Genomic DNA, 144179 nt, shown 5'->3' on the forward strand with positions numbered 1-144179 from the left:
CCTGTGCTGGGGGTAATTCTTGTGCTCCAGATGGAGCAGCCCCTGTGCAGTGTGGGCTGCATCCTGGGACTGGATTGTCGCAACTGCCTCTTCCTAAATCAATACTGCAATACTGGCTCTGCCAGACTGCAGAGAGCCTGTGTGGGGAAAAAAAAACACTATTAAAATACACACCAGGTCTGAGTAGATAAATAAGTGGGATATTGTGAATGCTGGAACATCTGACGATGCAACACCCCCAAAAAACATTAAAGATGGGAGGAATATGTATCTCTCAGTTCTTAAAATTTGCTTGTAAATGAGAACAGGAGATAATTTTTGCAGTGCTGGGAGACACTTTGAGAATATTTTCAGGCAGACTTGAGGACAAGTGGCTGAATTGATTTGCTTAAATGTATCCTTCTCTCCGTTCCCAAAGTAACTGTGAGCATCCAGCTACTTATTATTTATTTCTTCCTGATTTGTAGTTGGTAGCTGCACAAACACTTTATACCAGCAAATCTTAGACTGCAAGATACCAGTGCAAGTATTCTGCCACCAAAGCCTTAAATGACCAAAAGGTTCTTGTAATTTACATTGGTTATCAACGCCTAAATCTCCTGGGATTTTTTTCTGTTTGACTGAGTGACTCAACTGAATGTGTAGATTGGAGGTAAGACCACATCTGTGGGCAGCAGAGATGTCACCCCTCGCCCTTCCCATCCAGTTGGCCCTGGGGGCCTGGCCGTGCTGTGGTCCAGCCCTGCTGAGACCCATCTGCCTTCCTGGGGTTGCAGGAGAGGTATCCCTGATCCCACAGGTGCAGGGAGGTGTCTTCAATCTAAATATACATCCCAGATGCTGGAATGCAAAAAGTGCTGCAAAGAAAAGACCACATTCAAGGGTGGGGGAGGGACCTTTGCAGTGCCCAAATCCCTGTATGCGTCTGCACCCATCTCACTTTCCACACATGATCTTCTGAGGAGCATCTCGCAGCAAGCAATACTGGTGGAAAAGGATGAAAACAAGCACTCAGTGCATCTGAAGGCAACTCTTGCTCAGAGCATAAGTTCACGTTTGTGGTGGCACTTTTGTGAAATTTTTTGTTGCTCATATTGTTCATGTCTTGAGACAAACATGCAGCACACACTTACTGCATTTCAACACATGACTTAGCACTGGCTTGACAAGGGACCTACATCCACCAGCTGGCTGTGCATGCAGCTTCACTTACAAGCAAAAGCTCAGCAGTGTGGTCTGATGTGCAAGTGGGGATCCAGGTCTTTTTTCTGCTTTTGCATCAGGGGGCTCTCAACCAGAGTGACTCCATTAATTTAAGTTTACAGTGGTTTCATTCAGGCTTGGGGATGCAAGATCTGCTGCCTTATCTGGCCTCAAACCATGGAGTAGGTCCTCAATGACATTATTTAACTCTATGAATGAAGCCAGGGAGAGGAGGAACAAGTCCACATGCAAGGGGCACTTGATGAATCCCATTTAACTGCTGTTTGCAAATTTCTGGTGTCTGTAGCCATTATTTCTGAGATAGTTAATTCTGTAAAATGTGACATAGCAAAAAGGTCATAGGCTAAATATTTATTAGGATACACATTTTGCCAAATTAGTAGCTCTAGTGTCATCACCTTAATGTACACGGGGTTATAATTCTCCAACACCTCAGCTGCTAGTGTGGCTGCTTCAGGTTAGCATGATAATAGGATCAGGTAGACATAAAATCTGGCTGCAGCAGTGCTAACTTTTGGGTTTGTCCACTTTGCTTTTGATCAGAGCTGCTGGTGTGAAAGGGAAACACTTGTGGGTAAACACAGGGTCGAGGCATCATGCAACTTGGCAAAATGGTGGCCTGGGAGATGCAGCACTCATTCCAAACCCAATGTTAAATTGCAGTGCTTGGCTTTCAATCAGATTTCCTTATCATTCTGACTTTTGGAGGAGACTTTCCTACGTGCTGCTCTCTCTCTCTTCCTGCCCCGCCAGATGCCTCTGTGAATCCAAGTCCCTCTCATCCCTACTTGTATAAATATGGGTGAGCAGCTCTTGCTGGCATCCATGGGATGACTCCCACATAGATGGGATCAGGCTGCCCTCCGCTACTGACATCTATAGGGGGAATGCAACCTGCATCAGACAAGATCGGCACTAGTCTTTATCCCAAGGATGGGAGAGATGGATGCTGTTCAGGGCATCAGGAGTATCCACTCAGGCAGCTCACTGATCTGTTTGTGTGGCCATGTTTCTGACTGTTGGAGGGACTTCTGGCAGGGCTGGCTGACGTGGGACCTACTTTAGCTCCACTGTTTATATTTCCTTGGGGAAGGAGCCAGGCCAAGATAACCTGCTGCTGCCCTCTAGCAGGGACAGCCTGCATGGGCGCCTTGGGACAGGGAGGGATCCCCTTTTACACTCTCAACTCTGCCTTCTAGGAATGTCACCTGGCTATTTAGCGGGTCACTGACCCCATCTAGTTAAGGTTCAAGTCCTTTTTCTGCCTGGCCAGGGGTTGGAGGAGCACCATCCATGCCAACTAGGCACCTCTTCATTGAGTATCTACATCTGCATGCATCAGCCCAGCTCCCTTTATAGTTGCGGAGCAAACATGGCACTCTAAGTATGTATTTCCCCTGACCTGGCTGGGATGTCAGGCAGTTTTCTGCATCCTTTGGATGCAAACATAATGTGTGAAGCTTCATATGCTCTCCTGAGTCTCATGACAGGTTTTGGGAAGAGGTGTTTGCACTACTAGTTATAATTTGCCTCTGTTGTCCACCAGAATTTAAAGCAAGAACATAAGAAATGTCTCACTAGCTCAGTGCAAAGGTCCCTCTAGCCCAGCATCCTGTCTCCAGCAGTGTCTACAGGAGATGGCATTTTGAGTCAGCTCGTGGGCAGGGGCCAACGCCTTCTGTCCATTCTCCTTGTATTCCCTTAGCATCTACAGCTGTCACATTTGGGTATCAGAGGGCACATCCCTAGAGAAGCAGAGCCAGCAATTTTTAAAACTAAGAGGACAGTTGTAGCCCTGTAAAGCACGTCACTTCATGTCAACTGCTTTGTGCTTTGGTTGGAGCCCATCCTTTCCACACAACCTAGCTTTGAATTTTCCTGTGAAGAAGACCAGTGGTACCTCCTAGTAAGTTCTTCCAAAGGTTATTTATCTTCATTACTAGCATTTTTTTAATCATATTTCTTGTCTGAATTACTTTCCTGCATAGGATTCTGCGTGCAGGAAATCATTGTGCCTTCTCTTGCTCAGCTGGGGCAGCCTCTGCCATCACAGACCTTCTCCATGTGAAGACACATTTTTTTTTGCCTAAAAACTCCTTCAGCAAACCAAATAGACTGTGTTTCCTTTGCAAAGCACCTTTCTTGCCCAAGATCAGGTCACTCTTGTAGCTTCTTTATGCATTTTTCCCTATCTTCTCACCTCATCTCGAGCCTGATCTGCTCCTCACTGCTGATGAGGGTAGAAGCAAAATGACCCATTTGGCTCACACGATCACAGTGCACAGATTACACATGTGACACGTACACTCCCTTGGGTCTGCATTCCCACACCTTCTTTTTGCTTGCAGGGCATATTTGCCACATCTCCCCTGTCTGCCATTTGGGAAAAGTCTTTTCTGCACCCCCTACCCACCTGCAGAGTATTGGCAATGCACATCTGCTGAGCTGGGTTTTTCCTGCTAATCACCATTCAGCAGAAACTCATAATTTCCACTGGTATTGAAGGACAGTAATATGTCAAGAGGTGTTTTTGTTTTATTCCTTTCAAAGCCATCCTTCCTACATTATTATTAGCAGTACATGACTTTTCTGGTCACTGGGTCAAGAGGGGAATTCTTCATTTCTCCTTGGGGAAAATCTGTTGCCTAGGGAAAAAGGTTGCTGCCTCCATCTTCTTAATTTTGTCCCTTCACACCACTGCATTTGCTATGCTCTACCTTCCTCTGATCCCTTGTTAACGGGAGAGCTTATGGCAATATCTCATGCCACTTCTTTCTGCAAATGTTATACCCCAGAGAGCATCTTTAACTCTCACCAGCAAGCCAGCAGCTCAATAAAGACACTTTACATTTTCATGCTGTTATTAGATAAAGTAACTGCCATCATTTCCTATTCATAGTGGCTGCCTGGTGCCCACATTACCATAAGGATGTATTGCTTTCACTTGCCAGCCTTACTGAATGCCCAGTGGAGAGTCCTGCTGCCCTGGGCCATATTCACACAGGAGGGCGGATAGACTGTAAATGCCTTGGTTGCCTTGTGTCGGTGAGAAAAGCACCAGGAGCTCATAGTGATGGATGGAGGAGGCTCCTTTTCCCACCATCAGCCTGGGCAGTGGCTAATTCTGAGTCAGTTTTAAGGGCTGGAGAGTTTCTCCTTTGCCCGGGAGCCCACCTGTATGATTGTCTCTGGTTATGGCTATGGGCTGGCGTTTCACTCCCAGAGATGCACTCAGCTGGAGAAGTGGCAGTCAGCAACACAAACTGGTGGCATTAACGTCGGTGTCACCCTTTAATCTCCTTCGTGTGGTCTCAGCTCCATAAAGATGCTGGGGGCCTCCCTAGAAGCCTGACAGAGTCATGATGGGGTTTTTTTTGATCCAACTGCTTTCAGACACAGACACACATGCATGGAGATGTGCAAAAGACAGGCAGGTAGCAGGGATGAGACAGACTTGCTGTGCTCACGTTGAAGTGTGAGCAGCTTCTGGGCATGCAGGTGAGCTCTGTTGAACCAGGTCATGTTGCTCCCCCCAATGCTTCCCCCACAGAGGAATGCCTGGGCAATGAAGAGGTGGAGGGCTGTATCCAAACAACTCGGCAAGATGGACTGAAGTCTCTGCTCTTCTGGGTCAGAATAATGATAAATAATTCAGGCTTGCTTCAGAGCTTTGTATCCTACATCCACATTTTCCTGGGCTTGGACTTTTCTGTCTTCAAAACCTGTTTAAGTCAGATTCAGGAGACATTCATTGAGGATTTTTCAGCCATCAGAGCTGGCACATATCTTCTTCTAGCAAACGCCTATGCCTGAGTTAGCTGGCTGTGCCTCTCAAGGTAGTGAGAAGAAGCAGGTCTGGGGCATCTCAGGTTAAAGGACATATCTAAAATGGGCTAGATGACTCACTGGCTGAAAGTACCAAATCCCCTCCATTGACTGTACACCTGTGATTCTTGCAGACATTGCACCAAACTCCTCCACAACCAGGTGAGATGAATCCCAAGCCTAGTAAGCTGGGCATTGCCACATAAGCAGTGGCTCCAGTACATGGTGGCATCCTGTGACCCAAAATAAGCCCCCATACATCCCACCTGGGCAGGGGGTGCCATGACAGGGTCTGTTTCAGTGAGGACCTGCTTGTCACCAGCACTGCTTGGCCAGCACTGCAAGAAAGCCACCCCGGCTGTGATTGGGAGGGAGTAGTCTCTGCAAGGGTCCTACCTGCTGTAGGGATACATGCTCAGCCCACACTGATCACAGCATCTCCCTGGTCTGGCCCCAGTGAAGGCCTCAGTGTCCAGGTGACCCCAAATTAGTCAGAGCATGCACCAGTGCGAGACCCTCTGTGTCCCCACTGATCTCCATCCTGCTTTGGCCCCCACCCCCCATTGCTAGTGAAGGCCCCTCACCAATACCAGCATGAGCTGGGGATGATTGGACAAACGTCCTAATGTTGACCGATGACCACTGGCCAGGCAGGACACGTAACCTTTCCAAATCTATATTTACTCATTTAAAAAACGTGTCTGCCAATGCCAGTGTTGCTGAGGTATTGCTGCAAAGCTCAATTAGCTAATGGCACAGAGAATCGGAAAGGGACGTGGACGGGAGGCAGTACTCTGTGCCAAGTGCTGTTAAGATGATTACCACGTCCCAGTGTATCACCAGACACGTCCATTCCTCCTGAGCTCCAGCTGGTAACAGCTTGCCTGAACGTCTCCGTTCACATCTATACGTAATACCAAAGGCACCCTAGCAGCCCCAGACAGCTAAGGATGAGTCCACCTAGGTCAGAGGTGGTGCAGGGACTCATCTGCTCGAAAAGTGTGCACAAAAAAAGGATGCTCAACAAGAAGAGCCTCATCTGGAGCATCAAATCCTCTCCCCATGTTCACATGTGGTGCTTCCATGACACCAGTGGTATTTGTAGGCAGGTATCTGCTGGTAGAATTCCTCTCTTGGACCGGGTCCCTGTGGGCAGGTGATTTCTCACTGGTGTAGGTTTTCAACAGTGCTTGAAATAAATTTAAAATATGTAGTGCTGGACATGACAGCAACCAAATAAATACTTGCAGCCGTGTAGCACTCTCAGTTTCCCTGGAGAGAGCTGTTTTAATACTGACAGTGTTGCCTCTGTTTTGGGGCACAGCCACAGGACAGACCTTATTGCTTTTCTTCCTGCCTTTGTAAATTTAACAAATTAATTTGATTTATATAGCCAATAAACAGATGCTTCTGTCTCCTGCTCTCAGACACAATTATCAAATGGACCGTTCCTGCAGCCACCTCTCCGCCAATAATAACAATGTCCTTTAGTTGAAAATAATCATTTAAAGGAGCAACTATCCTAATTGCCTAATGTCTTAATTCCGGGTCTGTTTTCCAGTGAATAGCTAATGCTTTTCATAATGAGATAGGTTGTCATCTCTGGGGATACAACCACCTTCTTCCTGGAATGCTTTTCATGCCGGAGGACACGCGTAGAAACCGAGAGCAATATTGTCAGCAAAAATCCCAGCTGACGCTACGTGTTTCTGACTGTGATACCACTGACTCCAGGGAGGCGAGTAGAGCCTGACCTCAGCCCAGCCAGCAGAGATCAAGGCTGCAAGCTCCCAGCCTGGAATTTAGCTCTGCTTCTTTATGCTGAAGGGAAAAATCCCAGAGCCTGCTTTTGAAGAAGATTTTTCCAGCAAAGTGACTGTTTTGAGTTAAATGTCTCAATGTGAAAACATCCCTCTGCTGGCAGTAATAGCTAAGGGAGAGTTCCCAGTGTGCAATAGCACTGGGACTGAAACTGAACATGTTGGTAATCATGGCACAACAAAAAGCCAGGTGGTAATTCAAGGCTTGATTTCTTTTTTTGGAGGGTTCAGTTTTCAATTTCTGTCTGGCATTTCTTACCAAAAAGTTCTGAGCCTTCAGTAAAACTGAGCATTCAGATAGCTCAACACAAAACCTCAAAGCAGGTTATCAAAACCATCCTGACTATATCTTGATCCATTACTAGAAAATAAACAACTCCTGAGTATCTTTTGCCAACAATTATCCAGCAGACAGCAAATGACTCCTCCCCAAGCCCTTCCACTACTGCCACCCACCTACCCACCCAACTACCATCTTCCATTGAAGACTGATGAGATGAGCAGATGAGCCCTGACCCATGGCCTCGAGGCCATCATGCTCTAGTTCGGGTGGTCTCAAGAGGTTTCCTTCCAGTACATCCTCTGGTTTACATTTTAAATAGCAATTTATAAACACATGACACAGCTGACACTGAAAACCCAGCTTGTTTGAAAGCAATCCTTGTCACACAGTGTGACAGTGGCACGCTTCAGTATTTGCATTTTCTCTTTTGTATGTAAAGATATCAAGTGATCAACTGACTCTCCCGGTGTTATTTCACCTCTCTGTATGAAGCAAGCCCATCAGAGACACTTTTCTTAATTACTCAGCAATCCCACCGAGATTCATTTATCTCCAGGGTTAAAATATGCCAGGCATTTAAAGTGCAAACCAAACGATTGCATTAAAAGTTTGCCAGAAGGATTATCAACATTTTATGTGTGTAACATTCCTGTTGGAATGATTCAGAAAGGTGGCTGTGATATATTCCATTTAATTATTTCTTTTGATGGTTTAATAAATGTGCTCTCTACGATCTACAAGCAGTGTACATCTTGATTATATATGACATGTTTGTTTTTAACTAAAAGCAAATCAATAAAGAGACTCTACTTTTTATTTAATGTTGCTATTGGATGGCTGCTCACAGTAAAAACCCCACAAATATTAGCTGAAACATAAAATCCAAACAGGCTACTTGACAAAGCACAAAAAAACCACAGATGCCAGACTTTGTTTTGGAATTAGATTACAAACCCTGCCCCTGTATCTGAAATGCAAAGCAGCAGAGCTGGAGGATAAGGCATGAAGCAGCACCTTCACCCTCTGCCTGACAGCATGGTGGCTCCAGGAATCAAAAGGAGTCATCCAACCCCAGAGAGCACCTGCCACCCACCCTGGCCCCACAGCCCCTCCCAAGAAAGGAGGAGCTGTGACAAATCACAGTCTCAAAGTTCAGATCAGGAGGGTCTTTTTCATCTTTTTTGATCCAAACCTCATTCATCTCCTGATCCAGTGTGCAGCCTGGGGGTTGCTTCCTTGTTGGTATTTCTGCTGTGCCTGATGAGGATGAGATGCTTGAAAGCACAAGCAGGACAAAGTCATGATGGAGGACCTGACCTCAGGCTAGTCATGGCTGCCAAATTCATTTCCCTTTAACAAAAAAAACCCAAAAGGCATATTTGGTTCTTCTGAAACTCAGCTGGAGGAGCTCGGGCCACCCTAGGTCTCTCAGCCCTTCGCTCCCTGGCTGAGCTTCTACAGGGCTGGAGCCTGTCGGCAGGAGAGGTGCAGCTTGGGGACGGGAGCAGCCAGGACACAGGACATGTTGTCCAGCAGGGCCATGCACACAGAGGGTCTGGATGCTCCAGAATGAGGTAGGGGTGGGGAGCACCCATAGCACCTGAATATCAGCTGTTGGGGCACTTGCAGCCCATGTGGGTGTCCTTAAGCCCCGTGGGGAGTCCAGTCTTTCCCAGCCCACAGGGTGTCCCGACTTGGTTTTTGCTTTCACAGCCCCATTTGCCTCTCACCACCAACCTTGGACAGATGATCTCTTGCCTCCCACGGCAAGTCTGGAAGTCACCACATCCATGGAGGAGACAGACTTCTCCACCTCAAAGGTCAGGGCAAGGAGAGTGGTGGAGAAGGAAAACAGCACCCAGATGAATTCACACTTAGCAGTTATTGCTAATACATTTATCGCCATGAGAAAATGTGAACAAAGAAAAGGATTTAAATGGCTTTGCTCCTTGTACAGCTGCCTTTTCCACCGTTTGCAAAACCCTTAAATTAATTTCTCCTAGCGAAGAGAAAGCTCTTCCAGATAATTTTCCAAGGCTTTGTAATTAATGTAAGCGGAGCCCTGAGGGGTGTTCGATTTGTGTTAGAGTGTCAGTCTCATTTACGGTTAATTTGGGATGGATCCACTCCACTTTGCTTTGCTGGACTGTAGCATGGAGTCAGATCTGTTTATGAGATGCACTTTATTACCAGCAGAGGTACCCTCAGGGCACTACATCAATTTACAAGTACTTAGTGGCTGCTTTCTCTTAACCCTCTGACTGCCAGCATATTTGCATTTTGTAAGTTAAATAAACAGTAGTCCATGGCCAACTGGGGCAAATGGCAGTTTCTTTAGCTGGTGGGACCTAACTAATGACATAGGAGTAAAGGCAACCACCTGTATCCTAGTAATGTTGTCATTGCACTGTGACACTTCAGCTGGGGATCCCTGGGATCTTTATGTGACAGTGCAGGGGACAGAAAGGGCATGGGGGTGGGTGGGTAGCGAGTACATGAGACTCTCTCTGTGGATGGGCACAGGGGTTGAGTGACCCACTGTTGCCTGCACAAAAGGTCTGGGCAGTGCCTGGAAGAGAGCCTAGAAGAAAGCCCATGTGTCCTGAATTTAAGAGCTCTGCTCTTGCCTCCTGCTGTCTGAAGTCAGAAGTAAATGGGGAATTGTTTGGGTGGTTTCCACCCCGACTTCAGAGCACCATGAAATCGCACTGGTCTCTGCGGTGTTTAAATGATGCTGTGAAGACTCTGTGGGGGCTGAGTCGGGGACCACTGTCCCTGCAACCATGACACCGTCCCTTGTTGGTAGCAGAGAGGGTGAGGGGCCTTTTGGGAGAAGGAGGCAAAACAAACAGAAATGAAACAGTATAAAAAAGGAGCTCAGGCTCAGGTGTGACTCGATTTCCTAGAGCAGAGAAGAAAATTGTCCCTGATGTTTTCCAGTAAAAAACGGCTTTTCCACTCAATAAATATTTTCAAGAACATGCTATTTCCAATGATTTTTTGTGATCTGAAAAATTCTCTTTGCAAAGAAACTTTCAAATGTTTCCATTTCTCAAGGTCTGAGTTTGTCATGGAGAAAGATGAAAGAACACTGGCATGGAAAACAGAAGTCTCTAATTCCATGGGAAAAAATAAATCCCCATCAGCTCTGGTTGCAGTGTAGGAACAACCCTGCAGATAGGACCCAGGAACAACTTCCCATCCTATTTGCTGGCTGCACTCGCAAGGGAAACTTTCCCCTTGGTCAGGGTTGTGGAGCAGGGTTCCTCCTATAACGTTACAAGAGGGAGCAACCGTTACACCATATAGCATGGGTCAGATGTGATGACCCGGTGTCCTATGTCTTAACAGAAAATAATGTGCAAGGAGATAAATGAACCTCGGCTGTACCAGGTTTTGGGTCATTTTTCTGCTCCAGTCACACTTTGGCTGGGGCAGGAAAATCCCAGAAGAGGGGGGCAGGGATGTGCAGGAAATTATAACAGAGAGATTGTGTCAAGAGGGACAGCTTACATTGGATGGAAGAGTAAATGCGGTTAACACAAAGCATTTTAAAGCTGATAGTAAATGACAACTATATTCCTTTGCCCCTTATTACTAAGTCGTGCTGGATTAATTTGGCATTAAGTGGTATTTCTGTCGCTTTCCTCTGTCACACAGATGCATCATTTCTGTGAAGCACTGGCCATGATACATTTCATACATGTGGGATCAGCCTGTGTTTGCAGAGGTTAGAAATGGATTTCTCTGTCCTACTGTTCTCCTGGACTGTGTTTCTAGGTATTGCATAGGAAAAAAATAAGTTCACAAAACGGTGGCATTGACGGCTGAGATTCAGCCTGGCTTGTCCTGTTCTTCCCAAGCGAAATCTGGCTATCTTGAAAAAACGTTTTCCTTGTGAAAACCAAAATGTATGGTCACCAGACAAAATTGTGATGTTCCACCTTGGAGAAGACAGCAAAGAAGAGATGACCCTTCAGGACTTATTTTCACAGGTGCTTTGGGATGTTTTAGGAAATAATGAATGATGGTCCCCAGCTACACACAGAAAGAAATAGATCCTTCAAGAAAGTCCACTTTTATTACATCCAGCCCAAAGAGCAAAAAGAACTACCCTGAGAGCTGTGTCACTCATGTGGTAGTGGCTCTAAGGCTGTAAATGCAAAGTTGTGGGTTCTCTGTAAGATTTTCCAAAGATGTCTCAGATCATTTGAATGGTTTTCAATAATTCTTTTCTGAGCCCCAAAGCTGATAAAAAAAAATAAAAAAAATAGTAGCAATTCCTGGAAATTCTCCTGAGCTTTCTGGTGTGGCCCTAGTAACATGTATGGGGAAGTAGAGACTGACTGCATTCAGCGTTTGGCATTGATTGAATGTATAGATTGGTGATGTCTCAATTTCTGGTTTAATCTTTCCATTACCAATGGTATTTTTTACAGGGAAAGCCTTATTATTTAGAAAACAATTTCTATCAGCCTTCACATAGATGAGAAGCTGCAGCATCTTAATGGAAGGTAAATTACTGGTGCTTTCACAGCCAGAGCCTCTCCCTGGTCTGATGGAAAGGTTAACCATTTAGCACCTCCTCAGTCTGAACACCGTTTTCCAACGGAATGAGAATTTGGCAGAATTTATCACAGTCTATTCAATAGCAGGACAAACTTCTATGATCTGCGTGGGGGATAATTACTCCATACCAAAGTGGACTAAATTTTTAGCAGTGGGAAAATCCCATATGGGGAGAGCATCTGGCTGGGGAATGACCTGCAGGGACGTTAGCATCTGTGGGTCACCCTATTTGCCAGCACCCATGGCCTCGGTCCAGGTGACAACCACCCCTCAGCTGCCAAGCGAGGGCTTTTGGCCACCAGGGTAATTCGGATGATCTGTTCCCACCTCCCTCCTCTGAAGCAAATGAGCAATTTCACTTGAGCACCAAAATCGGATTCCCTGTGTCTGTGTGGGGAAGGCAATTGCTTTAATCCATTAAGCTACTTTAGTTCCCCATCTTTATCTGAAGCTCACAGACAGAAAGTGTCGCTGGGAACTTGATGAGTTTAACTACTTAATGCAATCAGAGTTCCCGGGTGCAAATTGGGGTTTCTTGGTTACCTTGTTTAAAAGGGAAATGACCAAAAAGAAAAGGCTCTATTGCAACTTTGGACGCATCACTTTGAAACCAAATCCACATCAGACAATCTTTGCCAGCCAAAAAACACCTCAGAAGAGGATGGGGACATGAGTGGTGTGGGGTTTTTCATCTGAAAATGTCTGCCAGCCTGAAAGCCCGTCTATTTTTAAAAGCCAAGCAAATCCAGCACATACACTAACAAGTCTGGAGCAGGTTAAATCAGTCGGACTGCCAGCGGACAATGGTGTGACATGTTGATTTTCCTGTCTCTCCCTGTTATTTGGTAAATGACAGAGGCTTCCCACACCTCCGGCTGTCACAGATCTGCAATTTAAGGTGTGCGTGATCATCACAGTGTTTGGATGATTGCGAACAGCACGGTGCATAATGAAAGCCACTTTTGGCATCAGGCTTTTAAAGCACAATCCCCCTTCCCCTGGCTCTTATTTGGCTTAGATTTTGACTAGGGGGGATGTTAAAACCCACCTCCAGCCCTGCCTGTGTGTGGGCAGCAGATCCTCCCTCCATCCTGCATCCTTGTACTGTCTTAGCCACAAATTTCCATATGAAAGTTATGGAAGGACTAGGAAGAATTTGGGAAAGGATGCAGAGCTGGTTCTGTGCATGGGGGCGGCTCCCCAGGCTCTCAGGTGAAACTGCTGCACCAGTGGGACCCTGTCCCTGGAACTGAGCCTTGGGATGCCTCAGCCCCCCACAGGTCCCTATGCAAAGGAATTTTGAAACCTTGACCATGTGTTTCAAAGCCCGCATGTCCCACACCCGCCACTCCAGCCATCTTGACACAAAACCTAAGATGCTTCATTACCCTTAATGAGGTTATTAAAGGCAATGAAGTGGGGGACTCTTGGAGGTGAAGGCTACCGCCAGTGTCACTAAATCAGGGAGGAGTGTAGCAGCTGAGCAACATGCCCTTTTACAAGGCTTTGAAAGTGAAAGGCAGAGGCACCGGGAAGATTTATCATTATATTTGCTTTATTATCCACTCAGGCATTTTCTTCCATAAGGTGTGCCTTCTGCATTTTGCTCTGGCATGTGACCAGGTGCCATGGTGCCCAGTTTGCCCCCTTCATTCCCTGGATCAGGAAATAACTGATTGTCATTGTTTAACCTTGGCTGGCAACTAGGACTGCGCAGCTGGTCACTCCTTCCCCCCACCAAGTGGGATGGGTGAGAGAATCAAAAGGGGAAAAAGAACCACCTCATGGGTTGAGATAAGAACAGTTTAATAGGACAGCAAAGGAAGAGAAAATAATAATATGTAACAATAGTAATAGCATACAGAAAACAAATGACACACAGTGAGAATGCTCACCACCCATGGCACCAACAGCCTGTTCGTTCCTGATCAGTGGTATTTGCCTACTGGTGAACTCCATTTTATACACTGACCATGACATTATATGGTAAGGAACTCCCCTTTGGCCACCTTGGGTCAGCTGTCCTGGCTTTGCTCCCTCCAAGCTTCTTGTGCACCTGGCAGAGCAGGGGAAACCAAAAAGGCCTTGACTACCCAGCAACAACCAAAATCTCATGTATTATCAACATCCTTTTCATATTAAATCCAAAACACACCACTATACCAGCTACTAAAAAGAAAATTAACTCTGTCCTAGCCAAAATCAGGATATGAGTAGCCTCAACCCCTGCCTGTGTTTTGCTGGGGAAGAGTGTTCTGCCCCTGTGTCTGCCAAATCCATCTCAAAACAGTGCTCGTTACACATTTTTCTTTCATCCATTCCTCCAGACTTCTTTTTCCTTACACAATAAATCCTGGTGGTTTTGTTTGTTTGTTGTTTTTGTTTTGTTTGCTTGTTTCTTACTATTTTTTTCCCCTCTCATTCTGCAAGTTGCCAGTTTCTGGATTTTCTGGCCCTTCTCTGACCTTAGGATCAAGACTTTGAGTGACAGTCACCAGCCTAGGACTTAGCAAGCTGTCAGAAGAGCCACACCAGCGGTGCCATTGGGGAAAGACCACAGCCACTTGCAGAACAATCTCATCATTTATATAGCCCTGATCCCAGCTCCAGGCCCGAGGACAGCTCAGCTTTCCCCATGTTTCTCTCATCATCCACAAAAAATGCTCTCCAACTCTTTCCTAGCTGTTACTATTGTCCCCGTACAACTGAAATGTACTTTGATTTACAGGGTTTTAATTCCACAACCCAGCCTCTGTTCCCCAGACCCAGGGCGCTGCTGGGTGATGGTTACTGGTAACAGCCACCTGAATGAGAACCAGGAGTGAATTGAAGACCCCTTTGAAAACAGGGGAAACAGATGTCTGGAGGGCTTGCACTCCTCATTGTTAACTTCAGAATGTAAATGCCCGCTAACTCCATGTTTTGTTGCGCAGCCTGACGCTCGATGTCGGGCAGAAAAGTCCTGCAGGGGTGCTCCATACATCAGCTCTGAAGGTCACGGCAGTGGTGAAAATGTACCCAAACAGGAGAGGGGGAAGGGGGCTGGGGGCTGCTGCTGCAACCAGTGGGCTGTGGTTGGGAACCAAAGGGCCTTCTGAGCGACTGGGAGAGAAAATGAAGTATGAGTCTAACAGCAGAGAGGGGAAGGGGGAGCCCTGTCCTGGGCAAACAGAACTATCGGAGTTGAAGATTATTGTTAGCTGGATTATTGACCACTTTTGGTATCCAGATTATTCTCAGTAAAAAACAGCTTTTTTTTTTTTTTTTGCTTGGGATGAATTTTGTAAAAGACAGTTCCCCGAATCCAGGATGACTTCACTGGGAACTGGGTCTGTGCTGGAGAGCAACTGATTTTTCTCTGTGTAGAGGCAAGATTTTTACTACCTGATGTACAGAGCTTTAACAAGATCTGTTCTGTTATTTTCTCACTCTTTCACTTCTTTTTTTTCAGATATTTATTCCGACTCTTGTCCCCTGCTTTTCCATTTCAGCTTTCCTTCCCTCTCTTCCCAAGCACAGTCACTGTTCAGCACCAGCTGAGTGCGCTCAGGACCACAGATGTGGTGATGAGCTGGGGGGAAGATGGGGTTTTACAGTCTCTGACCTTGTCAATTAGACCTCCACACTGAAGCTCATGTTCCCTCAACATCTAACTCATTCTACAGCAAGAATTGTGCAAGAAGAGCATTCATAAGGAGATTTTACTGAGGCCAACACATGAACACGTTAGTGGTGGTGTATCTAAGGAGGTTCCTGCACTTACTGCAGGAGCTCAGCTGGCCTCTGCTGCAGCAAAAGGAACCTGGCAGTGCTCATGGAAGAAGGTGTAATGGAAAGCAAGAGCCTGAGAAGACACAGGATGAACAATGGGTCCTCCAACCCAACAGCAAAGTTCACCGGACTTTGATGCACAGCGGGGAGCACAGCTGATAATATTAAAGCTGGATTTACAGTAAAAACATTTAACCGGTGAGCTGTATTTCCATACAAATGGATTTTTATGAATGCATGTATGGAAAAAACAGCAGCATGGATGAGTGGAGCTGAGCTGAGGCACGCAGATGCATCCAGCGTAAGCAATTTACTATGTTAGTTGGGAGATCATAGGAAACTCCTCTCGTGTTCTCTTAATGTCTAGAGTTTTGCTTAATAAGCAGAGAAAACATGCATATTTATTCTAATGCTTAACTGTGTGTAGGAAGTATAGGTCAAAAATGTATTTGAAGACAGCATGACCACGGTGGTGTTCCTTGGGGATTTGAGTAACAAAAAAGACACCTAAAGGTTTTCTACTTAACAGGCCTCTGTATATCATCATGGACACTTGTCTGAGCTTGATATGTGGCAGTTTAATAACTGTTAAGCACCTGGAAATAATAATTGAGAAGATGGCTGAATAGAGCAATATTAATTATCTGTAACAAATACATCAAGTCAATATCCTGTTGTACACGTAAGATTAGCTTTGATAAGTACATTAAAAGGTCAGCATGAAACAAAGGGTGGGAAAACATCATCTCTGATTTGTGGACATATGCTGTAGACAGTCAAGATTGAGGTATTCCAGCCCTCAGCCCGATGTTTATAAAAGCACAGGAGCATGTTATTTCAATCAATCACTTCCCGTTTGTGAATTCCAACTCATACTGGCCAAATACAAATCATGTGCACGTGTACAAAGACTATTTTTGATCAGCAACACTAGACCCATTCCTGAAAAGGCTGCAGGCACGGAAGGACTCTGCAGCTGTGCCTACAACCACGAAAACATCTTGGCTGGGAACAAACCTCAATTATCCTTGAGGAATAAAAATGCACAGTAATCAGGCAAGGGACATGTCCAAAGCACAGTTAATTTTGGTAAGGCATATTGATCATTTTGCAGTAGTAATGAAGTGAGGCAATATTTAGAGGTCTCCAAGGGTACGCTAATCAAGAAGGTTTTGCCTTGGTGCTTCAGTGTGATGCATTAGAGACAACATGGAAAACATAGAGAAACCAGTCAACAGACCACTAAGCGATGATCTGTACTATGACCACATCCCCTAAGTGCAAGACTCTCATCGGTATTCCAGTGTGCACAGTAAAAGACCATAAAATAAACCTGTAAGATGTCAAAGGCCAGTCACAGAGGAGTCGGGCAAACAAGGACTTCCCCTCGTCTAGGCACGCCCAGGCTTTTAGTGAGGGGGCATGCAGTATATTAAGCATCAAGCCAGCAAGAATTCAGACAAGATAAAACCCTAGCATCAAAAATATGGGTATACATGAATGCATTTTTGTCATATTGCTACTTTCATGTCATAAATGTCTTTCTAAGATCGTTTCATACAGAATAGATCGTTTCTAGTCTTTCTAAGATCGTTTCATACAGAATAAATGTAATCACACATAGAGTATAATATTTGGATCATGGAATGCAAGCATACACAGAGTCAATACCTCTGAGTTAGGTGTAAGGATGGGAGTTGGTCTCAGGAGGGGCAGGGACAGGGACTGGTGTGGAAGTGACTGTAGCAATAGAACAATATCCCTTCTGAGTTACTAACAGCAGACATTTAAGGGCTAATTATTCATTTCCAACTTTTATTTTAATGGAATCTTTCTCTTCTCCCAGAAGATGTAACATGTATATTAAAAAAGGAGTTGAAGACAGTAGGTAACTTCTCATGCAGGGAATTATGATGCCTTTCAAAACAAAGTTTTAATGTTACATATGGGCACGTTGCTTCACAGCTAAGACCTGAGCGCTCACTACTAAAAGTGCCATGAAGTACAAGGGCAATCTAGTCACTGCCTTTTACTGTTGCACCAAATGGTATCAAGCAGAAGGTTTATTCAGCTCATTAATATGAAGGGATTTTCGATCTTGTTTGTCTTTTTAGGATAAGCATAAGACATTAGATTTTGCTTCAGGTTCTGCCTTCCTGATCAGTGTAACCTGCTCACTACAGATAAGCGTGACAAGTTTAATTCATGCTGCAACAGAACAGTGACAAAAAATTTTGAATCTAAATAAGATTTTTGATATAGCCTTCTTACCAGAAGAGGAAAGAGCACAGTAATACGCAGATGCATGTATGCTCACTCATACACATACAGCCACTGTATCTTACAATATTATTAATGAAGATATTCAGCTTTGTTATTTTTAATGCCTAAAATATCTTCTTTGTTGGATGGGTAACTTTAATGTCATATTGGTCTCAGATTTCCCCCTGAGGGAATTTGCAATCTGTATTAACAACCCAGTTCAACAGAGAGGCCCATTTAACACTCTTATTAGCTCAGTAAAAAGATTAATTAAGCAATAATCTCTTCCAAACAGCTCCTCATCAGTGGTTAATAACATGTTTGTTAGTTAACTTCCTAAGGCTAGATCTGTGATGGGGAATGTTCTAGTGATCTGGTTAACTGTTTTAGTAATCGTTAAAAGTTTTATTGCCAACATAAATCGAACTTCACGATTTGTAACAGCAGCAGTGTTCCTAAAGAGTTATCTGCAAAAAAACCCTAGATTCAACCATGTAGATAGGAAGCCAGTTATTTAACCAGCAGGAGGTCTAAGACTCAATTAGAAAGAAGGCCATGTTGGAGAGAGCCGTATCTCTATAACGGTCTTTACGATATTCTTTACAATGCATTTTAAAATGCACCTAAGACTTCTGTTGGCTTCTTTAATGTTTTTATTTACAACATCTTTCTATTGCCATCTAATAACCCTTCCATAATTCCTTTTCTAGCAAGCCCTCATGGATTGGCCAGCCCATGAACAGCAGCACATGCCAGCAGTGCAGGGATGGAGTGGGCTGGGGGGGACAGCTAAGAAATAATTGGGATCTGGCTATATATTGCCCTCCTCACCACTAATCCAGGTCAAAAGCTGTGTAGAATTTAATTTTTGTAAGGTTGGAAAGAAACTTTCCTAGCTCTTGATCAGTAGCATGTGATGAATCGCAAAGCTACTCAAGTCCTGCACAAAGGAGAGGAAAAAAACCCAACAATTCAATTTAGTTTAAGGTTACATTGATTTATCCTCCATCCCTTTATGGGACAGTGTCAGCATTTATCAGATTAAAGTATGTTCCTGTGTCTCCAGATAAAATATCTCTTTTGAAGCTGCAGGCCTTGTGCTTTTAAAACACTGACTTCATGTAAATCCTCCTTAAGAGGCATATTTCAAAGAGTCAGGACACCTCTACCCAGGGGTGTAGAGGTCCCCCAGAGGGACACCTCTGCCCAGTGTGTGATCAACCACGGGGCAGCGGCCAACAAGTTGATGCTCCTCACTGGAGCCACCTCGTCTCCCACTCGTGGCTGGAGCAGAACACTGAGCCCATGGACCCCTCCATGGAACTGAGACCACTACGGAGCCCCCCAGCTCCAGGCATGTTTCTGTGTGACAGCAGAAACTCTGCTGCCTGTGTCCCTGCAAGCCTTATGCAGGTGGCTGCCCACTCTCTGCTCTGTCCTGTGGCCAGATTGGACAAAAAACCCCCTGGAAACTGCACCAAAACCATATATACGTATTTCAGTAACAACTAGGGACAAAAGTGAAAGAAACTCCTGCTCTTTATGTAATATTCATTTTTGGTACATAAATCATTACAACAGTGATTATGTACTTTTAGAGCTCTACAAAATATTTCTAAAGAGAAAAAAAAAGAAACACACACACAAAACCCCCCCCAACAAATAAATCCTCTTCTGCTGTTCCTGGGTGAAGAGCTGAAAATCAATTTCTACGGTTCAGGAGCAAGCAGGGAAGGAAAACATCTTACCAGATATTGGATTTATCACTTTGGTAGTATATCAATTTGATCATGTCATTCTCTTCACAGTTCACATTGGTTTATACAGTTGAAAATGAGAGTTGAATCTCCCATACATAAATGTGATCATTCCTTTCTATCCAGATGTGCATGGCTGAGCTGAGGCTTGAACTGATATATGTCTGTTGCCAGAAAAAAAAGTATGACTCTGACATTCTCTATCCAGTTGCCTTATTTATTAACTATCCAGTACATTTTATTATAGGCTTCAGCAATTTTATGCAAAATCAGGCCATTTTATGTTCCTATGGTATTTGAACAGTATTAAATTGCTTTTCCTAAAACAGTGCTGAAGTGGGACTCTAATTTGAGCATTTGCTTATGAACAGCCCTTGTGGCTATGCAGCACCCTTATGATGACATTTACACCTAGATGGTGATGCCATTGGTCCTGCATTCCAGGAACACTCTTGTGTGCCCATCCAAGCACATACAATGAAAAGTTGAGTTTTTTACAGGTTTGGAAACACTTTAAAAGCAGATTATAAGTCTTTTTTTTCTTTTTTTAAAGCTTCGGATCTGCTAAGATTCCATGCTTCTACCTGGTAAGAGGAAGATGTGATTCACTCTAAGCTGCCATCAGACAGCACTCCCCCTTTTTTTATGCTAGTTATGAACGCGGCACTAACTACATCAAACAATAAGAGAGAATCATGCATCATACACTGTACATGCTTTAGAGTCCACTGATGAATAGGTGACGGCATCTTTATAATTCGTGCACCAAGAAATTAAAAAAAAAAAAAAGTGGGTTAGATTATAGCAATAAAAATGGAAATTTAAGGGATGAATACGGTAAATATATTATGCTCTCATTCCAGAGCAGACAGTGGAGAAGTCACAGTTGCCCATTTATGTTTTGACAGTTCATGCATCAGATGAGATTTGCAAAGAGGGGTACCGCTGCTTGGGGAAAGTGGAGAACAGAATAGTTGCTGCTAAGTGTGAATTTAACAGCGCATTTATTATTTGGGCAACTTGCTTTTTGATAAGCTGGCAAGGAAGCCTTTTGCATAAAGGAAAAAAAAATAAAAATTCAGCTTGTACAGGAAAAATGCCACAGTCAGGCATGGAATCTGTCGATTTCTCTCTCTCTCATAGTGGTTCTAACCAGAAACCCCAAAGGGAAATTCAAGGGCCATCAAATAGGGTCTCCCAATTTCTAGCAGTTAGGTACAGGCTGATGCAGCCTTCTCGGCAGGTCTTATTGTTTTCAAGAGATAAGTAGTTTAAGCCCACAAATATGAGACCCTGTGAGATTTAAACATGGCCAGGATGGTTCCTGAGCACAGGAACGTGGTTGTCTGGGTCTGAACGATGGCATGAGTGAATCTGGCCCATCCAAACCCAAATTCTCGCTACACAAATCAGGCCCTTTTCGCACCAGGTAGACGCCACATTTCAGGATCTGGACAGGCTGTTCACATGTAAACAAACTGCTGGGTCCCAGATGCTCACAATGCCCAAAAGCCTTCTCCATTGCATATAAATTCGTCCTATATCAGCTGTTATAGATGCCATCTTGGTTTACCTCCCAGGGACAACCGTATATACTCACAACATACTCCATCCTTTTGGAAATCTTGCAAAGTTTTCATTTCTGCAACATCCTACAGCTCGTATTCTAAGCCTGATTAGGCACTGTGAGGAAAACAAGAATTTCCCTTTTATTATTCAATTCTGCCACTGTTTAATTTTACCACCACAAGGAGCAGGAAAACAATATCAACAATCCCCCTTTTCCTGGACCACCGTTTCATATATTTTAATCATAACTACTATTATTCCTTTCCTTTCTAAGGACAAAGTCCCAAGAATTTTACAACTTTGATATGAGATCTTCTATGCCTTCAAGTTCTCACTTGTTTTGCAATAAGCTTTCTTGCATTATGGTGTAGTTTCTACCTTTGCATACATCATCTTTTCCTTGTATTCTTCTATTTTTGGCTTTACACACGTCTCTTTACATCACATTGAAGTTTTCAGTGAACTTCTGGCACCGATACCACTAATTTGTGGCACTGTAAGGTACAGAAGTTGATTAAATTCTCCCCTTCAGTGATGTGTCAATTTGCACATCTCAATGCTGACTGGCAGAAGGTCTTGAAATGAGGTAAATGAATGGGCCACATGGCACCAAATACATCTCCTTGGGTTTTTCTCCGGTTTTAACTGTGATTTGCAAATTTTCATGTCTTCATTCTCAGTCAGCTCCTTCACAAATCACAAATGTACAGGGAGGTCACCCACTGTGATGAGATGTGATCATCTAATCCTCTGTTCTACTTTCTGTTTCTCAGTTAATTTTTAATTCATGTCATTTCTTTATCCTTCACTTGCTACAGCTTAATTTTTTCCAGTAACCTTGTGTGAGACATTTCAAAAGCCCTGTGAAACCTCTTGCTAACACATTTTCTGTGAGCATGCAAGACAGACACAGGCATGATGTCTAAGATAGAGGCAACTGCACGTTTCATGCTGACACAGAGCTCTTTGGCAACTTGGAGAGAAGGTAAAACTTGCATGCACTTATTCAGGTCCTTTGGGGGTTTCCAGTATCCATCTTAAAGTTCCGTGTGGGCAGTTTAGGCTCACCCACTCTCTTGCTGACCTTCTTCATCTCTTTCTGTTCTTTTCTCAGTTCCCCAGTTTCTGTAGGATACAGCAATCATAATCCATGGTTCTCCTCACTTTCAGGGCCCCCTGTGTCTGTAGGCTGAATCCAGCTTCTGCACACATAGGGGAACAGCCCAGGACATATCAGGTGAGAATTCCCAGGTACTACAGAGAGTAGTAAAACTACTCCTCTCCCTGCTGGAAACACCCATCTGGAGCCACATTGAGGCTACTCTGCCTCTTTGCAGAGCCGTTCAGCACACCTAGAGCTCTCTGTCTCCGTCATTCTGACACGTAAGCTCCAGGCTTTTAGCACTCACAGGCTGACAGTTACAATTTAAGATTACTCAACTCTTTCCCATTTCTACTACTCTCTTCCTCAAGCACTTTCTACGTGGCACCTCAAGTACCCCTCATATGTACGATATGTTAAACCAGCAAATTTAATCATGAAGTAGACGGAAAAGAACATTTTTCATTGCCCCCAAAGCTGCAAGCTTTCCTAAAATCCCCATTCACCACCTGTTACTTTGATCATCCCTCTTGTTTAGGAGCTGGATGTTTGCAACCAACGCAACCCTTTCGCACATGTACATACAATTAAAATCTGGCAGCCCAGTGCTTTGTGACACAGCAGTTTGTTCTAGCACATCTTGTGACACTTCAGTCTTTAAAGATATTACCTCAACTTCATTACTAAGGAAAAAATCAAGCCTCTGGTAGGTGCCTCCCCAGCAGTGAAAGCTGATAGCAAGAAATCAGACTTCCCCAGAATGGACTTTTCTTCCCTTTTTCATCTGTTGATCCCTACTGATAGAGTGAATGAATGAATGAAACTGGCTGTTCATTACAAAGAGACTGTCTTCTTCCAAAAAATTTAAGGCATTTGGTTTTTGAATGCTATTTTAACACTTCTCTCCCTGCACATTTGGACTCCTTTATTGATTTTGATGGGACAAATTTCCAGTTTGGTTTAAGAAACCCCTTGAATCTTGATGTCTGGTCACATTGCTTTACTTCTGAGTTTAGACTTTGTCTAATAGCTTATAAAAATTATTTTTACAGTACATTTGCTATTCTCAAGCTGTGTCCTGAAATAGCATCCAAGAAACCTCGGATGACCGCACTGCTCACAGAACCCTACCCACGATACGAAGCGTGTACCAAGATCAAGCATTTGGTACTATCTCCTTGGGCTTCCCTTTAGCACTAAGGCAGAGACCTGTACCCAAACCCTTTGAGATGATGGCAACTGTTCAAACTGAACACACATCCCGCGTCCTGCCTCGTACAGGCAGAGTGGCTCCAGCCAGCCTGCTCTCTGCTGAAGGGCCACCCTACAGCAGAAAAGGGAGAACACAACCATGTCAACAGAACCCAAACAAAAGCTTTAATTTAGTAAAATTGCCTTAACTCTTAACATCGTCTTTTGAGTACACTGTGCAGATGGCCCACTGTCAAAATCCCCGTCTCACTCCACTAGCTGAAGCAGTAATAGCCTGAGAGTACTAGTTGAGATAAGGAACATGCCAATATCCAGAGATACAGGTCATAGTCCCATTTGTGTCTCCAGGCTCCAAAAATCTGCTCAGCCTGTGAATTTGTTATGGCTGCAAGAGCTGGGCAGTGTTTCAGCTGATGTGAGCCTCCCTCATCCTACCAGCACACAGCCTCTTCTTCTGTGGCTCCACATTCCAGTATGCACCTCGGGGATGCTTCAAACCAACTTATCATCCAACTAAGCACAGCATGGGCTTAGCAGCAGGAAGGGCTGACATCTCTTCTTTGGCGGAGTGACTGCTTTAAAGCTGCTGTCACCGCTTAGAAGGACAAACGAAGTCGTAACAGAGGCTTCTCCACGTTTTCATACTTGGAGCCGGAGCACACAAAGGCGTCCAAGGCGGCACACATCCAGCCCTGTCCTCACAGTGCTGCCTGACATGGGATGTGCGCCACTGCTGGAGCCTTGCAACGTGAGAACTGGACTAAAATTCTTCCATCTACACACAAAACCAAGCTAGGAGAGAAATGGGGAGAAAGGAAGAGAGATGGTTAAACGGCTAGCAGACCAAGTCAGAAAAATTATGACCAACCTGGGGAAGGGGATGGAAGGTCCTACAGCAAGTTCTCAGATGATTTCAGACCTTTTGTTGAAGTTGGTATGTACATTGGCAAATCCCCCATTCCTAAGGTTATTGTAAAATCACCTCAAGACAGCTTTGTAACTTACATTCCCTGTCAGACAGAATACCTGCAAACTAAACTCTGTGAAAATGATGGAGACCAAGAATAAAAATACAGAGGAACTTCACACTTGCTGTGCTCTACCCGTGCAGTAATTCCTGCCAGGTGAGAGAGGAATTGCTTACAAATCTTAGTGCTTCCCCCAGGAACAGCCATGTTTTCTGCCAGCACCATAATGTACTTCTGCACTCACAAGCACTGTGAATCAAATAAAACCAAAGGTATATAAAAGACAATTGCAACACCATTTTTGTACAATTCCAACACATAATAAACAGGTCAGCACTGGATTTGACCTTCAGTGGGACACTAACACTTCAGGAGATACTCATGATAGCCCATCAAACCTATTTTATTTTGTATTTTATAGGATAATGTGAAATATTCTTCTGCAAAGTAAGTGCATATATACACCTTGACTGCTTTACAGAGTGCTTAAAGCAAGCACAGCATAATTAAATGCCACGCAGTGAATCTATTTTGTGTACTGTACTCTTACACGAGGCTGTTTCTAGCTATCAAACATTTTTATGTCTTTTAGAGATGGAGATTAAAATAGGCTTTAACATAATTGGAAGCAATGATCTAATAGTTTCAGCTTAAAGGCAGCATTATTGTAGCTATAAAATAGGTGAGAATGCATTTAAATGCTGAATAGAACAGGTTTGTTAACTTGCTCAGGTTAACTTACCAGTGTGCTTAGAAGACACGCTATTTTTTAGAAGCATATATAAAATCACCAATGACTTTAAAAAACAATAGCGACCAAGTCTCTTAAAAATGTTCAACAAGTGAAAAACTTGAGAAAAAAATTTGCCCAGATCACACAGTTTAATAATAATCAAACAAATGGTAGAAATTTCTCATGTCATTTATATTTGATACAAGTACATATACACTAGTAAGTGGGCACTTACAAAAATATAAATAAAACTACCTCACATTTTCTTCAACAATTCTCTAAACATAGTATGAGAACATTTTACTGAATGCTTATGTTCTAGGCATTGTAGGAAAGCATTATAGTAAGAAAACTTTATGTTAGTGTTTTAAAAAGTGAATTTGAACTGAATTCTGACTCATAATCAGGCCTTTGCCTGAAGTCAGTGCAACTGTCAGTAACCATGAGATGCAAGATAGGTCCATTGTTAAACTGCACAGTCAACATCCTACCTCAAGAGTCGTGGTTCCAAGTGGAGGAAAAGGATCAGAAACTAATACAAACCAACTGGGCAAAAAAAATTTAGTGGTTTGTAATTTTCAACTTGAACAAGAACAAAGAAAACAAGTTGCTTTGCAGCAAACCAGTGTCAAGGTTAAACTAGGGGTTTCTTCCCCACCCTCTATGAGAAGAATTCAAAACAACAGTTCAGGTTTAAACCCAGGAAGAGCAGAGAGGTATATACAGAGACTTAGGCTTAAGTTTCAGAAGTCTCAGTTTCACATGGAGGCCTCCACAGACTATTTAAACATACCTGACTGGTGTAATCCAAAGATCCCACTTCTCAAATGGAAAACAACTCTTACAAAATCGAACCCAGGCTTGACAAGTCTCTACTCATGCCCCTAAAATCTGTAACACCCAGAAATCAACTGAAACTCACCAAGTGTGAGATACCCTTAGGTTCCTGCAAGGGATTGATCTGCCCTGGTACTTAACAGAATGGAAAATATAATATAAGCGCCAGTCCTCCTTTGTAAAGCAGCTGGTATTTCCAAAATACTCTTAGTCTCAAAAATATAGGCATCTAAAACTAGTCAAAGAACACTTCCTGGAAGTTTTTTTTTTTTACTTCTTCTAATCAACAAGGGGAGCCTTAACTGACTAGACTAGATTTTTGTGTCCAGACATTATCAGAGGAAACCTATGCCAAAGATGGAAAGGAGCTCAAGTTTTGTCCACATCCACAGCAGAGTCTGCTGTGATAAGAAAGGGATTTGAAAGTGTAGGTAGACAGACTCCCAGGAAGCAAGCTATTCCAGATGTGTATTGAGGGATCAGGGTGGCGGTAGAAAAACCCACTTATAATGAGAAAAAAGATACGCAGACAGTTTTCTTCAGTTTAATATTAGGTGGTCTCAAACTGCTAAAACCAGACATCTTCACATTATTATACCTGATGCACCATAAAACAGGTTTAAGTTACAGTGTAAGATCCAATATTACAATACTTGCAGAGAACTTCACATAGAAGTAATTTTTTTACCCCTTTTATTCACATCCAAATCCAATAATTCTTATCTGTGTACAAACGGAGTATTTTCTTCCATCCTCTACACCTGCTTTCCAATGAACCAGTTCTAAACATCAACACCAACATTGGTAGTGGGAAATCAACTAGAAAGTGCCACCATGGTCATTCGCTCAAGAGACACACACTTCTTGCTGGATAGTCGGTTGTGGAATTTTATTATCCTCTGTCTTTTCCTGACCAGGAACTTGGCACACAGTCTTTCGTTTGAATAACCGTAGACTCAACCGTAACAAGTCACTGTCCATTGCTGCAGAATTTGTATAGGTTTGTTTTGTTGCACCCTGATGAAATTAAAAAAAAAAAAACAAAAACAGAAAGAAGTGAAAACAGAGGCCTTTAACATGCAAGCAGAGAAATTAACCTGAAGTACTCTCAATAATTAGAGGTTTTATCATACATATTTACTAGAAAAGACTGAGAATTCATTATTTTTCTACTAGCACACAAGATCACAAAACCTACTGTAGCACAGAAATGGTAAAAGTGGGGTTTTGTTTCAACTTTGAAAAGAAAATTATCTAGGTACTCTTCATGCGGTAGAACGGAGTCTTATAATTCTTGTAAAAGAACACGAAATCCTAAGCAGGAGAATTATTCAAGAATTGTCTTTGAAAATGTATTTTAACCAATTATTTTTTATGATGTATTCCCAAAATATAAAAAGCGTATCTCCAGAATTTAAACTCCAAAATAAGAAACAGTACTTACCTCTAGACTCAATCTTAAATTAATCTGATCTTAAATTAAACCTAAATAAAAAATAAACACCCTAAAACCTCTTTCAGTATTAGTTTGTTCTCCGTTATTTGAAGGACTAGGTTTGCTCCAGAAAAACAAATAAGTACAAAAATTATCTCCCTAGGGGAGAATGTTTTGCATAGTGGAATCAGTGTTTCCACATTTTGACCAAGCATTGTAAACAAACCACTTGCCTTTTCATTCTTCATTAGCTGCTTACGAATTGCAGAATCCCTTCGAAAGCACAGCGCTTTACAGCAAGGACCCAGGTTACTGAGAAGACCTGCTCTCTCTTCTTTTCGTAGAAGTGCAGCCATATTCAAAGCCCCCAGGTCATGTTCAAAAAGGTTTTCTGCATCTACAAACAATTGATATTTGCAGAGATCAACATACACATGGTATTTTGGAGCAGCAATATGAAATCCCTTGAAGTTTTACTATTTGTATTTCTGCCTTCTAAACAATACCAAAGTTTGGTAAAAAAAAAGGATATTGCAGTTTATAGAAAAACACAAATAAATCCTTCATCATTTAAAGGGAAGGATGGCTACACTTTTATGTAGCTTCAGTAATGAAAAGCAATATTGAGACAGGAATCACCAAGAGGCCTAAAAATCAAGTGACAGCTCTGGGATAGAAGAGGAGATATCATTTATGATCAGACATGTGTGACAAAAGTTGTTTACTACTAGGATTCATCAGGAGTTGTCTGAATTTCACTTCCCTGCAAGGCACAGGATAAATGTACCAGTGTCACAACAGGGTTTGTTTGGCTATGCAGAAGTAAAATATGCAAACTGAGGAAGATTCAATATTGTATCAATTACATCAGTTCTGTGAATTCTTAATCATAAGAGCTGAGGTCTTTTTTTAAACTAGAAGAAAGCTAGTACTGTGTAGAAAGAGCTGCAAATATTGCAGTGGGACACTTACAGTACTTACTAATACCAAGTACACACTTAAATTATACTATTTATCATGCAGTAAAATGTTTGCATTTCATTTGACTTAAAGTCGAATCAGTAGCAACAGCCCATGATTAACAGTAATACAATTTCAATGGCTCAAGCAAGCAGTGACATTCATGGAGATTAACAGTTATCTGAGACTGCGATGTTAACAAAACAACTGCATGAAGAATACTGTTGCAAAGAACTGAAAAGTATTGTTTCAAATGAAGAATTAGAATTTACTGAGTTTTTTTTTAAAAAAAAAACAAAACAAAACAAACAAACAAAAAAAAACAAACAGAAGAATCTGCTATTCCCTAAAAACAGAGGCTCTGCAAATACTAATATTTATAAGCCATAATTTTGTCACATTTAGATCCTGGAATAATTTGCATAGATATCTTACAGAAAGCAAATGTTTCATAGTCCTCAAAAAACAATTCTACTATGCAAGTTGTTGCAAGCAGCATTATCTCTCATGCTTACACTACAGTAAACATGGTACAGTTCATGCACATCCCATCTATCATGCAGATCTTACGATACACTTTGTCAGACCAGTGTGTTATTTAATTTCCTACTTCTAGCAGAGACATAATATACAAATTTCACTGAGCTCCTTTCATTCTGACCCAAAACCCTATCCATGCATTCTGGAGCAGATCTTCAGAAGGCAAATAAGAAGGTGTGTAGAGGACCTCCAGACAAAACAAAAAAACCCACTACTTTCTTTCTCACAGTGCTACTGTTAATTCACTCCAGAAGATATTTAGCTCTCCAAAAAAATGCTGACACACATTAGGCCAGGAAAGTATGAACACTTTCACAAAAAGGAAAATTTTGCTAGCATGAAAAATTTTGTATAGGCTATTATTCAAGACCTCACCACTGCTGGAATTAAAACACTGATTTGATTGACTTGCAGCTGTATTACATTTGTAATTTTCACATAATACTCATTATACACTTTCTCTGGTCTTGAAACCTAAAATAATGAACTAATGCATGACTTCCACTAAGAACAAAAGACAGCTGAATCCCTGCAGAAACAATTACCTTTAGGTTTTTCTAACACTCTCTGGCAAGTCTCTTTAATCTTGGTGAAGAGTTCTGGTCCTGCCAATCGCTTGGAAATGCCAACTCTTAACATAACAGCACCTGGTGTGAATTTTAAGAGTGCAGCCCCAGGCTCCCGTGGTTCTTTTGGCTGCTTTGGCATAAGACTGGACCAATCTACATCTATGACATCCACAGGATCTGCAAAAACATTGACAGAGGATGAGTTATCACATCAACATTCCTTACCACAGTTAGTTAATTTCACGTGCTGTGTACATCCCTGTCTCCTAAAAGCAACATATATTAGATGAACATTGTTCTGTAGTTCTCAAAGCCAGATCCTTGGATACTTCAGGTAAGAATGTCAAAAGTCACTTAGATTGGTAGAAAAAAGGAGCATACAAATATAAAGCTCCTTGGATTAAAAACACCAGCCCTAATATTCTGCTTCATTTTTATTGCAATCTCTCTGTGGAAAGCTGCTCAGCCCCTGCTTAGTCAGCAGATTTGGACACATCATTTGCGCATTCACAAAAGTCACAGTATAACTAAATGTGCCATGATAGATCCAAATTAAATGCTTAAAAAGCTAGTATTTCAACTCTGGATGTGGATGTTTTGTTTCAAAGGACAGGTATACTATTAATTGGATAACCATACAACTGTGTTTGTTTACTATGTTTAGCACAGAAAATACAAACACATCATATAGCGCAAATGATCCAAACGAACTTAACACAAGTAGAATATTCTGTCCTTCCCAGTGCACTTGGGAAGCATTCAAGCATTAATAAAATCTGTTCATAAAAATATCAGTTCCAAATAATTATTAAAACCAAATGGGATAAATGAAAACACGTTTACAAAAACAAAAAGCTTACCCTTCTAGCTATGTAAACTAAGAGAAATACTACTTCAAAATACAGCTCCCAATACTCTTCACTTACCACTACACTTCTCAGGCTTACCTGGCTATTACAGAACAAATGAGAAATACTGAAGAACAAGCATACAAACTACATTCCTAATTCAGAAAGACTGTCAGCATCACAATAGCATTACATGCAAACTGATATAATCTTTACATTCAAATAATCATAAAGGGGTTTTGCTATACTTTTACCAGGCATCTTCTCATCCTCCTGCTGATCCTCCCGCTTTTCAGCATCACCTGCCAGAATTTCATCCAGTTCATCATCACTGATTGGCTCATATTCTCCAGCACCAGACCCCAGTGACTGTACATCATCAATCTTTGCTTCATCTTCTCCTCCTACAGAGACAGATACACACTGTAGCTTTAAAGCAATCATTTTTGTTTTCTAAACATGCTTTAAGCAGCTTGAAAACAAAGAGGTTCATCAAATTAAACAGTCAGTTTTGAGGGACAAGTATATTCAACATGAAAACAGGTATTAATTTATGGAAACAGAGAAGTTATTTCTCCCATACACAACGTGGCAGTTCGAATTCTACATATCAGTCATCTTTTCTGGTGCAGTATTACTTAAACTGCACATAAAAGGCCATATTCAAAAGAAACACATGTTGATTATCTGATATGTAGTTAATAATACAAATCTAAGTTGGCACCAGAAAGTCTTTCAGATGCTTTTGCACATGAATCCAAACTCAGGATTCAGTCCAAAGGTTCTACAAGTGAAACAAGTAACAAAACCCCAAAATACCAAAAGGTGCAAGATATCCTGAATAATTCGATTATTCACAGTTTTAGACTCTGTGGAAGTCATGAGAAGAGCTTTCAGAAAGCCATGTCACACTTCCTTATTTGTTGTTACACTTCTATCCGTCCAGGTAGGAGATGCACATACAAATACACGTGCTGTACATGTAAAGATGTTCCTTAAAAGTTGTAACCACAGGACACTCAAACATTGCATTTTGCAGCTCATGAAAGGAACATCTGCAGGTATTCTCTCACCTCCACGACTGAAATATCTGATTCAAGCATTCAGAAACCCCATTGCTCAAAAATCCGGCTTTCTTAGGGTTCTTTGCCACGGTACTTGGATTAAGTTGTACCATATAACCTAGACAGAATTTACAGGGGTCATCCCCTGTGGATAACCATTCTGATACCTTCCCACTCCTTCAGCCAGATGGGACACTGCCTCCCATTTTAAGTTGCCTCAACTAACCTAAAAATCAGCATGGAAAAAAGCAAGTAAAAGACATGCTAGCAGAGTGTATATTACCTACTCAGACCACCTGGCAGTGCTTTGGGGGAAACATTTATCATTTAGAGAAAACACATTAAGGTTCAAGAAACTACAATAATTTAGTAATTATACTCTCATACATTTAGTTAGAAGGTATACAACAGTAATTTGTACAAGTAAATACCAGATACCTCCTTAACACCATCAATTTGGAAATTGTATTTAGTTTTCTAAAAAGTTTTTGCTTTTAAAAGGAAAATAATCTGTACTAGATTTCATTTTGTCTTATGATTTTAAATATTCACTGCCTCTCTGATCTGTCTTCTGCCTCCACACTGACCTACCAGCTTCACTACCTCACCATAATTATATGTTTGACCAGCACAGATGAAGCATTTAGAAGATACTGCATGAAACAATTAAAATAATAATTGATAGTTCTCAATACCTGATTTTAAAAGATTACTTTCTCAATTTTGAATTTCAAATCAAAGTTTGATAATTTCTAGATTATAATCCTATCACTATCTTCACAGCATTTTTGCAGATATGTACTTTTATATTAACTCTGCATTAAAAACACAACTCGCTAGTCAGGTAAAAGGAACAATGTAAACAAGAATAATAAACTAATGAAAGTACACTAAACCTTAGAAAATCATAAATATGCTATATATAGTATGCTTTAATAAAATGGGATGCCATCTAATATTTTTAAAAAGACATTTCTTTTTCTAAAAAATAGTACTAAATATACCACAGCTTCCTAGAGATGACAATTTTCAGAGAATTTACCCTGTTTCCCCAAAAATAAGACCTACTCCAAAAATAAGCCCTAGCATGATTTTTCAGGGCTTTTGAGGATGCTCGAAATATAAGCCCTACTCCAAAAACCAGCCCTAGTTACAGTTCATTTAAAAAGTTGACTTAAGTAGTGTCCAGGCAGCTATACATGTAAAAAAGTAAGCATCTTTTGGTGTAAAAATTAATACAAGATCCTGTCTTGTTTGTAGGGAAACAGGTTAGAACACCACCTTTGAAAAATACACAAAAGAATACACATTAAAGTACTTAAAAGAAGCCTGCTGAAAGGCTATACCTAAGAATGCATTCAACATCCACAGCCTGTTCAGCTAGAGGTGCCCTCCTGGAAACAGATAACATACCTAGGAATAACCTTTCACTAACTCTTTTCTGAAATTACCACATTGTACTCTCAGATATAAATCTGTACCATTCCTTCCTCTAGCTTAAAAATTGCTGAATTTTGTCCATTACAGCAAGACAGAGCAGGCTTCCCCATGCTTGCTCCAAACGCTGTCTTTAACAAGTGGTTCAACTCCGCAGATAATCTCCTTAAATGGAATTTTCTCAATTGTACCAGTCGACCTTAATGACCACTTCACGAACAATCAGGCAGGAGATATAATAAGCAATAAATATTCATCATTGTCCTCTCTAGACAACATTCGATTTAACTGCCCAAATTAACACTGAACATCTACTGATAATTCTTATTAAGCATGAAAATATGATGAGACAATGTTCTGCTACCTTTTGTAGAACTACAAATGCTTATTTCATTTGTTTATCTCTCTGAAGGCTATGGGCTTCAGGCCATACCATCCCAAACATCCAAAAATTCCAAATCCTACAATGCCTTTTTTCCTCTCAGCAGATTTTAGAGAACTCCTGCAATCACCAAAAAAGCCAACTTAGTAAACATAACCGTAATGTACACCAGTTACCCTGGACTTAGACTCTTGCTTCTTTTACACTGTCGCTATACGTTATAAGTACTTCCCAAACTCCCTATCCATGCAAAGCTCAAGCTGTCTAATCCTACTCTCTTCAGAGAATTTGTCGGTATTTGCCCCTTACTTACTTTATTTATTATTCCTAAGCACATTTTCCCCAGTATGATTAGGGCCAATAAATTGAAGCTGCATTTAATAAGATTACCTCAGGAAAGCCATTTTTGGACCGTTGTACCAAGACATACATATGTTTCACCTACTAATCAGACAATCATTTCTATGATAATTGGGGTCTGTAGAAAAAAAACCCAAAGAACAGTTCCTAGTCAACACTAATTTTTTTTCACTCATTACCTGTCACTTCCAAACTAAGAAATAGATCTTATAATGATATAACAGAGCAATCGCATGTTGGCGTTATTCCTTAGCAAACTGACTGTTCAGAAATGTTACACCGCAGTGAAAATATACCTCAGATAATTTGTTTTCCTTGCCTTAAGTCTTCTTTAGAAATTAACAAATAACACTAACACAATTAACACTAAGGAAGATGCTCATTGCTTACTGTGTCTGCTTCCACAATAGAGAAGCTGGAGCCAAGAAGCCTTCAGAAAATTACTCTAATACAGCTCAGTTCAGCACTATGCCAAAGGGAAAGAATACAATATTTTTCAGTCCAGGTTCTTTTCCAGAATATCTCACCTTCTAAACTCTCTACTTTTTCAGCCTCATTTCCATCTTCAAAACCTTGTAAAGGTCCTAAATCTTTGTCTGTTCTTTCCTTCTCTGAAGCCGCTGAGTCCCGACAAACACCATCAAATTCCTTTTCGTGATCTCTGTCCAGTTTTGTTTCACTGTGTTTTGTTGATTCTTTTTGAGAGGAGATGTCAAGAGTTCTGTCTCTCTCTCTTTCAGCGGTATCAGGTGGTTGTCTGTCTCTCTCTCTGTCCAGCTCCCGTCTTTTCTCTCGCTCCCTCTCTCGTTCCCGGAGTCTCTCTCGATCCCTGCTCCTCGGCCAGTCTTTGTCAACATCTCGGTCCCAGTCTCTCTGCCTTCCCTCTCTTCTGTCCCTCTCTCTTTCTCGATCATGTTCATGTCGATCTCGCTCCTGCAGCCTCTCCCTGCTATCAAAGGACCCAGATCTGGAATGGACCTGACGATCCGATTCAGGAGAACTTCTTCTTGAACTGTGGCTTCTTGAATCTTGACGATCTGAATAAAATATTTTAAACACATGCATGACGACAAGGCATTTTAAAGATTCAGGTATGAAAATGTACATCTCAAAAGCATAATCTTTAAATTAACAATGCATTCAAATTGCTTATAGATCTAACCTTACTTAAAAATATAAGGTATTTCTCCCACTCTTAAAAAAGACTGTTAGTGGCTACTTTCTAGTATGACAGAAGCCAAACTGAAGGTACATAATTTTAACTCAGAAATTTAGGCAAGATGGGAGGAGAAAAAAACAAGAAAGAATCATCTCAAAATTTTCAAATCATGTCTTCTAAAAGCTAGGAATGCCTTGGTCAGCAAATGATAAATTCATAAAAATAATTTCAGGCATGTAACCATGAGGAAAACAGAGAGCCAAAGTGCTTTAGGACAAAGATAATTTCATACTGATGCTGCTTACTTTTTGAAACGCTGCACCCATTTTTTTTTTGCAGGAACGACACAAAACAAGTCGATTGTGATTATTTTGATTTGCAACAAAGATGATTTCTGTATGCATTAAAAGTATGTCTAACAGGAATCATGACAGATTTCCCTCAGTGAAATTAGCTCCTGAGATGATAATGGATGCCTCTCTCAGAGAAAAGAGACATGTTCCTTTCGCACAGATGTCAGAATTTCCATATCAAAACGAATGTTAATAATAAATTTAAGAACATTATTTAGATGACAAACCTATCTCAGTGTGCTGTTAGCACAAGCATTTTATCTTCCTATGAGTTTTTCTTGTCCTACAAATTACTTTATTCCCCAGGCAGTATGAACTGAATCTGACTGAATGTTCTGGTGTAAACAAAGCGGTAATCCTGTCCGCTGAGGATCAGCTTTTCAAATATAGTAACACTTGTAGGAATCTTAATTCATTCTAGTTTTACAGTGAACGGCACAGAACACCTCCCTCTCCCTTCACACCAATTACAAATGAAAGGAATACACAGCCAGGCAAGAATGATTTGGGATTTGTACCTTCACACTTTTATAGAGAATTATAGATCAGTCTCACTAAAATGTATCTTATTACCTGAAGATGTGCTGCGACTCGGTTCCCCTCGTTTCAACTGATCAATTCTGGACTTCCGTTCCCCAGTGATTTCTAATTTCTTCTCTCTCTCCCTGTCCCTATCCCTGTCTCTAGAGCTACTGTGCAGGATCCTCTTCCGTCCAGTCTGGTCATCTCCACTGCGATGAGCTGACTCATTGGAAGGGGATCTCAGTCTGCTTGAGGCATGGCTCCGATTGCTACCGAGGCTGCTGCTGCGCTTCTGATCCACCGGTTTACGGTGTGGTCCATCGTCTATAGTAACATGAGGGGCTTCCACCTTTTCTCCCCTTGTCCTGTGACTTTTCCTATGAGAGTCCTCAGTGCTTCTTTCTGGAACAACAATGTCACCACGTTCAGGAACATCTTCATCTGACCAGTCACTAAATGTTGTATCTTCTCTTTTTTGGGGGACTTCTGCTACAGCTTTCTCAGGTGGTGCTTCAGCCAATTCTTCTTTTGTTACAGGGGGGGTTCTTGGGCCTTTTTTCTTTTTATGATGTGGAACAATTTCTTCATCAGAAACTTCAGAATCACCTTTGGACCTCTTCCGCTTTTTCTCTACGTTTTTCTTTTTTTGACCCTTCTTGGGTGAAAAGACTTGGCTTTCCTCAGTTGTTGATTCATTAGTGTACCTTTCCACCCCACCGTCATCATCTTTCTTCTTCTTTGTGGCCTTTTTCTGTATTTTAGACTTCTTCTTGCCGTCATCATGCATTCTATCAGAAGCATCTCTTTCTTCAGAAGGGCGGTGACCAAGATTTTCTTGAACCCTGGACCGTGAGCTCTCTGAAGCATCTGGTTGCTCTCTTTGCTTATCTGCTGAAGAAACCCTCTCTTTAAACTCTGGTTCTTCATAACGCCGGGAACTTTCCTTTCTGTCTGATTTTCGCTCTTCTTCTTTCCAGCGACTCTGTCGCTCCTCTGTAACGTGAGAAGGGCTCAGTGACCGGGATTCCTGCGGCCGCACAACCTGGCTCAGAAGTCTATGCTTGTCATCTAAAAAATAGGAAAATGGATGTACTTATATTATTAAGAAAGGAGAACAGGTGAACATTTGGTATCTTACGCGTGCCAAAAAGTGACAATTAAAACATATAATCCATTATTTCAGTTAGATTTCTTAAGTTTTTCTACTGCTGCAGCAGCAACAGACTACTTCCATTTTGGTAAACATGCATCTTAAAAAATGGATGCAGAAGCCACTATCACCTGGCAGATATAACACAGTGACAAAATGAAAATAAAACACAAACATACAGATTAAGAAGAATGATGTTGCTCATTAAAAAAAAAAAAAAAAGGAGAGAAGGACACTTGCAAAAGCTTCCCCCATGTTTTTCCCTATTTAAGATTGTAAGTTATTTTCCACAGGAAGACGGTAAGCTGGATCCAGCTGCAAAGATAGCCCACTCCTACTTACTTTTATCATCTCCACTGTTGTAAGCATCACTATCAGGAGAGTGTTCACGGCGACGTTTGGGTGACTGACGAGGACTTGGACTGCTTTCATTTCTGTGACGTTTCCTGTAGAACAAAAATGTACAGTCAAATTTCTTCAGGATTCTTTAAAGAAAACATCAATTCAGTTTACCAGTCTAACCACCTCACACAGAAGACAACACATCTAAGGATGCAGGAAGTTTTGTAGTTTTCCGAGTTTTTATTCCAAATCCTCAAGTATGATCAGTTTTCTGACCATACTGTAGGACACCTTAAACTAAAACTCAAACACTTAAGACAACTATCTTTTTAGCAAAAACTTATGAAAGACTATTAAGATCAATTTTTCCCTGTGTCAATGATCCCTGCAGTACGTTGCCCCCAGCTGGCAGGTAAGCCCCCACCCAGCTTGCTCTCTTCTCCTGTGGGATGGGAGAAGAGTCTGTACTAGAATGTGAGAAGAGTCTGTACTAGATGATTTATAGGAATCCACAATTCCCTCACACAAAAGCTACTAAGCAAAGCAAAGCAGCCATGCAGGGCAACACTGTTTTGCTTATTATTCATGGAACAATGAACATTTTATTGTATTAAATGAAAAAACATAAAAAGAAAAAGGCAAATCAGTGCTACACACTTGGAAAAAAAAAAATTACTCGGGATATTGTTCACACCTTCATTGGTAGCCTTCTGGTATTGAAAATTTAGTAGTGCAAAGGGTAATGTACATTCCACAGAAATGTAAGGAATAAAGTCACAAACCCTGACCTAGTTAGCTGCTGTCTGACTTTCCAGGCTTCAGAAGGTACCACAGTCTGTGTTTGTTTCCAAGGATGCCTGCATTATTAAAGACACGGCCAAGCAAATATATGTAGAAGGGAAAATATAGTCTGACTCAATTGTTAGCTTCTCAATAGTTCCACAATTCCACACTAAGAAACCATCAGATTAACTTCACCAGAACAGTACTGATTTTAGAGCCACTGGTATGTACCACTCAGATGCAGGGGAAAAATGGCTTCAGACCAGGCCTGTGGATAAGCAGGGTATCTTCTTCCTTATGATACTCCCCTGACTACTAACTTAATGAAATTAACAGTAAAAGAATGCTCTTTTTTTTTTTTTTTCTGTGTTTGGTTGGTTTGTTTCTTTGACTGAAGTAACATACAGGTCCACTCACTTGGATTTTCTTTCCTCATGGACATCTCTTGAACTTCTTTCTTCTCTGATATCTTCCCTCTTGTCTCTGCGATCTTCCCTTCCTTTATCTTTGTCATCCCAGTCTCTCTGGCGGTCTCTTTCTTTATCCCTGTCTCGACCTCTCTCCCTTTCTCGTTCTCGCTCTCGATCTCTTTCGCGCTCTCGCTCCCTTTCTCGTTCCTCCCGCTCTCGCTCTCGTTCCTTCTCCCTCTCCCTTTCTCGTTCCCTTTCCCTGTCATGATCCCTGTCTCGGTCACGCTCGCGGTCCCTGTCTTTGTCCCGCTCTCTCTCCCTCTCCCGTTCCCGAGCACGATCTCGCTCTAACTCTCTTTCCTTCTCCCTTTCTCTTTCCCGGTCTCTCTCTCTTTCCCTCTCTCGGTCTCTCTCCCTTTCCCGCTCTCTCTCCCGGGCCCTTTCATCTCTCCTATCATCAGACCGATCTACCCTTCGCTCTTCTCTTCTTTCATCTCGCTCAAGGTCATCACTTCGTCCTTGATGTCGTACTGGTGAGCTTGCTCTCTGATCTGTGAAGAGAGGTAGGTTTGATTACTAAGTGCTAAAGTGACATACACTACTTCCATGACACTAATAAAAAAAACCTTTTGTTTTGACAATCTATATATTGGTTGCATTAAATGAAAAGCAACTCCTTGCAGAACCTTGGAAATTCTCTTTGGGGAGTGAAAAAGACAAAAAGCAATACTAATTTTGAAATATTTCTTCAGTATTTAGGGAGTGGGTTTCTCTTATTTTAGCCAAAAGTTAGTATGAAAATTTTATTTTCTACCAGATTTTTCTGAATTGCTTCAAAAGATAATTATACGCCTCATAGCCTAGCTATTACTATTGTATTACTCAATGATTCAAAATCTGGTGTAAGATCTCTCTGAATGACACACATATAAAATCATTTTGGTTGGAAGAAACCCTGAAGATCATCAAGTCCAACCATAACCTAACTCTAGAACTAAACCACGTCCTTAAGAACATAATCTACATGTCTTTTAAACACCCGCAGGGATGGTGACGCAAACACTTCCTGGGCAGCCTGTTCCAGTGCTTGACAACCCTTTCTGTGAAAAAATTTTCCTAATATCCAATCCAAACCTTCCCTGGTGCAACTTAAGGCCATTTCCTCTTGCCCTATCGCTTGTTACTTGGGAGAAGAGACCAACACCCTCCATGCTCCAACCTCCTTTTAAGCAGTTGTAGACAGCGACCAGGTCTCCCCCCAGCCACCTTTTCTCCAGGCTGAACAGCCCCAGTTCCCTCAGCTGCTCCTCATCAGACTTGTGCTCCAGGCCCCTCACCAACCTCATCACCCTCCTCTGAACTCTCTTCAGTACCTCGAATACGAAATGAAATGTTAAAATAAGAGCCATGGTCTTTACAACAACCCACTAAATTAGTAGACGTTACTGCAAAATAAGAAATATTGGCCAGTCTCATCACAGAAGAATAGATCCCTGCACAGAAATAGACAAATAAACCCATGAGAAAGAGAGAGGTGAAGATGAGATATGGGAAGCAGAACTGTTTCATACGTGTTCATTGCAGTATCAGTTTCAGAACCTGAGTTTTTCATTGTTCAGATAGTGGATTACAGTCAGGGAGAAAACTAAAATTATGTAGAAAATGACTGATCCAGAAGGACAGTGAACTCTCATTTATCTATTAGTATTTACTCTCCGCAGGCCCAGCTGCATTTTATTAATTACATTTTTGGATTTTTTTAAATATTTCTATAAATTTTGACCACTTCATAACAATTTCTATGCTGATGTTAGCAGTATTTGAACCAGCACCACAAAAAAAAAAAAAAAAAAAAAAAAAAAATTAAAAAAAAAAATCAATAAAACTATATGTCCTCAATATATGTTAAAAGCTCTACACAAAAGAGCAAAAAATGGCATGAACAGAGGTTGGTATTTTTCAGTCCATTACTCTGAGACTGCAAGTGCACTTCGCTGTAAATTGAGACAATGTCCACCAGGAGCAAGCAGGCACAGTTTGAACAGGACAAAATCAATAAAACATGCATTTCCACCAGTTTAATCAATTTTCATCTCTGAGTGAATTAATCATGACTTAATACTCCCCTGTTACCAGGTAAAATTAAAAGCAAACTTGAGCGACATTTCTGCCATGGATGTAACACTTATTTTTTTAAAAAGGTAAATCATCAATCCATGCAATTGGTTCTGTGAAGAGTTTTCACATTATTTTAATGGTGCCTGTAGCATTATAATATTATTTACTGTGCATACTAACTATTATATTCTATACAGAAGTTCTGTAACTCTTGTTTGTTATGTCATTTTTAGTGACAAAACATCCACATGAAAGTCTTGAACGAATCAAGATACTAAAGTACACTAGACAATTAAGCGTGCATAGTCAGCACTTCCCAGGTAACTTCATTTTTTGAAGTACTGTTCCAGTGGTGGTTTGGAACACTTACATATTTGCCCTAATTGAAAAAAAAGTAACCCAAATTTGCAAGCTTGCATTTTTAAATAATACTAAAAAGATGCCTTACATATCACAGGACTAAGTACCAACCAAAATCTCTATTTTCCTCTGAATGACAAACATAAAGACTGTGGTCTAATCATAGAAACTATGTCCTGAATTGTAACTCTAGGGAAGGTTTACAATTGCAAAAAGTGATCTAAATTTTTAAGGAAGAAAACAACAAGTCTTATCTCCATTCAAGCTCTTTATATTTTTTACCCTCAAAGCAAAACATAACACATTCAAAGCAACTTTTCTTCTTGAAATTTATTTTGTTGTGATTACATGTTTTTACTTCTAAGGTTTTTTTCCTGTTGCTTTTTCTTTAAAAATGTCTAAATAAATTAATAACTCGGTGTGTTACGAAAAGCGCAAATTACATTATAATATATCTGGAATTTATTTGGGATGGAGAGCTGGAAGGGATGAAAGCTAGTCTGTCAAAGCCAACCTGCAGGACACATTCCGACTTTAGGATTTTTCAACTGACAAGAAAAAGGAAGTCTGGAGATTACATTTGTTGAAATCCTGCCTTGAAGACAAGGCAGAATCTAAAGTAGAACATTTCACAAGAACAAGCAATAACAGACAGATTCCAGTGGATGAAAAAGCATCTTTTAAAGTCACACACAAAACATCCCTTCGAAAAGCTGAAGTTAAGCAACAGCAGGAACACATCTGTCACTTCCAAATCAAAACTCAAGATAGAATAAAAAAAAAAAAAATCACTCTAATTTTATATTTATTCTCCACAGCTCATCCTTTCATTTCCATACTATTTGCATTTGCCTGACTCCTGTTCTCTTAATTGGTGAGCAAGACAAATATTTTCCAGAGTGAAAGTTGCTACTGAGTTCCTTAGAGACAACACAGTAGTCTTTCAGGTGCAGAACTGTGACATCTTGGATTCTGTGTCTAAAATAACAGCCCTGCGTACTCTTTCCATGATCACAGGCACCTGTACCAACACTTACTAGCCAATTACTATTGACCACAGCAAAGTGTTAGTGAATATTCAGTTCCCCGAGCAATAAATTTTTAATTAATCATAAATTTAAACTGCCACTTACTTTAGTCGTAAGTAGTCAGTCTAGTAGTCAGGCCTTGCCCAAAACACACTCGAGTAATTTACAGTGCAAAAGTACAATGTTTCTATGCAGATAAACAGAGGCAGTAATGAAATGCAATCATGACCTAAGCTTACATGTTTGTCTCCATGAAGTGGAAGAGAAGGCAAAGAGAAGAAAAACACATTTCACATGAAAGTTGTACAATGAAATCCCTTGAAGAAATCTGACTGAAAATGGCTTAACTTTCTTTGTGCAGTTAGAAACCTTTATTTTTCATAGTTAGCATGCTCATTATTTGTACTTAGTTTGAGAACAAGCAGATAACACCCCAGCACAGAGCTAATGTTTTTATTTGCTCTGGTCTGAGAGCCAAGGACATTCTGAGCACCTTGCTTACAGGTGTGAGGCATCCATGAAGCAGGGCAGAGATGGGGCAGAGCTTGACTGACATCCAGAGATCAATAAGATTATTCCATCTCATTAGCATCATGCTTTGTACTCAAGGGGAGTTTGGACCTTCCAGTTGTGGTTCTTTTGATCTCTCTGGTTCTTCTCTCTCTCTCTTTGGGGGTAGCTGGGAAGTTCAGCTGGGACATTTAGCCCGGCCTTTTGCCATTCTGCAGAAGCCTCTGGGCTTTTCTGCCTTTTTCCTCTCTTTTCTCTCTTTGGGATCGGCTGCTGGGACCGGGCTGTTTCCTAGGACTGGCTGTTCAGCGTGTTAGTGAGGAATTGCCTTGAGTATCTTTTATTTCTGTTTTATATATATATTTACTAGTAGTGTATTAGTATTTTGTTATTTTATTAAACTGTGTTTATCTCAATTCAAGTTTCTCCTTTCCCTTTTGATTCTCTCCTCTGTTGGGGGGGGGTGGGCGCGGGGTGGAGAGCGGGGGAGCGGGTGAATGAGCAACTATCATGGTTCTATCGCTAGCTTGGGTTAAACCACGACAGTTTATTTAAAAAGATTACTTCGATGAATAAAAACAGAAGGTACCAAAATCTAGCCATAAAAAAAGGCCATAGCATTCATGCATACACTGCTAATGAGAGATCTTACTACAGAAGGTAACTTACATCAAGGATAGGACTAGTGCCAGTGTGTGCTATTAAATGAGTTATTTATGAATTAGTGGTGTGGGGACAGAACATGGAAAAATATGGAGGGACAGAGAAACATACACATTGATACATATACATTTGACTACATATGCACATGTAAAAATATAAATTAAAATACCTCTTTCTCTGTTGTCACGCCTGTCCCGTTCACTATGTCTTCTTTCAAAGGAGGAATCCCTTGCTTGTTCTCGACTATCGTAACGATCCCGATCAGGGTAGCTACTTCTTGATTCCCAGCTGTCATGGTAGTTTCCACTACTGCTGTGACCATCAACCTGGGATCCTCTAGTCCCCCGACTTCCTAATAGAGATGTATCAATATAAAAGATGAGTTTTCACACAGAATAAAATATGAGTGGATCTCCTTACAACTGAAGTAGTAACTTTTAATAAACTTCAATTAACTGTTCATGGAAATAGAAATTGTAGAATCAAACTCTACTTAACTAACAACTCAAATTTCACGTTTAATTGTAAAGTTGTTATTTTTCAGCTGCTAACTCAAGACTTTCTAAATCACCACCCCCTGGTCATTGCATGAGATCTCCTGCAGAAAGACAACAGCCAAAAAGTCAGTTCACATTTGCTCTGAGCAGAATATAAGCTCATAGACAGTGCAGCAGGAACAAGCAAAGTAGAGATAATTTTTCCTGTATGGCATTTCCCTAATGAAAATGCCACAAAAAGCCAGAGAAAGTCAAAATGTTTTTACTACAGATGATTAAAAGGTGATAAGCCAAACTGTTCTACAAAGTACATCACACTTTCAAAAATACTGCCAAAGGTTAAAATCCCAGGTTTTTTTTTGGTCAGCCAATAAGGGTTGCGGGGGTGGGGAGAGGTAAGTATGTGTGAGAGATGGTTTTCAAGTATGTAAGACATGCAGTTGGCTTTTGAGGGAACACAATCCGCTTCCCAGTACATACCACACCCTACAAATCAGCCTCTTTCTTGTGTTTATAGCCCATGGGAAAACCTAGGGCTGCAGCAACATTAAGTAGAGTGCTGTAAAGGTTAGGACTTTTTTTAAATAGGATGGCAGAATACCAATGTTATGCCACTTTAATGAATGAAGAACACTATATGGAGGGCAATAAATTTAAGCAACTGTTCTAATTTGACAACAGTAGAATTGAACATAGCTTTAAAAGCATTAACTATCTGGCAGCACTTCCATATCAAATATCAAACAAGATAATACGAATGTCAATATTCAATCTCCAATGATAAGGACATTTTAATTTTTTAAATAACGTAATACCTTTGTCAGATAATTCTGGACCTCTGCCTCGACTTCTGCCAGTTCTATCACTTCTGCTCTCATTTCTGGAGTCACTTCTGGAGTCATTCCTTGTTTCAGCACGAGAGCTCTCCTCTCTGCCATGGGATCTTCCATAGCTGCGTGAGTCCTCCTGATACTGGTCATCCTTTTTATGGGTATCGCGACTTTCTCTGTCTCTGTAGTCATGGGAATCTCGTGTGGAGCGTGAGTCTCTCTGATCCCGACTATCTTTGGTATCTCTGCTATAATCCCTTGTATCTCTAGACTCGCGAGTGTCTCTGGATTCCCTTGGCTCCCTCCGATCTCTGTTGTCCCTTGTCTCCCTTCGGTCTCTTGCGTCACGAGTCTCTCTGTCATCTCTGTGGTCCCTGGAGGTGCTTTGTTCCTGGTCATAATCACGATCATCTCTTGTTTCTCTTTCTTTTTCCCTTTTCCCTCTAGTTTCTGTAAAAAATGTAGAAGAATGTTATATGTCTAGCTTAACTAGAGCAAAAATTTAGCTCACAAAGAACACTACATTAATACAGTTAAAATATACTTCTGACATACATAGAGAAAATAAAAACTAATACATAAGTAGGAGATGATCATGTTGGGTATCTACCTACACATTCAGTAAGCTTTAAAGATCTTTTTGTGAATTTGAATCTGTACTTTACAAATATTAATCTTTCAAAAGATAATAAGTATAACAAAATTAAATCTCAAACATTACAGAGCAATCACATTTCAATAATTCTAAGGTAGGATCATTTCTCCTCCAATCATAGATTCCTTTTTTCCTCCACATACGGATATTTTCAGGAAGTTTGTGTTATATTTAGACCTCTCACTTCTAAGACCTCAATGCCTGCTAAAGGTTTGTTTTGGTGGGTTTCATTTGTTTGGTTTTAATTATGCTACTGCAACAGAAGGTAAGTTTACAGGCAGTCTAAAAGAAGGTGATACATGTACTCTTTGTAAATCTGTCTCCTGAGAAAAACAGCATGTTAGCCCATCACAAATTGCTCAACCAGCTTTACAGATTTCCAGAGGGAATGACTTTCTTTGTACGCATCTCACTTAATGTCAGTTAAAAAGACAACACACAGCAATCACTGAGGACCAGATTAGCATTTGGGCACCTCACACACAAGAGTAATAGTTATAAATACCCTGCCTTCACTCAGCTGATCCACTAGTATATGCCTGGTATCAAGAGATGATCACTTACCCACCAATCCACCATTGCATTACACAATACCTCGACAGATGCCTATAGGATCTTTACAGTCAGCTGAGTCTACATAAGCAGTCCTATCAGGAACACTCCATGGTGTAGTCCCTGAAAGCAGCACAGGCATGATAACACAGCCAGTATTTTCTTTACCCTCTAGCCACTGGGATAGGTGCAGACAATGCCACAATTTGAAAATGAAGTTTCAGAATGCAAATTGCAAACAAATAAACATTATTCTGAAGTGCTAATTCTTATTCATACCATCCCGCCTTTCATGGCGTCTATCATGAGACTGTGAAGTCCTATCACGATCATGTCTTCCCTTTTCTCTTCCAGGAGATCGGTGTCTCGAAGGGCTTCGCTTCCTCTGAGGAGAAGAGGAAGAGTGTGGAGGATAGGGAGAAGAGGATCGCCTTGCAGGTGGGGAAGCTGTCCTTTGATAAGACGGAGAAGGAGTTCTTTTGCGGTGTGGGGAAGGAGAATGTCTTTGAACAGAGGAGCCTGACTGTGATGATGAGGAGTGATGTCTGGATGATATGGGAGAATGATGCTGACCTGATGGGGAAGCAGACCTGCAAGGAAGAGTTAGAAAAGGCACACATGTAATAACTTGATTCGAAAGGTTTCTACCACACCCTACAGAAAAGAGTGATTAAAATAATTTGTGCGTTCTCTGCCCTTTGTCTGCTGAAAATAACATCAAACTAGTCTTCCCTCAAGGGTACCAAGGATATCCTTTCAAAGCATCACAGTATCACAGTATCACAGTATGTTCCGGATTGGAAGGGACCTCAAAAGATCATCTAGTCCAATCCCCCTGCTGGAGCAGGAACACCTAAGTGAGGTTGCACAGGAACATGTCCAGGTGGGTCTTGAATGTCTCCAGAGAAGGAGACTCCACAACCCCCCTGGGCAGCCTATTCCAGTGCTCTGTCACCCTTACTGAGAAGAAGTTTTTTCTCAAATTTAAGTGGAACCTCTTGTGTTCCAGCTTGATCCCATTACCCCTTGTCCTATCATTGTTTGCCAACGAGAAGAGCCTGGCTCCATCCTCATGGCACTCACCTTTTATATATTTATAAACATTAATAAGGTCACCCCTCAGTCTCCTCTTCTCCAAACTAAAGAGACCCAGCTCCCTCAGCCTTTCCTCATAAGGGAGGTGCTCCACTCCCTTAATCATCTTTGTTGCCCTACGCTGGACCCTCTCCAGCAGTTCCTTGTCCTTCTTGAACTGAGGGGCCCAGAACTGGACACAATATTCCAGATGGGGTCTCACCAGGGCAGAGTAGAGGGGAAGGAGGACCTCTCTTGATCTACTAACCACCCCCCTTCTAATACATCCCAGGATGCCATTGGCCTTGGCATGCTTATATTTAAATGGTTACAGTTTATTTAAAATCCAAGAACAAGTTGTCCAATCAAGATTATATTACACAGCTACAAGAATGCTCTCCTAGAGGAACCTCTGTTCACCTAGGAGTCAGAAAAAAACCCATGATCTTCTCCCGCATCCCCAAACCAAGAACAACTGTTCTCTTCAATATAAAATGCTTTTTGGAGGTCATGGAGTAAGGCAAATAACTTTTACACAGTGTTTCCCAAGAGGAATTAATTTTTCTTCTTTTGTTTCCAATAGCATTGCTTTTTAGAAAGCAGTGTCTCCTCCTTGGGCACTTTTTAGCTTCCTTCTTTTATTACAAGCATTAATCTTTAAACAATTTAGGCCTGGATCCTGAAAACCCATATGCATATCTTTTTTTAGCAAACATGAATGTTTACACAAACAGGGAAAACTCATGTCTAACAGAATGAAGAAAAAGTATACAAAGCATCTCTCATCTTTGAAATCCTATCACTTAACTAAAGATCATTTATACAACAGTAAACAAGTTTCCTCTTTATATGTCATCCCATATAACAACCCAATGTGGACAAACACACACTTCAAGCCCCTGAGCTCAGCAGCATAGGGTTTTTTCCCCTTATCAGCATCAAAGCAACTTGCAAGCATCTTTTCTCATGAAAAATGCATTGCCCTTAACTCTCAACGCCCACTTCACAAAGTTCCTGACACTCCAAAGAGGAGTCAGAAAAACACACATGGACAATACATCTTCAAAAATCCCACTTAATTTTAGTTTCCACTTTCAAATGTCCATATACAGTGTTGGTGACTTCAAATAAACTTTCAGATCATACAGATGAAGCTCTCAGTTTTAGATGACTCACAAATGAGGGACTACTTTATGAAAGGCAGTAGTACCTCCCTGCAATCTTCTGCAATAGCCCAGCAGTTGGTAAAGATATCTATGTAACACAGCTTTTGCTAAATATCTTGCAGACCTCAAATAATTCAGGTTTGCAGGCTTACAGCCTATCATGACATAATCCAAGCACCAAATGGACAGTTTTCCAGCCAGTGCTACTCAGCAGTGGATCTCCTGGCTAAACCTTCTTAAAGACCCAGACTCTGCAGGTTAAAATGATTCTCCTGTTAAGAACACAGAGCAACGAGGTTCCAAGTAGCAAAGCTTTGGGAACAGAATGAGAAGTGAAATCATAGGCAACCTGAGGCAGGAATGCAAATCTATAAGGAAGTCATTTTTGGGTAAAAGACAACACAGTGGAAATCTTCTACTAATATTCTTCCTTCCAATGAATGTCAGTGACTGAAGAAAACTGCCTTCAGAACTCCATGGAGGAATATACTGATAAGCATAGGACCCATCTCATTAAGATGGTGGTTTTACAGCCAGATTCCATTATAGAACCAGATACATTCACTAAAGGAAGCATATTGACTTGATTGTTGAGGCGCTTCAGACTTGTCAATTGAGAGAAGTCAAACAACATTTTTGTAGGACAGATTGAAACAATACACAAAACTTGAGCCAAGCCATCTCTACTTGATAGTATACCCAGAAAAGTGGCAGAAAGAAAGGGTTGAGGCAGAAAAATAAATAAAACCAGCCATTGGAACTGTCCTTCACTAGGACAATCTGAAGAATAGGCTTCATTTGTTTCTTTGATTTAGTTTAGTGTGTCTGTATGCTTGCACACTCAGATATTGCCAGGTCTGGAGATTATCTCACTGAGATGTGTTTACGATGGTCAACGCTAGAGAATATCTGGACACCTCTAACAATAGATTAAGATTCTGTACCTCCTTGTCTGAAGACCTAAAAATGCATAGGATCCAGCTGATGGAGCTTAGGGATGCCAGTAATTCCTACACAGTCTGACCTCCAGGATGCTTATGCATAGCTTCTTTTGCCTGGAAAATTGAAAACCCTCAAGGTCCTTTTGTGCATGCTACCAGTGAACATTCCTCACAGACAGCAGGAAAGAGGAAACTCAGTTTCTCTGTCTCCATAGACACATACTAATGCTGTCTGCAGCTTTCCATCACAAGAGGGAAGGTCTGACCAGTGACTGTTCCTGAGGAAGCAAGCAGCCTGCATGGCTCCAAGATGACAATTTGTACACACTGTCACATACAAATGAAACAGACTGCCCAGAATTAGTAGTAAAAATTTCCAAAGCACTCAAAGTAAAATCCAGTCAGGGTCAGAAACAACTGACAGAATCTAATATAATTTCACAACTTTCCATCTTTAAACTATGACTACATTTACTTTTCACCATTAAATCATTATTATGAAACATGGGGTTACCAAAATTGGCTTGCATGAAAGTCTATCAATGATTTGGTGACAAACAAAACATTTCAAATATCCTTCCGTGCTTCTAACAGAAGGCCCATTTATCTTCCCTGCTTAACATTCCCTTGCACAACACTTGATATGTCTGCATAGAATCTCCAAGCAGGTAGTGCCATGCAAAATACTAGAGAAGGTAAGAAAAAAAAAAAAATGGGGAAAAGGGTTCTGCAAAGGTGTTTTTCAGTTTCCTTACTACTGCCAGCTGCAGGGGGAATGGGCCGCACTACTCCGTTGCCTAAAAACAATCCAATTTAGTGAAAATGTTCATTAGTGACATCAAGCTTAATACAATATAACGTTGTTCCAGCTGAACTGAGTTACCACAGCAGCAAAAGAGTCTGCTTATGACTCTGAAGATTGCAGAATGGATGGGTTTTATTTTGCTTGTTTTATCAGTATGCAGATATATGTGACATCTGGTGTCTTCCCCTCACCCTTCAACATAAGTGTAGAAAACAAGTATGCCACCCTCTCCATTAAACAAGCTTAGGACTGCAGTAGTATTAGCACCTAAACTTACAGGCTCCTTCAGACCAAAATTTAAAAAGTCTCCTTTCTTTTTAATGGGTGATAAATATTTTTTCTAAGCCCCTAGAACTACCAGGATAATATCTTCCCTGAAGCTTCCTGCAAGAAGAGTCTCTTGAACTGTCCTCATATTGTACTGTTTATTCAGTTGTGCTCGCTTTTCAGGAAAGATGTGTAGAGCCAGGATCTGTGTATCACCTTACCCACTTTAGAATAGAGTAATTCTGCTCCCTCCCCATCTCCAAGATAGAAGACTTCTCATATTTTCTACTTTTTAAGAAGGAGGAAGGTGGGAAGAAAGAAAGAAGCTCCCAAAGGATCACAGTCTATGTCTCAGATCAGACTTCTGAAGTTCCACCTGAAGCCAAAACATTTGAGAGGAACTGATAAATGGCAGCCTACACTATGACTTGTGTTCTGGACATGACAAGTACCCTCAGCATAGTAACTTGGCAAAAAACCCAAACCTCAGAGGTCAAGTGTTTGAGGCACACACATTCCCAGAACAGACACATATGAACAAGCAGCCAAACCAACAGAGGACATTTCTAAACTAGAAGTGCTCATGAAAATAAAATCCATGCAATTGACCACCCACCTGCGAGAGGGTGAGAAGTTACGTTTGTGAGTGGTTGACTTGACTGGAGCTCGGGAGGTTTGTCTCCGTCTTGCAGCAGGTGGTGAATACTCCCTGGAAGGGGAAGAATTACTGCCAGAATGATCTGCAGGACTAGGAGAACGCTTCTGTCTATGGGAGCTTTCAGAGGGATCCCTGGGAAACAAATAGCAGCTTGTTTAATAGGTGTAATACAGCATTAGTACATTTCTAAGAAATGACAAACAACTCCAAGACAGAGTCTGTGTTTACAAGACCAAGAATTACCTTATGGAATCAGTAGTTCCATCTATAATTGCATACATGAAATTACCTTAAGCTAGCAAAACTCGAGAATGCAAGTTAAACACGAAATTTCTTGTTAATCACTGGACTGTAAAATATAAAACTAGAATACGGTAAGACCAAAAATATATTCGTCTAATTTAACCTAATATTTCATGTGGTGCTGCAATTCCTAACAGTGGAGAATTATTTTGCTACTCTACTTAAAAATTTCTGTAATGTCAGAACTTTATTCAAGAAGCCTCAAGCTCACAGATGTTTTCAAACGCTCATCACAGTTGCAAATGAATGAGACATCTGTCAGAACATTCAACTATTTAACTTACTGTATATCATGAAGACTTGACATTATTTCTTAGTTTTTATTATTGAGGGAAAAAAAAAAAGACAAAAATCCAACACTGAAACAAAGGGCTGTAGTCACCACAGCAATACTGATTATAGTACAACAAGACAAGTACTCTCTTGATCCTTTCAGCACAACCTAGAATGTTCTGGTCTACTGCTTACGACCTTCTTCCAGTAATGGAGTCCGAAAGCATGAGGGAAATAATATATTTTAAAGTAAGAATGGTGTAATTTATTTAATCAGTTAAAAATACACAATTCACTGGTCCTCCACTCCTTAGTCTTTGTTATGCCAGTTACAAAGTAAACACTTAGAAACACGTATCCTATTTCCATCAAGGGAACACAGGACTTAAAAATGCAGATGCATTTTTCAACTTAAATGGAAATCTATGCTTCAGAAAATAATGGGAATAGTCATATTAGTCCACCTTTTGAGATACATATATGCAAAAGTGAAGTAATTCTAAAACCCCAGTAGTCCTTGACTACTTCAGAAATACGTTTAACCTACTGGAGATCAGAGAGAGTTTAAACATGTCACTGCCAATTTAGAAAGATATTAGTCCTCTAAGATTTCAGAAGAGCAAGCAAGGGGCAAGGAAATGACTTTGACAAAGATTTGGCAAACGAATTGCTCCACTGGTGAAGGTCCAACTTCTTGAAAAGTAATAAATCTTTCAAAACAGCATTTTACAAATTTGTTAAGTTATATAATTAAAACCTACCAATCTGTTAGAGTCTATCGATTAATCTATATAACACACTTAAAATATTTAATGAGTACTGAAAAGACTGTTGGCAAAGCAGGTATAAATCCCTTATTATGCAGTGCACTATAAAAGATAACTTTAAAAGCAAGGTTATGTTAATGTTAAAAACTAATAATGCAACATAACTTACCTCTGCTTCTCTTTTTTCTCCTTATGTCTTTCAAAGTCACGTCCTCTCTCTTTCACCTCCCTTGCCTTTTCTTCTGAACGTTCTTTTGCTTTATGTTTTTCTTTGTGTTTTTTCCCCAAGGGAGTTTCCTCTTGTACTGGAGGAGGAGGACTAGGCGTACGAGGACCTTTCTTTTTACTCTGGTTACTTTTAGAACTTCTGGAGATAAATTAACAGGAGGGGAAAAAATGAAGGACTGCCAACTATTTCAGACAACAATTTCTAAGATGTTGGCAGGAAAGCTATAACCTAAAGGGCCTTGAAGCTTTTAGGACAGGATTCATCACTCCATTAGCAAGCAGCAGTCAATAACTGTACTCAGCTGAGGGGTGAATGCAGATGGTAAAAACTGACATTGAGCTCTTCCATTTATAACCTTTACTTCTGAAGCAAATGAACAAAAATAGGAATTGTTCCTGTTCATGCAGAACCAGTTTTCCAAGTTAAAATGCCCTTGAACAAACTGCACACATCAGAGAACCAGATATAGTATCTTGTCTGTTTAGACTCCCATTTCAGCAATGCAGTACTCCAATCACATACACAAAATGATTTGAACAACTCATGTATTCAATTTAATATTAACTACCTGATGCATAAAATACCAAAGTATTTTTGAATATGCACCTCACAATATGAAATAGTATATATTTTTCCATTTAAATTATCACTGACATAATTCCTATAAATTAGATATCAGTGCATGGAGTGTCAGTAGCATACTAGCCCACACTTTACTTTCTCATAGCAAAACAACACTCTTTTGTCCCTACTTCAAAGGTGATTATTGCTTAGCAAATAGAGATGTGTCTGCTTACGCTGCTGCTCTAATTTCTTTCCTATCTAAAAGCTGTAACCAGTGATTCAAAAGGTCTTGCAGCCAGCAAGAACTTAAAAACAGGTTTTAGAGACTGACTTTTTGTGGTAAGGCACCCAGTTTGAACTTCCTGTGATTTTCACATACCTTATCTGTACTTCCACACCCCCAAACACATCCTACTTTCCCCCTCCTAAATTGTGAGAAATTCCCTGCCTTGAAAGTCAAACATTATTCCCTGAATATGCAATAACAATGGAATATGCAGTTGGTCAAATTTTAAGCATTTCGCTTCCGTCTAGAGAAGCCACTAGAGAAGCCAGGCTCAAATAAAACTGCTCCTCATTTCTTAACAGTTCATATTTCCTCATCACCTCCCAGCAACTCTGGACATTCAAAGAGAAAAGAACTGCTTGTAAACCATGAAATCAATCGACAACTACATGCACATAACAGTTTTCTGCAGAAGATGATTCAACAGTGCATAATTTAGAGACCTCCCCTTAAAGTTATATAATCAGAAGTCCCGAAAGTAAGGAGGGAAAAAAATATTAATTATGAAAACCCCAGTAATAAAAATCAGCGTGGTTCTCTGTTCTCACTTTCGGAGAAGACACATCAACATACTGACCTCTGCTGATCCAAAAGTGGGGAAGGTACAGTAGATGCTTTCTTCTCTTTCTTACTAGCTGAAGAAGATGATTTGGGACTGGACCTTCGTTTTGGAGATTTGCTAGACTTTCTCGGTGATGGCGATGGTGATAATTTAGATCTAACCACCTCTGGAGAAATCTTGAGGAAAAAAATATACTAATTGGTAAAACATTCATGCTCAAAAGCTTACCTGTATGCTGAGATATGTGTCAAATATGTAAATTCATTAACTGTGTACATGTGAGATCTTAGCTGTGTGCACATCTACCTCAAATACACTAACCACATCATTTTCAAAGAACACCATAAAGGGAAGATGATGGGAAAAGGGGCAGGGGAAGAGAAAATGATGCACTCTGTAATGCATTAAAAAAACTGTTACTAAAAGTTTAAAATCAGTAAGTTTCCAGCTAGCACTCCAGGTTGTCTGAAAAAGAAAGACCTCCTTCCTTTCAGGTTTTTTTTGGTTGGTTTTTTTTTTTTTTTTTAAAGTTTCCCCAAGATTTTAGGGTTTCTAACACAGCTTTGCTGTACTTAACTCTGTTACCACAAGACATGTTAGACAAGGAGCTTGGCAAACACGCCTTGTGTTTTCTTCTACATGTCCTCTCTGTTAAAGTTCTTATTAGTTTTATGTAACTAAAATGCATTAAATCCTACTCATTTAGTAGCCAACTTCATAAAGCAAAAAACTTGGTTATGGTGCTGGATATTGACCAGCTACTCACTACCAATATCCAAGTTACATACTAGGTTATACATGTGCCAGTTATTTACTACTATGTAACACAATAATGCCCAGGAAGCTCAGGTCTGCAGGAAACACTCAGAAGCCTATGAAGTGGCTGATTACTTATTTTTTTTCATTTCACATTTACGTAACACAAACCTCTTTTTTAATGACTATCTCCTCTCGTTTCTCCATGTTTTCCTGTTCCAACTTCATAAGTTCTCTCTGAATCTTTTGGCGCTTCATTTCCAAAGACAGCTCATGATCATAATCATAATTAACATCTCCATTATCAGAGTCTTTATTGGAAAAAAAAAAGAGAAGTAAATAGATTAATAAACAATCACATATGAAATAAATACTAATACTTAGCATACTGGATGTCAAGCATAAGTATTTTCTTGACTTTTAAGCACTGTGTTAACGGATCAATGAAGCTAAGCAAAATGTCTTTTCCAATTATGTGTGGAAACCTGAAGTAACTTCAGTTAGTTTCATACAACCTGCAGTTAAATTCTTAAACTTCATTAAAAAGAAAAAACCAAACCTTAAACTTCTTTCAGAGACTTGCACCAATTAGTAAGCTGTGGTAGCAAGGGAAGGAAAGTAAACTTTATTTATTTAAATAACAACAAAAAAGTATGCTTTCCCACCAAAATATGTAAAGTACCACTTGAGAAATCTCACGTGAAATAGACTTAAATAGTGATGCAGGATACCAGAGGTTTTTGTTTAATAGTGTCCCACAAATCAATTGATACACTTATTTAATTACATCTACAAATTGACTTGAAAATAAGAGGTCTATATGACTTCTTTCATTGGATAAATGCACACAATTTCTGTTTTTAAAATATTATTACTGTTTTGTTTTCACATCAGAAAAGGTGCTAGTTCTCTCACTTTTTCATTAAGTCATGACTAGTTGATATCATATGCTTCAAGCCTTGCAATTGAAATCTTACTGCAAATTAAAGTAGTTTTACTCACTCTGTTTACATTTCTTATTTTGTTTACAGCTATTTAAGTCTAATCCTCAAAAAGCACTTTGGGAAAATAACTGTCAAAGAAAAGATGACTTCATTAAAAAATCATTAGCTTTCACCCCCGCTTCCTACACACAAGAACTATATAAAAGGTTTTGCAATAACTAAACTGAGTCTACAAATTCTCTCCACGTGTCATGAATGCATGGGAACAGCTGGTAGAGAGGTGCAGTTCCTAACAGCACAAGTTCTTTCCCAGTCCGTCTTCTTCTCTTGCAATATCATAACTACTTCTGAAACACTGTAAGTTACAGAACTATGTAAACATCACAGTTCATTACAAGCTGCCATAATTTCACTGCCAGGTGAACTTGGTCTTTAGCAAGTGTGAAGTAGAAAGACTCAAGAGAGCGAAAACAAAGTCTTTCCCTCAACAGACAGCATATTAAACGGACATGTATTATCAACAAGGACAATGACCTTTTAACTACCAAAAAAAAACCACTACAGAAGGCAACACAAGACTCTTACCACTCTTTCAGTGTTTTCAGATGATAAACAGTGCACCAATTGCTACTTTCAACTGATGTAATGTTCATTCTAATGGAGCCCTCATTAATGAGACAGTTCACACCACAACAGCTATGTAACAAAAACCTGCTGACTTTTGAATTCAAAGTAGCTATGCTTTCTCCTCAGACTGATCAGTTTCAAAACTACTTTGGATGTAACTTGGATCTGACCAGTGATACAAAGGTGACAGAGTAGCTTAGGGTCCAGTTCCTTGCTGTCCCAGTAAAAATGGAAAAAAAAAAAAAAAGCAGGTGTTTTTACCCTCATGGCAGTCCAACTCGGATTGCTTCTCTGCTCCCCTCTAAAAACAAACATTAATGGCTACCACATAAAAGTATTCTGCTTAGATACCAAATCTTTAAATATTTTGCTTTATATGCAGCCCAGTAATCTTGCAATTCTTTCAGCTGCAAGGGAACCATTAGTTTAATTATACTTACCCTCTCTATTTGTTTCCCAATCCCCATTTTCCTCTTCACTTTCTGGCGTTCTCTCCTTTGTGATTTTGATATCCTCCTTTTCTCTACGTCTTCCTCGTGAAGACTCTTTCTATAAAAGGAAAAATGCTGCATTAGAGTATACAACTTTATTTTAAAAGAAGCCCGAAGAAGCACATATATTCTACATGGTATTTTGGCTGTTGCTTTTTTTTATAGCACAAAAAGCATTTTCCCCTCTAGCCTGTTGAGCAAATATCTTCTTAAATAAGCAGAGACTCCACAGGCAACATGTTCTACTGCAATTTCATATAATCAGCATGCAAATAGCAGATAGGGAAAAGAGAAGATTCATAAAACAAGAAGGTTTAAAGGCAGGGCAAGAATCAAACACGTATCAGAGAATAAAGTTTAACAAAGGAACTTGAAGAACAGACCAGGTTCTTAAGACCAGAAGTTTAATGAACATTTAAAGAGTATAATTTTAACAGCTTGATTAAGAGTTCTCAGCTGTAAATAAGAATATTTGTATGCAAGGCAGATGAGCCTCAGAAGATAAACCATGAACTCTCAAGAGGATAAAGAATGTACAGGGATAATAAAATAAAACAAAACCAGAGATCCTTGGCTGTCAGAAGGAAGGGGAAAAAAAGTCTAAAACACACTGGAAACAAGTTTTTTTGATAGCTTTATATTTGAACTTTCACTGCCCCCAAGTTATAAGGCAAGATTGCAGTAGGACCCATTTTGCATGTGGCAGATGGTTCTGTGGATACGCAAAGAACGGGCTATTCTTAAAAGAAAGAAGGTAATTTCAAAAGGCAACTGAATCTGTACTGCTCTTTTCTCCCTGCTAAATTCCAGTAGTAAAGCTGCAGAGATGCATCATAACCTCTGCTGAAGTGACATTCTCTAAATAGTCTCCCTGGGGCTCAAGTGGAGTACAGGACCAAGATTTCAAGAACATTCAAGTTTAGAAGTATCTCAGGTTAATTTTCTAAGTAGGAAACCAGAAAAAGCAAATGAAGTCTGTCCCATATCCTTTTTGTTCTCACCTCCTACAGTGCCTTCTTTTGGGGATTCCTCAGTGTTGATACACAGGAACCTTTGGTCTTATGCCAAGAAAAGGAGATGCCTGAGAATTTCACTAGCTATTCCTTATTGGGACTTAGATCCTGACTTAATTTAAATCTTTAACATCACCTTAGAAACACAGTAAGGAAATAACAGAACATTGTGGATAGTCACTCCTGAGTATAATTCAACTTCCCCCCCCCCCCACACTAGCAATGTCAATGTCTCTAGTTTAATGATGTAAAAGATGACAGAACAAGGAGTGCATTTATTTTACTTAGTGGCCTAAACCAGACACTTCAACACACAGTTATCTTCAAGTCTCTCATCTTGTTGCATTCAATATATCATATTCAAAGTCTTAGAAGGTTTGGAAAAAACTGACCAGCCGCTACATAACACAAAGAAACTTCACATTAAAGAACTAATTTGTGTCATGTTTAATTTAAAGCAGCTTGTAAAATAAGGAAAAGTGCTTTTTTTTCTCCATTTCATGACAGGACCTCTAAAATGATACACAAGATCCTAACCTATTAAGTCATGCTGGTTGCTGACACCAACTGCAGACAAGGCTAAATCAACTAAGCCACCATCACAGTATGTACTAAAGACATTCCAGTCTAAAAGCAAGAATTGTACTAAGCTCCAAAGCAAGTTACTTTAAAAGAAAACTACTCTGATAAGATTTGAAAACCTGTAACTTCCTGTAACTTTATCAACAAGCCTCTCCTGCAATCATCTTTTTTCTTAGAGCATCTTCATTTTTCTAGACTGCCCTGCTTGAAGGTTGCATCTGTTCTATTAAATTGTGTACTTCTGCCATACACTCATACTACTTCCTACAATATAAGCAAGCAATAAACATATTTTTCTTAAATACAAATACTAGTTTCTATGAGTCCAACACTATTTGTTACTAGCAAACTGAAGCACACATGTTAGGACACCCTTTATCTACTGACCTCAAAAAACTTCTCAAAGACAATTCCCCAAATAACTTGTCAGCAGAGAACGTGCAGATAGGCCAGAAGGCTTCAAGACCAATTTAATAACCATAAGGCATGACCAATTTAATACTACTTAACATCTCCAAACTTACAACCAACACAAGCATCTTGTAACAGCCTGTATTTTCTCCTTTCAGTGAAGAGATTCAGTAACGGCACAACCATACTTCTACAGAAGAACTGAGGAAAAAAACATCTATGAAAGGAATTTTATTAAATTATTCCACATAGGGGAAGAGAATAGACAATTTTTATTCAAGCATACTATTTCACAATTCAGGACAACTTGAACCAAGCCTACTCATACACTAAATGACTTCAGTTTAGTTGTCAAGAAAAAAGATTCTGGTAATACTGCATCTTGAAAAACAAATCTCATCTTAGAAATTCAGTATATTTACCTGGGGCACACAAATCAAGAATTTAAGTTATGATGGTTTAAAACATATATTTGAATTTTCTCATCAGAAAAGTCTTCAACATATTACTTTCATCGCACTTGTTGCACTTGTAATGTATTTAATTCCCTCGTACTATCTGGAAAATATATTTCCTTCATATCCTTATAAACTTTCTTATATTTAACACAGGTTGTTTTTTTTTTTTCCTCTCCCTTAATAAGCCAAGAATAAAATAAGTCAAGCTTCTAAAGGCCAACAGCATGTCTTTCTTGTACTTGCAGATGCTCTCTCCGCTTCATCCAAACTTGTAAACTACTTCTCTGCAGACTCTTAAAAAAAAGCATTTACTACATAAGAAACAATAAGCTTTCATAATATTATTTTCCAAAAAAAAAAATAAAATAATATATAGATAGTCCTAAGAGTAAACAACAACTTAGCAGACTTTGTCTATGTTGTTTTCAGGTATGTGCTCACAGTTAAATTATTTACATGTGTTGGATAGACGATTACAGACTAATGTTGACATTCAGGAGAAATGCTACTTAAGAAAGGAAAAAAATACAACATTACGGATGAATTCTGTAAGATTTTATTGAATTTTAACGTGTATTTAAGTTGAAGTTCCACAGCTCATAAGATATAATCAGTACTCTACAGCACAAGACTTGATGTCTACTTGAATGAACTATAGCCAGAAGAATTTGGCCAGAAAGAAAAGGACTCATCCAGTCTGCAAAACATGCTTCTAACCAAGAAGTGTTATTTTTCCAACAATGATGGAGAGAATATTTATAAGACTCCTAAAATCTATAGTTCTCACGAGGCAGAGGCTTCAGTTTCAGCCTTATCAGCAATACAAACTAATTAAAAAATGCAGATTTCTTTATATCTGGAATAAGCTAATGTATTGCAGCTAGAATCTTTTGGGCAAGCACAGTATGATTTTGCTCTAGATATAATAGCTTCATAGTGTAAACTACTACCACACTACCCAAACATATAATAAAATGAATCTGAAGTTTTCTTGAAATAAACGGGCATTGTTTCCATTTCAGAGATGGAAGATAATGCTGACTTCCATTTCCAATGGAGATACTCCAAAGTCAGTGACAAAAAGCACAATTATGAAACAATTGATACACATTCCATACAAAAACCTTTCCTAAACATACATTTGTTCCCACTACTTCTCCCAAATCACACACATCTCCCAAGTAGTACTCTAGGTAATACTACAAATACTGCAAAGTAACTGTCTTCTCATAATATGGGGAAAAAAAAAAAATCAAGATAAAAATTACTAACTAAACACAATAATGGAAGGAGCCTTATCTAATTATCTGTATAATAACTGATACACTAACATCCAGTGCTGAAATAATTCTGAACACAAATCTGAGAAACACAGAAACAACTGAGTTCAATGTAGTTGTTCACGAAACGCAGCATATTGTCTCTGAAAATAACAGTACAAGACATGAAGGAAGAATAAGGGATAGACTGTATAAGCTGTCCAAATAGGAAGTTTCTTCCTAAATACATCCAGGTTGTACTAGTTATCTTACATCTCCAAAGAACAAGGAATCTATTCCAGAAAGATTTGATATTAGTTACACTGCCTCAGACTTTTGTGGAACCTGTTCAGGTTTTTGACTGTATCTTCTGGAAATCAGGTAAAATGGTCATATAGAACATAAACAGCATTTCCCTTTGTTATTTTCAAGTTTGACACTCTCTCTACTGGGATAAAGTATGAATATGACGCATCTAATTTGCATTCTCTCAACCACACATTACATGCATTCGCCACATATTCTTTCTTTTCTCCAGTCTCCTCCTCACCTCCTTGTCCACTTCAAAAAGATCCTTTGACTGTATTTTTTTGCATACAGGTGGTCACAACCAAACAGTATTTCAAATAAAACTGGACCATGAATTTCTACAGCATGATATCAATCATTTTCTATTCCATTTTTATATATCTGAGCATTTGTTTCTGCAACTGTGACTGCACTTTGAACAGATGGTTTCATTGAGCTGTCCACAATAACTTCTTTTTCTACTGGATGATTTCAGTTACTTTGACAATAATTGTTCATGATTTGTTTCAAATACTTTCTTCACTGTGCATTACCTTTCACTTGTCAACACCAAGTTTCATCCGTCATTGTACAGCCAAAAACTTTCCCCAATCCCTGTTGTACTTCTCAGACTTCGGTAACCTCAACTACTGTTTTCATATCTTCTGGAAAGTTTGAGATTTGGGATGCCCAACATTTTTTCCCATATTCTTAAAAAGTTATAACTCTTTTGATGAAGGACTATAGCATCATCTGTAATTTGATCTTTTGAAATCAATCTGAAAATTTCCCCTTAGCTGGCTTCTAAATCCAAGAACATTAGACTTGCTATTCTTTGACTGTCTCTGTGCCTCAAAAGTCTTGTTTCAAAAGAAGCTATTTAAAGTTTCACCTGTATCAGACAGTTCTCTTAGCCACTACTCTCCATTTTTCCAGGCTGGCAGCCTGGTGAAGCACAAATATTGTCTGCAGGAATAGTGTTGCTCTTTTTTTTTTTAAAAAAAAAAAAACACACAAAAACCACAGTTATGAAACTTTTTATGGAACAAGCTACCTTGCATTATATCAAAACAAAATTAATGCTGCTTATCCAGCTACTGTTATGCCAAAAGCTTTAATAAGAGATGGAAAAGTCAGATATTCAATCTCCAACATAATAGCAGCTCTAATGATGGAACAAGATTTTTGTTAGCAGTTCAGTCACTTCAGTCTTCTGTCCTTTCAGATATCCCGCTTCTTTGCGATGCAATTCTTGACGACACCCCCTCTTCATCTATTTGTTCTAGAATATTTTCTTTCCATATACCACATTCTGAGAGTTGCCTCCATGCAACTAATACAAAAGCTCAGTGGTTTCCTCAGCCTTCTGTTTTATGAGACTGAAACAGAGTAATTTTTCCTCTGCAGTGTGCTTATCCTGTAAATAATCCTTTGGTACTTTAACAGACCCACTAATTCTCCAATCCTTTTTAATTATTGCTTCCAGTTCACCTTTACTTGGGCTTTAGCTGTTTAAAAGTATTTTATTGGTACATTCATAGAACACTATAAAAAGCAGGGTTAACTAATTGAAAGTAAGAATTACATCAAAATTAGAATTGTACCAGGAGACAAGAAGTTACAGTAAATTTTTAATGACGGTTGGAAAAAACACTTTTCCCACCAACCATGTACTCAATAACTGAACAGTTTATTCAAACTATTAGAAAATAAAAGAAACACATTTAAGTAAAAGACTAAAAAGAGTGAAAGTTTATACTAATTAACAGCAACTGAAAACATGATTGGAAGGTAAGCCATTCTGTTAATTTAATGATAGCAGCTGCTGTTGATTTCTTTACACCTGACATAAAAATTCATTTTACACAGTAAGTAGGAATAAACCCGAGAGGGGGAAAAAAAAAAGAATGCCGTTAATAACCTGCAGAAGCAAAACTGATTTTTCACAAATAAAAACTTTTAATCTTTATTCATATGAAGACTGTCTTAAAAAACATGATGCAGGAATACACCGGTGCTATTGTTACAGAGGTGTAGGGTCACACTACCAACTCTGTCCCTATTTGTAACATCAGTGCAGGAACAGATAACAATTTTAGAATGAGTTAATTTCTGATATTTGAGGGGTTCGAGGTTGCAGAAAGATGCTTAGAAAATGAGAACGATAATGAATTAATCTTTTGCATAATCCGTAAGTGAGCAGTTGGGATGGCTGATGAGTATGAAGAGGAAGGTGAAATGAACCAGCACAATAGTAAAAATCAAATTTGGGATGAACAATTGAAGTCAGGGTGCATGTGAACAATGGATATGAATAAGTGTCAGGGGAAAAACAGTGGATGATTGGAACAATAGTTAATACACTTCCTTTGTAATAATCAAAGGGTCTGCACTATTATTAAACACGTGTTTATCAGTACTCATAACATATTTTAGTCTGTGAAATTTATAAAAAAACTTTGTGGACTAAAAGATCAGAAATTGCTGCAAAATATAATAATTGTTAAGACACTTCATAATGAAATTTTGCCACATGCTACGTACAAAATGATCAAGTCATTAAGATATTTTAAATATTACAAGTCACCATGATCAGGTTTCTAGGACACACTGCCCAATTGCTACTGAAGGATTCTGGAGTCCTGCAAACTCCATTCTTACCCTAACAGGAGAGGATGATTCCTCTGTACTTCGTTTCTGTGGCTCTGCCTCAACATCTTGACGTTTATTCTTCATTCTTTCCCGAAGATCTCCAGTCGGTCTTTCTGGTGACCTGTATGATACAGAAACATTATATAAGCAGTTCTATATGACTGTTTTTAAAGGAATAAAAATCTGCCTTTAGTTTTGGTTTGTTTTGTTTGGTTTGTTTTGTTTTTTAATATATACAAAAACACCTCAACCTCCCACCCAGAAATTAAGTGAATGAATAAAAAAAAAATATTCAGTTCTAATGAGCTTAAGCATTCTAAAAACAAACTCTTTCAGAACATCAAGGAAGACTTGACTCTAAGAAGAAAAATGATGTGTATGTGTATATATGGTGTGAATCAGTTACAACTCTAGATCAGCTTCAGGTGACCCTACTGAGAACAAATCAACTTTTTGTGATCATCATACAAATGTGTTTCACAATCACTCCTACCAAGTCTTTCAAGATATCCTGAGCCTTTTCCATATTCTAAGCTGCATTTAATATACATATTTCTTATTTTTTTAGTACATATGTAAACAATATATAAGTAATGCAGAGTCAAACTACTGTAGACTAGTAAGAAGCACAACTCTGAATACAAATGAAGTCTGCAAGTGGAGATAACCTGACCTAGGTGTCATACTCCCCTACCTTGGTGAGACTGCCACACAAAAAACACACTGTTGCAAGACTATGCACTAGAAATTCACTCTTGGAGGCCTCCTCCATTTTCTATCTTGCAGTAACATTGTTATTTCATTATTTAATTTCAAAATATTGTATGAACTCTACTAGTCATGCAACTTTAAGGTGTATTTTCTATAAAAGGCATTAATGGCATATAGGAAAGGAGGGGGAACATCCTATACTATTACAAGACATCTGTATAATTTTGCCCCCTCTTAGTATGGATTCACAAGTTCATTTCTCTCTTACAGGTTAAAAGATAACAACCCTCAGATTTAAACAAGTTCTTAAAGAAAGGGAATGTAGAAGCTGCTTCAAATGATCTTTCAGTTCAAGAAGACAGATTTTTCTCTTCACACAAATCTGGCTTGATATGGAGTTTGGTACTTCTGTGACAGCTGTTAGCCATAATTACAGACTCTTCTGTGAAAGGATTGTATGAAACTACTGTATATGTTCCTATCAGCCTACACTAACAAATCACAAGGAGATACTGATGCTGCCTTAGTTGAGTTACATATAATATTTGAACAATGCAATTTACATTTGTTCTGTTTTTCAGACTGAATTAGGGTTTCCATTTAGAAAGTATTGTTTCTTACATTCTCTGCCACATAATACACAAAGGGTAAACTGTCTCTCACAAATTATGCATACAAAAAAAAAATCTAATTAATATGATTTCATTTTGAACCTGTGCATACTTGAAAAACAGTAATTTGTTTTCACTTCCTCTTTTGCAATGTTATCTATATTTAATTATTTAAACTGTGTCATAAAGTGTCTTAGGATCCAAGGAGAAAAAGGCCAGTGACTGCTCTCATTTTTAAATGTATTTAATTCCTCATGAAGTTGTAAGTACGAGTCATTCTAGATCAGAGGAAAGGTAGAAAACAGAAACATGCTGCTTCTTTCGGCACTAAGAAGGATCATGTAACTTATTTGTATTTGTATGCTGGATGTTATTTTCTGTGTGTGCATTATTATAACTTCTTTAAAGTCTGTGGCTTTAGCAAAGGTTAAGATTCAAGGTATTTTTTTTCCCCCCTCCTCCCATCTTAGAAAGGTAATTCCTTTGCATTACCAAAATAGTCTGAAGCATTCTAGCTATCATCTACCTCAACAAATAAACCATCTTTACACACTGGAGTGGCAATTCAACACCTTAAATTTTTAGTAATACTTCAGCTATGCCACAAAGGATTTGGACTTGTGAAAGTGAAAAATAATTTGAAAGGCAAAGAAGTCACAGATAATGTACTGGTAACATTGGTCTTCAAGAGAAGAAATTTCAGAAAAAAAAAAAACGTAGCTGAAGGAGAGAGCAAGAGAATTTTCATGTACATTCTAGATAGACACTTGATATTTCAATACTTTAGTTTTTTTTAAAGTTATATGCTGGAGTGAAAAAACATTTAAACCATTTCACCCTCAACTGGTGCCTTTTTCAGTTTGGAGGGGAAGAAAAAACTAATTTTGTTAAAATGTTGTTCAAATCTACTTAAAGATTACTGAAGCTATCAAGAAATCACAGAAATGAAAAAAGCTATAGCTTCAGAGTTGGGGCTTGTTGACAGTTTTATGTCTCATTTTGAGGTTATATTTTCAGCTTTATAACTACACCAAAATTGTGGTAGCCATCCTACTGCTCCCCTCAAAAATGACATCATCATAATCCCCCAAAAAGTCTAACACAATAAGATTAAAAGAACTATCAAATTTTCAGAAGTGATTGTTCAGGAAGCGGTGACTGCTTTCAGATGCTTTAGCTTAATGAACATTAAAACAAGCTGGCCTCCTAGCTGATTTTTCTTTCAGGTGTACCGCAATTTTAGTTTTTACACAATGGTTTCTTTTCTACATAACTTTTCCCGCTGTCTCCCTCCAAAAGGGACCTTTGGTTATTCCATGTAATGCACAGTGCTGAATTTCAATAGATAACTACAATTTTACCTCTGTGATTTAGGATGATGCGGCTAGTATGAAACAGGTAGAACCTTTCACACAAAAGGTTCCACAGCATTATCTCTGTATACTGAAAGAAGAAAACTACTCAACAAAAGATTTCTCTTTAATGACTTCATATTTTGTGCTGGTGACATTCTTTAAATAAGGCTTAAAATGTAGAATTTTGTAATTTCAAATTTTAAGCAGTGCAGTTCCTGCAACAGTTCAGTTCTCCATATTCGGTAGCTTTGATAAGAAATGAACATTCAGAACAGCACCTCCATTTGCTTCTGTACCTCTTTCAGGAACAACTCCCTAACAATAGACACACGTTACAACACACCTGAGAATATCTGTTTGTATGTGTGTGCACATGTACCTGTATAGGCAGATGACAATCATTAGTGTATAATGTACATATTATAACTGAATGCTCATGAAACATTGTGCAGTGTTTCACTTTCCCATACAACAATATTTGCACCTTGCAAAATGTATACATTCTTACTTAATATTACTTCTGGTTTGATTAGTTTTTTAAACCCAGTGTAATGATCCAGAACAAAGAGGATCAGACAGGCTAAGAGAGGGACACTACAATGGCACAGATCCTGACGATAGTGTAAGAGAACCAGCAGGACGATGCCAAGCAACTAACTAACAATTTATGAGTGGAGCAAGAGAGCAAAATTCCTTGTGGGACAACAATATTTACACACAGCAATTCCCTTGTTAGCTTTTCCTTACTTTGTATGCCTGGAAGACTACCAGGTCTGTTACTGAATTCTTAATATGCTCATCAGGATAGCTTTTTATATTAAAAAGCGCTAGGTTTTATTTTTATAACAACAAGACTGAAATGCTAGGAGAGGTAGCATTAATACTGAGATGGAGTTATAACAAAACTAGATTTAAGAGTCTTTTTATACCTTAGAGTCATGTTTTCCTTCTGTCTGTCAATGTTCTGAACTATGGGAGGCATCATGGTCAGACAAAACCATTAAAAATCAGATTTATTTAAGACAGGTATGAAATTGGAGGGTCAATAGAGAAAGACAATAAGACATGCTTTGTCCTTCCAAACCTCTTACAAAGCAGACAAAAGACTTCACCAGCAGGCCTGACTGAACACACGTAGATAAATCGCCATTATGTTGTCCCAGATAATTTAACAAGAATACTGCTTGAACTGAACTGATGCAGAAGTAGCATTAGCTGAGCTTGCAAGAAACCAATAAAATTGCATTCAAACTACTTGAATAACATTTGTAAAAATCTCTGTAATGTTAAATGGCATGAAAATGCCAACATTTCGTTATGTATATAAAGCAGGTTTTTCTGTACCTGGCCAAGAGCTATCACTAGAAACTTCTGAAAACGAGTATGCTTTTTTTTTATTTGTCTGTTTTGGCATGTGTGTGGGGGGGTGGGTAGGTAGGGGCCTCCTCCCTCTTTTCAGTTTTAAGAACACCTTTATTAAATGCTGAATGTATCAGACAAATATACAGCAAAATCTGTCCTTTGACTTTTTCATATAGTGCTAGTAAAAAACAGCAATAAGAAGAAGTAAATCGACATTATTCTTAAATGTCAGTGGTGACAGTGAAGCAGAAACAAAGCTTAGGTCATTAAAAGAAATGTGACTTTTCTTCAAATGACCAAATAGAACTATGCACTGAATGTTCCAAACACTGAAATCAAGGAGAAAGTGACATTCTAACCATTTTTAAATTTAATCTCCACCAGTAAATCACTCTTTTTTCCCCATTTGGAATATTCAGTACAAAACAGAGTAAAATCTTTATGCACTGAAATAAATATTAAGCTCAGTGATATATTTTGTATCCCAGCTGCTACCATCTTAGAAGCAATGGAAGATCCAACAAGCAAAGTCAAGATCATCCTGAGATTATGCCACAGGAACAGGAAAAGAAATCAGAAACAGAACCCTAACCTCATGGCCACCTTCCTGTTGTTACTTTATACTTTGATGCTTCAGTGCACCCATTCGTAATCTAGAAGTATCACTGTCATTACTGTAGCATTATGAAGTACAGTTGTTTGTAAAATGTGAAGTCTTCATACAAACAGGTACTATACTAAAACTCTTTTTGTCCTTTATAGGAAGAATATTACAAACTTACTGCTACATTTAGTTCCAGTTAAGTAAGGTATTATGTCACACAAACCACAGTCAAAAAACTGCAATTTTTAAATTACAGTAATATAAGAACAGGCAGACAATAAAAAATATCTTCTGAAAAATGAAGAAACTTTTTGGATCTCTTCCTATGATACAGGATATCTGTTCTACATCTGACAGATAGTCACAAAACTACGTTTTGAAAAGAAGTGTTTTCTCATAACAGGAGAGAATGGAGAGACATTCATCAAACTATAGCAAAGGCAGGAGGACTGCAAGTATGTGAGTACTGCTGTAAGTAGTTGCAAAACAGCATTTTAGTAAAGGATAGAAAGGCATATCAGAAGCTGCAGTGACACTATGCAAAAAAAAAAAAAAGTTTTAAGGTATGTCAACCCATTTCAAGTAATATAAGAAATTAATCCACATCCAGCATTCATCTTTTAAAGCTATATACACACAAAAATCCTGGGAAAACCCACTGCAAAATGCCAGATTAATTCTTTAAACAGCTTCACAATGCAATTGGTTACCAACAAAGCATACCATTAGGCACACCACAGCATTTCACTTTAAAAAAAATTTTAAAAAACACAACAGAAGACAGTTGAAAAAGCTATTTTCCTACAGCATGTGAAGAATTCAAAGTGAGTTCTTGATTTACCTTCTATAACTGCTGCTATAGCCTTTACCTCGTGGTGAAGGGCCATGTACGAATCTACATGTGTTCCCATAGAGGCAGTTGCCAGTCTTCAGCCAGTTACGGCACTGTGTCTAAGAGACAGACATTACTGGGTGAATTTCACACTCATTTCTGGAAATACCATTAGTGTGAGTGTGGCAGAACAAACAAATGACTCCACATTATCTCCCATTTATCTGTACTTTTTGTCCACCAGTAATATAACTTATTAAAAAAAAAAAAAAAAAATCAACAGTGAGCATCAGGTCTGGCAGAGAAAAATTTAGGTTGGTGGAAATACTATTAATATGTACAATACTACTGCTCCTCTCCAGAAGCTGGGACAACACACGTTATTTGAAAATTCTAGTATTAGTATGTTGAACATCCATATGTTAAGTTCTTTTCACTTTCACTAACATTAGTGACATCTGAGTATCTGGTAGTTGTGAGCTACTCTTTCCCACCATCTAAATCCTGGAAAAGAAGATACTGGGGTGGGGAGAAAAAGAAGAACACTTTTACAACTCACCTCTGCAGTACTTCCAGTGCTGGGTCCAAGCCTTTCAAACACACTGGGTCTTCGGGATGTGCTATCAGATATGGTCTTGGTATTTTCCACTGTGACCTTCCTTCTAATTTTTGACATTTTGTACTACTTCAACCAAAAAAAAAAGCAAAACTGTAAAATCCTTCAGTCTGGGGCTATTGACACTGAACTCACATGAACAAAACAATATGATACAGGTTGTAAGAACTGCTGTAGAGGTGATGAAGAAAGAAAAAGTAGTCATAAATGAATGAAATGTATCTAATAGCAAAGAATGCCTCTGATTTGAACTAGTCAGCTGAACACCAGTAATGACAACTTTTTGTTTTACTTTATGACTTGGTTTGGATTCTTCAGCTTCTTTTCGGGAAAGGTCCTATGACATGTTATTCATTTAGGTAGCAAACACCACACAGAATAAATGCATTTCTTCTTCGTGTTTTTTTTGTGCATCAAATCAAGTGACCTCAAGTGAAAAGAACCTTTAATGTTACTACACCAACCTCCCAGGTTCTGACCACTACAAATGACTCCCATTTTCAGAAACTCCAAAATCAAGACCTCAATTTTTCCCTCCCTTTGTTTTGTGTCACAACCTATTGAAAACCACCTTGATATCATCCACAGCCTGTGTTTGTTTCTGATTTGTGTTCTACAACTATTTGGAACCATCTGAGTTTAGGAAAAAACAAACAACAAAACAAAACAACCCACACCACAATAGTGATACACTTCTTAAGCTTCTCTAGAATAACTCCTTTTCATTAGGAAAAACAGATATTGAAGCAAATATAACATAAGTTTGATAAATAATAAGTCACAATTCACCTTACCTGAGAAAGGAGGGAGTTACTGGATATAGAAAGAAAGCTATATATATATATAAAATACATATATATATAGAACACTGAGAAAGGTTGTAGAAAAAAGGCAAAATGAGCTCCAAAAATTACTGTCCATTCTTTAAGTGCTACTTGTTCTACACAGAAATAAAATCAATTCAGAAAAATCTGCCAGATGATGGACAATTTATACACCGCTCAAAAACCACCTCTTTGTTGTACTGCAAAGTGCCACCATTCTATAGCTTCTTAGTCAGTATAACACGATTAGCCAAACACTAATCTCCTACCCTTCTGCTGTCTCTTCTAGTCCTATCCACATGTCACTATGTTTAGAGCACACACACTTCAGGCAGTTTCTCACACACAAAGTTACAAATGATGCAAACCTCATCCACAGAATCAGAATAATACAAATTTCAACTAACCCTCACCAGATTGGATCAATACAAATTTTCACTGATCTGACCAGCAATATGTTCCCATAGCATTGAGATTGTAAGGTTTCATTCTACAGAAAAAAAAGTATAATTTATAAATGTGGGCAAACGTACATAAAATGTAATACTACTGTAACTCACATTTTGCACTTGACACTTGATAATACCTGCTATTCTCCTTTGTACTTTAGTGAAACTTCCATTATCTCAATCCTATGGTTACTTCAATGACAAGACCTCCCTAAATGACTGACACTTGTACACTTTCTACAAACAAAAACCCTGTGCTGAAGCTCTTGCTAAGCATTTTAGCTATTTATAAGCAACAGAAAAAAAGAAAGCTTACACTGCATAGTTGAGAGATTTCTCAGTTCTAGTGACTACTTCTCCAAGCCTTTGATTATCTGAAGAATTTTATTCACAAGTAAGGTTCAGATAACCAAGACATGAACCAAGATGCTCGAGGGGTAAAAGTTAACCATGTGATGCACACCAGACATTAAAAACAATGGTTAACATCAATTAGTGGAAGCAGACAGTGAAACAGTAGAATTTGCCAGTAGTAGGAAATTATTTGGGTTAGTAAAAACTGTGAATAATAGAGATTTCCAGAAAGATCTAATTGAGTTAGAAAATTGAGTAATACAACAGCAGATGAAATGCAAATAAATACAATGTAATGCACACAAGGAGAAATGATTTTATCTAAATACTTGATGAGTTCAAATTAGTCCAGTCTTCCAAGAAAAATAATTAGGAGTCATTGTGGACAGCTCAATGTGCAGCAGTAGTTATAAAGTCTGACAGGATAAATCATTAAAGTTAGAAAGCAAAACAATACCACACCTCACCTAGCTGAGCACCCTTCCATTTCAGGATTGTTTCCCACTGTATTTCAGCAAAAAACCCCCACTGAATTTGTAAGGTTTCATGCAGCTACACCCTTTAATAGAGGATAAAAAATGACTGACATATACAAAAGCATTTTAGTAAGACAATCATATGCCAAATACGGAATTTGATTCAAGTATTTACGGTAAAAAGAGTCATACCTGAAATAAAAAGGGTTAGAAGAACGGCACTGGCAATGGCATAGGGAGAGGGTTCAACGCACGAAGGACAGATAAAATGAGTGCTTATAATACATAAGTACATACACACTGACATGATAGCTGCATACAAATACAAAAAAAAAAAAAAATTACATCCACTTTGTCTGCTAATTTTAATCTCCTTTTATTGTCAAAGAAACAGAGACAAAACACCTTGTTGTTGTTGTTGTTATTACTTTCTACCCAGCAAATAGTACCTTCTTGGAATTAACTCCTATAGGAAGTTGTGATGATGACTACGCTTAAAGGATAGTTTTAAACATGGACAGGGCTAAAGAGTTAATATCACAATAATGGAACACATAATTTGATTCCAGCTACCTACTTCCCTATATTTTGTCTGATAATTTCCTATAAGGAAATTAAGAGAATATCATCCAACCCTGGATCTTCCAAAGGCTGTAAAACCCCCTATTTTAAATAAAATAAAAACTTGGTATCAGAAAAGAAAAAGCGTACTATTTCAGGAAGCATTGTGTCAATTCTGTCCTTACATTCTAACCCATACCCACCAGTTTGCCATTTAAACTTGATACTTCATTAACAGAAGAGATATTTCATGAGAAGTTATTCTAAGCAAACAAAAATGGCAAGCTGTGACTGCACAGCATATTACTTTCTGTATGCACATATTACCAGGACGGTGTCAGTCCTGCAATCAGAACTGTGTTAAATTTCACTGTTAAGTGAATATAGCTGTTATACAGGCTGCAGGATTAGAGTCCAGACACATTATTCAGTGAAAATTCCTCAGTTTGTCTCTCTGCCAAACACTACATTTGAGAGACTGTACCTGAAAATGCAGTCAGTCCCATTTTAATTCCTCAAAGACCAAGTTGGAAAAATAAGGACACTATTAAAACAATATTGCAGTTGAAATCTCAGATGTACAGCAGCGGTTTTAGATTACTGACAATCTTTCTTGCTTATAAACAAGTATTTTAAGAGGGAAAAAATTGTTTCATTTCTAAATTTTTCAGACTGTGCATTAATGGAGAATCAAGAACAATTTCAATGGAATAAACCATAAAAATTCCCATCCCTTGTTCAATTCTCCCACATTTTCATCTTACGTTGCTTTATCCTTGATGATCACAGTCCTCCTATCAATCCCACACTGATGGCCAGTGCAACGATTTTTCTTTCCATCAAACATCTGTGTTTCTGAACAACCATCTCCTTATCAAACACTGATGTGGATTAAACAGTACTGAGTATCAGTGTGGACAGAGTCTTGAGCACTCATATTTCAACATTTCAAATAATTCCTAGTATGACTTTAAAAAAAAAGTTTGTAAGTAGAAAATTATGTACTTCTGTATTTCAGGTACATGACATTGCTAAATCTATTAAGGGGCATTGAAGTGTCTGCAACTTCTGAAACAGCTTACTACCATCACGCAAAATTAATTTCACACTCCTAAAATAAATTCTATAGCTAAGATTTCAACTGTAAAGTTTCATTTTTCCATACATAAATAAGATCTAAATGAATCTTTAATAATAAATTAGAAAGATTTTAATACTACCATAACATACACACAGATGCACCTATGTTAGTCTTCAAATGGAGTAACTTTTCTAGGGTGAGAGAATATGTTAATGGCATTGATTATACTACCATTTGAAGGAAAATGCAGGGTGTTTCAAAAAGACAGACTAAATCTGAAACCACTATGCCTTTGAAATTGGGTTCATCTTTTTGAAACATCCTGTATATCTCAGAATGTTACTTCGTGAATAAATGCAGACACACTTGAGCAAAGTGAGTATACCTAGTGGGCACTAACCATGTAACTGAAATCAATGGAGCATGATATGATTTACACAATATTCAGTGAAACTCTACTTTTTTAATATCAGTACTCCTACATTTTGGTGTCAAGCATGCTTAACATTTTTCTTCAGTAGAAGTATAATATTACATAAGCCACAATCAAAAGAAACACATCTGAAACACATGCTTTTCTAATAGAAAAACCTAACCCAGTCCTCTACAAAAATTAATCTTCCTTCCACAGGAAAACTAGAAACTGCAAGGTAACACAACAAAAGCAAAGTTCACAAAAAACTGTAAGGAAATAAAATCTCTTTAAGAAGTCCAAGACATCACTAGTAAGCATGTCAATGTCTGTGCATGCATATCTGCATGCCACACACAGGCTGAGCATTACGTCACTTAAGAAAATCCTAAATGTGGATAAATAATATATCTTTTAAAACAACAAGCAAAATGTTAATTTTAAAATCCTACAGAAGTTCACATATAAGCCGATTTATAACACACTAGGATAAATACCTGTTGACAACTAAATAACAGCTTAGAAAGAGGAAAATATCAGTGCTGCCCCTCACTTTTCCAAATAAAGTTTCAACCTGAAAATGTTTTGTTTCTGGTTACAGTGTTAATGTTTCCATGGCACAATACTAATAAAATGGGGATATCTGAAGGACCTCCACAGGTTTTCTACCTAAAAGTAATGTTAAAAATAGCAAAACCAACTTTCAAAAAAACAGTCAAGTACTGGTTGCACATTTATGCAATGTCAGTCTAATACTCTTCAACTCTCACAGAGAAACCTGTTTGACAAAAAACTAGAAATTATCTCAAGTTTTCTTTAACAACTCCATGCTGCTAACCCATCACCATATTAACTTGAACCTATCCCTCTAATTTAACATTTGGTATTTCTCCATTTGCAGTAACAAGCAACTGCTGATTATGTTTTCACAAATATAAAATCATGGTTGGCTTCCTATGTGTAAATAAATAAAATAAAAAATTAGGCCCTATTATGACAAAAGAAAGTATACACTATTCTATAACTTGTCTAACAAAGTCCTCATGCTCAAAGAAGATGTTTTACCAGACTAAGTTGACTGGTGCAGACAGATCCAAGCTCAATCAACCTTCATATCGAGTTTGTTGGGCACATGTTATCTCCAGTCTGTAAACCGGATCACTGCATTAGCATGTTATCACACTCAAGGAGGCTGAGAAGCTGAGCATATTATCTTGGGCACAGCCATGTATAGCCACACTTATATAGTTTTCAGATACACTCAGTTAATGGGCTGATTCTGTCCACTCCTGTCTGCACCGTGTTTCACCACCAGAGCAAGATGCCATAAGGTCCTGGTTGCTAACTCACTATCTGTCAAAACTTGTTCTTCAAGCAGCGTTGCAAAAGGCTGACAAGAAATCAATGGTGGAGTGAAAATCCAGCAGAGAAGTCAAGGGTGAGGGCCTAAGCAGACCATCCATAACACTAACCCAAGATGCCCAGTCTACAAGTTCTGGAAGGGATGGAAGTTAGCTAGTAGCTGCTATCTAAAGAAATGGTGATAAGTGAATGTATATAAGCAAAATTAGTAGTTCCCCTAAGCACATAAAGCAGAAACTTTTTTTACTGCCAGAAAGTGGGAGAAGAGCCCCACCGAAGTGAAAAAAAAAACAAAAACAACAAAAACCACAACACCAACAGGGAAGATCCAAGTACACGGGCGGCAGGCTCCAGCACGGCCGCTGACAGAACTGCACCCCAGCAAAGGTCCGCCGGCGGGCCTCCCCCAGCTCTCCCGGCCGGCCTCTCTCCTCAGAGCCCCCCAGCCGCGCAACGTGCTGAGCTGCAGCGCCGCCCTTCCCCGCAGCTCCGCTCCGAAGGCCGAACGCCCCCGAGCCCCGTCGGCCCCGGTCCCCCCGGCCACGGCGGGGTAAAGGGGCGCTAGGACCCGCCGCGCCCACTCCCGCCTCTCCTCCCCTCACGGCCCTCCCCTCCCCCACCCTCTGTGCCCCTGGCCATCCCGCCGCACTCACCTGCTCCTTCCGCTGCCGCGCCGCTCCCCGCCGCCTCCTCCGCCGCCGCCCGGGGCGGAGAGGGTGGGAGGGGGCGAGGGGGGAGTCCGTCCTCCCGGGCCTGAGCGCGGAGCGACACGGAGAGGAAGACGAGGAGCGACACCCGCTCCCGCAGCCCAACGGCGCCCGCCGCCCTGCCCCCGCGCGCCGGGGCCGCTGGGTAACCGCCGCCGCCAGCGCCGCGCGCACCCTTCCCGGCAGCCCCCGCGCCGCCCGCCGCGCCGCCGCTCGTGATGACGTCGCAGGGGGAGGGCAGGGCCGCAGTGGCGGCGCCAACATGTGGGGGGGCGGGGAGGCGGGAACACCCGCAGCACAACACCGCCCCAAAACCGCCCCAGCGCCGCCCAAAACACCGCCCAAAGCACCGCCCGCGCCTCCGCACGGGACTGCGGCCCGAGCGGCCAGCGATGGTTGGTGCAGAGTCACAGTGTCAGGGATTGGAAGGGACCTCGAAAGATCATCCAGTCCAATCCCCCTGCCGGAGCAGGAACACCCAGATGAGGTTACACAGGAAGGCGTCCAAGAGGATTTTGAATGTCTCCAGAGAAGGAGACTCCACAACCTCCCTGGGCAGCCTGTTCCAGTGCTCTGGCACCCCCACCGTGAAGAAGTTTCTTCTCATATTTAAGTGGAACCTCCTGTGTTCCAGTTTGCACCTGCTGCCTCTTGTCCTATCATAGGTTGCCCAAGCTTCGGCCGTGTCCAAGGCGTTTGCCCGGACTCTGTGGGTTTGCCAGTCCATCTGAGCCGGGCAGGATTGTGGGGATGCTGAATGGTGTGGCTGATACAGAGAAGAGAATCACAGAATGGCTGGAGTCCAAAGGGAACTTTAAAGGTCATTTAGCCCAAGCCTCCTGTCACAGGCAGGAACGTCTTCAACTAGGTCAGGTTGTTCAGAGCCCCATCCAGCCCGGCCTTGAATGTCTCCAGGGATGGGGCATCTACCACCTCTCTGGGCAACCTGGGCCAGTGTTTCACCACCCACTGTAAAAAAATTATTATATCCATTCTAGACCTACTCTTTTTCAGTGTAAAACCATTGCCTCTTGTCCTGCCACTACAGACCCAGTCTCTCTTTCTTATAATCCCCCTTTTAAGTCCTGAAATGCTGCAATAAGGTCTCCCTGAAGCCTGCTCCAGGTCCAACAATCCAACTCTCTCAGCCTGTCCTTACAGCAGAGCTGCTCCAGCCCTCTGACTGTCTTTGTGGCATCCTCTTGACCCTCTCCAACAGGTCCTTGTCTTTCCTGTGCTGAGGACCCCAGAGCTGGATGCAGGACTCCAAATGGAATCTCACCTCCCTCAATCTGATGCCACACTGCTGTTCATGCAGCCTAGGACACAAATGGCGTTCTGGGCTGCAAAGACATATTGCTGGCTCATGTCCAATTTTTCTTCTACTGGTACCCCCGAGTCCTTCTCACAGGACTGCTTGCAACCCCTTCATCTCTCAGCATGTATTGCCTGGGCTTTGCCCTGACCCAGCTGCAGGACCTTGCACTTGGCCTTGTTGAACATCATGAGGTTCAGGTAGGCCCACTTCTCAAGATCTGTCCAGGTCCCTCTGGATGGCATCCCTTCCCTCTAGCAAGGATCTCTGTCTGGGTCTCATCCTCAGCTCCATTCTCACATTTAATGAGCATGCCAGCATGATGACAGCTTGTCTTTAGACTTTTATTGGTCCTGACCAGGGGATGACTGTATGTGGAAGAGTTGCTCACCCAGGCGAACCTGAGTTGAACTAGGCTGGTCCTGTGCTTTGCTACATAATCAGCCTGGCCTATGTTCTGCTGCACAAACCCTTGACCACAGGATGAATAAACTTAGCCAGGTAATTGTAGCAGAGGAGCCTTTGGGCAGCTCCTACTTGATATCAGTGATTTGGACACTTCTGTGTCCTTGCCTCTACCTAAACGTGCAGCAAGAAGTTCTCATGTGAACATCCTTTCTGTTTGACAGTGGAAATGATGAACAGGGTTGTTTTCTGATAAGGTAGTCCTATAATAGCTTGACTGAAATGGAGGGATTTCTTCTATGGATGGAGTCTGCCCAGCATGCCACATGTCAATCAGAGGCCCATTTGATGCTACACCACCTGGGGTTGCCACCACCTAGATGGACATAAGATTATCTATGCCATTTCCCCCGTATAGCATTATGTCTAATAAATAACATTTTAAATGATACCTTACAGAGTCTGAGAGTCTTTCTTACGGGGACTGTAATGGACCAACACCTCCTGGTGCAAGATAACTTTTTCCATGCAGTTTTTTAATGTGTACTTGAGTATTAAGTGCTGGGAAATTGTATTTGCAGCACTGTTACCATCTGTGTTGCTGTCCTCGTAGGAAGCTACACTGAGCTGTCATTTTAGGTGTAGGTATATTAATATGGTTGAAAAAATCTGATGTACTGTAAAATGAAGTGTAGAGGATGCAGTCATCCTCTTTTTTTTTGTCTATTAAAAATAATTTTAATAAAGTAGCAAGCTTTTTTATTATTATTTGAGCTAACTAAATGCAGTCATGCCGAAATAAATTACATTCCACATCACAAATTTTGAAGAACATGTTGGGCTATCTCTTTGACAGCAGAAAGTGCTTCTAAGCAAGTTGGTTTAATTTCTTGAGGAGGAAGCAAAAATCCATAAGTTCCTGTGTCCCGAAGCTCAATGGTAAAAGAATATTTAATGCCAAGATCATAAGCCCAGTCATCTGATCCTCCAGGAGCTAAATCTAAGTGAAGAAGGGAAAGTAGGTATCAGTTACCTGAAACCAGAACTTCAGTTTTCTGTTCAAAAGCCATCTTCTGATTCTAGCAGGGATATGCTATCATACTTGTAGTAAAAATCATACTTACAAATTGTTTGTGCACCAGCACCAGGTCTATAAGTTTTCTTTGTTGTCCTCTTTATAGCTTTAGCTGCTTTCTTTGCCAGACTTTCCTGAAATTAAGTAAAACATTATCAGCTTTATAGCCTTGTCCTAATAGTATGTGTTCAGTTAGGATTTATTTACACTGTGCTCTGGATCTTGCCTAGTTAAATACACATATAAAAGGTTCTAGAAAACCCACAGAATGTGGTTAAAATTTTCAGAATATGCTCATGCTACAGATTGCATTTCTGCTGTAGCTAGACAAAAATGTAGATGGGACCTTACCACTCACTTCAGGTAACAAACTATCGTCAAACCATTTGTTCCCACTTGTCTCTTATTTTTTCTTTTCCACCACAGTATTTAAGTCACTGTTGATTTATGCTGTATTGACAAAAACGGCAGAAAAATATTTTAATTGGGGGAATTCTGCTTTTAAGCCATGAAGAAGACTTAAATGCCTAGAAGTATTGTATCTCTTTCTGCTTTATGGGGAAGGAGCCACAAATGCACTATTACTGTTCACAACTGTATTTTTTTAATGCAGTATATAAATTATTTTTCTTTTTTTTTAGGAAATTATACAGGAACTAAGACAACATAAGAATATATGTTGTTTGGGGTTAGTTTGTTCCGTATTTACACAACTAGATTTTTTTCATTTCTTCTGAACACACTGGCACTAGTTACCAATGGAAATGCTATATTGGACTGCCTGGGGGTTTGTGTAATGAACTAGGATGCTTCCAATGCATTAATTGTGTGCTTTTTGCATTCCCCTTATCTATACAACTTCTATTTTTCAAATAAAATATTTTTTTAAATAAGTTTTTTAAAAAATAAAATATATTAAGGGAGATGCATAAATCTGAAAAGCAGTAACAATGCCAGCACTAAATGAATTGTTGCCAGTGTGTGCAAATGTCAGTCCTATATCTTAGAAACTTTCTTACTGTCTGTGCTTATGTCATGTCACATAGGAAGTGACCTGTACACCTCAGACATACACTGTGTTGCCATATGGCAAATCCCAAAGCCTGCGAAGTTGTTTTCTGGTCCCCTTTATATAATTTCTGCTCCTTTCTTACTTCTGGGAAGGAGACTTTGCTGCAAATAGAAGATTTTTTTACCTCAGCAACCGGAGTTTAGGATACACCAAAAGTGGGCTAGGAAGTGCTGGAAAAGGAATTCTTTGCGCTGGGGAACTTGATGTCTTTACGTAAGAAAAATATTACTAAGCTGTTCACCTACTCTTATGGCTTGATTACTCTGTGTTAGCAAATCCCATTTTAGCCTGTATGTCCTTACCAGATCTGGACAAAACCAGAGTTTTATGTTCAGTGGGAAAAAGCAGTAGCTAATTTTTAAATTTTGAACTCTGTCTTCTAGGAGGATTTTTACCATGAGATTTGGTGGCTCAAGAACATAAGATTCTTCAGAAGCATTATAAGTTTTCCATCCTACCATTAGGACCATCTTAAATAATTATCCCTAGGAAAACTCTTTAATAAAAATAGCAAGTGTCCACCAGCATACCTCATTGCTTAGGTAAGTGGAGGATATTTTCAGTTACACACGCAGGTAATTTCAGAGTTTGTGTAAATTATACAACACAAACAGGAATTTGTACAAGTATCCTTTCAAGGTGTCAAAAAAAAAATGAGCTGCCCTTTCAGCAGCAGCTTCAGCATATTGGGCATTGTTGATGTGTTATCAACCTGAAACAGATATTTTCATTTTTCCATAGTCTTCAGAAGAAGCTTGCTGATTTACACACTGCTGGACCAGCCCAGGCTTCTTTAAGTTCTTAAGAACATCAAGAGAAATCTTATTTCCTAATTATTGATCCTCAGAGCACTGGAACTCCCTTATTACAAGCCTAGCCAAGCAGGGTAAGAAGTTCTGAAATAAATGTAAAACTTTAGGAGATGGAAGACTTACCAGCTCATCATGGTCTTTGCTTTTTTCCATAGTATACGAATATGGAAACAATACCATCTGGGAGTAAGAGTGCATGGTTATGTATGCTTTAATGGCATCTTTGTGGTCTCTGATAAAGCGAGCCACTGCTTTCACTTCGGGCTCAGACTCTGGGTAAGGTCCACAGTAGATCTCATGACATTCGTAGGGAGATGCTCCTTCCCCTGTAACAAAAGGGCGTGTACTGTTACTCCTTAACTTCTTCCCTTCTGCATTTCTGTTTGTCTAATGAAAGAGTAAAGTATGATGTTGACACACAAGAAACTGTGGACTCTGCCATGCTGTGGGAAGAGCTCCCATTCTTGCAGAAATCAGTGCAAGTCTACTAGAATTTCTCACCTACTATTCAAAAATGGCGAAGAAGAAAAATATGATTCACAGACTCTATAAAAAGTCTTAAATTCATCAAGAACAAGGTTGTGAGATCTGTTCTTAAAATCTAGAAGTGCTACAGGAAAAAAGGCAGTTCTAAGTAATTATCTCAGGGAAAAGCCAGCTGCCCATTGGAAGCTGAAGAAACACAAATCAAATTGAAAATAATGTACCAGGTTTTTAAGAATGAGGAAAACCAGACACTGGAACAAGTTACCAGGAAGACAACTAAGATTCACCATTTTTTATGTCCTCAGAATAAGACCAAATAACTCTCTTGAAGCAACTGGGATCCTTAGTGTTAAATGTTGGCTCTTCATGTTTTAATAAATTTTGTAACTTTTTGGAAATTATTTTGTAAATAATTGTAAGATGCTAATTAGAAAGACAGGAACATTTGGTTTAGAACATTTAAGTGACTGCGTAGCTAAAATGAAGAGAAACCTCAGGAGATCCTTACAGTCATCTGCTTAAGTTATTCTAGGCACCTGATTTTGGTGCTTAGATTTACCTGTACAAAAAGGTTTATTCTCTCCAATGACCCTACAAGGTGCCGAGGCTTCTCTCTTCTATGTTTTCAACCATGTCTAAGAGAGAAGCATAGGATAGCTGAAAACAGCATAAATAGTCTTCTGTTTACTAAAGTAAGGTGTTCTGTTTTGTCCAGTGTACGTTTTGTTCAAAGACTGCTTTATAGAAGAAACATTTTCTAATCTACCTGTATTCTCCTGCTCTTTGTAAAGCATTTCTGTGTCTCAATTGTTCTTCACCAAATTAGTATCTGTATCAAAGAGGTTTTTTTGCTGTTATTTCTTCAGACTTCTCCGAGTTCCGGTTATATGACATATTTATATTGAATATTGCTTTTAAATCTAAATGTTTGGTCCCCATCTTCATAATTTTTTGCCTGAAGAAGAAGTGTGGTTTTCTCCACATAATAGCCATGGATAGTAAATAAACACCTTTTTTCCCTGTTTAACAATGGATTTAAATGACTGAAAGTCATGCACAACATTAGTGTCAGTACAGAGTGAAGCCAGATGTGATCTACAGGGTAGCAGACTATTAAAAGCCTGTCCAAGTACTAAAGTGCCTGTGGGTAAGTAAACATGATATAGCCTTGACAACAAACACAGAGAGCTGAGAAATCTTGGTCAGCTAGATGTTACAGAAGGATGACTGAGGTGATCAGTTCGTACAACACAGTGGATCTGCTCAAGTGGGTGGTGCAACAGACATCGGGTGACATGGCAAGGGCCACCTCTTCCAGTGTGTCATGGTGTGATGAAAGGAACAGGATCCAGGGTCTCAGTTCCTCTGTCTCTTGTTATCATGCTGGGAGAGGTTAGTCCCCAGTCTGACATCTGGGGAGGGAAAATCCTGGGTCCCAACAAAAAACATCTCAGGTTGGGGAAGTATTCTCTGGTTCATAACAGGTATTTGGCTGTGTCTGTCTTTCTATCAACATTGTGAAATGGTAAACGAAATTTTTTTCCAAATAAAGGATTTTAAATCCTAAAAGTAGGGCAGGAGTACAATAAGAAGGAAACAGTCATACCACACCAGCGCGCATCAAAATTCCTGTTCATATCAGTACCGATGCACTTGCTGTTACCGTGCGATGAGCGGCTCTTCCTCCACAGTCGATTCTTTGGAAAGAGACACACAAGCCATGTTCAGGGAAAAAGGTGGGACAAATGTTGCACCATGTAACTGATTAGTTAAATGTGACTTCCCATTTGTACCTTTACAGGTCACATGCCAATGAAAAGACGAAAGACCAAGGGAGATTAAAAACCACAATCTGATTGCCAGAAAGGCTGTATGATAAAAAGGAATGTTGGGTAGGATACAAAGGGGTCAAATCTGCCCTGATTCCAATGGATTTTGACTGTAGGAGGAGGGGAGAAGACATAATGTTTGACCAATTAGGGGAGTTTTGGAGTTCAGGTCCAACTGACATCATATGGAAAGATGGAAATTTGGTGTGCAGTTGTTGAGGTATATATGTATAGTTATCCAAATGTGAGCCAAGCTCACTTAAGGACTGAATGAGTAAAAAAAGTGGAGGATGTTTTTTTGCGGTTGTTTTTATTTTTATTTGGTTGGTTGGTTGGTTTGGTTTGTTGCTGTTGTTGCTGTGTTTCATTTGGTTGGGTTTTGGTTTTGTTTGTTTGTTTGTTTTTTGTTTAAAAAAAAAAATGAGTGAAGGATCTAAAAAACAAAGAGTCATCTCAACAACTTGGAATTTTCAGCCAATAAATAAAATCCTGGAAAAAAAAAAAAGATACCTGCTGTACCTCAATTTATCTCAGACAAAAAGTACTCGGAGAATGGGGCTATCTTGCAGGAGGGAGGAGTGAATTATTTGCTGTGCTCTATCTGCTGTAGCATGCTATTCAGCTTGTGCTGGATTGTGCCAGTATTTGTAACCTTGCTGCTGAAGGCTGACACAGGTTTTACCTGACATCTGGAAGCATTAAATTCCCAGGATGAGATTCTGTCATTTCCAAATGCATTTCCAGCAGTTTGTAAGTCACAAAGGTACTGTGGATCAAATGCCAATTAGGTGTAGTGTTTTTTGTGGTTGAAGAAGTGCAGAGATGCAGAAATTCCAAGCACAAATTAAGAGTTTGGGGTGTGCAGCTCCAGGATGGAAATGATGCTCTAAGCATGCACACTGATAGTTCCCGTAAACAGCACATCAGTACATTGCACAGCCTGTTGGGAAAGCTCTACGTACAGAGGGATGGCTCCATGTGTACTCATAGCCATCCACATTAATCACAGGCATGACGTAGAAATCAAAGTGTTCCAGAAGTGTTGTCATGGTCTGATCTCTTTCACGCACATGGATTGCCTATAAAAGACAGGGGAAACTTATTAAAAGCATTCATAATCGTGGTTTTCTTGCCTTCCTAGAAAGGCACCTAATTTTGTATATAAAATTATTGTGCAATTATTAGACCAGTCTACCTCTTGATAGAGGCGCATCACATCACAAAAATTGCTAAATAGCAGAGTAGCTCTTTGGTTAGAAGTGCCAGGTAGAGGGCTGGAATCAAACTGATACAGTCAGTCAGACTCACTACAGTCTTTGAATGTTAACAAGAGGCCATGAAAGAGTCAAAGCCTATTAATAGGAAGGTTTGAGCTTTTGCTACTTGTATAAATGATGGGAATTAAAATATAACAAAAGTAGCATAAAATAAAACAAGCCCCAAAATAACAAGTAACATTTCAAATGGCTGCTGAATATAATGTTATTTCTTTGGGTTGCGTTATGAGTTCAGAGCATTTGTGTGCCAAGAGCCAGTAAGATCTACATTGCTAATTTTGTTTCACAGCCCATTTGAAGGCTTTAGAGATACCAAACTTGGTTGTTGGTCCATAACACAGGGATAAATTTTAACCCAGATAAGTGGTTTTGTTACTATTAGAATAGACTAAGTCCTTAATCATATCTGTTTTTTCTTTATGCCTTATTTAAACCATCTTCTTTCATTTTCAATCCTTCCTAGTTTTCCTCAGGCAATGGACTTTCTCTGACTAAATGAGAAATGTCAATCTTTCTACAATCTTAACAAGAAAATTAAATGATAAAGTATGGACCCCTTATAAAGAAAGCCTAGGATTTGCTAGAGAGAGTGATTTTAGTGTGTGTGTGCAGATGTGTATTAATGTCAGATTTTAAAATGTTACTTCATGAAGTGATGTAGAAATAAAACTTGAATTTAAAAGATGTAAATTAGATCAAGAGGATGGAGAACCTAAATGTTCAGCTTGTTACTTCTGAAAAATGCTGCAGGGACATGTCACTGACAAAGTGACAGCACAGTTGGTAATTATTTGGAGCAGCATGAAAAGGGCAAATGCATTTCTCTCAAATAGTACCTTGAAGGCTGGGATTATCAGTGGGTCACAAGGTACATTCAGCTGTATCCATCCCTAACTCCTGCAATCTCCTTTCAAATGTTATAGTAGTTGTGGTTTTATAATTGTGTCTGAGGACAGAAATAAACACATTTATTATTATGATTGTTGTTATTACCATCATCATCATCATTACTTAGTTCCATCATGGCTAAACCATAATTTGTGTTCCAAGGACTCAGTTATGTTGTTTCTCTGGGCAACCTTATCTGGGCCAGGAGGGCTTTAGGAGCCTTTTCCTGGTCCATACTAGGAAGTGGGCCAGCAGCTCAGCATGATGAGCTGAACAGAGATTCCTTAAATTCAAAAAGACCAAGGCAACTTATGTTAAGATCTGAGTGAAAACCGTTTTGGCATACCATTGTTCACTGCCCTGAGCAGCATATATATTAAAGATATTACAGATCGGATGGGACCATCAGTCTGCAGCTGCACATTAAGGTGGGTCCGGCTAAGCCCATATTATAGTCTCATCCCATCAGTGATTTACTAGCTTCCATGAGCTGGTACTGTGAGTGTGGCTGGCAGTTGTTCTGGAGGTCTGAAATGAGGGTGTCTCTAGCAGGGGTGGTACCTTCAGAAGAAGGTGGCTTGTGTGACTTCATTCTTTGAATGAGGCAGACTCTGTAAAAAGCAGGAGTACAAATAGAAAATGAGGAGGAAGGAAGAGGAGGAGGAGGAGTAGCAGCAGGTACAGCAGAAGGTAACACATTACAGCAAATGCTAAGTAGAAATTGCTGGTGTGCATTCTGGTGTGGAGCTATGCCAGGTCTGGAGCAGGCAAAGGTGGAGTACCTATAGCTCTAGGAAGACACATAGAGAAGAACCAAGGCTCGTAGTACAGTTTGAGCTTCACTCTGGGTGTCCTCTGATCTACTCTAGGCAGTGCTATCTGCAGTAGTATGGGCATGAGACACCACGTGCTGCATGACCCAGAGCCAAGATCATTCTCTGAATCCATGTGCCAATATAGACATGCCCCTAGTAGGTGATCAAATACTTGCTTTTCCTGGCATGCCATGTCCATCCCTGACCATTCATAACCATGAACATTTCCATTGAATTTGCTGCACATACTTTGAAGTTTCTTTAGTACTTGAGAATACATCTGAGCTCTTTTCCATTCAATCCATATGACTTTCTGTCTCTCACACACCTCCGTCTGCTGACACACACGTACATGCAAACATGCTCACTGCTACATATGCAGCTTAGGCACAAATCTCATGTGTTGGCGTTGTGGAAGTAAATGGATTATGATTTTATGGAGCTTAGAGCACAATTGGACAGAAAAGGTAAATGACATCAAGATTTTTTGCTTTGCTTTGAAAATGGTAATCAGATATGATTATCTACTCACATGGCCTATGAACCAGAGGCAAAAAGCAGGAGAAATCCATTCTCTTGCATGGATACCACAGTCAATCCATATGGCACTTTTGGATTTTTCTGGGCTTTTAGAAAGCTGACAAAAGAGAAATTGGATTGAAATGTCACCACTGTAAAGTATAACACATAAAAGTGGAAGTGAAAAGGGTAACCAAGATGGAAGATGAAGCATCTGTCTTGCAGAGAGAGCTTAGGCTGATCCTGGGCCAGGATGCTGCTTTCAGGCACATTTGTGTGCAGTCATTCATCCTCAGGCTGCTCGCAGCAAGCTCCTAACCTAGACACCAGGACTGCAGCAACACCTGAGGTCGAGAGAGTATATCACCAACTATGCAGAGCAACAAACTGGATTGGCTTCATTGTCAACAGAGGAGAGTATCTACCATGCCAGTATTTCATGCCTTTGGATGATGGCCTACATGTGATAACTTCTTTGTGACCCAACAAGGAACCTATTGTGGCCAAATGCCTTTGCAAAGGTACTGCACCTTACCAGAAGAACTCAAGAAACTTCTAAAAACCACAAAAATATGCATACTAAGTATAGATTTAAGAATGTGTTCTGACCAAACCTTATTGCTTGCTTACATTAATACTTGGAAAGATTTTGCAGTAAGTCACATCTATACCTTCAGAACATAAAGCGGTCGTTTTTCATATGATGATCCAATATATATTTTCTGGAGGAGGTCAGAATGGGCTTTCACTATTTCTTCCATCCAATGATATATCTGCAAGGTTGAAGTTAGTCAATATATCTTCTCTCTGTTGTTTTCCTTCATCCCTGAAAGTAGTCTAGACTTACATTCATTCTTCCTCCCCAAATCCTGCCTCTGTAGCTGATGAGAAATAAAAACTAGTGATTCAGACCACTTACCTGACTCTGATTTGTCTTAAAATAAACAGTAAGATACAGTCACAACACAGTCCCAGTATAGCCCCGAAATCCCTTCTTAGTTCTATTAATATTTGGTTAAGTTATTTTCAATTTAATGTTTTAAGTATTTATATGTTATTTTACGACTTCATTTTGCTTCTGTGTTGGCTGCACTTGAATGGCAGTTTGAGGCGATACATGTATGAGAGATTTTGTCTGGTGCTTCATTCTTTCTCTCTGAAGTCATTACAGTAAACACAGCTCTCAGCAGTTGAGCAATACAATGGTAATTATTTACCTGTTCGTGATTTTTTTCCATATCTCCATTCTGAACCATGAGACAAATTTCACCCCTTGAATCTACAGAGGATTACAACAAAAATATCTTACTTCTTTCATGGAATGGTAGTTTTCATAATACGATGAAGATCTGCGTGGGTTGACTGTGTCATTGATAGTCTGCTTTTCAATAAGTCCTTGAACATCTCCCATCAAGACTCTGAATAACAAAGAAAGAGCATGACCTTCTGTTAAATAAATGACAAACAACTTTACAGAAACATTCATGACAAGAAATAAAAAATACATACTTGTGTTGGATGGCCAGTTGCCTTAACTGAGCTTTTATGCTATTTACACTGGATGCCCTGACATAGAAATGGACTTCTCTGTCCTTCTCGATGTTTTCAACCACAACAGGTTGCCAGAGAATGACCTGCAAGGTTTCAAAAAATAATTATATTTTTTTTACCAGGGAAAGAAAACATCTTAACATTTAACATAAGTATTTTGAAAATAATCAAGGCTTATGTTTTCAATTTAAGATACCACTTGTAACAAGCAGTTTAATGTCCCCTGTGTTGTGCTATAGCATTCTGCTTCTGCTATAAATGAAGTGTTAGTATTTAAGAAATGTTTATAATGACTTCTGCACATAAATTCATAAATGAAGAACAAAGACAGGAAAATAACCTTTTCTGAGATAGTATTTCTAGTATAATAGATGTGTTTAGCCAGTTAATCTTACGTGTTTTAAAGGCTGCTGAGAGTTATTTTCCCTGAGGGTATTTGGAGAATTAATGAAGATCAGACCAGTCTTTGTAGTTATTGTATTCGCTGATTACTTTGATCAGGGAGGAAATAAATGCCAGGAGGGGTTTGGATATAAGTCAAGTTGAAGCAGCAATGCAGAGATTAGAAACGGGAGGAAAATGAGAAAATTAGATTCTTCTTGGTAAAATTAAATCTTTTACAATAATAAAATCAGAAGCCAACATATTCAATAAAAGACTGAAACTTTAGAAACAATAATACCAGAAGATCTAGGGGTGACAGCAAGCAGAAAATTAAGCATGAATTTACAATGTGGAAAACGCTGGCATAATTCTTGGATGCATTTTTTAAGCAATTAATCATGGAGTTGCCGGACAATAGGTTGTTTGTTGTTTTTTTTTTTCCTTTCTGGTGCAGTTGCACTAGGAATATTGTATTCAACCTAGGGCCCCATGTTTGCAGGCATGTGTCAGCTATCAACCGTTTACCTCACCCATTTCTCAGAGAACGTGCCTCAAATTCATACAGAAAACTCCTCCATGCTTTTAATCAAGACTTTGGGATAATCAATTGTAGAACTTTTGGACCCTGGCTGTGTTACTGCAGCGTGCTATAAAAATGGCTGAGCTAGCCTTAGTGTGGCCATCTCGGACATCATTGGCAGGGTAGGGACAGCATTGCTGGCTCAGCATTTTTTGGGAAACCCAGAGAAGCAACCTGGATGCTTAGCTCCCCTGTTGCCCTGGCTAGCCTGCTGTCTGCACTGATGTGCACCAGTGCAGATTTAGTTGGCATAGGTATCATTTTAATAGAGAATAAGAAAAACTAAGGAACTCCGCATTGATGCAGCTGAGGTGGCAGAAAAGCAATGAATGAGGGTAGATGGGAAACTTAAATAATACACATGATTATTGGTCTCTTTACTCATCAGCAGCGATGGTCAGTACTGCCCCAGGAGCAGCTATAAAAGACCCTGTTGTCAGTCTTCCTGTATCTGGGTTTTCTGATGTGATGTGTGTGCTGTAAGAACAAAGTATTTCCTTTGTTTTAGGATTTTGCTTTCCAACTTTTGCAGGAATAGCACCTATAATTAGCCTGATAATTCTTCTTGTAAGAGGATAATTTTCAATTGCTTCTATTTTGCTAGATTGTAACCATTACATTTTGTTGTGTCTTCCCTTTCCCATTCCCTTTCCTTTTGCTTTCCTTCTCTCATTTCCTTTCTCTTCTCTTTTTGTAATTTGCTCAATTCATAGCCATGGAAAAAAATGGCTAGTTTATAACCCTTGAAAAATGTTCAGCTTACATATTCACGAGTGACTTAATGGAAACCACCACATGCTCTGTCTACACTGAACATGCTGCAGCTGTTCTTCATGGCTTCTTGGGGCTCCTGTGCACAAGAAAGTAAAGACTGACAGTAGTGAGGAAAGGGTGGAGAAGGGGAGATTTATTTTGGTACAGCAAAGGAGATGGATATGTGAGTTGACATATGGAGGTGGAAAACAGTAAGGAAGGTTATCAAGATTTGTGTGAACTTAAGGGAAGGATCAGAGATGCTGGGAAGAACAGGAGAAGACTAGTAGGGTCTTGAGGTGGGTATAAAATGAATAGGAGCCAAGAAAGACAAAGACTGGGCATGGGCACTGTTAAAAGCTTTTTGTAATCTGAGACACATCCTCAATCATCCTGTAAATTATGTTGGTTGAGGGAGTGGTTACACCTTTGTTGCTGAGTGTTGGCTTCAGACTGCATGTGACTGGGAAAATGCTTTTGAAGAGGAAGACGTGCCTCATTTTAATCAAATGTTCTCTAACAACAGCTAAAAGTTATTAAAAAAAAGAGTATTGCTTAAAGAGATTTTTATCTTCTAAATGCTGCTTTAAGAAAAATACCACAGAAGTTCAGTCCTGGTCTTCAAAGCTGTGCAGGTCATATAGGTCAAGGTTGCATTGGTCTAAAGTGCTGAGGTTCCGTAGCAAAAGAGTTTTTACTTACTGTATGTTTGTGCTTCGCCAGTTTTGCAGTGTTTTCTTACACAAAATCAATTGCAGAAATCTGAGCTCTGATACAACACCCTACTATAACACTGTGAAGGAGGGAACTCCTCGGGTAAATCAGAAGGTAGTGGAACAATGAAAATCAAGCATTTGCTGGGTTGCTGTACTAGGACAAATGAATAAAAGTAGGCTAATCTTTCTCTAGGGGGAGAGCAGTATTAGTGCACTTAGCTGAAAGAATTTGGCCTAGAGACCAGAGAGGCAGTGGGAGTGTTTACCTCAGTGGTGTTCAGTAAATCTTGAAAGGCTTCAACCTGTTGGTCTGTTTGTGGGAGAGCCCACAAAACTACATCCCTGAAAAAAAAAAAAAGGTGGTATTTAGGTAAAGAACAGGTCCTTGGAACTACTCTAGGTCACACAAAAGTACAGGAGCAGGCTTGGCATTTTTTGTATTCCCTGTTTCGGCTGCCATGAACTTGAAGCAGATTCAATAACAAAGACGCTGAGCCCCGTTCCAGCCTCTGCTTCTGCCAGTCAGTAAAATCCATGAAAAAGCTGGTGCATGGCTTTGGTGGCCAATATCTACTGCTGGGCTCTGAGATTACTCCTGGGAGCTGGCACTGGCACAACAGCTGCCAGGCCCAGCTAATCCAGCACTGTCCTCCCTTTCTTTGCCCAGTAACTTAAATTCCACTTCTACTGGAAACCCGTGGTCCAGTGACACTGTACATGAGATGGCCCTTGCCAACTAATCCACGCCTGACCCCACCATTGGTGACAGAAGTTAAATTCACTTTCTGGAAAGCAAAAATACCACTTTGCCATTGTAAATCCAGTCCTGATCTTCAGTGCCCTGCAAGCCGTGTAGTTCAAAATTGCATTGGATAGATAATGAAAATAATTTTTGTTTGTAGAAGGAGGATATTCAGGGGAACGTCAGAACCCTATTCCTATTTTCTGGGCTGGAGTGGCTCTCGGCCTTCTCATCATGTGGAGATGGTAGCCGTGCATAAACCAGGCGCTGTGGAAGGCCCTGCCAGCCCTGCCTGCAGAGGATGTTCTGAAAAGAAAACAGGCAAGGCTCTCAAAACTAGTGTTTTCAAGCTGCATAACGTGATTGTCACAACTCGTTGTTGTGACTGATTTCAAGCAGAGACCTGACAGCATCTGGCAATGAGGTGATTCATCTTTTCTACTTTTAGCCAGGCTCCAAGCAATCACTGTTGTTTCTCATGCAGAACCAACAATATGCCAGCCCCATTTTTGCCTCCACCATCATTTGACAGAGCATCAAAAAGCAATCAGGGATGGGCAGGTTTGGCAGTTTGCCTGTTTCTTTAGGTAAGCGTACTCCAAAGCTTGTGTTTGGGGCTACTTTAAAAGTGAAGGTGTCTTCTCATACCTGGGGGAGACTTTTCACAGGGGAGATCAGAAAAGGTCTGCTGCATCTGTTTCCATCCTATGGGTCCCACTGCCTGAGAGTACCATCATGAGGAAGCTATTAGGTACTTGTACCCCACTGTTTGTTGCACAAGTATTTCAGTGGAGTGTGGTAAGTGCTGGGCTCGTAGTAGCAGCAATTGCTCTATAGCTCTTGTTGATAGGACCTGAATACGCTGAATAGGCTGATCCAAGTTCTGACCTTGCTCTTGTAGTCATGCTTAACATGGGGAGTCTTAACAACTGAATTTGTAATTGTTGGGCTTCTCAGTTCCTCTAGTTCAATTTGACATTACACCTTCTTTCATCTGTCTTCTGCTGCACTCTTGTTATGAAACACCCATTCAAAAGTGCTAATTTTTGCCTCCTGTATGATCTCAGGTCCAACCCTCCACCTTCAGCTTCCTTGCCCTGTCTACTGCCCTGGTATGGCTGGACACATTCATCTTGAACACACCTTTTCTTTCAATTTCTGTCCTCATGCCCTGCTTCCCCAGTTGTTCTTTGAGTTTGGCCTTAAGAAGATCCCTCTCATTCCCCTCCTCCAATTTTCTGCCAGGTTGTCACTGGACTCTATCACTGTTCCACATCTTTTTTTCCCTCTTCCTTTTATTTCTGGGTAAGTAGATATCCAGCTGTCACCCCCACACTACCATGCTCAGGTCTTATCCTGTAACTGTGACAGAGTGGGATGCATTACAGTTCATTTTTCATGGTTTTGATACCTTCATCTGAGCTAGTCAATCTCTTCATAAAGAAACAGACACTTTCAGGGTCCGGTTAACCTGAGCTAGTTTAGATGTGTGTGATAAACTTGAATGAATTGTAATGTAAATACATGTATTTTTCTCCACTAGCTGAACAGGAAGATGAAGAGGACTTGCTCCTATGCAGAAAGCCTGTATAGTCAGATGAATCCCTTCCATGGGCCTGGCCACCATCTCACAGATAGACACAAATCAGTGCCAGTTCTCTGCAGGTGTTTCAGTCTCTTCACCTCTCCATTGCATTTCTCAGTCACTAGGAAGGTCATCAGCATCACATAGCACACAGGCCCACAGAAACAAGGCATCAGCAGAGATGTGTCTCCCTGCCTGGCTTCGTTTAAACCTTCCAACTTCCTTCTGGAGACTGACATCTCCAGAAGAGAGGCCTCCCTACTTGTCTCCAGCTGACCATCTTTCCCTGGCTCTCAGCAGGCAGTGTCACTAGAAGAGTGCTACCAGCATCTTCTCCTGTCCTCTGGACTGTGTAAACTGTTTGTTTGCCTGGAGCACAGATGTCTGCCTGTGTGCTCTCTTTTCTCCCACTGTGCTGGCTCTCCAACAGCCCCCAGATTTGCCCCTTCCCTAAAAGTGAGCTTGGCGTCTTTCAAGTGCCATCAGTTCTTTTTCACAAGACTCACAATGTTCAGTATTTTTATTTTTAGAAGTCCAGATGCAGTAATCATGCTATATATCACCTTGCAAAGGGAAGCTTTAATACATGACCATTAAATCCTGCAACACTAGCACTCAAATAAAAGTGAAAAGTCAGATGTAATATATCACCTTTAAAATCTCATTATTTTAGCCATTTTCATAACAAGGGTTGGGAGACATAGACTTATGCTTTCCAGTGGGAAATGCTATATTGTTCTGTAAGGGTCAGATGTTCAGTGTTTTATTTAAACATGAAGTGAATGAACCTTCAAGTAGCATAGAGCAATATTGCTCCACTGAATTCACTAAAAACTTGCTTAACTGTCCCCGAACTGTAACCCTCACACTTCCATAGCAACGCACAACAAAATACGATTTTAGCACAGAGATGAAAGATCCTGTTTTTAAGCCATGAACTCACTGGTGTTCATCTGTCACAGGTCTGCCACTGGCGTGTGGTAGGGAGCTGCAGAAGGGCTGCGAGACATAATTCACTATTATTTGTGTAGGTATTTCAGTCCTGGGCGCAGGTTGTGTTTAATTGTGATTCTTGTAGGTTGTTCAGCCTGCTTAATATGACCACATGAGAGGCTTATCCTTCTAGTTCTACCTATTAAAACATTTTAGGTTTCTAAACAGCTGTACATGTAGAAAATAAAAGCACTTCGCCTGTCTTCATCTCTGACATATGTTCTCATGTTTTAAGAAAGCATTTGGTTTCAGGGCATTTCTGAAGTTTATTGATAGGTAACAATAAAGCTGCTTCTGAAACATTGTACAAATACCAAATGGGTATTCAAAAATGATTTATGGCTGGAAAAACAATCATAAAATCTGCTTTAGAAAGAAAACAGATTGTTAGTACTTTCTGAAATGGTTTCTCTCTCTACCTCAAGAAGTAATTCATTTAAGGTCTTGTTTTAAGGCAAATGAAGTAAATTTTTTTTTTCCCATTAAGTTTCAGAATGCCCTTTATTGGCATTCAAAAACACTGAATGAACAGAATTGATTTGCACTTAGACTGAAAAGAATTGTTTTAATATGATTAAAAACATAGAATTTATGGATGCAAAGAAGACTTCGAATAATTTCATTGCCTCCACCATCTATATGTTAAATTGAACCACATATCCAATTACAAGAGCAATAAATAAATGTCAGCCTTTGCCAAATGTTTTCTTATGCAACTTGGAGTTATTTTGCTTCAGTACTTTCCCTGTCCCACTCAACACATGCTAAAAGCCAAGTAGCACCAGCAGATATTTACCTTGGAAGAGTGAAGACATGCTTCTCCTGAATCCAGATAAGCAGAATAAAAAAGAGCAGGTAAAACTTCATCTTAATGGCACCCACAATGAAATTAAATGCAATTGGAAAGCCAAGGGTTCAGGACCCACATTATTGATTTCAAAAATGTTATTTAAAGAGTGGTTAAAATTTAATACAGTCGCTCCCCTCAACCCCAAGCTCCTGGTGGCTAAGTCAATATGACAGAGCTCCCCAGGGAGGTCCTGCTCGTATCAATGTCACTCATCCACTAAAAGTTAAGGTATGTTTTGGACATTTTCATATTGACAAGTCACTTTGTTGTCTCAGCCTTTGTGTCATTTCATTGTAGCTACAAACCTTGGATATAAGAAAGAACAGCAAGTGCAAAGTTTTTGTGATCCTCTAATATTTACAGAGGCCCAGCAGCTTGCTCTGCATTCAGCACTCATATAGTACATCACTGCCAAGGGTGAAGCTTGCTTAGAAGAGTGGGGATGGGGTTATTAAGTCCAAATGGAAAAATCCTGAGCAGGAAAGCTTCTTATGCTGTTGTTTGCTAGCAGACAAAATGAGGAGAAAGTGAGATGTGATACTTTTTTTGCTATTGAGAGCCATTCCTCTAGCTCAGGATGGAGCACACCAACCAGGTCTCCGTCTTCTGCAGCTGGCTTCTACCTCTTTGGTTAACACCCAGTCCATCCAAGGATTTCAGATTGCTCCATGTCCTCTTTTCTGTAATAGTCTGACATCCATGTATTTTCCATATGTTATACTGGGTTAGCTTTTCAAGAAAAATTACTGGTAACTCTTCATCTCATTATTATTTTTTTTGGTGTGTCCTAAGATTTACCACCTATATTTCTACCCGCGGTTGTCCAGAAAAGCTGAATGAATTTGACATGTCCAGAATAGATGATCTCCATAAATGTTCTGTGTTGGAACAGTAAATCCAACTTTCCTAGGTCATTACAGGCTTATTACATGATCCAAGTACCCTTCTTCCACACAGCAACATAACAGTTCAGGGCATGGCTCTGCTTAGAAAATGCCGCTATGATATGTAGAGAACAGCTCATTTTCGTCTCCAGCATCAGACCCACCCTAATGCCATCCCTTGGCTGGGCATCTTGTGTGGGTACAGAATGAGGGAACCAAATCTGGGACAGTTTCATCCATGCTGTCTGATATAAAAGGTTTTTCAGGTGAGTGGTCCCCAGAAACACAACATGGTTTTGTTCCAGAGGGAATTCATTCCAGGAGAGGACTGAGGAGTGAATCAATATACGTGCAATGGGAACACCAGGGAGCCCAGACCTGAGAGAAGATTGGGGAACTACATTGTTTGAGATTGTAGGTGTATTTTAGGATTAGGGCTATACAACTAGGGGAAAAATGCCTTGGAGAAAGCCCTGGAACTAAGATTAGGTAATATGGACCTAGTTGCATCCGCTAACACCCTCTAAAACTGCTCTGGTTCAGATCAGAGCCAATGCTCCAGTTAGGCATGCAGCTGGGGCTTTGGAGCTCAAATTCAGTCCTGGCTCTCTTTTATTTAGGAGGGCAGACCTACCATAAGAAGCCAAACAGCTCAATTGTAGATGGCTGAAGTCAGCATAGGTGAATCATGTTCCCCAGTGAGTACCCTGGAGTTAACATCTGTGAAAATACATCAACACTGAAAATCTCCAAACTGAAGTTGAGCACAAACTGGACATGAAAGGGAAAGGAAAAAAAAAAAAGCTAATGGAAAGGTAAATCACTGACACCTTACCTACATTTTGTAGTTCCTACTTTATCTGTTCTAGATGTTGTTCAAACAAATAGGAAGTTCTGGTAAGGTACAGAGGCTGTTTCCAGAAAGGGCAGTGAGCAGCGCTCTACCACAGGGGTTGATTTTTAAACCAACGGTTCAGATGCCTTTCTCTCATGTAGGCAAGAGCAAAGTGGCAACAGAGGATAAAATACAGGAGACAAAATTTGGTCATCTAGGTACACTTTCATCTGGAAATGTCTGATGGATAGATATAGGACTTTAAAGAAAAAATGAGTCTACTGAGATAGGTGTAACAGATGAGATTGAAAAGCTGATGGAGTGGGAGTTGCTGGCAACAGAGGAAAAGAAATATCATATTTTTCTATGTCCTAAAGTGTTAATTAGGTGGGAAAAGGGAACGCTTTCTGCTGTCTAATTGAGAAGAAAGTTTTGGACAAATGGTAGGTGTCAGACATGTTTATATGTTGGTTGCTTTTCCTGTGGGTTCCCCAACTTGTTGCAAAGAGATGGTTCATCTGCTGTTTGAAAGGTGCTGTTTTCCGATATGCATTGGAAATATCTCACCCACACAAAAAAGGAAAAAAATGGGTGTTTGAAGAAACTAGAGGCACTAGAGGAAGTTCTGAGGGAAGGACAAATGAGAGTCTTGTGGTTAAGGCATCCCACTGGTTAAAACACAATAAACAGAAAAGTAAATGCAGGATGAAAGATGAAAAATGAAACAAGAAAACCCAAGCCAAGCCAAACCAAAACAAAAAGGGATATGTGACTAACCAGGAGGCAGAAATGTATACCCCCACACCTCTTGCTTGTCTGAAAGCCTCAGAGGTCTCACGATACAAACCCATTGCTTTTCAAGCATATGCTGGACATTGCTTGTTTGGCTCAATAGCTTTTTCTGCTTTTTTTTAATCTGCATTAGTATCTAACTATCACAGGCTACATCCTCATCCACTTACACAGTCTGTCTCAGCAACAAGGTCATTCGAAGTGTTCAAACCCAGTGCAACTGGTCACCATCCTTTGGTGATGAAATGGCAGCTCCACATCCACTACAACCCCCAGCACCATCAGCTGACCAGCAGCAGCCAAGCTCTTTGGATTTGGGTGCCTAAAATGAGGTTCCTGGTCAGTAAGCACCTCCATGAAGTGGTCTGATTTTCAAAAGCATGGAGCCTTCCATTGCAAACATATTTGTACTGTGTAACACACATTTCACACACAATGACAATTTCTGTGACAGTTCGGTCTCCGAGCAGGTCAGATTTCCTTTCCTGATGTGATCTATTCATACTGCATTGCTGTGGTTTGCTCTAATGAGCGACCAGCTGTACATTGATTATCCCCAAAGCCTTGTGAGCTGCTGATGGGTGCTCTAGCCTTGCTCAGGCAGAACAGTAAAAAATAAAACTACTGACATAATTGAAAGGTATGGGAATGTATTTAGACACCAAACTTAAGCATTAACTTCCCTGCTTCCACCCAGCTGTTAGGGGTTATCATTTCTTCTTTGACTTACGTTGACATTCTGATATCTGCTTGTCTCATCTGCTTAGGAAGAGAGAATTATCTCCTCTAATGCCAGCCCTTCCCAGTGCAAACTGCTGTACCTGAGCAAGCCATCCTGTGCCGCTTGCATAGGCACTGCAGAGAAATGGGCACTTGTTGGGAGCAATTAATCTGTGACCTCCTGTAGGCGTCTCAGAGGGTGATGAAACGTCTGGTCCTCTTCATGGGCATTGGAGCTGGAATGACTCACTCAGATGTAGGAAGATTTGTTCCAGTGGATCCTATGGATTCTAACTCCCTCCCTCAGCTTGGACACTTCAGGTACTTGTTATGGGCAGAAGCAATTTGCTGTGTTCTGGCCTATGAAAGTCATAAATTAAGATATGCTTGCTCTACCTACAATGGTATATTGTATATTAATCTTCAAGAATTTCTTAGAACCTGGGAAGTATTTCCTAGGTAAGCGAGGAAGAAAAAGGCAATCTTAAAACACTGTGAAGGGCAAAGAGAAAATAATTTGGTTTACCAAATAGTTCAATTTTTGTTTGGATTTTACTCAATTTATAAGCTTTTTCCTGATTTTATTGAAATTTAACTCACATTTCTATGCATTTTTTAAGATCTGGAGGAAACAAGCATGAATTTAGGAATTGCAAGGGGAGATTTCAGCCATTTGAAAGCTTCCTTTCTCAAACAAATATTTTTCTCTAATTGGGGAATCCAGCAAAACAGCCTTTCCAGCAACTCTTTTTGCTTCTGATGAATCATCATTCCCTGATGAAGTGCTGCTTCATCAAAAATTCTGAGTTCAAAGGTTTTGCTGCACCTGGATTAATTATTACTATTATTATTAATTATTAATATTACTTCTACAGTGGGTAGACCATGGGCTATGCTGAACTGGTGCTTGCAAGTGTTAACGCAGCAGATGTGACCGGAAGCCATGCAGTAATGGGAGACAGTTTGATCTGTGTTGGTTTCTGTTAACCTTTAGAGTAGCTTGGGGACATGCATGGGCTTCTATTTAAAAATGCATGATCAAGCCCTAGTTTTTAGAGCAGATAATTAGCAAAGTAGTCTCTTGATTTCTTTGTTGACAACTACGCATGTGGGAATTAGGACTGGCAGTATATAAAGCCTCCTGGTGCCATTGCTAGATTGCTTTTTAAAATATAATCACACTTTATAGGCAATTCTAAAGAGATACTTCCACTGTTTTGGCTGAATCTTCTGTTTCTCACCTCCCTCTCAACGTTGTCATGTAGTAATACCCATATCCTCCTGATGTTGCACAGGTGTTGTACCTCAGCCAGATCAGGCCTTGGCCCATCTCTGTGTGGTGGTTTGAGATGTCGGTGCCCAAAAAGGTGGCAACAGAAGAGGCCAAGCACCCATGTCCCAGCTAAGTCAGGGTATCATTGTTCAAGCACCCTCTCCCTCACCATATTCTGAGATTCTCAGCTGTGCCCAAGCGTCGTACTGGGCTACTGCAGCTGCTCTTGCTGGTGGAGGAGAACCAGACCCCAGAAGGTGGTCAGATACAACATGTATAAAAGGAGGAACTGCTTGAACTGCTGCAGCCAGATGGTTTCAAACAGTTGCAGCAGTGCTGCTGAGTAATTGCTAGTGACCCCTGTTACTGGCAGCCTTGGCTTCCAGCAACAAAGTGTGATGAGATTTCCTCTAAGCTCAACTAGAACCTAAGTGTGGCTGTTCTCTTTGATCCCGGGCTTTGCACAGCATCCAGCAGCAAGATTTTAAATAACAAGCCTCGTTCTGCACAGAGATTCTCAGATCTGAGTCTGTATTTCAGCATGTGCCAGAACACATGCTAGGTTGGTGGCTGCCTGTTAGTAACAGTAAACCTGCTAACAAGCACACAGAAGGGGAGGTCAGCTGTTACCAGCAGCCACATTCCTCATATCCTTTTCCCTGTCTGAGATTAGCATATTCTGCTATTGTTTTGATCCTCCAGAATCCTTGTTTCCAGTTCCTCCAGGGATGGGTAATCACTCTGATGGATCCATGTGACCGAAGCGTAACACAAAAACCAAGTGAGTCTGTGCTATCCTTCTTGGTTCTTTCAATTCAGATTCAAATGCAAAATTAATCTCCTGAAAAATACTTGCAGGCACCTGCCTTTTTTTTTTTTTTGTGCATTATCACTACCAGTGAGGCCAAACGTAACTGGTTAGCATCCTTCCTACATGAAGCAAAAGACAACTAAAATCTGACTAAACTCTGATCTCTGTTGCTTGCTGTGCGATGCAGCTGAGTGTCATTGCTCATGAACCACACAAAGATGCAATTAGTTTAGCAGCTCTTGATTATGAATGCAGCAGAACAGAATTAGAACTCAATTTACAAGTCTCCCTTTCAAACCCATTCAGCCGTTAAGGCCACATCATCTTTCAGTTTTCCAAGGCATATAATTGATAAATGATTTCTCCCTGCACACCTCAGCTCCTCATCTTTATTCATGAACCAATTAATCTCCGTAGGACACTGTGATCATTTACATACATGGCCAATGTCGCCAACCTCTGTCATTTCATTCTGGAAACAATTTTGCAGCCCATGAAACCACCAGGAGGGGAAAATCTGGACTATGTCTAAATTTCTGTAGTTCTGGCATTTCTCCCTCACATCATTCCCAAATATAAAAATCAGATGCTATCTGTGCTAGAAAACGATGGGTTAACCTGAGAGGAAACAGAGCTTTTATCCCCTGGTGAGTGCTGTACAACCAGCATGTTTCAATCATGGCTGATACGTATGAGCAGAGGCTGAAAATACATGTTCACTTCGCATTTTTGTGTATTCAGTTATGCCAACCTACTTTATTCATTTTTTATTCCACTCTCCTTGCTCTTTAGCTTTCCAGGGTCAGAAGAGAGAAACGTGCTGTAGTGTCTGTGCTGTTTCAGCAAGGTGAAGAAGTATCTGTATTGCTTTAACAGTTTCCTCATGAAGTCTGTTTCCTCATGATCTGTTATCAACTCCCACCCAAACAACATGTTGTCTAAGTGACTCGTGTTTTCTTATTGCCATTAGATGCTTAATTATTTGCCAGTATCTTAACAAAGAGCACTCACAAAGCAACTTTAACTTCCTTAAACACAGGATATCAAAGGGAGCCATAGGAGCACTCCAGGCAGAGCTTCTGAATGCTTGAGAAAGGTGCTCTAAGTACCACGTACAGAAAGCACATTTTGGCTAAGGTGCAAGCAAATGGATGCACACCTGTCCCCCATACACAGGTGTGTATGTACATGTCAGGAATGCAATTAGCCCTGGAGTAACAATTCTTTCTGCCTGTCTCTGAGTGCATCAACAGTATTTGCTGCTCTTCTCTGCACTGCTTGCACTTGCTCACATGGCTTACATGGCATCTGGCAGAGTGGGCCCTTCCTTTGGGCTTTTGGAGTATACTCGCTGTTTGGAGGATGTCAGGACCTGTTCAAGGACCCTGGTGAGGAGAAGCTCCATGAAGCAAAGTTCACCCCTCTTGTCTGGTGTGGTCCCCACCTTGGAGAGGCACATCTCACACTCAGCCCTTGCTGACCATCAGTCTAGGCAAGCAGATCCACACTACAGAGAGACACTTATCACTGTCCCAGCAGAAGAGCTCTTGTACAAGTGCATCCAAATAGACATTTGACTTCTCTTCTGTCCACCCAGGGATGGAGAGAGGGGAGCTTCCCTACAGTGCACTCTCAGTGTCACAGTTGCAGACCTCCAGCGAAGCAGTGACACCATTTGTGTGGCTGCTCCAGCCCAGCCCAGTGTGACTACTTGGGCAGCTGAGAGCACCTGTGCTGAAAGCTTCTTCTATCTGCATCCAAGGACCATCCATGCTCTGAGTGTCCCATGATTCCTGTTTGGGGTGTCATTAACAAACCCTTTGGAGATCACTGTGGGCTAGAGAGGAATTTCTGTCGTGGTGCTGGGTATCCCCCTGCCCAGAGCTTGTATGAGAAGTGTGGAGTGAAATGACATTATGAGAATTTGTTCCTCTGCCAAGCTCAAAACCTCTGAGTACTCCTGAATGGATACCACCAGGTCAGCAGAGGCTGAACCTGTATTAGGAGATTGCTCCCTTGGTGAGCCAAGGAGGTTTCTGACAGTACAGGTCCCACTAGCACAGTTAACAACCTCTAAAATTAGCAGAACTTGTATTTCTAGAACTTGGCTCCAGCAGAAAACTTGGGAAGTTTCTAAAGGCATTTGACTGGTCTACAAGATCTGATTATCACATAGGCAGCATTGCCTCATGTTGGCCTGAGAAGGATTGTGATTGAAGCACTATGGGGTACACTTCCCCAATGTGAAATGTAATTTGACAGTGCCACAAGCAGTGGAGGTAGGGCTAGCAGTGAAGGCCTGCCTCCCTCCTTGGAGATCTCTATTACTTGTCACTGATGTGGCTAAATGAGCCTTTCACTGGCATGTTACTTAGCCACAGGTCTGTTTCACTAGCACCCAAGCAGACACGGGTCTTGGGGAGAAGGCATGGAGAGGTTGTTGCACCTAAGGCTTATTCACCACCTCTCAGACATGCAGGATGTTCTCCTCCAGGGCTGCAAAATCAAAGGAGGATATCTTGCTGAGGGGCTGGGCAGAAGACATCTCCTCACCTCAGTGACAAACCGACACATGATGTTTCTGGTTTGCTTACCTGCAATGAAGAGCCAGGACAACTCCACAGGCTGCCAGAAGTGCCTGGCCATGGGACATCATCGCTTTTCTGCCTGCATGAGTCCAAAGCAACACCATGCACATCAGTCGCCTGCTAGGAGATTTCGTGAGTGGGTGTGTGGGGTTTCTCTCCACGCTTTGTGTGTTCACAGATACTTGTTCCTCTATTACTTTAGATCCTTAATGTGTGCACTACATGAGTGCCTGCCCCGTGGGAGTTCAGTGCTTATATGCATGGTTGGTTATGTAGCTTTCTGCCCTTTTCACAAATTTCAGGCATATCATTACTTGTGAGCACACGGCCTGTGAGAATTCTGGCCCTTGTCAGCTTTGGATAATTTATCATGGATCTGTAATAGCAACAGTAGCTTGCACCCTAGGAGCAAGATGGGTTTCTGTGAGATACTGGTGCCTTTAGAAAGTGATCAGGGCTCAAAAAGTAAATAAGAAGTGATGAAAAACAATGCTTTAAAAATAGTAATTGTGTTTCAGAGCTGCGTGTTACTTTCTGAGCAGCAAACAGATCATCAGGAAAAAAACATGGTTTTCCTGGTGGCAGAAGTGAACTGCTGCAGAGTACTGATATACATAAAAACATATGAACAAAATGAGAACATTATTGAGTTATTTTGGTCCTAACTCAGAGTTTGCCCACACTAAACTATATAAAGTCCATCACCTTACCAGCACACAGAGCTCTCCTATTACTGACTTGCTTAATGATCAGCTACCGAAGTTTGTGTGTAAATTTTAACTCTGACCTTGCTCTCCACACAGCAGGCAATGAGGCTCAGGCATTCAGTGACTCTACCCTCTGCTGCTTGCTTTGTCCACTTGCCTGAAAAACACTGGACTTAAAGTGGCTGAGCAGCTTGGAGGAAAATGCTCCCAAATTCTTGACAAGTCCATTCTCCAGATGGTGGAGGAGGCTGCTGGAAGTGACAGAAGATGGGGAGCTGGAGAGTCTTAATAGCAACTCAATACATGTGCTTGCAAGATTGGAGGCACCAGGAAGCTGAAAGCAGCAGCAGCTGAGTACTTGCTGTAGGACCAGTGCTGCTCATGTGCTTTTTGCAGCTGTATCTACCAGAGGCAAGGTCCTGTTTTCCAAGTAGGAGACAAAACCAAAGCTGCTGCATGGTTAGGCAGCAATGGACACCGAGACCTGAAGTATGACATCTGACTCGCACCAGAGGTAAGCTGCAGTTGGAAGGAGGAGTGATGTCAGGTTGTGTTTTCGGTTTAATTCCATCTCTGGAGGAAATAGAAATATGACTTTGTCTATACAAGAGCACAGCAGCCAGCCGTGCTGCTTCCTACCCCTTTTCTAAAGCCAGGACAGACGATTTCTAGCCAGGATAGATGATTTACAAGAAGGTGTAAAATCCTTATAATGCATTTAATTATGCTCTACTACACTATGGGGGAATATTTCCTTCTGAGTCCATCTGGTGATTAGACTGTACTCTGAAGCGTGTGGATTGATTGCCCTCATGGTTTTTTCTCCTAGTTAGTCTAACTGCTGATGCTTTATTTTTACTCATATGGATGTCTAAGCTTTTTGTGAAGCCTTGAAAATTATGATTAATTGTGCAATGAAAATCAATAATGGAAGTGCTTACAAAGCCAGCTTGATTTGGGAGTGAATTCCAAAGACAGCTGCTTTCTCTAAGAGTGATGGAAAAAGTTGGAGAAAAGCAATGGCAAAAGATTCCAGATCCTATTTTTGGTTTATGTTTGTCATGTTTAACCCCTTCAGCATCTTCTGGGAGCTTTATTACAGGCTCCTTTTACCAGTTCATCAAAGCAAATCCTCAAGTCCATCAAATAAACAAGAGGTGAATTGAAAAGTGAGAATGTTTATACTCCTCTACCAGAATGCAGGTATTCGCATACCTTCAGGTCCATGAGAGCTTTATTTTTCAAGGGGGATTATAGAGGTAGGGATGAAGGTCTGATAAGACATTTAGTATAATATCCCTGCCAACAGCACTTATTCCCTTTTGCACACTGGCAGGTGCTAGCACTTTGCCTTGGGTTAAATATCCCAATTTTTCTGTCTTTCCCAGAGGAGAGCATTTTCCGAGCTCATGCATGCCAGCCTCTAAAACTCCAGATACAGTGACTGCCATCTCGTGGTCAGGTGTCACTGGTGCCAGGGCTCACTGCTGGTGCAGAGCTGCAGGTTGGGGCTCAGGCATAGTGTCTCAAAACTCAGCCTGGAGGCAGGTGAGCAGCAACGCGGAGGGCTGTAAGGCAGGGTGCCCAGCTCCAATGCCGGGATGCTGCGAAGAAGGAGAAGCAGCCCCCTTTACAAAACATGCTTTGAATCTCCAGGGCCCCTGAAGTCCTACATCTTGCCTATGGGAAGTGCATGATGTGTGAAAGCCGCCTCTCCCTGCACCTCTCAGCAGGATCCTCTAAAAATCCTACCCCCATGCAAAAAGAAAACTGAGTTGCTAAGGGCTGGTGAATGGGAAATGCCTGAAAATCTCTTCTTCTTTCTGGGGATTGCAAGTCCCGGCATTCAAGTTGGGACCAAGGGAAAAGCCCTTTCACCCTCACCTCAGTGGCATCTCCCATCCTCATCTACTTCATCCCTCATGTCCACCCCTGAGTCTGGGGTGAGGGCATCTCCCTGAGACAGAGAACCCAGAGCAGGGCCATAGGTTCAGGAGAGGAACGGGCAGCCAGATCTGATCAGGAAGAGGATCTGATCATTAATACAGGAACCACGCTTGCCTTGCAGAGTGCTTAAAGAAACAAAGCTTACGAGTATACGAGCAAAGGAAGAGGATGACAGGGATTGCACTGAATGGGGAAAATTGTACTGGGTCAGGCTGCAGGTCCAGCCAGCACAGTGTCCCATCTTTGGCAGTGTCTCAGAGCAGCATGTTCAGAAATGACCTAGGGAATAATTCTTCCTGCTTTCTGCAATCTATAGCTTCAATAACAATATGGAAGATAAATCCTTAGCAAGGCCACAGTTTGTTTTTCTTTTTTTAAATCCATCCCTATTTCAGCCATACGATACACACTTCCCAATTAGCACATGCATTACTAAAAGCAAAGACTACACATTTGGCTTTATAGAACATTTTATTTGGAGAGACTTCTCACATCACTGAATATTGGTTCTTCATTAAGGCAATTCTGAAGGGGCGGGAGGGAAGGGAGGAGGATAGGGAAGGAATTGAGACTGTGTCACTGGGATTGCATTAAGGCAAAATTCCCTCCTTCTGCATTTCACCACAGTAAAATCCACGTAAAAGCCAGAACAGTAAACAACTCATGCCAAGGAAGAGATTCAGTGCAAATATATCCCACTGTCTGTAGAAAGAGCTAGGTCCTCGGCTGAGGCAAATTGACAGTGTCTTGTCAGCTGCAAAGCTATGCTGATTTAGCTCCATTGAGGATCCCAGCCCGGGTTCAGGGAAGCATTTTAGTATGTTTCATACACAAGCACAGATTTAAATGCTCTCCTGAATCAGGCCCACAGCCCTTCGAGTGCAAGTCTTTAAAGTTAACAGAGTTTAATTTTTACCCACTACATAAATATGTCATTCTCTGTCCCTTTGGTTAACATCTTATTGCTACTAACTGAGTATATCCCCTCAGTTTCTTTAACATGGTTTTCATTTCTATCATGCTTTTCAACCTGCTTATGTTTTAAGTGCCTTATGACATAAAAATGAATTATGGAGAGCATTTCTTGCAAAGGTTCCACAGTTTGGGTGTTCTTGGAGGACCAGGTTACAGCATGTTTCTTTCTAGTGAGTAGCAATGTACTCTGGGAGTAATGCCACTGATGGCAGAGGCATAACTTGCAGGGAAGAGTACTGCTCAGTTCATATACCAGAAACACACACTAGTCTCCAAACACTTCTGTCTTTCCACAAGAATTTTGTAGGAGGATCCTACCATTCCAAAAATATAGTCAATATAGACCACTCATACTTGCATTGGCTTGGGGAAATCACTTTTGTTATCCCAGGTGCAAACTGAAGGAAAATACGGCAGAAATGCTACCAGAAGCATGAAGACATTTTCAGGCAGAAGCAGCGTACAACATTTCATTATCCTAAAAGCTGTCTGTACCTCCCAAGACAAAGATCTCCAGGTGACCTTTGACAGAAAACCCTGGTATCCATTAATAAAAGGATATGTATAGGCCTCAGTATTAGAAACTTACTCAGGAATATGAAATGGTTATATGTAGCAAAGTGGAAAATAAGGCAAAGAAAACAAGCACATATTACTGTTCAAAACAAAACATTTCCTGGATACACGTGGATACACAACTTTTGTATGATCTGGAACCATGTATAACATTCATGCCTTAAAAGCATGAGCACTTTGCATATTTCCTTGATACGAAGAAGAGCATCCAGTTTGAGGAAGTCAAAAGGGTGAATACCAGGTATCGGTACAAGTCTTTTGTGCTTTAAACTTTATTCATGCCTTTTCCCATGAGGCAAGCAAACACTGTCATGACCATTTTGGGTTTTACTTCAACCAGGTCTTCTGGAAGGGCATAGACTCTTGCTCCAATTTTTCTTGCCATAGAGATGGCATATCTGCATTGCAGGGATGAAAAAAACAAAACAAAGAAATAAATTAGTGCAGTAGCATTAATTTTCTCTCTGTTAAGAAGTTTTCCGCATGATCAGTACCAGAGTGGGTTGGGAACTTTCTTACTGATTCATCAAAACTAAACTTTTCTATAGGAATGTATGAGACAGGTTTGTAAAGAACTAATTTGTAGTAAAAGGTAGAGTGCATTCCCTGATGGTTAGAGCATGGGAGACTGCAGGTGAAAGTCTGACATGAAACATTTAGTCTTCCATCTCCTGAAAAATTATCCTTACAAACAGCCATTCTGGTCTTGCTCCCTCTATTTTTGGTTTATGTTTGTCATGTTTAACCCCTTCAGAATCTTCTGGGAGCTTTATCACAGGCTTCTTTTACCAGTTAATCAAATCAAATCCTCAATCTCTGCTGCTCAGTCTTCACATGTAAACAAATTCATGAGGATGGAAAGCAGAAGGCTGATGTTGGTGGAGATCAGTGTTGTTGGAAAATCAACATTCAGGGACATTGAGTTGTACCCAGCATCTAGAAGCTGACCTTCCTATCCTTCTCCTCCTCAGAGTGCACTGTTTCACGGCTGTTGGCTATTGACCAGGGGATATGTCTCTTATCTCTATTTTTCATTAAAAAAAAAAGCTAGAAAACCTCGGGTTCTTCCCACTGCAGAGCACACACATTTGTGAAATTCTCCCCCAAATGCAGAGAAACATGTCGGGGGGGAGGAAGAAAGGGAGGACTGAAGAGGGTAACATTAGTAGAGGGATGAGGAAATTAAGTACGGAGAGAAGCACACATAGGACTGCAAGAAAGAGAGCAGGTGGTAGGAAATGGAAGGGAAAAACAGTAGTGAAAAAAGTCTTTATAAAAATAATGGCAGCTCTGGTTGCCTTAGTCATCCTTTTCTCTTTTGTAGTTGCCACGCAGCAAAGGAGAAGCTAAATTGATGATCAGAGCAGGAAGTGATCTGTATAACTCTGAAAGGAAAAGGAGATGCCCCAAGGATTGACCCTCTGGTAGGAAATGGTTTGCACTCAGGTAACAGAAAGAATCAATATCCACATTCATAAAACCAGTTTTTCGGGCATGTCCTCCCCCTTCTCTCTTCAATATGCCCTTGTTCCACCTGTATGTGACTAAAGAGGTATCATGACCTCTAATCACTGGTTTCCATGGCTCACTATTGTTGGCATTGTTCCCTGATCTCTGAAAGAATTTTAAATTTAATAAGAGAAAATAGGAGCCTGTGAAGCCAAGTAATTTTGATCCCTTCAAGGGAATTATAAAGCAGGAATTATAACATTACACACTTCATTTCCATTGATAGTCTTTTTTACTGCCTAAGTCCTAGCCTTCATGCTTCTAACTCTGGAGGTATTTCTCAGTTGAGGTTGTGCCAGATGACAATGATAGCAGAGCAGTTTTCAAAGACAGAGTTAGGGAAGTCTGAGCAGGTAGCTCGTGTTAAGTGTCACTTGGCACAAACGTACTTAGCATTATTCAGTTTCTCCTCATCATTCAGGTCCTCTGTTTTCAAGAGGTCATATTTGATTGATCCTGGTTGAATGGCATCAATGAGATCCAGGACTGGCATGCTGGTGCTGATTTTGCTATCCTGCAGAGATGAAGAATACAATTATATGCAAGAACAGGATGACAGATCTCACACAAAGCCAGAGTCTACACTCAAGAGCCATGGATAGCTCAGTCAAAAGCCATTTAGATCTTCTCAAAGGGCTGCTTAGCATAATTTTTCATCTAAGGCAGACTAAGAATCCTTCTAAGGATTTTTTTCTTCCCCAATGAATGAGACATCATTAAATCAAAAGATGGGGTGCTGGGCTAGTCAATTTGCTTCCTGTGGGGAGATGACATTGATACACATCTACTGATGGGAGGTGCGAGTTAGACCAGCTGTGTGACTTCAGAGCTCATTACATGAAGTCTGATGGATCTGTCTTCTCCTGGTGCTCACTGCTGATTTATATCTGCTTAATGTTCCCCAGCTTGGCAAGTGTCTCAGATGTGTTAGCAAAATTGGAAACTCTGGAACTGAACCATCTCTGTGTTTATAAGGTGCCTTGCAAAATAGGGCACCACCCCTGAATGGTACTACCATATTATGAAAGTATTGCTGCTGTTCTTTTTAATACTGTCATTTATAATTGCTGTCATTTAATAATCAATAGCACAGCAGTTCTTGCTTAATTCTAGTCATCATTCCTGGCTCTACACTTTGATTTCCTGTGTCAAACTGGCATTGAAGGTGTTTCCTGTTACATTCATAACATGTTTCTGTTACCTTCTCATAATAAAGCCCCTTGAACAAAAGATCTGTATTTGAACATGCCTTTCAAAGGGAATGAAAAGTAATAAAATGTAATTAATTATATTATAATATATTGTGTACATGTATATATGTTTATATATCTATATACAGGCAATGTATATAATATACACACAAACACAGTGAATAAGAGATTCCTAAGCAGAGATTTCTAACAAGAAACTGTACCTTGAAACTGGAGATGGTTGAATCCTTCCCGGCTGCAGTCAGTGTTTTATTGACCCAGCTGACAATGATTTCATCATTGACCTTCTCTCCACCACCAATGTCCTCAAGGATGTTCAGAGTGTACCTTAAGAGGGAAACCAGGATACCTGCATTTGCTCAAAGTCTACTGTAACCTCAGAACCGTCTTGTACGTGTGCAGCTTGACTTGGATCACCCCAACAGTCCCCTTAGACCTGATATTCCCCTGCTTCCCACACACTCACAGTGTATATGGGTTATATTATAACATTATATTCATCTATTTGGTCTAATTCACCCTTAGCTCCCTAATCACTGTTTTGGGAGTGTCAAGAGGTTTTGACACTCAAACTTCCTACAAGGTCTCTCTTAGTGGATCTAGGTGTAAATGACTCATTCTCACAATGCTTAAAAAAAAAAAAATCACTGACTTTAAAGCTGGAAGGGAATTTTTATGTTCATGTAAGGCTGACCTGCATAAATACAAGCCTCGAATATTTTGTTTGTCAGCATACACCTTGGAAAGACATCCCAAATTGATGGCAAGTAATCACCACATCTCTAGATTAATTACCTGCCTGATAAACTTGTACCTTGCTTTATAAACTGAATTTAGCCTGCATTCAGTTTCTAACCACTGGGTCTCTTTATATCCGATTATGGAGCTCACACAGAAACACACACACACACACACACACACACACAGAATTACATTAAAGTGGGGAGAATTGCATCCACTTCAGGTGGATTATAAAACTTCTGCATCAATTCTTTGTTTCCAGTACATTCTCCCTATTCCCTGATACAGAAACCTTTCAACTTCTTCTTCACTCTTCCATGCAATGAACATTTATTCATGGTATACAGATAGTGACAATAATAATCTTCTGCATGAGCTGACTGTAATGGCTTTGCCCACAAGATAATGTGCTTCCTGATCACATCCCTAACTAGGAGCGAGCAAAAGGTTACTCTGTCTTTACGTATAAGTGCAAACAGAGGAGGGAGAAAGCTGTAACCTGTAGACCCTTCTCAGTGATAGCATCAGGAAACTATTACAACGTGAGCTGAGTATACCAAAACACTCAGAAGTTTGTATCTGACGGCCATATATATACCTTCTCATCAACTGCCAGACTAAAGCCAGCGTGAGTGTACGGTTTCCTTCATTCAGATCTTGACCAGCGATGCCAACAAGGGAAAATTTGGCTTGATTCTTTCCCAGTTCCACTGCATAGTTGCAGTTTTCAAGCTGTTAATGACAGGGTCAATTAGTGAGGTTCAAAAATACAGGAAAAAAAGAAGACAAGACACTATTACTTTAAATTCTATGGATCGCTTAGCCCAGAACCTCCTGGGCAAAGAGGAGCTGTGGGGCTCTGTGACAATGCAGCTGTTTGACTACCAGCAGCCAGTTCCATCCCAAAAATACCATGGTAAAGAGTTAACATAGAAGGAAATGTTGTACTTCATCATCAGGGCCTGGAAAACAGATTACACTGGAAAATACAAAACTATAGCTCACAGGTACCTCCAGCATCATGATATTGCACTGAGACAATGGATAAGTGTCCCAGTCAATATTTTAGGTCAGTTAATCACTCTGGCCTAACTGGATGGAATTAGTCAACCGGATAGCTGGAAGAAAGCTCTGTATTTAGCAGCAACTCTGTGATCAGTTCTTGATGCATCTGGTCAAGAATGCTTATCATCACTGTCTTCATTTGATGTAGAGAGCAGTGATCCAGACAGATGCAATTAAGCTGGTGCCATATGACTCACAATGAAGATGCATTATAATTGGTGACTAAGACAGTAGCAAAAGTGTTCTGCAAATACAGTTTTTAAATATTGACACAAATGGTGTCAAGTGTCTTTACTTTAGAAATATTGTTCATCTGTCAACAACAACCAGTGAATCAAATATATGTTTCTTTTTCAGATGAAAAATTCTTCACTGACTAGAAAAAAGTCATTTAACGTGCTGTACTTGGGGCTTGAGAGCAACACAAATGGCCACATTGCTGTTTGAAATGATATAGACATCCTTTAAGCGTAAGACATTGCTACTGGAGCTATTCCAGCTTTTTGTACCTTCTTCATGTTGCCACCCAGTTTAGGATATGGTGGTTTGTTCACTCTGTTCCAGTCTACTGGCACTTTGATCTTTTCGTAGAGCTGGAAGATAACCAAGGCATCTGACAGGTCACTGAAAAAAATAAAAATGGTATATCATTGTTCAAATAATAGAGGAATGGAACTAAACTAAACTATCAGTAGAAGTAAACTTAGTTTCCTAAAAAAAAAAACAAAACAACAAACCAAAACAACCCAAAAAATGGCAGCTTGTATTCTTATAGGGTCCAAAAGTTCTTATGTTTTTGTAAACAGTTTGTTGGCTGTAGATAATATCATCTGAAGGAAGTATAGTACCTCCCCTTACCTATATAAGTGATTTACACGTGGATTAACACCCAGGGAGTTCATCCAGTTCCTGAATGTCCTCTCTTCCCTTGTTTCACCTAAAACAACAGATACATCAATCAACAGGCCTGCAAAACACAACTCTCTCGTAAAATAAGTGTCTTGTTATGAAGCCATAACTCAGAAATTATAGTGCACTGAACTACAAACAGAAGGAGACAGTGGGTGACGTGTGAAATAAGAGAGCACAATGCAGCATGTAATATTTCTTCATGCCCTATATATTATAGTATTTAGGCAGACTGGCCTTGAAATGCCTTCAGAAATTCAAGAACAGCCTGTGCTGTAACACAGTTTTGCTATGAGGTTGAGAAAAAAGGACCTGAAGCTCAGCAAATGATCCATACAACGGTGGTCCTGACCCCAACTCAGAGCAAGCAGGCAGCAAGTTTTTGCAAGATCTGATTTTTAAATTATATTCTCAGTTAACAGAATGTCAGATCAAGCCTAATTTCAACTAACAAGTATGCACAATAGTCCATACTGGTTCAGACATCCCACAAACATTTTAGTTTTTTAACATGTGCTATCCACAGAACCCTCTTCTCAAGGATGCCTGTGCTAATGGTGCAGTGAATATAAGCTGGAAGGACACAAGGTTAAGTTATTGTATCATCAACTGAGAGCAGGGATACTGCCGCATGGATGTCCAGAAGCATCCTTTATTTGGATTTTCCTTACCTTCAATAGAGCTCCAGTCAATGTCCTGGTTCTCTGGCTTATGCAGGGCAGGGTATTTGTTGAACAAGTTGGCGATGAAGGCCAAGTTTAGCTTTGGGTTCCCCCGGACGACATCAGTGGCAGTGACAAACTGTCGGCAGCCCAGCCGCTCTGCCTGCTGCAGCATGCACTCCGCTCGCTGGACGTCGTCCTTCTCCTGTGCCAGCAGAAATTGGGGCCATCAGCCTCAGCCCAGTGCCTGGCACTGCACGCCAGACCCACTTGTGGTCTCCACATGTGGGGCTGTTAAAGCAGATCCTTGTGGGGTTTATAGCTGTCTCCTTTCCTGCTTTTACTAACAGCAGGTCTGTGTTTTCGAATGGGCTTTACCTACAATGCAGCCACCTCCCTATATTGCTTTTTCCGTATAAAAGGGAGTGGATTGATGAAATACCTAAATAAATATATTTCAATATACTTGCTACATATTAGTAGTTTATCAGTGTGGTTCAATGGTTGTTAAAGTTTCAGCAATGGTATCTAATAAAAGGGAAAGCACGTAATTTAATTATTTGAAAGCTTTTATATCTGAAATACAAGATCATATTGCAATGCTAAAACCAGTTTGCTTGTTCTGGCATCCCAGTGCAACTCCATGTTGGTCAGCAATACAAGTAACAGAAAATATCAGCATTCACTCTAAACTTATCTCATCTTACCCTTAATCCTGACATGTCAATAGTAATAGCTGGAATGCCTTCTTCATCTCCCTTGGGAGCAACTTGGTTCAGCAAATGGTAATAAGCTCTTGAGTCCTGTGACAGGCAGAGAAATTAAATGGAGGAAAAATTACATCTAAAGCTCAGGTTTTGCATGCCAGTGCTCCCCTGAACAATGTTCCTGCATGATTCGTTTTTATTACATCAATCATTGGGCTACATAATTAAATTAATCTGGAAGCACTTAGCAATTCCTACTTTATGCTGTATTTGCCAGATCAATTTCTTCCATAAGCCAATATATATATGCTGCAGAATGCTCAACACGTGAGACAAAAGGCTGTGTGTTGCACTCAGAAAAAAAGGACAGCAAAAACAAAGTACTTAAAAGGGGTCTTTCAGAGCTTAAAGGGGCCTACAGGAACAATGGGGACACACTTTTTAGCAGGGCCTGTTAGAACAGACAAGGCTTAATGGTTTTAAATTAAAGGAAAGCAGATTCAGAATAGACAAGAGGAAGAAATTTTTTATAATCAGAGTGGTGAAACACTGGCCCAGGTTGCTCAAAGAGGTGGTAGATGCCCCATCCCTGGAGACATTCCAAGCCAGGCTGGATGGGGCTCTGAGGAACCTGATCTAGTTGAAGATGTCCCTGCTCATTGCAGGGGGTTGGACTAGATAACCTTTGAAGGTCCCTTCCAACCCAAACTGTTCTATGATTCAATATTAGAACTGACTTAATCTGAACATTAGATTAGAGATAAGAAAACACATACCTTTATAATGCTGTAGAAGTCAGACTGCTGAGCATTTAACAAAAGAAAATGCAGAAGGAGAAAGCAGATGTTTAAAGCGGATTTCAAAGCAACGCTGGAACAGTTATGGAAGAGAAAGCATAGTTTTCAAGGACAAAAGTTAAAACTGACAATGGTATCATCATTTTTCAGGCAAAAGAGCAGGAACAAGACAAGGATTTAACATCTTTTGTCTTCCATTTTTTTGTGAAATGTAATGCTGCTTCTATGTGTGGAAAGTATTAATCTCACTTCAGAAATAACTCAGAAAACTGAAAACAAAGCTACAGGTTAGTGTCTAGGAACTTGACTAAACAACTCAACTAATAGTCTTCAAAATATAAAGCAGACTACCTGAAACATTTTCAGTCTTATACACCTGCATTACTACCCACCATATGTGGAAAGTGGCTATTTATAATAGAAGAGAGGTGGGGTGACACACTTAATTATGAGGATGGCTGTAAAGGCTGAAGTCTTGGCCTCTGAGAGGTAAATGAGTGCTTCATTTTCCAGTTGTAAATATGGTGTGATTTATCTTTCAGTTGCAGGTAGGATTTAATCAGTTGCATTATAGTCCTCTCAGCCAGCCTACAGAAAGATGGGAAAGACTCCATTCTTTTCCTTTCAATGGATATTCTCCAGTGACTTCTACCCAGTAAACCAAAAATCTGTCACAATAAAAAACTGCATTGTTGAATGTGACTCTCAGACTCTCTTGTTGCCTTCTCTGGTGGTTTTTTCTTAATGTATGTCAAGAAAAACATGGTAAACGTCTTTTCATGCTTCAACCTCTGGTGAAACCCACAACCAGGCACCTCTGGAGCAGAGCTTTTCCCATGTTATACTGGGAGTGGGCAGGTGGGGTCGTGGCTGGTGAGGCTGGTGTGCTGGCCAGCCCCTGCCTTGCCTGGAAGCCAGCTCAGACACCCTCCCTGATGTACCCCCTACAGCCCTGGGATGCCGGCTGGGCCTCACACTGTGGCTTCAGTGTCTGAAACTCATCAGTGTGCATCACTGAGGTTCAGATAGCTCTGTCTAAGAAGAATGAAGGTGCTACGGAGAAAGCTCTGCTGAAATCTGCACCTACAAGTCCATGAACTCCCAAGTATGTGAAATATGCTACATGGACTAGAGACCCATCTTTACAAGTGACTCTCCATCTAGCTATATTATTTTGAATGGTTCCACTGAATTAAAACCTGTGGGTAAGTGCATTCAGAGTTATAGCAAAGGTTGGTCCAGAGGAGCACATGACCCAGGTGCTGTACTGAAGGAAAGATCAAGTGTGCGAATTGGAAGAGCCTCATCCTCTTCCTCTACACTTTGTTACATATCTGGGTAAGGTCTAGCCTTCTCCAAAGCAAAGCCAGGTCAAGAGGCATTTAAGGACACTGAGGAAGGAGGAGAGCAATAGAGGCAGGGAACTGAAAATACAGCGGCAGTGTTTGTATGCCCTGTCCAGAGACAGCAGTCATTCCTTTCCCAGGCATTTGGTGTGCTGGGACTGGCAGTGGTGACTGGGAGGTCAAGAGGAGGAGAGATACTACCAAGCAGAAAGGTAAACCCCACCAAAATGATTTTATGTACCCAGCTCCATGTGCTTGGCAGAGCAATCTCAGCTGCTTGGATTGTTTCAGTGCACAATCCCAGTTTGGAGGGCCAATATTTGGGTACAGAGCTACTGTTTTGCTATTGTTGGTCAGTGTTTCTCATACCTTGATGTCTGAGCTGAAGTTGTTGACTTTGTTGCATCCTGCATTCTCCAGGTGATAGTTTGCCCATCTCAGCAGCAGTTCCTCTGGAGACAGCTTCATCAGATCCTCCAGGCTTTCTCCTTCTCTCAGAAGAGCGATCAAGGCTAAACAAGGGAAAAAGGAAAAAGTCATGATGTTATGAATACATGTAGAGGAGAATGTATAACTATTTTCTCTCTTACTCATTTTGCTACCCTAGTTTCTAAAAGTAAGCAACAAAAGTGTTGCCAAAATTCAAATTGGGTTAGCATGACAGAGGACACAAACAGAAAAAGGGTCTCATTAATAAAATGAGGACAAAGCTTTAGCTGTGGATCATATAGAAATGTAAGACAATTTCAGCGTGCTCTAAGAACTGCCCAATTTCCCTGCCCCAGATCTTGATGAAAAGATGATGATGTTGAGCAGCACAGGGGAAAAATGGGAATGAAAAAATGAGCACAGACTTTCTGCAGCTTAGATGAAGGAAATCTCAGTGACCTTCATGCTGAAACTGGATACACACAGGTATTCTGAAGAATTTGTACAGGACTTCATGGGCTCATGGGCCAGGAGGGTTAACTCATCTGTCAATTGGAGAAGATACTCTATTTCTACAGAAGAATTAATGTATTAGTTATGTCATAAAAGGAAGAAGAGGGAGGAGGGAAGGATTGACCCTTGAAACTGCAGGATGTTCAGCTGGTCTCTGGAGCATGAAAGGCTCCAGAATAAGTTTTGAAAAGAACAACTAATAACATGGCAACTAATTGCTAAAAGAGAGAGTGTGTTACCCTGCTCTGATCTCCTGATTACCTTTGTCATTCCTTGAAAGAAATATGGATAATAGAAGTATCTGAAAAGAGAGTGGATCTTATTAAGAGAACAATGTTAAGACTGAGAAGTAGCCTGTAAAAAGAATTCTTGTGGAGTTGATCATGGATTGATTTTTGGACCAATGTTTCCATTTTTTTTGCATCAATTGTCTTGTCACAAATACTAGCAATGTGCTAAAATTCTGATGGTGATATTCACTAGGTGGCATAGTCAACACAGAAGATATCAAGAAATCAGATAGAAAGAACTAGATGACAGTAATAAAAATACAATGTAATTTAATAGTGCCATGTTCAAAGACATTCACTAGGGAATTAATACGAATAACTGCTGTTAGCTAAAAGCTTATATGAACAGAGGATGAGAACAACTTGAGTATATTAGGTGTCATCTGAGCTGTTCTGATGCACCATGTGATATGACCAGGCAAAAACTAAACGTGATATTAGTGCATCCCAGGTATTTCCCATAGAGTTTGGGATGTATTACTGCCTTAATTCCATATGTTAATGACAGCTCAGTGGAAATACAGTGTTCCATATTCAAGAAAGGGGAATTTCACCTGGAAGAGCTGCAGAGAAGGGCTATGAGGGAAAGAGAGAACCTGAAAAGAAATTAAAATGACCTTGGCTTGTCTACCCTCACAAACTGAAATCTGAGATGAGAAATGAAGGAGAAAATACCAGGAAAGGAAAAATAGCTATTAAGCTGGGCAAGGCTACCTGCAAAGGAATGGGAACTGAGAACTCTGGAAACTGGTGGTTCCAGCCTAAATTATTCTGTGATTCTATAATTCTGATTTCACCAAGAAAGAGGAGATGTTTGGCAATGGTTTCATCAAGAGCAAGAACACAGCTTCCTGAATGCAGTGTAGCATTTCTTTATCCCAGAGTTAGTGCCAAAACACCAGTGTACCTGGGTGTAGATCATCATTCCTGACCCAATGAGCATGAAATTGGCTCTGCACATAAAAGCCTATCCACAGCCTTGGACTTTGGAGTGCTGGAACTTGTGAAGAGCAAGGGAAATTAGAGTGGTCAAGAAGACAGGTAACAAATACTGGAATAAAAAATTGAATTAAGAATTTTTTTGTAAAGAGCTTTATCCTAAAGGCTGTTCAGTATTAACAGTAGAGCACTGAAAGCAAGAGCCATACATACCTTCATTCCTGCTGATCTCTATATCAGCAAAGAGCCCAATTTTGATGACTTGCCATAAAAGACCCAAAACCAGGTAAGGTTTCCCCTCTTTTAAGTCTTCAGCTCCAATGTTAACGACATGGCACCCAATGGCTGAAGCAGAGTTCAGGGCCAGGTTCAGATTTTCCTAGGGAAAGAAGAAAACTTCTGAATTATGCAGTAACTGGAGAGCTGAGGATACAGGAAGGGAGCACAGACAAAATTAGTGAAATCTGTGAAGAGCTCTGCTGTTAAGGCATTTATGTACAAGTCTGACCACAGGAAGCAGGGGAATTCAGAATCTCCTGAGATTACAGGTGAGTTCTGGGTCCCAACAAGAAGATGGAAATGACCTTTAGGGGTTGGACTAGATGACCTTCAAAAGTCCCTTCCAACCCAGACTATTCTATGATTCTGCGACCTCTTTGGCAAAGGTGAAAGACACCACGTCACAGGGCACTGGAGCTCAGAGCACACGTCTGCATTCATAGTGATTATCCACAGTGATAATCCTGGTTATCAAAGCCAGGGTCCTCCTATAGCCAATGCACAGGCACATTTTCAAGTGCAGACCTAGCTTCAGCACAGGGCAAGTTCTCCTCCACTCAGTCTTGCACACATGGAGGAAATGAGGGAGCTACAACCCAGTCAACAAGCCGATATTCCAGGCTTGTCTCTCTCTAAGCAGTACACAACAGCCCTAACTCCTAAGATACAAATAAGTTGCTAATGGGCAAAGTACACAAAAACCACATGGTCACAGGAATAAACTTGCTGAGTTTGTAACCTTGCAGTTCAGCCCAAGTCAGAAGTGGTCAAGCCTGGATATTTTATTTTTGAACTGTGGAGTATGGAGTCCTGGTTTGGGAGTGTTCAGGGGAAGCAGAGGGATTCCGTGATGCACAGTGAGGGGCAGAAAGAAAGTGATTTTTCAAGAACATTATGTTCCTTCACTGCTCCCTGTTTAAAACAAAGGGTACAACAAAATCTGATCCGCAAGTCTGCACTATTTGAAAAGGTGGCTTAGTAAATAGAGGGCAAGTAAAGCAGGCAAAGAAGCCTGGAAAATAGAATATGTCTACAGATTTGCAATTTTTCACATCAATTTCATCACCGTTGGCATGACAAGAGAGATTTGATTAGATACAAAATGCAGAGAGAGACATAGTGTAAATTCTCATAAGCTAGAAAAACTGGAGCATTTCAAATTAATTACCTTTCCTCCATCAGACAGCTGTAAAAGGGTTAAGTTAAAGTGGAAGCTATATTGATCAAATCATGTCTGTGTGTGACAGGGATTGATCTGAGCTGCATCTCTAAACTGTGCTGCTGACTAGAATGATTAGAACTGAAAAATGTGGTATACAGCATAAAAATCCAATTTAATGGCTTCTGAGCTTACTTGAGCCTGGCTAATGTTCCATCAAATCAGAGCAGCTAAGGGCTAAACTGGGTTAGGTTCATATCTATTCCTTATATCTATATTTTATACCCAGATACGTGGATGCTGTTCATGTAAAAACATCTCTCTGCATAATGCTGTGTGAGAAACACAATAAACTTTCAATAGGTGAAAATTAGCTTTTTTGTCCAATTTTTATATCATATACACGTGCACATAATATTCAGTTTTCAAGGTGAAATAGCATGGCTTGTGAAAGGCGAGCAAAGGCTATGGTCCCATCTCAGGCATGTTGCACATCATGGTACCTCCTGAATCACAGTTAATATTTTAGTGAGGTCACCAGACTGCAAAACAGTCTGTGACCTTAGACATGGGGTTCAGCCTCCTGAGAGCTGCTCCACCTGGAATTGGTCACTGTATTATCTAGTTGTTCTTGCATTAATATGGCATCTACCACACATCTTTGAACTGGTAAACATTATACAACGGGTCAAATGCAAACACAAATACAATTTGTTTAGTCAGGTTGCCCATATTTTTGTAAATACACAGAAATGTAAGTGTTTATGTTTTTACGACATGGACCTGAACATCCGACTTTGCCACAAACCGTTTTGCCTCATTGTGTTGGGCAGCACCATGGTATCACCAGCTTTTGCTTTAAGTGATTAAATCAAAGCATCCCAAGGAAAAAAGCAAAGAATCCTGTACCTGTATTGTGAAGGGCGTGAGTTTCTTTTTGTTGATTGTTCTTTCATCAATAGTATCTGGCACTGAAAAGTTGATCATCTTACTGGAAACAAAAGAAAAGAAATTAAAATAAATACACTACTAGATATGTGCGCACAAAATACAATACAGCTTTTGTAACTATGCTGTAGGACAAGTCAAAGAGCTGGACAATTACTGAACAAATATAGTCAGACTCTGTTTTTACCCATACAAACACAGGCACACACGTAATACTCAAGAAATCATTTTGGGTCACATGCAGATTGTACTATAATTGTGAGGCCAAGAATGCCACAAGGTCAAATTGTGCATAAAGTTTATCGTGCAGTAAATTTCTGTGAAAGCACTCACTGTCTTATGCTGCTTTGTGTGAACCCCTAAAAGTCCTTGGACAAAAATAAAACCAAGTAACTCCTCAAATTTCACTGACTTCATCTTATTGCAAGGGTCCGGAGGCAGGGAAAAACTCTCATTTAACATGAAAGAAGCTTTATATTTTTTTTAAATAAAAGAAAGGAAAAAATAGCATTATTAAGGCCTTGAATCTGCAAAGATTAATGAGCTTAATGTAAAGTTAGCAGCTTCCATTTAAGCAGAGACGTGAGTTTCTGCAGAGTCACAGTTCCCTTTTGTGAGAAAGACAGGTATTATTTACCAAAGCACGATGCCATCACCGACTGCCTGGAAGAGGTCATCTGTTTCTGGATTCATTGGGACCACATGCTTACAGTCAGGGTCCTTCTCAAGGGCTTTATTAATCCAGTTGACAAAGGCATACTTTTCTTCCTCTGTGGACAAAACATCAAATCCATCAGTTTGCTGTGCAATAATTCTACCATCATTTTACTTACAAAGGCTGAACTCCTTGGGGAGAAGACTCTCCTATCAGCGTGAGTGATTAATGAACGCCTACAAGGGAAGAAGGCTCCGAGGAGACAAATAATGAGCTGAAGACAGCAAATGAGCTGGTTAATACTCCTTCCACACTCCTTCCCGCTGACTGGGGTTGCCCGGTGTCATGAGGGCAGGCACATGATAGAGACTGGTAATTAAGTTCACGTGATTCAACTGTATGTTTCAGTTGCTATGCTCTGCTAAGCCTAATTTGTGCTTGCACCGCAATTTGAATGCATTGTTGTATCACTCTGCTAAATCAAAATCCCACGTAACTTCAAATACGTTGAAATAAGTGAATTGTGTATTTTACATTACAGCCTCCACATGTGGAATATCTAGAAGATCCTGGCCAGGGTGTGTTGGACACTGACAAAGAGTATTCAGAGGGTAATGGGGCAACATTCCCTGTAGTCCAACAGGGCTGTAACGTAGCTATCCTGTACCAGCAGCAGCTCACACCATCCCCAGTAGCTCAGGGAAGGTGTCCTCTGTGCTCAAGAGGGTGGAGACCTTGGAAGCATCCTCCACTCTCCCTTCCCTGGCAAGAGTCAGTTCCCTATCCCTGCCCCTGGAGAAGACAGCTAAGGGTGGGACCTCCTTCCTGTGCAGATGCTTCAGTGCAGACTGTGCCCAGGAAGAAGCAGAAACAGCTCTGGCTGCCCCAAACCTTCAGCTTGGAGAAACAGGCTGGGAGAAGAGCCTTGGTGGGGTCGTGCCCTCTTTAGAAAAATGTCAGGAAACATTTGGTTACAGGTGAGTTTGGAGAGACTGCCAACACTGAGGAACCTGTGTCTTGCCTCACCATTGAGCAGGGACAGCATTGGGCCAGTCTTTGTGCTGCTGCAGCCATGCCGGGAGGCTGTTCTCCAGCAGAGCTGCAGTGCTGCTATGGCAAGGCAAGCTGCGCCCCTGCAGCTTCCCCCTGTAGCCACAGCTCTGTCCACCCCAGAAAACCAGCTCACACTGTTTTTGACAAAGAGCCTTTTCAGGTGCTTTGTCACCTTCTCAACTCTTTGCCCTGCACCAGCCTTGCCTGAACAGCTGCAGAAGCTCACCGAGGCCAGAGCACCTGGGTTTGCACCAAGATAAGGTGTAGATCAGCGGTGACAAACTCATTTTCATCGGGGCCCACATCAGAGTCACGGTTGCCTTCAAAGGGCCAAATGTAATTTTACGACGGTATATATGTAGGAGTAGTTACATTTATACAGTCCTAAAATTATATTTGGCCCTTTGAAGGTAACCAGGAGGCCGATGTGGCCCCTGGTGAAAATGAGTTTGACACCCCTGGTGTAGATGATCTCCAAGGGCACACTTGTTCCTGTTTACTATCAGTGTAGGACAGCTGTACCTACCTGAGTATGAGTGTTGTGTGCCGGCACTTGACTGCTCGGATGTCCCACCGATGGCACAGATCCCTTCCTTTTTGTTGATTTGTTTTCGGAATGACTTAGCAACATCATCACTCTTCAGATTTTGGAAAATCTTTCAAGCACAAGAGACAATTTTAAAATTTCAGAGAATCAAACCGAGTTAAAACAGTGATGTCTTGGACCAGGAGATGTGTCCTCTCTGCTTCATACACATGGAAGCACAGCTTGAGTATTATTCAGTGCGTTTCTGTGTAAAACCTGTGTATCTGCGGTGGCAGAGCAGGATCATACACAGCTTTTATGTTTTCAAAGCAGTGAACAAAGATCACCTAAGTAACAGAAGCATACATGGTACCAAACCATGGAGCTAAGATGTGCAGGAGGAGAGCCTTTAACAGTTTCAGTTTGAAGAAAATATGAGTAAAAATCTGTTTCTCCATCCCAAGGGAAATTCCACTATTTTAGCATTTGCTTTTGTCCCAGTTCAGGCTAGAAAAAGAAGCAGCTTTTTAGTAGAAAAAATGTCCCATAAAGTTTTCAGTTTCAATCTGCTGGAATTTTTCATAACCATCTAGCCAGAACACAATATTTTTGCAACTTGTGACTGAAATACTTCATCCTGCTGCATCAACCAAACAGGAAGATATTAAGTCTGTTCAATACGCAGCTGCGTTCATGTAACTTGTCTCATTTAATTGCAAGATTTCTAGTTCAGTTACCTCCTGCTCTCATCTTTTCCAGTGAGGGGACTCCTCAGGTTGACTAGTTGCCCATGAGACCCTGTGCTTGTGCCTCTGCTGTGCCCTGGGGACCACCCTGAATAACCCACCTGGCACCTTACTTACTAAAAAAATAATATCTTACTGAAATAAAATCATCAAAACTGATCCTGCCATCCCCCGTGGTGGTCAAATTCTGAATGAGTTCTCTGGCTTTATATCCTGGGAGAGGGAGATTGGCTGCCTTCAACACGTCTGTTAAATCGCTGGCGTGGATGAAGCCATTCCCACCAATATCTGCAAAGATTAAAGCAAACATTTAGATTCAACATTAGCCTAATAAAATTTTATGCACACAAAGGCTGTTGTTTTTATTGTACCTGGGGAAGGGTACGTTATATGTAAAGATTTGATATCTTGAAATCTAGAAATCTAATAATTTCAACCACCGCAGTGTCATTCATACCCAATAAAAAAATCACAATCACTATTTAACAAACCAAAGCTCATACAGATGAATTTATTTGTTTTAGAAACAGGGTAATATTTTAACAAAGCTAGGTTTAGATGGATATTGTATTTCAAAGGTTTACATGTAGACAAGCATGTGAGTGATTTATAGAGGGAGTATCCTGTCTACAGAACAGCTACAGAAAATGGACTTGATGCAATACAGAGTTACATGTTACATGTGCATGTATTCATATGTATAACTAGTGATTTTGGCCCATTTTCTGCATCAAAAGTCATGAGTTTAGAGGCTTGGAGCTGCATATGGTCATTCTCAAAATAACAACTTGGTGTATCTCCGCAATGATGCTAACATGGATAATCCTGCTGACCTTGTTACAAGATCCAGGGTAGGAATTTATGAGAAGGTCACCAACAAAGGTTAAATGGTCCTTTCTTCTCCACCAGTTTGTGCAAATCCCCACAAATAAAAAAGGAAACAGAATCTATTGTGTGAAGAGTTTCTGTTAAAACACTATTGTTATGTACATAGTTATATATACATCTATATGGTTATATATGTATATTTAGGTTTTATATACCTATATTTGTATTTTATATATCTGTGTGTTTCTTGTTTTGCAGGCTCTTTTTCTCCAGCCCAGTGCCTAAGGTGATTTCAAAGAAGCATATTGCAGATTTCCTGCATGAGGAGTTGCAATGTGAGTCACCTGTTGCATACTGCAAAAAGGCACTCAGTTCTCAGCACCAGTAGCACAGATTCATACAGATTGCATAAAGCATCCTATCCATTTGTGAAATCATACAACAGAAGGATCTGGACTCAGAGAGGGAAATGTCTGGGAGAGGAACCAGAGCATTTGCCTTGTCAGTGCATTGGGTGTATGGGGCACACACAGTGACCAGATATTTAGGATTGCCAGCCTGGAAGACTGTGTGCTCAGAAATCAAACATCTATCACCTGAAGCAGCAAGGACAACTGGTTAACACATAATCCAGCGAGGCTGACAAATCTAATAGAAGATAAGTGAGATGTGAGAAGCATAAGGACCTTTACTTAGAATCTGGATAGACAGTGATGGGTCTGCATGACTTTAAAGGAGATAAATCAGATGAGATCTTTAAAGCCTTTGAAAGGAAACACATAGTTTAAAAACATAAGGAGCTTGAAAGGTCATAGTAAAGGGATTACAAATTTTGTAGCCGTTTGCGTATTTGTCCTCTCCAGATTCTCCCCCCCCGCAGAGGGTATACTCAATTTACCTTAGAATAAAAACTTTTTGTCTTCAAAATAATTTGTCAGGAATAAGCAATATTCTTTGGAAAATACTTGAGAGTATTTCCAACATGGTTTTCTGTACAGCTTTTGAGGCTGTTTCATAAACCCTGCTGCTCATTGCCCCACCATCTCTCTCCAGTAAGAAGACATGGCTCTGCAGCGTGCTGATGGGGTTTCATCCAGGAGGCCTGCGGTGGCAGGAAAAGGACCTTCTGTGGTTTCTGTGACACAGCAGATCAGTGCTGGAGTAATCTCCATTTCCTCACAGCTGGTCGGTACATGAGAAAAGAGCTCGCTACGGCTTCACACTTCTGCAGCATCTTTCCTGTTTGCTGTACTCACCAACTTTGCCAAAAGCCTCTCGTAGCTCTGCCATCTCCTCCTCTGAGAAGTGTGCTGTCGACGCCATTTCTTATTTCTCTGAGGGGCAGGTCTGCAAGGAGAAAGCACTTGTTTTTATTCCGTGTCTTTTTGGGTTTGTAATCATGATAAAAAAGAGGGGTTTTCACTGGGGATTGACAGCATGACTCGGAGTTGTGAAGCAGCTCTCCATGGCTGAAAACCCAGTTTGTCTGCAACTCAGAATGAAGGGAAGGGGTAAAATTCTAAGTATGTGAAAGAAAATCAACATCACTCCCGTTGTTTTGCCAAGCCCTGCTCAAAATCCTACAAGTTTTATTTATACAAATTTAATTGGAATTATGCCCTACCTCTGCTAACTTCTGTTTCTCATGGAGAAAGCAGACAAAATTGTTCTGGTTCTTGTTTTATTCCCCCTTTGGAAACATAATTCACACTGTGCTTCTTCAGCAGTGCTGGCAGAGAAGCAGCAGCCCTGTCTGCTCCAGGCGCTCTGGGGTGGAGCCGGAGTCCCGGGTGATATTTGTACCCCTATCTTTGGGTACCTAATGAAGAAGCTGGTCACCCTTATGGAGTGGATGGATGGAGAGAAGTTCCTTCACAAGGTGTTCAGAACATCAGGTCAGGCTTACAGAGCACTAATTATTTTTCTGGCTACGGGGAGAGTTTAGGGATTTTGCCCCCAAAAGGTACCTAAGTTAGTGCTTGAGGTTGGAGGGCATTTTAGGAATGGGTGGCCAGAAAGAATTTTTCTGCCTTTCCTCCCATCAAAGATATAGAACAGGAGGAAGGATCAGACTTTTCCATTCTAGACACCTTTCTTAATAATCAGAAAGGGAAAATTTACTTGTTTTTCACATCATTTAATACACTGCCAGAAGATGCACATTATACCCTTCTGCTTTATCAGGCATCTACTGTCCCTTACATCTATTGATAAGGAAACTGTCCAGGAGAGAGACTATCTATTATTCTATATTTGTGAGAATGACTCTAGTGTCCTATGTCTCTTTAAGTATTAATTAACCAAACAACTATTTAAACAGAATAGAATGGAAACCTGAGTTGATCCTGGAAAGTGGTTGCTGTAGCTACAGTGTTCAAATGAAGAAAAAAAAAAAAAAATCAGAAGTACCTTATTCCCAGCCTGAAACCAACATTGCATCCTGGAAGCTTGGATTGCAAACTTTATACAAAGATAGACAGGGATACTTTTTTGAAATACAGCTTTGCTATAGCCCTCTAAAAAGACACGGAGTTCTGTACAGCCTATCTGGGCTTCAGATTTAATGCTCTCCTGAACTTGTGCATTGATTCCTTGTATGTCTGAGAACCAGTATGAATATGGCTTTGAAACAGCCCAAAGGCAACCTCATATACGTGGCTTTTTGCCTGCTGTTTCCCTGTAGTATCATGCATCCTTTATCTGCCTCATCACTGTGATTTGAAGGTAAGGACAGCTTCCAGAGAAAAATCTGTTCATTTACTCAATCCAACCTTCACAAGTAGAGAAATGCAGGATAATCCATAATGCAGTCGCTCTTGGGGTGCAAGAACCTATATGCAGTTTTCAGCACAATGGAGCTGGTGGTTGCTACCGAAACACTAATATAAGTGATTCGAGCCATCATGTGTTCGAGGGCTACCTGTAAAAATCCCTATGATCCACTAGCAATGTGGGTTAGGTATACTAGGGTAATATTAAATCCATAGTCTTCCTTCTTCATCCTGATATCTTTCCTGCCTCTGATTCCTCACTAACAATCTTTTTCTGTCACACGCTGCATGTCTTTGCAACATATGGATTCCCTAAAATGCATGTGAACACATGAAAATCTTAAACTATCAGCAAGAAAATCCATATTCCACTGCAAGATCACCCCTTCCAGTCCAGTCACCTGATGAAGCAATATAATTTGTGACAGAACTTTTAACAGCATTAAGACTGTTCTAGATCCTAACAGATAGGAAACACTATGGGGTGTTGCCTGTAACATTACTTTGGCAAAAAGTTTTATAACCTTGAGAAAAAATTATCACCAACATGAAATGGACTTTTCTTGACTGCATAAGAAGTTGTGTAACTAACTGATCTGTTAAAGACAGAATCCTATTCATAGTGCATATGTTTACACGTGTGGGCACTTGTATTAATAATACATAATAGAATTAAGGGCTTTACCCTTCTGACTTCTTTTTTAGGTAATATTATCCACTCTGTTGCAAAGGTGGCTACACTTAGCCAAGAAATCAGATGAATCTCTGCACTGAGTGCAAGAACTAGTCCTCGATCACCCAAGGAGTAGTTGTACTGGAGTTATGAAGGTGTCATCACTGCCTGTTCCAATATGCCATACCAGCAAGATAATCGCTTTATGGCCATTGCCTCTACATAGTTTCAGGGTTACCTCTAGTCCCAGTTTTGGCAAGGGATTGCAATAAAGGCAGGGAAAGAGTTGAAAGTCTTCATCATGGGCCTTCAAGGCTCACCTGCAGCCAGAAGACCTCTGAGAAGTGCATGAAAGCTTGCAAACTTACATTCAATTAATAAAAATCAGAACTTTCACATTAAAGGTTTCAGAGTTATTGGCAATTAAAAATGCTGTCATTTTAAAAAACTGAATAGTAAAAACAAAACATAGGGAAATTGAGAGAGTAAAAGTCCAAAGTTTTAGCAACACGCAGCAAAAAGGAACAAATCCACTTTCAAAAAGTTACTTTTCAGTACATAATTGCTTATTTTGCTTAGATCATTAAAGGTAAATTATGATACCTAGGCACACAGAAATGTAAAATGGTTCTGGACAATGGTGGGGGAGGTCAGGTCCTATATTTTCCTTCTGATTTTATAAGATACCATGTTTCCTCAAACATAAGACTGTCCTGGTTTTGTCAGAAACAAATTTCTCTTTTAGTGAATTTGCCTGTCAGCTAAAGCCTTCTTATTAGCTGCATTTTCCTGGAGAACCAGATATGTGTTTTGGTAAACATAGCAATGGAATGCAAAGTTATTGATAAGCATGGATGCACCTCTACTGAGAGGGGCAACGAGAAACAGGTGACCAAGAAACTGACCAACGGTGTATAACATTCCATTCACGTGAATACTTCATATAAAAGTGGGAGATCACGAGGATCTCATCCCTTTTTCCTTCTTTTCCTTCTGCTTATGGCCGACATTAGGAGAGGACCTTGCTAGTCGTCCCTGCAAACTGAGACCTAGTGACAGACTGAATCCAGCTCCGGTTGGCTGCAGAGTCCAATCCAGGATTTCAGGTGCCGGCTCTGCAGTTGCTGAGACTTTCAAGATTGGTTTTGTATATTTTGTATTATTTTCTCTATTCTTATGAGTAGCATTAGTAAAACATTTTTAATTTTTCCAACTCTCTTCTCTCTGTCCTTCTTTCCCTCCCGATCGCCTCTCCTGAGTGGGAAGGGGGGAGAGGGAGGGGCAAAAGGGGGAAGTGGGGGGAGGAGAGGGGGTTAACAATACATCTCCCACGGTTTTATTGTCATCCCACACTCAAAACCCTCGACAAACACCTACTCCAAAAATAAGCCCTAGCATTATTTTTTTCAGGATTTTTGAGGATGCTCAAAATATAAGCCCTACTCCAAAAATAAGCCCTAGTTATAGTTCATTTTAAAAGTCAATTTAAATAGTGTCCAGGCAGCTATACATGTAAAAAAGTAATAAGTTTTGGAGCAAAAAGTAATATAAGACCCTGTCTTATTTTCAAGGAAACAGGGTAGTAGTAGAGTCATTTGCTTCTAGGGGAAAAATACTTCCAGCACTTCATCGTCCTCAATACAACCCGAAAATACCTTGGGCATCCCACCAAGGGGGCATCCAGCAACCCTGGGTGAATAGTTCAGTTACTGATAATCCACAAGGCATTGTAAGAATACAGTGCACCAGTCTGCTCCGAACCATTTTCAAAATCAGTATGACAAGACAGATGCAGAGAAAAAAACGCAGAGGATGGTAATATAGCAAACGAGAAAACGTGGAGATGGGCAATATGAACAAGTTGAAACAGCTTCTTTGAAGGGAATAGCTGTTGAGGAGCTGAGCGAGGAGCAAAAGGAAATTCAGCTGGTAGAATCAGGCTTTGAGCACAGAGATGTACAGCAAGAAGAGGAAAGCTGGATAGGCATGGCAAGAGGGAGTGGGGTTTGAGAAGACACAAATGCAAACAGCTTAGCTATCAGCACAAATGAGATTTTGAAGGTCCATAGTAGCTGGGAGGAGGATCTTGAACTTGGTGTGATTGAAGGTCAGTGAAATAACTGAAGTTTCCTAGGAAGAGCGAGATGAAAGTCAGCACATGCTCGGATGTGGAAGCAAGACACTGAGGAGGGAAAGAGAGCTCTACAGGTCAGAGCAAGAAACATGGTGGAACTGCCAACTAGAAAGAAATGGAAGGTAATACAAATTCAGAAGTAAAATAAAACACTCCTTGAGACAGACTGAGCTTCAGATGGCATCATGACATCCGGATTACACATTGCCTGGAAGTGACACTTCTTTCTTGTTTGCCAAACAGCAGAAACCTGCTATTGCAAAAGCAAAAATAAAGTTGTGCAAATGCACTCCTTCCTCCCCAGAAGACAGCTGAGTTAAAAGTTAACGTGAAAAATGGAAAATGGTCTCACCTAAGCTGCTGAGTATTGTAACAAACTGATATCAAAAGAGCCTCTATGAAGCACTCTCTTTCCTGATGTCATTTCCAAACCAGTACATTACAGACATGCCATAAAGCCTCCTTTTATTTGACCTTATCCTCAGGAGAACCTACTATCACTCTGATGTCTTAAGAAGTCTAAGAACATACTATTTTCAGCCTGGAATATAAAGGAAGAACTAAAATAATCTCAAATCTGAACATTACTGCTAAATTGAAACACAGCGATATTGATGTTCTTTCATCTCTTTCCATTTTGAAGCCATAGTCTGAGAAGCTCCCCGGTTATGTATTACTTGGCAAAGTGTACACACACTGTGCAATATAAATAATAAATGGCAAAGCCATTAAAACCTAAAAGTTTCCAAGGCTTGTATTAAATGGTTATCTTGTTTCATATTTTCCTCCACTTCTCTGGTGTTTAAGCTTTATTGCAAGTAAGGCATGAAAACCTTGAAGATGTGAAATCACACTTAACAGCTAGACTTTAAGTTGTACCTTTCCTCAAAGCAGAAAAGCATATTTCATAGGGAAATGCTACATTTCAAAACCACATATTTAAGTTGGCAGGAACAACTTAACTGTGAATTTGGAACTAAGAAAGTTGAATAAATTACTAATATTTACTCACTTTCTACCATCAGAGCTTAATTTTGTTAATGCACTAGTACTTTGTTAATAATACAATAACCTAGCTGTTGGAGAGTGATCAGATAAAGATTTGTACCTATGTTCTCTGTCATATATAAATTTCTCTATTTCTTCTGCTTTCTTTGCTTCAAACTTGTTTATTTTTTCTGAAAGCGATGAAACAAGAGGCACTCGCTGTTGCAAAACACAGCTGTTAGAATTGCCTGGGGCAATGTAAGTCTGTGTCCCACTCCACAGACAAAATTCTGCCTTTTACTTTGGCAGAGCTCACAGCTCCAGTTTCTTTTCTTTTTCTTGTCTCATCCTCAAATTCAATTTCCAAATGTCTGGCTTTCCATAAGGGTTGGGGAGTATTTCCCCAGCTCTCTCTTGTGTTACCCTTTCCTTCCTGGCTGATATCAAAGGGGCACCACCATCAGTCCTCCTCCAACACACAGCCCACCACGAGCAGGCAGGAATAAGAGAAGAAGCCTCAGAACTGTGTGGAAACTCTTGTGATAGTGTCTTGCGGACCAGAAAAATATAAGGGAAAAGGGAGTATCTTGAGCATATTCAATCTTTGTCCCATACTTCTTGCACCTTTGGTGCCCTCCTCATTCCTGGTCACTTGCTATAACATCCCTGATAGGATATTGCTTCTCAGAAATATTTCTCTCTACCCTTCTCTCATAAGGTCCCATACATAAGTCCATATACCCATACACATCTCTGTTCAAATTGTGTGTCTCAGTCATCTGACTTTCTGCAGTGTGGAAGGGCTGAGGAGGAGGCAAGGAAAAGATTTTTTAGTTGGGCTCTGCTAAATATTTTACTTCTGGAGACAAGTTTTTTTCATTTTCGTTCTCACCAAGTGGTGAGAAAAAGAGAAATGATGCATCAGATGGCATGTCGAAAGAAGAATCAATGGTATAACCACAATAGTATGGCCCAGAAGTTCCTCAATTTTAAAGTTTCATCTTGTGCTCATTTGCAAAAAACTTCAACTAAAATGCAACAGGCAAAGCCATCTTGTTGGCAGTCAGCCTCACATATTTCTGACACAATCCAGAAGAGTTTATATCCCAAATAAGCTTCATATTCTCAGCATACTTGCTATTATCATGCTTCTTTCTCACATAATTATTATTATTGGTTGTGATTCCTACAGTTGTGATCAAAATAATGCACTTGAATCTTTGCACGAGCAGGGGGATCCATAGTGTACCCACAGCAATGCAGGATAGTACCATTAACCCTAAATTTCCCCAGCCTACTGATGGTTTGGAGCAGTGATAATTCACAGAGGTGGCTCTAGGTATCCAGCCATCTTAGACAAATAAACAATCCCATCCATGTCCTTTATTCTTGTTTGGCATCACAGCTTCCAGACAGATCGCATGGATATTTTTTTGTAATAGGCTTTTTTCTGCTAATGATGTAAGATAAGAACTAGAATCCATATATCTCTTCCTTGCTGGTGAGTTGTTCAGCTAGCCAGCTACTCAACATCAGTAAATGCCATCAGATTTTGAACTATGTGTCAGTTATATGCACGTCTTACACAACAACTTTGAAAATCGTTGAAGAAGCATAAAGAATTGCAGCATCTTTGACGAGGTGAGGAGGGTCATAAAAAAAGTTTGATTTTCAAGCTGTACACTTAGTGGTATGACTATTTCCCTATTAAAATAGCTAAAGATACACACAAGAGCTTTTTCTAATTTCTTCGAAGATGCTGAGTTAAATATTAAACCCAAAAGTAGATAGAAACAAACTTGGCTCTATTAGCAACGTGTAATTTGGATATTACAGTGCCTTCAGTCCGTGTGGGATCTTGCTGTTTAAATCAGCACATAAAATACAGAGAGGAGTCTTTCTGAAGTTATGGCAAATAGTTCCTCCCTGGTATGTGATAAAGATTCGCAGTGTAGCCCCCAACAAATGACATTCTTTGCCTCAACGGCATTTTTGAAGATTGGTGCCTGCAACAGCAAAATCTCACCGTGTATGCAGGCACTGAAATTGCTAAGCTGTTGCACTTCACATATTTTATTTTGTATACAATTCGAAGAAACACAGATAAAAGACATTTATTGCTGTTCAGAAAGCAACATGGTGATGCCCATTAGTTATTTTCTTAATGTTCTGTTTTATAAAGGACCTTATTTGTCAACGCGATGCTTGAGTCCTAAATCAAATATGAGTCAGCAGGGCTTAGGAAGGGAAAATCCACAGAGCTTGTAGAGAAATTGAGATCTCTTTCCAATATAGCACTCGGTGGCAGGGAGTGCTAGTCCTTCAAGGAAATTAAGACATTGAAGAAGCAGAGCTGCGAACCCATAAAAACTCTCCTTATGTGTCTTTTATCTGTCAGATACAACCTACCAGGGAGACAGTATATATGTGCATATTATTCTTCAAAGTCTAGATTTTTTCTTTTTAAGAAAAAAATAATCCAATACACCACGTTTTTTGTTGCATCACTTGTATTTTCTATCCCTTTACCAAGATAAATTAGCTAGCTTTTAAGTAAACACATTTTTCCATAGAAAAAGGAACATTTGGATTCTCAAATGCTTTAGAGTGATTTTTTTATTTTATTTTGTTTTGTTTTTTTTTTCCAAATCAAGCCACATTAACAAACATCTTCAGTCATTCAGCAATGTCCTATTTGGCAAGGAAAGCCCTGCCCCACACAGTTCCATCTTTGCTAACTAAGGTGGGGGAAGAGGAGAACATCAAACTGTGGAGCAGATGGATAAAAGCCTCTCTTCCTATTCCTGTAAGGAAGTCATCATGCTGCAGCCCAATGGCAGAAGGTCAGGTCACAAAGCACTGACTCAGTCCCAAATGTCCTGTGAAAGCTGAGTGTCTGATACAAGAAAAGGAGAACATGGCCTGTGTTTATAGCTTGCTAGCAGGAAAACAGTTCCTCCGTGCATGGAAAATATTAAAAACACGCTCTAGCTATAAAAAGGAGGTAGTTAGAAATATGTATTTGTGTTTGAATGATTCCACCTGGATTTATGAATCTGTTGTTGTTGCTCCCATGCTGGGAGCTGTATTCTGTCCTCAATTTTGCAGGACTTCTCTCTGCTTTTGTCAGGATTCACAGGGGCTTAGCAATTCCCTGGGTGATCAGGCCCTTCCATCAGCCAAACCAGACAAGAAAACAGACAGTAGATCTGAACATCACCTTCTTTATGAACTGTCCTGCTGCTTGGGACCCCCTCCTGCAGTGGTATCATCCTGGGAGCTGTAGAGTCTTTGAGTGCAATGAGGAACCAAAGCAGGAGCTGGAGCAGCAGGAGGCACCATCCTCATAGTGTGGTCCCTGAGACCCCACTGCCAGGCACCCCTCAGGACAGCACACCGCTCTCTATGATTATTTGATGATTCTATGATTCTATAATTCTCCTCCTCACAGGCACTGCCTCTATGTCCCAGACACCTGGGGGTGGTGATATATTTTCCACCCTAGAGCTTTCCCCTTTGATAATTTCAAAGATGCAGAGAGAGATCAGTGCAGAGCCCCCCACTCCATCTTGCAGCACAGCTGGTTTCAGCATCCTAAATGTTGTTTCAGGTTTTTTTATAAATATTTTTCTTTTTGAGAAATATTTTACATTTTGTATCAGCATTTCACTGTAGTCTGCTGTTTTGCATGAAAGTGCTATGAGTACAAAAATCAGCTACGTTTCTGAATGCACTGTACTCTCCTGACCTCCCCCATCTCCTTCCTTCCCCTTTACTCAACTTCTTTCTAAAGTTCTTTCACACATTAGAAAAAAACATATGGCGACAACTTTACTGTAGGATTTCTATCAAGATAGCTCTGCTCCATGCTCCACAGCTGTATTTTAAGCTGTTTATGACTGAAATCAGAAGGAAACAGGTATGTTCTGTGAGCAGAGAGAGCGAAGCAACACCACTAGACTTGTTTAAGTATAATGAGTTTCATATAGGATCTCAATCATTTTATAACCATAACAGTACTCAGCCCAAACCCTTGATTTCAACTGAGGAAGGAGACTCAAAACCAGTAACTTTTTGACTTATTATGTGAGCACTGTCTTCATCTTCTGGGCTAAGTAAATCTGTACTTCATGGTCAGGATTGAAGCATAAATCCCCATTCTTGTTAGTAGTAGGGAGGCAGGTACTTCCCAGCCTCTCCTGGCTTTAGCAGCCCTCATCAATGGACTTTCCCACCACAGATGGGGTTTCCACATCTCCTGCCCACTCAGAAGAGTTTTTCCAGCCCCAGCCCTGGCCCCCTGTGGACTCTCTGGCCTCATCTTTGGGAGGCAAACTGCTCCTGCGTGACAAGCAAGAGGGGAGGAAGGTGACACATGCTGAGGTTTCCCTACATGAGAGGTTTCGGGGCGTGATCTACTTCTATCAAGATAATCAAACAGCCATCTGCTGAGCAACCATCTGCACTTCTGGTGGCACAATCTCGCCTGCCATTTGCTAGAGATCATCTTCACTTGGTATCTGCAGCAGTGAGGGGTCAACTGGCCACTGGTGTCTGTGACCTCGGCCACACTAACAGAGACCTGAGATCCCATTTGCTTGAAAAGTCAAGTTGCTCACAGGCTTAAGAGTCAGTTGTACAGTGTTCAAACCAAATGCACATGCTGAGGAAACCACTGTCTGACAAAAAGAGCAAGTCTACTGCTCTTACAGAGCAAATAGTTAAGCCCAAAGGCTCCTGTTCACAATACTACAGCCTAAAATGTCTGTAGATGTTTGCAAGTCACAGCTCATCTACAGCCTGTACTGAAATCCCAAGGAAAACGGGACAAACACGAGCAGCATCACCAGTCAAGATCTTAAAAGGCAAATACAATGTTAAGACGACCCCATATCATTTTTAAAGCTGAAGTCCTTATTACAGTCAGGCTCCACCATAAATCTGTTTTATTTATTCTCTGGAGAGTAAAATCACATTTATAAAAGTCTAGTATGAATGTTCTAACAGTCAGCAGAGTATATTGTAAACATATATAAGGGCCAAAATACATTAGCTTTATGAATCAGTGTTTTTCAGCACTGGAATTACAATTACCTTCTTACAGGGATCCACTCTGTAATCTAGATAATGGCTTCTTACTTTATCACACCCTGCCAAACTAATGCAAAGTCAAAGACTACCACTTTACTCAGTCAAAGACCACTCTGCCCAATTAAATCCATCAAATACTTTCCTGAAGGTCAGAAGAAATGCTGTGCACAAGAGAAATGGAACATGCTTCATGCTAATACAGAACCTACGCTGCTTTTTCATGGCGACCACAATTTCCTGTGCAGTTAAACTGCTCGTATGCGCGATGAGGCTTGCTAAAAAACAGCAGGTGCTGTCATCTTACCTCCCAAGCTCAAGCGATGGGTCCAAACTGCTGAAGCAACTGCTCGACAAGCTGCAAATCCAACAGAAAGGGAGAACTTCTTAAAAAAAACCCAAACTTTTTGTAGGTTGGGGAACTGTGAAGTAGTATGTCGAAACAGGTTGCAGCGTGACCAGGAAAATCTTCCCTTTCTGCAGAACAAGTAGGCAAGCCCAAGACTGTGAGCCCAAGACTGAGCCCAGAGGAGGAAGTGACTGGTGACAAAAACGTCACAGTGAAATAGATTTTGTCTTTATAAGGAAATTTAGCATTCTGTGGTCTCCCTCTTCACCTCGTTACTCCTACAACAGGTCCACTGGTGTGCACCACTTCCTCTAGGTTTTACTCCTCTTCGGTTCCATTCTCTCTCACTAAGCACATGCACACACAAAACACCTTCTGTCTTTGGCAACTAAAAGCAGACACATTTTAGACTTGCAAAACAGCAAGGTCTGCAGTCCTACCCCATGCTCAACACAGGGCTGGCTGGGGCACTTGGGGCAGTGTCTCCAGGGATGGAGACACCTCAGCATCTCTGGGCAACCTCTGCCAACATATGACTGTCCTCACTGTGAAATTTTTTTTCCTTGCATATGATTGGAATTTCCCTTGATGCAACTTGTGACCTTCCTATTCTCAGTGCTCACTTATGACAAAAAGACTGGCTCCATCTTCTCTGTAATCTTCAATTAGGTAGGTGTAGAGACCAAGAAGATCCCTCTCAGTTCTCTCTTCTCCAGGCTGAAGAAGTCCAGCCTTCTCTAACTCTTCTCAGACTTCATGTGCTCCAGCCTGTGACTGTCCTGGTGACTCTCTACAGTCTGTCAAAGTCTTTTTTGTACAGAAGAGCCTCAAACGGGACACAGTGCTCCTTACATCACATCACAACTGACTTTGATTTCAAGGGCACGTTTTCCAGCTACACTGAGGGTGAAGCATAAAAGTGATTGATGGATGCTAACATTAGCTGTCTTTCAAACCTTATGATGCAGTGCTGCAGAAGTTTTAACAGAACTGAAAACACAACATCAATAGATGAAAGTGATTCATCAACCCCATGGGGATTTTAGGGAATGTCCCACCTTAGCAGCAAAATTCCTATCACTTTTCACAGGCTGAAGAATCATCCTTCAGCTTTTTAAACAACTGTTATGACTTTTACCTCTGAAAACAGGCAGCTGAAAAACGAAACAAACTGAGTGGCTTTAATATAAAAACTGTCATTCACAATTTTTCAGACCAGCTGGACCATCAGCTACATGCTGATGTAGAAAGCTTCAGGAAAACCTTCTCATGAACAACTCCCATAGTTAAAATCCATCCTTGAAGCACACATAGATTCGCTGCATTCAGAATTACATTGAAACAGGTCCCAGGCATTTTTTTTTATAGAGGACTTTTTTTCTATTAGAAAAATACCTCCCCTGTGGTATTTCATTATTTGATAGACTGTGCCATAGCTCCTCTTCTTTGTTTTCTAGGATATTTAACATCAACCCAATGGTTTGCCCCAACTTCTTTCTTACAGACTTTTTCCAAACTGTTAATAATTGCTGTTGCTCTCCACAACATCTCCTAAAATGCTGCAAAACCTCTTCTGAGATAGGGAAAAGGTCACCATATGGATAATACCACACCGTTATTTGGTCTTATACTGCATGCCTTAAATCTAACATCTTACTTGCACAGGAAAACTAGAGGCGGGTGTTTCCTTATCAGAGGTGTCTGCTAAGCACTCTTAACATCCTCTCTTGAGTTATTATAGCTTATGCAGAGGTAGGTGAGGGACTCAGATTTTCCACACTAGCATATGATATTTTATATTCATCTCACTCAGACTGAGCTCAATACTGTGTCACCAGTACACAGCATTGATTCATACCAGTACATACCAATAGGCACCAACTGTGCTAAAACAGTGCTCTAACAAGCTTCGAAATACAAGGACAGTGCAGATGAGATTTAAAATATGATAGATTTATAAGGCACGCATAAACAAAAGATTTTTACATATTTGCCATGTGGACCATAAGTCCCTTTCCCTTTTCAAGACCTACTGGAAAATTGCTCTGTATACCTAATAATGCTGTCTCTCCAATCATCATTAAACTTAAGTAGTCTTTACACACAACCCCAGCTGAAGTCCTGTCATTACAACACATTATTTAAATTCTGTGTTGTGCACCTGGGAAGTATCACACAAATAACAATTTTATTTGCCAGGATTGGAATACATTTAACTGATACGGCGCAATAGTTAACTCCTACCTGTACCTGGTTAACTTATACCTGTGTGATGTTTGCTTGTGGCATTGCTGACAATGTATGACAATGAGCTCTCTATTGTGATTTGTTACATGGGGCAGAATGCTGCAGGAAATCATTATAGTATCAGTTTCTTAGATGTGTGCTGAATCATAACTCTTCAATATAAATAGCTTGTATTTTGCAATAAAGTATGCTTGTGGTTAGCACCAGGCTAGATGGTGTTACAATAGGATGCACCGTGCTACTAAGTTAGATGTCCATTACTGTCCTGCATTAAAAAAATAATACACTTGACTTACAGCTCAAGTCTTAGGGCCAAAATTCCAATGAAGCTACTTGGAAGTTTGCTTGTGTAAAAGGCAGAAGAACTAGAGAGGGATGTTCCTCCAGTTACAGGTAAAAACATTAGGAAACAGCTAAGATTGTCTACAAATTAAGCACCATAAATTAACATGCACTGTGTCTAACCACTCACAGAGGAAGACTATAATTATAAACAGATCATGCCCCAGAGCCACAGCAGAACAGGTCAAAAACAACTCTTTCTTTTCTGTTGTCACCACTAAAACACTTCAAAACCCTTTCCCATGTGCCTGAAAGACCTTTCTTTCCACCCACCTCTTACAACACTGGCACCATCATCCTGCTGTCCCTGCAATGCAGCCACGCTTCGCTGCAGGTCATCCAGACCGTGTCACCGCAGGTGTCAAAACCTTGCATGGCTTTTCTCCTCCTCTACCGCAGTCTCAGCTCTCCTCTGCCTCTGAGCCAGCCCCGCAGCTCTGTGTGGCAGCGTGTGTTCACTCCTGCCTCCTGGCTTGCCGATGGGCTCTCATCTTCCTCCCCTTCACCCCCAGGTGCCTCAGGGACCTTTAGGAAGGGTGGTGACTGCTTGCTTTCTCAGGCCATCAAGCCTGCAGGAGCCACCGATCCCATTTCTGCCAATGAATGGGAATTATATTCACAGGAAATGGGGCATGTACCTAAGAAGAGGCAGAGCAGTTTCATTGTACTTGGCAGAATTTGGTTCTGGCAGTCCAGAGAGAGTTTGTAGGGGTCCCCAGCTGAGGAGAGAGTTGGGATCTGCTGTAGGGGAACAGTTTCCTTGTGAGAACTAGGGAAGGGTATTCCTGCAGGGGCCTTTCTGGCACAACCACCTCTTGGCTCTTACACTTGTAACTCCCCACTGCAGTTTCCCAAGACCTTTGCCTTCCTGCAGACTGCTTCTGCTTCAGGGAATGAGTTTCTACAAGAGCCGCTATTTTGCAAAATCATATTTGTATAATGCAACACCTTCATTGCCACTGCCGATACAGTCATGAGTTGTGGACAGGTCCCCCATCCAAGGACATACACAGGATGGGACAGGTGTGGTGGGGAGAAAAGCAGGAACAGCATCACAGATCTTCCAAGCTGACAGTGGAAGCTTCCTGTGGACCTTACAAATCATCTTTATTTTAATGACAGCACAATTTTAAATTAACCCTTTGAGAAGAACCTCCTGATCAATGACAAACTAGGGCAAATCAAAATTAATGAAAATTATTTAAAAGTGATCTCATTTAAAAAAAAAAAAAAATCTTGCTCTTATGTAAGTACAGAGGACCTGATCTAATTCCCACTACAGTTTGATGCTATCTGAATCACACCTTTATTTCGTATGACCCTGTTCTTGTTCCTATTAAAGTCAGTGACACTTCTGTAGTCACTAGTGATTTAGGTACTGAAATGCCTGCCTTGTTTCTGAAAATGGACCCTGAGTACTTAAATGCTGCTGAAAGGTAAATGAGTCCTTGTGAAGCAGAAGTCATTACTCTGATGGTGTGTGCTCAAGTGGGGGGAGGTAATTTGACCCACTGCTTGGACTGCCTGTGTTAGCAATATATCCTGAAATGCCATGTGTGATCTCTGCAGGAGAATGCTAAAGACTAGGGGCTCTGCAGGATGCATGTGAAAATAATACCTTTTACACTGCATGCTCCCTGCATTACATCTGCTAGAAAAAGCCTTGAGAATGTAAAGCAATGATGGGTGATCCCATTGAACCTGTCACAGCACGGATACTGGGGTCTTTTGGGGGAGGAAATCATGATACCATGAAATATCTATTGGTGCAACAAGAGCTGCTCATTCTTTGTCTCACTCTGGTCATGCAAGAAGGAGAGGACAGACCTACCCCTGCAGGGCTTCATCTCCATCTAGAGTCTGCCACCATGTTCTCCCTCCCTAAGACATAGGATCTCCGATCCCCATGCAATCACCACCCTCCGTGCCAGGACCCACCGACTCCCATGGACCTCTTGTATCAGCATTGCCAGTACCGCCCTGCACAGCTGCTACATGGAGCCAGAGGAGAAAGGAGAAGGTAGCATGGAGGGTGGTGGCCCATGCTACACAGGCATGAAGGAAACGAAGGGAAACTTCTGCCACAAAGCAGAGCTGATAACCTCCCATTCAAACCAGCAAAAAGGCATTTACACTTGGGCTGAGAGAGACATCTAGGCTTGTATGCTGGCATGTCTGGAGACAGAGGCACATAAAAGGAAGTTCCCCCATACCGAAAAGTGTGATTTTGGTGCAGTCATTCTGAGAAGCAGTGGCTCTCCAAAGTACACCCTTTCCCCTGGAGCTGGGCATAAGAATGGCCAGGAGGATAATGTCCTGTTAAACATAGGCTAGGAGACTGGTTTGTGATTTTATATGCTTGTGCAGCTTTTGGTTTCCAACCCCTTAACTCTGAAAACCTGGCTATGAGTCTTCTAAGGCAATCTTTATTTCAGTTTCACTGACAGGCTGTCTTACTTAGTAATAAAGATGAGCCACAAAGATCAAAAAAGCTATGAGTATTCTGTTTCCACAAAGCAAAGCAAAAGATCACTCCTAAGCAGGGGGTACAACCAGTCAAAACATATGTGTGGGTGATTAGGAGAGATCGGGCAACAATCAGTTGCTGGTCTTGGAGGAGGTTGTTCCCTCAGCAGAAGGAGCCAGAATCCCTGTGAAACAAAAAGCAGATAGCTCTGAGGCCAGGGATGAACTTTGGGCTGTCAGACTTGGTACCAAAGCCCCAAAGTGACTTTGCTTCAAAGGGATCGCCTGCTCTGAAATGACGGTGTCTGAAAGTCTTCCTTATGGCCCAGTCCCAGACCCTTGCGGTAGGAGCTTAGCCTTACTTAAAAGGCATAAGGAACAAGATTAATTTCCTGCAAGCAGTCTGAACTTTGAAGGAGATGCATTTAAGCAAGTGAAAAATGAAATAGCAGGGAAAAAAAACAACTGTAAAATGAAAGCAACAATAAATAAATAACATGAAAGTGTATACCCCACTACAAATTTAATAAGCTACGCCCAGCCATGAATTATTGAGCAGAACCATCCATTTGTTGCAATGAGGAGTATTACTGAAATATTAATAACAGTGCATGAGCTAATCTTAGCTTTTACTTGGTGGGGTGGAGAGAAGAAGAGGTTGGGAGAGCCTGGCCACTACTAGCCAATGGAATAGCCATGGCCCGCACAAGGAGGGCAGGCAACCATGGGTCTCCTGGGAAAGTGCCCAAATTCCACATTGTAAACAGAGACCAGCAGTGACTTCACTAGCTCATAAACCCATTCCAGGAGGATATGGGTCCAGAAGAGTCATTTGCAGAGGCTATTGCAACAATGTTGGCTCTCATGGTTTTGGGTTGTTTTGCGCTCCTATGAAAATCAGAGTTTTGGTCAGACCCTGACTCAACCCAAAATCTGTTTCCTAGCTGCTCTGATTTTCTTTAAGGAAATATTTTACCTTTGTGATCAGGAGGGGAAAGTATGAAAATGTGACTTTGATGGTTCAGTGGGCCAGAGGCTTCTAGGAGTAAAAAGCATGGAGAAACAGATGGAACAGATGTTTTATTTTTAATATTTTTATGGTTTTTTTGCAAAGCTGGGAGGAAACAAAGACATACTTTGAAAATTTGAATCTGGCAAAAGCTGTGTCATAGTTAACCAACCTTCTCATTTATCTGTTACACTTAACAGCCTCATTCTCACTCAATATTTGGAGAATGGGCTTGGGCTTGGTAGTAAAATGGGCTTCCCCAGGCCCCTGCCCCTGTCCACTATGTGAGCACCAGGCTCCACCATGTGCCCAGGGCGGCTGTCATGGCAAAGATAAAGCTCTTCTGCTGGGAACCCAGGCGCTACCACCCACTGCCAAAATTTCAAGTACCTGTCTTCTGCTGCAAAGTGATGTGATAGCAGGAAAATATCCCCCACGATTATAAATGAAACTGTTCTCCCGAACAAGTTCTCCACAGGTGGCTTTTTGCCAAGGAAATAATAATTCAATTTGCTTTGGATTCAGACAGAAATCTGCATACAAACACCTGTAGGACTGAACAAAATATCATGTTCATGCAGGAATGTTGCATACATACCTTATTGTACAATCTATCATTATGTTTTGATTTAATACGTTTTTAAAGGTAGAAAATTTTTACCTCCTAGGCTGTTTGCTTTACTTTTAGTTTATTTTTCTGTGGTTCGTTGGTTGCTTGTTTTGGGGTTTTGTTTGTTTATTTGGTGTGAGTTGTTTTTGTGGCTTTTGTTTGTTTGGGGTTGTATTGTTTTGGTTTTTGTTTGGTTGGGGTTTTTTGTTGTTTTGTTTTTGCTTTTCTCACTTAGCTTCTGTAAAAGTTACATTCTTGTATCTCTTCCTCTTCTTTTGTCATGTTTCCCTTTATTATTTCATTTTCCCTTGGCACATTTTCTGTATTTTTTCCCTTCTCCCGCTTCTTCTTGCTGTTTCCTCACTCCCTGACTCCTGCCCTAGTAGTTTCTGCTTGCTTGTGTTCACACAGTGCTGTTCTACCAGTGTTCATAATATTTCTAAGGGTATTCAGCTTAGAAGCTCCACTTCTTTTGAAGCCTCTCACCTGCATTTTCCAAGCTGGGGGGGTCAACATCCTGAAATTCTGCACAGAAACTGCTGCTCAGAAACTCATACAAACAGTTATTAGTTCCTTGTTGGGAGGGGAAATTTGCTTCCTCTTGGAGGAACTTGCTGTCTTCCTACAGTACATTAAAAAAAAAATCTCAGTACAGAATCACAGAATCTGGACAACAAATGCCTGAACCAAGGGGATTTCATTTCCAGCCTTGCTGCAGGTGTGTTTGCAGACCCAGCTCTACTTCTGGCTCTGCCTCAGGAGGACTCACCACCCTCCGGCAGATGAGGGATGAGGCATTAGAATGGAAATTAAACACAGGAGGTATCTGAGGTCAGGTTTTCCACAAAGGTCCTGAATCCACCAAACTCTTACCTGGTGCATCTGTGTTTTTGGAAAAGGAGTGCAGACAAGGCCACACTCTTTCCCAACAAATCTAGTCCCAGTAAATGTTTTTACATGGTGATTAAGAAAACCTCCAAGTCAGAGCCTGTATTTGGGATGAATCCAATCCATGACATACATAAACTGACAAATATGAGGGGAAAAAGCTTGGGAATGGGGAGACATTTCTGCCCATCTCTCCTTTCTAGCAATCATGAATACCACTTGCAGCTGGCCTTAGCTGAAATTCTGCATCAGCCCAAACCCCACAAAATACCAGTTATGATTCCTTCATGTTTTCCGTATCAGCTTTGCTTATCTCAAATAAGCAAAACCAAGGTTTTCCTTGCATTTGTTTTTCATCTTGCTGGCCAAACACCTTCCTGTCCAAGTGGTTGGCACTGACACCCCTTGGAAACTCAGCTAAGGTGGGAAAGATGTCAATAAGCTCTGCAAGGCAATTGAAGGGTATTCCTCCAAAGATATGTTCCAATTCTGTTATAGAAGTCTATATAGAGCAGCAACTGGGCTTTGACAGAAATGGTGGGCAAGGTTGTGAGGCTTTGCATATCTGAGAAAAGTTTGAGGCAGCCTGGACAAATTTTAGCAAACAATGTATTTAGCACCTGACTAAAATATGGTCAGGAAGAACCTCTGTGTTGGGGTAATAGTTAAGTTAGCAATCATACGGAAGGCACATATTGTAAAAGAGAAAACTAGACTTTAATGTTGCTGACTGCTTAAAGTGGAAGATCTTTGAGAGAACACAGAGAGATAGAAGATCCACCACTCATAAGCAAGTACTTACTGTGAAGTGTCAGATGTGTATCATGTGGCATGAGTTTGCTCACACAGAAGCTGCTTGTGTTGCTACCAGTGGGTATCATACATATCAGTTCTAGTAGACAGACAGAACTCATCCTCAGACAAGCAGACGAGTTTCTCATCTCCTCATCCTCACTTAGCTGCTTCATTTTCTGTGCTGTTATGACTAATGCACATTGAAAGCCAACAAGGCAAAGTCATTAGGTATGTTTTCAAAAGTTAGAAGACTCAGAAAAGCCCCTAAACAACTGTTCTTGAAAAGGAGCACAAAACATTAGTTTTAGTGTTACCTAAACGACAGATAAACTTGAAACAAATATTAATTACTCTTTTGACACAGCATTCAAGGGGCAAAGGAGAAACAGAAATGTTAAACAATATGGTAGCAAATGAAAACTCCACCACTGTAATGGTCTTGTGTGTTCATCAGTGGCATAAGGAATGTGGAAACCAAGGCCGTCCACCGGGCAGGGCCAGGAGATAAGCCTTCTGCTATCCAAGTGACAGACACACTAATAATCCCAGCCAGTGTCTTCTTTGCTCTTCCAGATCACGGAAAAAGAACAAACTCTTCCAG

General features: G+C 40.5%; 3 protein-coding genes across 3 annotated transcripts; all 3 read right to left on the reverse strand.

The window, feature by feature from the left end:
- Positions 1-25351: 25351 nt before the first annotated feature.
- ZC3H13 (zinc finger CCCH-type containing 13) lies at positions 25352-75416 on the reverse strand (the record flags this gene model as incomplete). Its single annotated transcript, XM_080364079.1, has 20 exons — positions 25352-26949; positions 27601-27764; positions 29413-29613; positions 30533-30688; positions 34055-34564; positions 35613-36629; positions 37054-37157; positions 38254-38797; positions 43095-43277; positions 44238-44702; positions 45739-46049; positions 50329-50502; positions 51883-52080; positions 53370-53530; positions 54282-54421; positions 56122-56230; positions 62845-62956; positions 68320-68429; positions 68870-68992; positions 75099-75416. The coding sequence occupies 20 exons, from the start codon at positions 75414-75416 to the stop codon at positions 26779-26781; spliced, it is 5271 nt and encodes a 1756-aa protein (XP_080220205.1). The 3' UTR covers positions 25352-26778.
- A 2271-nt stretch (positions 75417-77687) lies between these two features.
- CPB2 (carboxypeptidase B2) lies at positions 77688-93816 on the reverse strand (the record flags this gene model as incomplete). The annotated part of the gene is made up of 11 exons (XM_080363776.1): positions 77688-77872; positions 77997-78081; positions 79955-80157; positions 81924-82014; positions 83109-83225; positions 85659-85763; positions 86317-86418; positions 86955-87063; positions 87155-87279; positions 89896-89971; positions 93746-93816. 11 exons carry the CDS (start codon positions 93814-93816, stop codon positions 77688-77690), a joined length of 1269 nt encoding a protein of 422 aa, XP_080219902.1.
- Positions 93817-104818: 11002 nt separating this feature from the next.
- Positions 104819-135356, reverse strand: LCP1 (lymphocyte cytosolic protein 1). Its single transcript, XM_080358528.1, has 16 exons — positions 135180-135356; positions 124476-124566; positions 122528-122679; positions 121646-121775; positions 120049-120181; positions 119373-119454; positions 117239-117404; positions 115224-115366; positions 112712-112807; positions 112014-112209; positions 111292-111370; positions 110943-111057; positions 109967-110100; positions 108831-108954; positions 107806-107930; positions 104819-106305 (listed from the first exon to the last, which is right to left on the reverse strand). The coding sequence occupies exons 2-16, from the start codon at positions 124540-124542 to the stop codon at positions 106173-106175; spliced, it is 1875 nt and encodes a 624-aa protein (XP_080214654.1). The 5' UTR covers positions 124543-124566; positions 135180-135356; the 3' UTR covers positions 104819-106172.
- Positions 135357-144179: the final 8823 nt, after the last annotated feature.

Source organism: Nesoenas mayeri (assembly GCF_963082525.1).
Source record: "Nesoenas mayeri genome assembly, chromosome: 1".
Taxonomy (NCBI): domain Eukaryota; kingdom Metazoa; phylum Chordata; class Aves; order Columbiformes; family Columbidae; genus Nesoenas; species Nesoenas mayeri.

Excerpts from the sequence above, each read along its gene's own strand:
- LCP1 (XM_080358528.1), bottom strand. The coding sequence starts at position 124,542 with ATGGCGTCGACAGCACACTTCTCAGAGGAGGAGATGGCAGAGCTACGA. Across the intron at positions 117,405-119,372 it reads TCACGCCCTTCACAATACAG|GAAAATCTGAACCTGGCCCT; the intron begins GTACAGGATTCT and ends TTCTTTCCCTAG. Across the intron at positions 112,808-115,223 it reads ACTTCAGCTCAGACATCAAG|GACTCAAGAGCTTATTACCA; the intron begins GTATGAGAAACA and ends TGCCTGTCACAG.